The sequence below is a fragment of the Taudactylus pleione genome, unplaced genomic scaffold (genome assembly GCF_031769625.1).
Source record: "Taudactylus pleione unplaced genomic scaffold, aTauple2 ptg000800l, whole genome shotgun sequence".
Taxonomy (NCBI): domain Eukaryota; kingdom Metazoa; phylum Chordata; class Amphibia; order Anura; family Myobatrachidae; genus Taudactylus; species Taudactylus pleione.
The window spans coordinates 1,131,678-1,253,284 of NW_028285202.1; the positions used below are offsets into that span (position 1 = coordinate 1,131,678).

At 45.0% G+C, this 121,607-nt stretch overlaps 3 protein-coding genes across 5 annotated transcripts; 2 read left to right on the top strand and 1 right to left on the bottom strand.

Moving 5' to 3' along the window:
- Positions 1-2,235: 2,235 nt before the first annotated feature.
- LOC148474915 (NACHT, LRR and PYD domains-containing protein 12-like) lies at positions 2,236-65,018 on the top strand. Of its 2 annotated transcripts, none has more exons than XM_088457983.1 (13): positions 2,236-2,304; positions 28,903-29,106; positions 33,341-33,392; positions 35,397-35,687; positions 41,130-41,168; positions 42,873-44,565; positions 49,116-49,214; positions 52,213-52,383; positions 54,859-55,029; positions 58,124-58,294; positions 60,631-60,801; positions 61,065-61,235; positions 64,696-65,018. In XM_088457983.1, the coding sequence occupies exons 3-13, from the start codon at positions 33,371-33,373 to the stop codon at positions 64,871-64,873; spliced, it is 3,177 nt and encodes a 1,058-aa protein (XP_088314109.1). In that variant the 5' UTR covers positions 2,236-2,304; positions 28,903-29,106; positions 33,341-33,370; the 3' UTR covers positions 64,874-65,018. The 2 variants fall into 2 exon arrangements, with proteins under 2 accessions (XP_088314109.1, XP_088314108.1); XM_088457982.1 differs by lacking the exon at positions 2,236-2,304 and adding an exon at positions 5,203-5,238.
- Positions 65,019-70,637: 5,619 nt separating this feature from the next.
- LOC148474916 (uncharacterized) lies at positions 70,638-108,659 on the bottom strand. 2 transcript variants are annotated; one of them, XM_088457986.1, is made up of 7 exons: positions 108,622-108,659; positions 98,129-98,288; positions 95,711-95,869; positions 94,716-94,794; positions 94,501-94,598; positions 94,133-94,340; positions 70,638-74,689 (listed from the first exon to the last, which is right to left on the bottom strand). In XM_088457986.1, exons 2-7 carry the CDS (start codon positions 98,204-98,206, stop codon positions 72,600-72,602), a joined length of 2,712 nt encoding a protein of 903 aa, XP_088314112.1. In that variant the 5' UTR covers positions 98,207-98,288; positions 108,622-108,659; the 3' UTR covers positions 70,638-72,599. The 2 variants fall into 2 exon arrangements, with proteins under 2 accessions (XP_088314112.1, XP_088314111.1); XM_088457985.1 differs by having other exon boundaries at positions 70,638-74,692.
- A 123-nt stretch (positions 108,660-108,782) lies between these two features.
- LOC148474917 (uncharacterized) lies at positions 108,783-118,856 on the top strand. The gene is made up of 6 exons (XM_088458001.1): positions 108,783-108,861; positions 109,693-109,870; positions 110,334-110,457; positions 111,162-111,259; positions 111,392-111,917; positions 116,391-118,856. The coding sequence occupies exons 2-6, from the start codon at positions 109,805-109,807 to the stop codon at positions 117,629-117,631; spliced, it is 2,055 nt and encodes a 684-aa protein (XP_088314127.1). The 5' UTR covers positions 108,783-108,861; positions 109,693-109,804; the 3' UTR covers positions 117,632-118,856.
- The last annotated feature ends 2,751 nt before the right edge of the window (positions 118,857-121,607 follow it).

Below are 121,607 nucleotides of genomic sequence, written 5' to 3' on the forward strand. Positions count from 1 at the left end.
GGTATATCACATAGGAGAGCCTATGGTATCACAGAGTAGTATATAGAGGTATGTCACATCACAGGAGAGCATATGGTATCACAGAGTAGTATATAGAAGTATGTCACATCACAGGAGAGCATATGGTATCACAGAGTAGTATATAGAGATATGTCACATCACAGGGGAGCATATGGTATTACAGAGTAGTATATAGAGATATGTCACCACAGGAGAGCCTATGGTATCACAGAGTAGTATATAGAGGTATATCAAATAGGAGAGCATATGGTATCACAGAGTAGTATATAGAGGTATGTCACATCACAGGAGAGCATATGGTATCACAGAGTAGTATATAGAAGTATGTCACATCACAGGAGAGCATATGGTATCACAGAGTAGTATATAGAGGTATGTCACATCACAGGAGAGCATATGGTATCAGAGAGTAGTATATAGAGGTATGTCACATCACAGGGGAGCATATGGTATTACAGAGTAGTATATAGAGGTAAGTCACATCACAGGAGAGCCTATGGTATCACAGAATAGTATATAGAGGTATATCACATAGGAGAGCATATGGTATCACACAGTAGTATATAGAGGTATGTCACATCACAGGAGAGCATATGGTATCACAGAGTAGTATATAGAAGTATGTCACATCACAGGATTGCATATGGTATCACAGAGTAGTATATAGAGGTATGTCACATCACAGGAGAGCCTATGGTATCACAGAGTAGTATATAGAGGTATGTCACATCACAGGAGAGCCTATGGTATCACAGAGTAGTATATAGAGGTATGTCACATCACAGGAGAGCCTATGGTATCACAGAGTAGTATATAGAGGTATGTCACATCACAGGAGAGCCTATGGTATCACAGAGTAGTATATAGAGGTATGTCACATCACAGTAGAGCCTATGGTATCACAGGGTAGTATATAGAGGTATGTCACATCACAGGAGAGCCTATGGTATCACAGAGTAGTATATAGAGGTATGTCACATCACAGGAGAGCCTATGGTATCACAGAGTAGTATATAGAGGTATGTCACATCACAGGAGAGCCTATGGTATCACAGAGAAGTATATAGAGGTATGTCACATCACAGGAGAGCCTATGGTATCACAGAATAGTATATAGAGGTAAGTCACATCACAGGAGAGCCTATGGTATTACAGAGTAGTATATAGAGGTATGTCACATCACAGGAGTGCATATGGTATCACAGAGTAGTATATAGAGGTATGTCACATCACAGGAGTGTATATGGTATCACAGAGTAGTATATAGAGGTATGTCACATCACAGGAGAGCATATGGTATCACAGAGTAGTATATAGAGGTATGTCACATCACAGGAGAGCATATGGTATCACAGAGTAGTATATAGAGGTATGTCACATCACAGGAGAGCATATGGTATCACAGAGTAGTATATAGAGGTATGTCACATCACAGGAGAGCATATGGTATCACAGAGTAGTATATAGAGGTATGTCACATCACAGAAGAGCATATGGTATCACAGAGTAGTATATAGAGGTATGTCACATCACAGGAGAGCATATGGTCTCACAGAGTAGTATATAGAGATATGTCACATCACAGGAGAGCATATGGTATCACAGAGTAGTATATAGAGGTATGTCACATCACAGGAGAGCATATGGTATCACAGAGTAGTATATAGAGGTATGTCACATCACAGGAGAGCATATGGTATCACAGAGTAGTATATAGAGGTATGTCACATCACAGGAGAGCATATGGGGGCTTTGTTCTAGTATAACCAGTTCTGGGTGTTGTGTCCTGTGTGTTCCTCTCATATATCACAGGCAGGTTACCGTTACCGTTGTGTTATCTGATGCTTAGTGTAATTAGACCTGTATACTGGTAACACATACATACACGCAGGACACAGAGGAGGAGAGCAGGCTCTAGTTTGCGCTGTTGGGTCTGAATCAGGTCCAATGTTTATAAAGTAATTTTACACTACAAGTCACTAACCTACATTGTTCACAAACAGAGACAGATTATTGCACAACTGCAGAGAGGGGAAGCCCGCACAGATATTTATCAGTGTAAAATGAAAGAAAAAAATACTATCACTTTCACACGGAAAAACAGCAGAGAATTACATCATCCTCCTTCTGTGATGTACACATTACACATTACACATTACACATTACACATTACACATTACACATTACAGATATAGCCCAGTCCTCGGTGTACTAGCTGTGAGGAAAGATGCTCTGAGATGCTCTAAAGCTGACCCCTCCTGTCTCATCTCTGCAATCACACAGGTAAGAGTAAGGGGGAGATGTATCAAGGCTTGGAGTGGGGTAAAATGGAGAATGTACCCAAAAGCCTAACCCTAACCTCCCAGGGGGTGCCTAACCCTAAGTCCCCCCCGGGAGCCCCTAACTACACCCCCCCCCCCCCCGCGCGGCTGTCCGCGGCCGGCGCTCGGCATCCCTTCGATCGGGATGCCGGGCGCGGGTCTCCCGGCGTGGGTAAAATGACAGGCGTCGAGATTTCGACGCCTGTCATTTAACCCTCGCCGGGATTCAGTAGTTGGGAAGCCGGTTGTCGGCATTCCGTCAGCTGGCTTCCTGAACGTACACCAATAGAACATAGCAGATCTCCTGTGTAGATATGAAGCAAAGACAGGGGTCTATTTACTAAGCTTTGGATGGGGATTAAGCGAACGGAAATAAAGTACCAGCCAACCAGCTCCTAACTGTCATTTTTCCAACACAGACTGTAACATGGCAGTTAGGAGCTGATTGGCTGGTACTTTATCCCTCACCATTTATCTCCGTCCAAGGCTTAGTAAATAGACCCTTTAGTATGCTGAGTCAGGTTGCTTCTTGTTAGTAAAACAGTGGCCCTCATTCAGAGCCGTACGCTCTGAGCAGAGCGCACGCTCTGAATGAGGGCCGGGCTCCATGAAAATGGAGCGTCCTCCTGGACGCTTGTATAGCTGTGGGTCACCACCCACAGGCTATACGAGCGTGCATTGTGATGGCCGCGATGGTCGTGACCATCGCGACCATCGAAATTGCAAGCCGGAGCCTGCGGTTGAGGTTTTCAACCACAAGCTCCGGAGTGATTTTGGCTCTATCAGAGCCAAAATCACTCCCACTGACATCACTAGTGATGTCAGTGGGCCGGCTTTTGACGGGAGGCGTTCCCGTGGGAACGCCCCTGTCAGGGAGGCACGCCCCCGGCACGCCCACCAAAGGGGGCGTGCTGTCAATCAACATTGACAGCACGCCCCCTTTGATCGGACACAACGAGCGAAGGACTTTCCTTCGCTCGTCGCGTCTGGCGCATGCGCACGACGGAGCTCCCTCCGTCGTGCGCATGCTCAGTCCATAACATCGACCCACTTGCGAGCGGACAGCCGCTCGCGAGTGGGTCTGAATCAGGCCCAGTGTCCCATTAGCAGAATGCATCGGTTAGGTTAGTACACTGATGTTTGTAGTGGTTAGTATAAAAGACTGTAAATCCAAACGCGCTGCTGATTAATGGTTAGTTGTAGCCATGATAAAACAGCCAGTATGAAGATCCAGAAGATTAATATCTATGTTAGACCATATACTCTATACCATTCACTCTAATACCCATTTTACATTGCAGCTAAAACTCGGGTTAATGCCGGGTTAACCCGGGACGGTGTAAAAGGGGCCACGTTTGGATTCCCAGGTCGGCCCCTCCATGCAAATAATAAATTTGTGCCCTTCCTCCCAATGACTTTAAAGGGACAGAGCGCATCAAAGGCGCATGCCGCAAAAAAAGGGGCGTGGTCCCACAAGAAAGTGGCGTGGCCACACAATAGTTCCCCCAATTCAAATTACGCCACACAGTAGCACAATCTTATTCACATTACACCACACAGTAGTGCCCCTGATTCACATTATGCCACTAAGTAGTGTCCCTTATTCACATTACACCACACAGTAGTGCCCCTGATTCACATTACACCACACAGTAGTGCCCCTGATTCACATTACACCACACAGTAGTGCCCCTGATTCACATTACACCACACAGTAGTGCCCATGTTTCACATTACAACGCACGTAGTGCCCCTGATTCACATTATGCCCCATAGTAGTGTCCCTTATTCACGTTACAACACACAGTAGTGCCCCTTATACACAATGACCACAGTACTGCCCCTTGTACACATAATGCCCACAGTACTGCCCCTTATACACATAATGCCCACAGTACTGCCCTACACACACTGCCCACAGGAGTAGTGCCCCTAAAGCAATGTCCACAGTAGTAGTGCCCCATATGCAGTGCCCACAGTAGTAGTGCCCCTTATGCTGTGCCCACAGTAATAGTGCCCCTTATACATAATGATAGACAGACACAGTATACTTACCTGAAACCCCGCTCCTGTGCCCACCACAGTTGCTAATGTTTGCCACTATGACGTCTCACCATACACCCATTGTGGGAGCTGGAAGGCAGAGCTCAGGAGTGAGCTCCTGCCTCCGGCCACAGGGAAGGAGCCGCCGAGCGCACGCTGGTAACAAAATCTCAGTGGGTGCCAGACAAATGGACAAGGAGGTGGCCATGGATCCGGCAGTCCAACCCGGGTAGCTTGTAGGGTTTAACACAGGAACAACCCATGTAGCCCTGCAGTGTAAATGGGTGACCCGAGTTGTCTGACCCGGGGGTCCTCTTTCCAACATGGGGAGATCCAGAATTCCCGGTGCTTGGATATGTCGGAAGATTCCCACTTCACACGGGTGCAGTGTGAACAATGCCGACCCGGGAATAATGAAAGTCGCAGTATAATGTAGTAAATCCGGCTTCTGCGACTGCTCGAGAGATATCTGCTGCCATCCCTCCATAATACATCTGGGGGATACTAAATATTTGCAGCTATACCCTGAAAATGGGTATAGAATTATGAATGGGCCCAAAGGAGAGGCTGAGCGTGATCCCTCTGGTTTCCCTTCCCACTAAATATCCCCCCCCTGCCCCACAATGACACGTGGGTGATGGGCACTCTTTTTGCATTTATCATTTTGTGGGACCAAGTCAAAGTGTAAATTGTCAGATTTACATACTAGGAGTCCGAGAGACAATACAGATCAGCAGTAACTTTCTGTTCCTACCATTTCCTCCTATGTGTGACCTTGGCACAGTCACTGTGATACGTTCTCACTACACATTATGGGAACAGCGAGGGGAACGTCTCTCACCCACAGTAACAGGTAAAACTTTGTTTTTAAATTAAATCTATTTCCTAGATTTATAGTTTTCATTGACTTTTAGATAGAGTTAGTAGTTACTCTATGCTCGTATTTGCCCTGTGTCAATAAATGCCCTGTTAGTAGTTACTCTGTGTCAGTAATAACCCTTTATCAGTAATTGCCCTGTGATAGTAATTAAGCTGTGATAGTAATTGCCTTGTGATAGTAAAAGTCAGATGATAGTAATTACCCTGTGTCAGTAATTGCCCTGTTAGTAGTTACTATGTGCCACTAATTACCCGTTGTCAGTAATTGACCTGTGATAGTAATGAACCTGTGATAGTAAATGCTATCAGGTACTAATATTACCCTGCCGGTTATTTCCCTTTGTCAGTAATTGCCCTATGGTAGTAGTAATTACCCTGTCTCAGTAATTGCCCTGTGATAGTAAATGCCCTATGCTAGTTGTTACTCTGTGTCAGTAATAACCCTTTGTCAGTAATTGCCCTGTGATAGTAATTAACCTGTGATAGTAATTGCCCTGTGATAGTAAATGTCATATGGTAGTAATTACCCTGTGTCAGTAATTGCCCTGTGATAGTAAATGTACTATGTTAGTAGTTACTCTGTGCCTCTAATTACCCTTTGTCAGTAATTGACCTGTGATAGTAATTAACCTATCATAGTAAATGCTATCTGGTACTAATATTAACCTGGTGGTTATTTCCCTTTGTCAGGAATTTCCCTGTGATAGCAAATGCCTTATGTTAGTAGTAATCTGTGTCGTAATTACTCTTCTCAGTAATTTCACCGTGATAGTAACTAACATGTAACAGTAAATGCCCCATGGCAGTAATTACACTGTGTCAGTAATTGCCCTGTGATGTTAAATGCCCTATGGTAGTAATTACCCTTTGTCAGTAATTGCCCTGTGACAGTAAATTCCCTATGGTAGTAGTAATTACCCCGTCTCAGTAAGGGAAGCAATCGGGAAGCCGACAGCCTATACACCGGCAGCCGGCTTCCCGACTGTCTTATCCCGGCAAGGGTGAAATGCCGGGTGTCTAGATGTAGATGCCCGCATTTTCCCGATGCCAGGAGACCGGCGCCCGGCATCACGATCGTAGTGATGCCGGGCGCCGCGAGCGGACAGCCGCGGGGGGGAGGGTTAGGTTTAGGGCTCCGGGGGGGACTTAGGGAGAGCACCTCCCCGGGAGGGTTAGGGTTAGGCTAGGGGGAGGGAGGGTTAGGGTTAGGCACCCCCGGGGGGGACTTAGGGTTAGGCACCCCCCCGGGGGACTAAGGTTTAGGTAGCGGGGAAGGGGGTGGTTAGGGTTAGGCACTCAGAGAGGGGATTAGGGTTAGGCACTTGGGGGGGAAGTTAGGGTTAGGTACCCCTAAGGAAGGTTAGGGGGGTTAGGTTAGGTTAGTGGAAACTTACGGAACCTATCCATGATCGGGATTTCCAGCGCTGTCGGGCTTCCGCTGCGTCGCACTCTGCTCCTGTCATTCTGCCACTGATGGGAATCGAACCACCGGCCGTGCGGCTGGCGGTATTTCAAACCCATTCCCTCAGTAATTGCGCTGTGATAGTAAATGCCCTATGCTAGTTGTTACTCTGTGTCAGTATTTACCCACTGTCAGTAATTCTCCTGTGATAGTAAGTGCCCTATGGTAGTACTTACCCTGTGTCAGTAATTACCCTGCCCTTTGATAGTAAATGTCCTGTGGTAGTAAATTCCCTACGGCAGAAGTAATTACCCTGTGTCAGTATTTGCCCTGTGATAGTAAATGCCATATGGTAGTAATTACCCTGTGTCAGTATTTGCCCTGTGATAGTAAATGCCCTATGGTAGTAATTACCCTGTGTCAGTATTTGCCCTGTGATAGTAAATGCCCTATGGTAGTAATTACCCTGTGTCAGTATTTGCCATGTGATAATAAATTCTATGGCAGTAGTAATTGCCCTGTGATAGTAAATCCCTGTGGTAGTAATTACCCTTTCTCAATAATTGCCCTGTGATAGTAGTAGTAATTACCCTGTGTCAGTATTTACCCTGTGATAGTAAATGCCCTATGGTAGTAGTAATTACCCTGTGTCAGTATTTGCCCTGTGATAATAAACGCCCTTTGGTAGTAATTACCCTGTCTCAGTCATTGCCCTGTGATAGTAAATCCCTGTGGTAGTAGTAATTACCCTTTCTCAATAATTGCCCTGTGATAGTAGTAGTAATTACCTTGATTAAGTATTTGCCCTGTGATAGTAAGTGCCCTATTGTAGTAATTACCCTGTGTCAGTAATTGCGCTGTGATAGTAAATGCCCTATGCTAGTTGTTACTCTGTGTCAGTATTTACCCACTGTCAGTAATTATCCTGTGATAGTAAGTGCCCTATGGTAGAACTTACCCTGTGCCAGTAATTACCCTGTGTCAGTAATTGCCCATTGATAGAAATGTCCTGTGGTAGTAAATTCCCTATGGTAGTAGTAATTACCCTGAGTGATTACCCTGTGATAGTATTTGCCCTGTGATAGTAAATGTCCTATGGTAGTAATTACCCTGTGTCAGTATTTGCCCTGTGATAGTAAATGCCCTATGGTAGTAATTACCCTGTGTCAGTATTTGTCCTGTGATAGTAAATGCCTATGGTTGTAATTACCCTGTGTCACTATTTGCCCTGTGATAGTAAATGCCCTATGGTAGTAATTACCCTGTGTCAGTATTTGCCCTGTGATAGTAAATTCCCTATGGTAGTAGTAAATACCCTGAGTCAGTATTTGCCCTGTGATAGTAAATGCCCTATGGTACTGATTACCCTGTGTCAGTATTTACCCTGTGATAATAAATGCCCGATGGTAGTAATTACCCTGTGTCAGTATTTGCCTTGTGATAATAAATGCCCTATGGTAGTAATTACCCTGTGTCAGTATTTGCCCTGTGATAGTAAGTGTCCTATGGTAGTAGTAATTACCCTGTGTCCGTATTTGCCCTGTGATAGTAAGTGCCCTATGGTAGTAATTACCCTGAGTCAGTATTTGCCCTGTGATAGTAAATGCCCTATCGTAGTAATTACCCTGTGTCCGTATTTGCCCTGTGATAGTAAGTGCCCTATGGTAGTAATTACCCTGTGTCAGTATTTGCCCTGTGATAGTAAATGCCCTATGGTAGTAATTACCCTGAGTCAGTATTTGCCCTGTGATAGTAAGTGCCCTATGGTAGTAATTACCCTGTGTCAGTATTTGCCCTGTGATAGTAAATGCCCTATGGTAGTAATTACCCTGTGTCAGTATTTGCCCTGTGATAGTAAGTGTCCTATGGTAGTAATTACCCTGTGTCAGTATTTGCCCTGTGATAGTAAATTCCCTATGGTAGTAATTATCCTGTGTCAGTATTTGCCCTGTGATAGTAAATGCCCTATGGCAGTAATTACCCTGAGTCAGTATTTGCCCTGTGATAGTAAATGCCCTATGGCAGTAATTACCCTGTGTCAGTATTTGCCCTGTGATTGTAAATCCCCTATGGTAGTAATTACCCTGTGTCAGTATTTGCCCTGTGATAGTAAATGCCCTATGGTAGTAGTAATTACCCTGTGTCAGTATTTGCCCTGTGATAGTAAATCCCCTATGATAGTAATTACCCTGTGTCAGTATTTGCCCTGTGATAGTAAATGCCCTATGGTAGTAATTACCCTGTGTCAGTATTTGCCCTGTGATAGTAAATCCCCTATGGTAGTAATTACCCTGTGTCAGTATTTGCCCTATGATAGTAAATGCCCTATGGTAGTAGTAATTACCCTGTGTCAGTATTTGCCCTGTGATAGTAAATGCCCTATGGTAGTAATTACCCTGTGTCAGTATTTGCCCTGTGATAGTAAATGCCCTATGGTAGTAGTAATTACCCTGTGTCAGTATTTGCCCTGTGATAGTAAGTGCCCTATTGTAGTAATTACCCTGTGTCAGTAATTGCGCTGTGATAGTAAATGCCCTATGCTAGTTGTTACTCTGTGTCAGTATTTACCCACTGTCAGTAATTATCCTGTGATAGTAAGTGCCCTATGGTAGAACTTACCCTGTGCCAGTAATTACCCTGTGTCAGTAATTGCCCATTGATAGAAATGTCCTGTGGTAGTAAATTCCCTATGGTAGTAGTAATTACCCTGAGTGATTACCCTGTGATAGTATTTGCCCTGTGATAGTAAATGTCCTATGGTAGTAATTACCCTGTGTCAGTATTTGCCCTGTGATAGTAAATGCCCTATGGTAGTAATTACCCTGTGTCAGTATTTGTCCTGTGATAGTAAATGCCTATGGTTGTAATTACCCTGTGTCACTATTTGCCCTGTGATAGTAAATGCCCTATGGTAGTAATTACCCTGTGTCAGTATTTGCCCTGTGATAGTAAATTCCCTATGGTAGTAGTAAATACCCTGAGTCAGTATTTGCCCTGTGATAGTAAATGCCCTATGGTACTGATTACCCTGTGTCAGTATTTACCCTGTGATAATAAATGCCCGATGGTAGTAATTACCCTGTGTCAGTATTTGCCTTGTGATAATAAATGCCCTATGGTAGTAATTACCCTGTGTCAGTATTTGCCCTGTGATAGTAAGTGTCCTATGGTAGTAGTAATTACCCTGTGTCCGTATTTGCCCTGTGATAGTAAGTGCCCTATGGTAGTAATTACCCTGAGTCAGTATTTGCCCTGTGATAGTAAATGCCCTATCGTAGTAATTACCCTGTGTCCGTATTTGCCCTGTGATAGTAAGTGCCCTATGGTAGTAATTACCCTGTGTCAGTATTTGCCCTGTGATAGTAAATGCCCTATGGTAGTAATTACCCTGAGTCAGTATTTGCCCTGTGATAGTAAGTGCCCTATGGTAGTAATTACCCTGTGTCAGTATTTGCCCTGTGATAGTAAATGCCCTATGGTAGTAATTACCCTGTGTCAGTATTTGCCCTGTGATAGTAAGTGTCCTATGGTAGTAATTACCCTGTGTCAGTATTTGCCCTGTGATAGTAAATTCCCTATGGTAGTAATTATCCTGTGTCAGTATTTGCCCTGTGATAGTAAATGCCCTATGGCAGTAATTACCCTGAGTCAGTATTTGCCCTGTGATAGTAAATGCCCTATGGCAGTAATTACCCTGTGTCAGTATTTGCCCTGTGATTGTAAATCCCCTATGGTAGTAATTACCCTGTGTCAGTATTTGCCCTGTGATAGTAAATGCCCTATGGTAGTAGTAATTACCCTGTGTCAGTATTTGCCCTGTGATAGTAAATCCCCTATGGTAGTAATTACCCTGTGTCAGTATTTGCCCTGTGATAGTAAATGCCCTATGGTAGTAATTACCCTGTGTCAGTATTTGCCCTGTGATAGTAAATCCCCTATGGTAGTAATTACCCTGTGTCAGTATTTGCCCTATGATAGTAAATGCCCTATGGTAGTAGTAATTACCCTGTGTCAGTATTTGCCCTGTGATAGTAAATGCCCTATGGTAGTAATTACCCTGTGTCAGTATTTGCCCTGTGATAGTAAATGCCCTATGGTAGTAGTAATTACCCTGTGTCAGTATTTGCCCTGTGATAGTAAATCCCCTATGGTAGTAATTACCCTGAGTCAGTATTTGCGCTGTGATAGTAAATCCCATATGGTAGTAATTACCCTGTGTCAGTATTTGCCCTGTGATAGTAAATGCCCTATGGTAGTAATTACCCTGAGTCAGTATTTGCCCTGTGATAGTAAATGCCCTATGGTAGTAGTAATTACCCTGTGTCAGTATTTGCCATGTGATAATAAATTCTATGGCAGTAGTAATTGCCCTGTGATAGTAAATCCCTGTGGTAGTAATTACCCTTTCTCAATAATTGCCCTGTGATAGTAGTAGTAATTACCCTGTGTCAGTATTTACCCTGTGATAGTAAATGCCCTATGGTAGTAGTAATTACCCTGTGTCAGTATTTGCCCTGTGATAATAAACGCCCTTTGGTAGTAATTACCCTGTCTCAGTCATTGCCCTGTGATAGTAAATCCCTGTGGTAGTAGTAATTACCCTTTCTCAATAATTGCCCTGTGATAGTAGTAGTAATTACCTTGATTAAGTATTTGCCCTGTGATAGTAAGTGCCCTATTGTAGTAATTACCCTGTGTCAGTAATTGCGCTGTGATAGTAAATGCCCTATGCTAGTTGTTACTCTGTGTCAGTATTTACCCACTGTCAGTAATTATCCTGTGATAGTAAGTGCCCTATGGTAGAACTTACCCTGTGCCAGTAATTACCCTGTGTCAGTAATTGCCCATTGATAGAAATGTCCTGTGGTAGTAAATTCCCTATGGTAGTAGTAATTACCCTGAGTGATTACCCTGTGATAGTATTTGCCCTGTGATAGTAAATGTCCTATGGTAGTAATTACCCTGTGTCAGTATTTGCCCTGTGATAGTAAATGCCCTATGGTAGTAATTACCCTGTGTCAGTATTTGTCCTGTGATAGTAAATGCCTATGGTTGTAATTACCCTGTGTCACTATTTGCCCTGTGATAGTAAATGCCCTATGGTAGTAATTACCCTGTGTCAGTATTTGCCCTGTGATAGTAAATTCCCTATGGTAGTAGTAAATACCCTGAGTCAGTATTTGCCCTGTGATAGTAAATGCCCTATGGTACTGATTACCCTGTGTCAGTATTTACCCTGTGATAATAAATGCCCGATGGTAGTAATTACCCTGTGTCAGTATTTGCCTTGTGATAATAAATGCCCTATGGTAGTAATTACCCTGTGTCAGTATTTGCCCTGTGATAGTAAGTGTCCTATGGTAGTAGTAATTACCCTGTGTCCGTATTTGCCCTGTGATAGTAAGTGCCCTATGGTAGTAATTACCCTGAGTCAGTATTTGCCCTGTGATAGTAAATGCCCTATCGTAGTAATTACCCTGTGTCCGTATTTGCCCTGTGATAGTAAGTGCCCTATGGTAGTAATTACCCTGTGTCAGTATTTGCCCTGTGATAGTAAATGCCCTATGGTAGTAATTACCCTGAGTCAGTATTTGCCCTGTGATAGTAAGTGCCCTATGGTAGTAATTACCCTGTGTCAGTATTTGCCCTGTGATAGTAAATGCCCTATGGTAGTAATTACCCTGTGTCAGTATTTGCCCTGTGATAGTAAGTGTCCTATGGTAGTAATTACCCTGTGTCAGTATTTGCCCTGTGATAGTAAATTCCCTATGGTAGTAATTATCCTGTGTCAGTATTTGCCCTGTGATAGTAAATGCCCTATGGCAGTAATTACCCTGAGTCAGTATTTGCCCTGTGATAGTAAATGCCCTATGGCAGTAATTACCCTGTGTCAGTATTTGCCCTGTGATTGTAAATCCCCTATGGTAGTAATTACCCTGTGTCAGTATTTGCCCTGTGATAGTAAATGCCCTATGGTAGTAGTAATTACCCTGTGTCAGTATTTGCCCTGTGATAGTAAATCCCCTATGATAGTAATTACCCTGTGTCAGTATTTGCCCTGTGATAGTAAATGCCCTATGGTAGTAATTACCCTGTGTCAGTATTTGCCCTGTGATAGTAAATCCCCTATGGTAGTAATTACCCTGTGTCAGTATTTGCCCTATGATAGTAAATGCCCTATGGTAGTAGTAATTACCCTGTGTCAGTATTTGCCCTGTGATAGTAAATGCCCTATGGTAGTAATTACCCTGTGTCAGTATTTGCCCTGTGATAGTAAATGCCCTATGGTAGTAGTAATTACCCTGTGTCAGTATTTGCCCTGTGATAGTAAGTGCCCTATTGTAGTAATTACCCTGTGTCAGTAATTGCGCTGTGATAGTAAATGCCCTATGCTAGTTGTTACTCTGTGTCAGTATTTACCCACTGTCAGTAATTATCCTGTGATAGTAAGTGCCCTATGGTAGAACTTACCCTGTGCCAGTAATTACCCTGTGTCAGTAATTGCCCATTGATAGAAATGTCCTGTGGTAGTAAATTCCCTATGGTAGTAGTAATTACCCTGAGTGATTACCCTGTGATAGTATTTGCCCTGTGATAGTAAATGTCCTATGGTAGTAATTACCCTGTGTCAGTATTTGCCCTGTGATAGTAAATGCCCTATGGTAGTAATTACCCTGTGTCAGTATTTGTCCTGTGATAGTAAATGCCCTATGGTAGTAATTACCCTGTGTCAGTATTTGCCCTGTGATAGTAAATTCCCTATGGTAGTAGTAAATACCCTGAGTCAGTATTTGCCCTGTGATAGTAAATGCCCTATGGTACTGATTACCCTGTGTCAGTATTTACCCTGTGATAATAAATGCCCGATGGTAGTAATTACCCTGTGTCAGTATTTGCCTTGTGATAATAAATGCCCTATGGTAGTAATTACCCTGTGTCAGTATTTGCCCTGTGATAGTAAGTGTCCTATGGTAGTAGTAATTACCCTGTGTCCGTATTTGCCCTGTGATAGTAAGTGCCCTATGGTAGTAATTACCCTGAGTCAGTATTTGCCCTGTGATAGTAAATGCCCTATCTTAGTAATTACCCTGTGTCCGTATTTGCCCTGTGATAGTAAGTGCCCTATGGTAGTAATTACCCTGTGTCAGTATTTGCCCTGTGATAGTAAATGCCCTATGGTAGTAATTACCCTGAGTCAGTATTTGCCCTGTGATAGTAAGTGCCCTATGGTAGTAATTACCCTGTGTCAGTATTTGCCCTGTGATAGTAAATGCCCTATGGTAGTAATTACCCTGTGTCAGTATTTGCCCTGTGATAGTAAGTGTCCTATGGTAGTAATTACCCTGTGTCAGTATTTGCCCTGTGATAGTAAATTCCCTATGGTAGTAATTATCCTGTGTCAGTATTTGCCCTGTGATAGTAAATGCCCTATGGCAGTAATTACCCTGAGTCAGTATTTGCCCTGTGATAGTAAATGCCCTATGGCAGTAATTACCCTGTGTCAGTATTTGCCCTGTGATTGTAAATCCCCTATGGTAGTAATTACCCTGTGTCAGTATTTGCCCTGTGATAGTAAATGCCCTATGGTAGTAGTAATTACCCTGTGTCAGTATTTGCCCTGTGATAGTAAATCCCCTATGGTAGTAATTACCCTGTGTCAGTATTTGCCCTGTGATAGTAAATGCCCTATGGTAGTAATTACCCTGTGTCAGTATTTGCCCTGTGATAGTAAATCCCCTATGGTAGTAATTACCCTGTGTCAGTATTTGCCCTATGATAGTAAATGCCCTATGGTAGTAGTAATTACCCTGTGTCAGTATTTGCCCTGTGATAGTAAATGCCCTATGGTAGTAATTACCCTGTGTCAGTATTTGCCCTGTGATAGTAAATGCCCTATGGTAGTAGTAATTACCCTGTGTCAGTATTTGCCCTGTGATAGTAAATCCCCTATGGTAGTAATTACCCTGAGTCAGTATTTGCGCTGTGATAGTAAATCCCATATGGTAGTAATTACCCTGTGTCAGTATTTGCCCTGTGATAGTAAATGCCCTATGGTAGTAATTACCCTGAGTCAGTATTTGCCCTGTGATAGTAAATGCCCTATGGTAGTAGTAATTACCCTGTGTCAGTATTTGCCCTGTGATAGTAAATTCCCTATGGTAGTAATTACCCAGTGTCAGTATTTGTCCTGTGATAATAAATGCCCTATGGCAGTAATTACCCTGTGTCAGTATTTGCCCTGTGATAGTAAATTCCCTATGGTTAATTATCCTGTGTCAGTATTTGCCCTGTGATAGTAAATGCCCTATGGTAGTAATTACCCTGAGTCAGTATTTGCCCTGTGATAGTAAATGCCCTATGGCAGTAATTACCCTGAGTCAGTATTTGCCCTGTGATAGTAAATGCCCTATGGTAGTAATTACCCTGTGTCAGTATTTGCCCTGTGATAGTAAATCCCTTATGGTAGTAATTACCCTGTGTCAGTATTTGCCCTGTGATAGTAAATCCCCTATGGTAGTAATTACCCTGTGTCAGTTTTTGCCCTGTGATAGTAAATGCCCTATGGTAGTAGTAATTACCCTGTGTCAGTATTTGCCCTGTGATAGTAAAGCCCCTATGGTAGTAATTACCCTGTGTCAGTATTTGCCCTGTGATAGTAAATGCCCTATGGCAGTAATTACCCTGTGTCAGTATTTGCCCTGTGATAGTAAATGCCCTATGGTAGTAGTAATTACCCTGTGTCAGTATTTGCGCTGTGATTTTAAATGCCCTATGGCAGTAATTACCCTGTCTCAGGAAATGTTATAAAATAACACAGTATACAATAAACAGGATATTAGATTACAGAACATTCTATCACATATCATAGGAAGGGGGTGAAATTCTGACACATATACAATATACCCTATCACACATGGGGTCTGTCTCAGCAGCGATTGCAAATGCAACTACGTTTGCAGATGGAGCGATTGTTAGCCGTATAAGCTGCACTGCGATCACACACGCACAGAGGAATCCATCGCAGAGTGAGTGACAGGCTGTGAGCGTTTGGGGGTGGTGACGGGAGAGTGGTCGGAGAACGCAGGCGTGCCTGGCTGTTTGAACGCTGTTTCATGGGCGTCCATAAATTAGTCACTGCGGTGGTATACGCAGCTCGAGTATTCAATGCGTACAATGAGACTTGCAATTTCTGTGGCTGGCCAGACCTGGTGTAATTGTACGTAACGGGCCGATGTTCTTCCATGGTACCAATGTATACGCAGGAGTGTGAGGTTGAACGGGTATAAGAAAGCAGCAGCGGGCGTCTCTATGGCGGCTGAGCTGTGACAGGCATTAGAATATTTTCCCAGCTGCGTTCCGTGCAAAATCTCAGCTGCGTAGACAATTGCGATCAGTACTGCCCATAGCGCACAATCTGGGTTCTTGCACTATGGGCCTGATTCAGACCCGGTCGCAAGGGCTGAGCGCTCGCAAACCGGGTCGATGGTGGCCCACAGCGCTTGCGCACGACAAAGCCGGCTCCGTCGTGCACATGCGCGAGACCCGGCTAGCGACGGGCACTCCGTTGCTCCGGGTCTCGCAACAAAGGGGGTGAGCTTTCGATGTAGAGTGACAGCACGCCCCCTTTGGTGGGCGGGCCGGTGGGGTGGCTGCCCAGATGGAGGCGTTCCCATGAGAACGCCTGTCGTTTGGGGGCGGCCCCACTGACATCACGAGTGATGTCAGTGGAGAGATTCCGGCTCTGGTAGAGCCGAAATCTCCCTGGGGCTTGCGGCCATGAGACCCTACCACAAGGGTCTCGTCGCAAGCCCGATGGTTGCGATGGTCTTGACCATCGCGATCATCATCATGGCCGCTTGCTGTAGCTGTGGGTGGACAGGAGGCCGTTCTTAAAAAAAAGAAACCCGGCCCTGATTCAGAGCGAACGCTCTGTCAGAGCGTCCGGCTCTGAATCAGGGCCTATGTGTGAAAACAAATGAACCAGGACAAAGTCCCGAGTCCATGACAGTGCTCTTCACAAGGGCCCAGACAAGGGAAATTCACATGTTGGTAGACCCTTGTATTTCCCAGATCATCGCTCCGAAAGGGGTGTTAGGGGCCTATTTATCATCGGGGGAACGGTGGATGCTTAATTCCTGGAGCAGTTCAGCAATGAGGTGACAGCTGCTCCGAAAAGCATCTGTCCCCGCAAACACCGATACTTCAGTAGCAGCGATACTTACCAGGGTCAGGTCTTCCTAGTGTGCATCCCCTCGCCACAGCTCGCTCACCACGGAGGAGGTGGAGGGTCCTGCGCTGACCTTTCTTCATAACACCAGGACCTCCTTCTGAAGATAGAGTCGATTCTCACAAGCTAACTCTCAGCTTTCAGAGCTTGCTGAATATTAGGCGGTCCTGCCAGGCCCCTAACAATTAATAGGCCCGGTAATACAAACATAAAAAGCCGCAGTTTCTGATGTGACTTGTATCACTGTCCTCAGTGGGTAAAATCTAAAGTGGATACAAAAAAAATAAAATAAATGGAATTACAGTGTAGATCAGGGCCGCAATAGGCCACCTGGAGTTCCAGCTGGTACATCACATGGCCATGCACTCCCCTCAGTGGCTTACTATAGCCCCCCTCCCCCCCCCCCAATTCCTGGGCCTTTTCATAACGGCCATGATCAGAGCTCAGCTGCAATTGGGCAACATTCGGAGCTTCAGCACATGTACAGGAGCTCACTGTATAGTGAGTGCAGGGGTGGCCAAAATAACATTCCTCTGCCCCCCACAGCCCCTGCACCCATGGGCGTAACTATCATGAGTGCAGGATGTGCCATTGCTATGGGGGCCAGACTGCCTCCACAATGACCTCTTCAGTTTATCACACAGGTGACGAAACGAGGGGTCACACAACCCACAGCCACGAGGTACCTCGTTTCTCCTGGGGATGAGCGTAAGTACTTTTACCCTTGTTTTCTCTCACAGGGGCCTATTCATCATCCATAAATGGCCCGGTAACCATGCGGAAACACTAGTTTCTGCATATTTTAGTTACCGGGCCATTCATCATCATTGGACCCTGATATTCAGCTAACTCCGAAAAGTGAAAGTTTTCGGAGTTTGCCAACGAGAACGAACGCCGTTTTCATACAGCGCTCTCGTAGCCCTGCTCCTTCCTATGGGAAGGAGTTCCGGGGATGCGAAGAGGGATCGGAGCGGATTCCTGCGCCGCCTTCTCACGGACTCTCTGGCGGCTGTGCGCATGCGTGACCTCGCCGACGTGGGAGGAGGTAAGTAACGCAGCTACTTCTGTAGCTGCGATACTCCCCGAGGGGACAGTGCTTTTCGGAGCAGCTGTCCCCGCACCGGAGCCATGATGAATGGCTTCGGTGTAAACTATCCCCCGCTGCCATATGTTGTATGGTCACCCTGTATCTATTATATTTGGAATACGTAAGTTATAGTGTTACATATGTACATTTTTTAATCGTTTATTTGGTTATATTGTATTCAATGCTATAGGCATAGGGTAAAGGCTGCTGTTTTTGATACACTGTACCAGGGAATAACGTTCTGCAGAAGCCGCATGTATAGTATTACTGATCTACCAGGAAAGATTCCATTGTCTATAGGGGAGGGGAGGAGAGGAGGGGGCTGCTCCTATCTCACCTGGGAGCGTTCAAAGCTGTAGCTCAGAGCTAGCAAGGTAATTGGAGAAGTGGAGAGCTACTACTGGTGTTAGAATGAGGATTCCTGCCAGCGGAAGAACAGAATTATCACTGCGCAAGGACTGCGAGGAACCAGCGTCTTCTTCCCTGGAGAACCCGTGGAGAGGGTCCTGTAATGCTGTGTGCCCACCAAAAGCAGGGTGACCAGTGCCTTGTAGGCAGTACCAGGAGATTAGCAGTGTCTCTCCAGCCTTACAGCCGCATTACCTGGACTGGTTATCCACAGTGCTTACGTAGGAAGGGTAAGGTGTGCCTATTGCTATAGGTGACTGTGCTGGTCTATGTCTGTATAGGCTGTTATGCCTATTGCTATATGTGACTGTGCTGGTCTGGTATGCAATCGGGAAGCCAGCTGTCGGTATAATGTCAGCCGGCTTCCCGACTGTCATATCCCGGCGAGGGTGAAATGACCGGCGTCTAGATGTAGATGCCACTCATTTTACCGACGCGGGAGACCGGCGCCCGGTATCCCGATCGAAGTGGACAGCCGCGGGGGGGGGAGGGTTAGGTTTAGGGCTCCCGGGGGGGACTTAGGGTTAGGCTAGGGGGAGGGAGGGTTAGGGTTAGGCACCCCCCCAGGGGACACGTTTAGGCAGCGGGGAAGGGGGGGTTAGGTTTAGGTACTTAGAGGGGGGATTAGGGTTAGGCACTTGGGGGGGAGGTTAGGGTTAGGCTCCCCTAAGGAGGATTAGGGTTAGGGGGTGTAGGTTAGGTTAGTTAGTACTTACCTGGGGACGATCGGGATTTCCAGCGCTGTCGGGCTGCCGCTGCTGGGATCTCTTCCTCTGTTGGCCTGACGCTGCCGGGATTCGAACTGCCGGCCATGCGGCCGGCGGTATTACATACCGATTCCGCTGGTCTATGTCTGTATATGCTGTATAGGCTGTTATGCCTATTTGTTATTTTTGCTTGGATACCTGCCTGGGTGTGAGTAATTTACCCACAATTGGGTATAGAGTCAGAGCAGGCAACCCGAAAGGACCCGTATCCTCCCAGCACCCCCTGCATACACCTACAGGTCAGTCTTCTGTGGGAGCCTGGGGCATGGAACAGTACCCTGCAGTTACTAGCGCTACCGCAGAGTCCCCTGGAGCTTCCCTTGGCACCCTGCAGCCTGTGTAGAACCTTCCAAGCAGTGCTCTACTTACTAGAGCTGGCGTGACATCATGATGACACAGTTTTAGGCGGCGGGCTGGCATAGGGCGGCATAATGACCATTTATGACACTGGGCCAATGTGTTTGTTTTTTTTTTTCCTCTTGGGCAATATGTTTATTTATTTCCTCTGGGGGCCAATGGGTGTAACCCAGTATGGCATCCTCGCATAAGTGGGATCTTATGATCCCTCTCCCGCAGCCTTCGTCTGGCTCCGGAAACTGACTTTGGGGACTATTCACTAAGCCTTGGAGAGAGATAAAGTGGAAAGAGATAAAGTACCAACCAATTAGCTCCTAACTGTCATTTTACAGGCAAAAATTGAAAAATGACAGGAGCTGATTGGTTGGTACTTTATCGCTCTCCACTTTGTCTCTCTCCAAGGCTTAGTAAATAGACCCCACTGTGCGCATGTGTAGGAGGAGTATTTCCAAAAAAAGTGAAAGACTCTGGGATGTGTCTGTGGGCCTGATTCAGCAAGGAACGCAAGTCTGCAATTGCACGCAGCCGGCCGCCGCAAAAATATGCTAATGCATTCACAGTGTCGCCACATCACAATATGCAGACGCCCAACGCTACATAATGCGGCCCCTTTACCTTTACTCACAGCCTCGATGCCTCGCAAGACCGGAAAAACATCAGTAACATCGAGAACCATCAAACCCATTAGCATAATAGTGGTTGACCTGACCTCACTCAGGAGTTGTGCTGCTTCCTGTGTGCAACTAGACCTCTGGCTGCGTATGCTCCTGTAACGGCGTACCAACGCACAGACACTCCTGCGTTCGCCTAATCACCCTCCCCGTCACCACCCACACACGGCACTTCCTATCACTCAAGTTGCGATGGGCTCATGTACTAAGAGCTTGATTCAGACCCGGACGCCAAGCTGCGCTCGCTCGCATTGAGCGATTTTTCACAATCTGCGTATGAGTCGCAATGCGCGTGCGTGAACCAGTCATTGCGATGGGAAAGTGCTCGCCCCTAGCCCGCAGTCGGGCCGCTATTCTGAGTGACAGATAGTCCCGTTTGTGGGTGGTAACAGGGGAAGGTGCTTGTAAACGGGGGTGTAGATGTGCGAACGCTGGCGTGCCCGACCGTCAGAACGGCGTTTAGTGGGTGTGCATAATTAGCAAAGTTGCATCATTACACACGTGACTGGGTTGTATTTTAGCCTGAACTGCTCGCAATGTTGTGGTGGGAAAAAGCTACCACAAGCACTGCGAGCAGCTCCGATGGCTCACGGTGTTTCCGATTAATCCTACAACTGCCGGAGATGACGTGTGTTGCGAGTGGCAAAGGGGCGTCTTTATACAGGTGCGAGCGCACAGTGCGGCCGCTCGCTATTACTTAGTGGGCGGCTTTACGCAACGCAATGCGAGCACATGATTTAAATAGACGGCCCCTTTTAGTCAGCGAGCGGCTGCAAATAGCGTCTGGGTCTGAACCAGGCCCTAAGTGTGGACGCTTCCCGATCGCAATGAAAGGTTCGTGCACATGCGCAGGTAAGAAACATCGGGTGCGTGCGAATCCGTGGCTGCGTTTCCATGCGGAATCAGGCCCTAAGTTCTCGCTACCACTGTCTATGCACGGTTCATTTAGTACATAGAGGGGATATTTTTGCTAAGAATTAAAAAGTCTGCTGTTATCCGGACTGATCATAATCTCTGCACTGCTGTGATCGTTAATACACAGGAGCTGATTCAGACCCGCTCGCTAGGATGCGATCGCTCGTAGCTGGCCGATATTTGCAATCTGCGCATGCGTATGTTTCGCAAAGCGCGTGCGTGAATCACTGCGAAAGATTGGGAAGCGCTCGCTCGCCCAGCATAGACAGCCCTGGTGAATGAGTGACAGGAGAGGCCGTTTGTGGGTGGTAACAGGGGCAGGCCACTATAAATGGGGGAGTGGAGGTGTGAACGCAGGCGTGTCTGAGTATTTCAACGCCATTTTCAGAGGCGTGCATAATTAACAGGCAGCGTCATTGTACTCGTCACCTGGTTTAATTTCACACTGAAGTGATCGCAGTGCTTACGGAAGGGTATAGTCAACCTCAAGCGCTGCGATCGCATCCGATGGTGCCCGATGCACCAATGCTTTCATGCACTTCCAGGAGTTGACGTGCGCAAGTGGGCGTATTAAGAATGGTTGGTGGGCGTCTCCATACACAAAGTGAACGCACGCCAAGACATAGTGGGCGTGCTAACAGTGGCGTAACTAGGGCAGGGCGAGCAGGGTGCATGCCATGGGAGCGGTGGGACCGATGACACGGGGGGGGCGCCGCCGGCCACGGTCCGGCCCGCCCTAGTTTGCCAGTGTAGCGCCGACCGCTGCGAGTGCGGTCAGCACTACACATTTACACAGGACCGGCGCTAGGCTTCCCAGCGCCGGTCCTGTGCTGCACAGCTGAGCCCGTTCCCTCCCCCTGAGTGCTTGCCCAATAGCGCCAGGAGGAGGGTGGCAGGTGGGCGGGCTCAGGCTGTGCTGACACACACATCACCGCCGAGCGGCAGCGATGTGTGTGTGAATCAGCAGCCAATGAAGTCAGACAGACCCTCATTGACTGCTGCAGCCGCAGCGCCCACTGCAAGATTCGGCTCCCTTCCGGCTCCTGCAGTGGGTAATGGGAGAGACGTCATGACATCATGACGTCTCTCCCATAATGCAGAGCGCGCCAGCCCAGGAGGACTGACGTGCGGATGACGGCGGTGACGGGAGCGTGGATTCAGGTAAGAATTTTTATTTATTTATTGTTTCATTTCTGTGTGTATTTATTGGGAGCGGGAGGTGGGGGGGATACTACTAGTAACTGGGGGCACTACATTGGGGGGACTACTACAGGGGGGGATACTGCTGGGGGTATTGCATTGGGGGGGACTACTACAGGGGGGATACTGCTGGGGGTATTGCATTGGGGGGACTACTACAGGGGGGGGATACTGCTGGGGGCATTGCATTGGGGGGGACTACTACAGGGGGGGATACTGCTGGGGGCATTGCATTGAGGGGGCACTACTACTGGGGACTACTACAGGGGGGGATACTGCTGGGGGCACTGCATTGGGGGGGACCACTACTGGGGACTACAACATGGGGGGATACTGCTGGGGGCACTGCATTGGGGGGACCACTACTGGGGACTACTACAGGGGGTATACTGCTGGGGGCATTGCATTGGGGGGGGACTACTACAGGGGGGGATACTGCGGGGGGCACTGCATTGGGAGGGACCACTACTGGGGACTACTACAGGGGGGGATACTGCTGGGGGCATTGCATTGGGGTGGGACTACTACTGGGGACTACTACAGGGGGGGATACTGCTGGGGGCTTTGCATTGGGGGGGACTACTACTGGGGACTACTACAGGGGGGGATACTGCTGGGGGCATTGCATTGGGGGGGACTACTACTGGGGACTACTACAGGGGGGGATACTGCTGGGGGCACTGCATTGGGGGGGACCACTACTGGGGACTACTACAGGGGGGATACTGCTGGGGGCACTGCATTGGGGGGGACTACTACAGGGGGGATACTGCTGGGGGCATTGCATTGGGGGGGGACTACTACTGGGGACTACTACAGGGGGGGATACTGCTGGGGGCACTGCATTGGGGGGGACCACTACTGGGGACTACTACTGGGGGGGATACTACTGGGGGCAATGCTTTGGGGGGGGACCACTACTGGGGCACTATATAAGGGGCTTACTACTGGGGGCACTGCATTGGGGGGGGCACTACTGGGGCACTATATAAGGGGCTTACTACTGGGGGCACTGCATTGGGGGGACCACTACTGGAGACTACTACTGGAGGGGATACTACTGGGGGCACTGCATTGGGGGGGACCACTACTGGGGCACTATATAAGGGGCTTACTACTGGGGGCACTGCATTGGGGGGGCACTATATAAGGGGCTTACTACTGGGGGCACTGCACAGGGTGGACCACTACTGGGGCACTGAAAAGGGAGATCCACTACAGGGGGTACCGCATAGAGGGGATAACTATTGGGGGCCTGCATAAGGTGTATCACTCCTGGGGGCACTGTATAAAGGGCACTGTATATGGGGGATCACTACTGGGGGGCTGCATATGGGGGATCACTACTGGGGGCACTGTATAAGAGGAACTAATGGCGGGCTGCATAAGGGGACTACTACAGGGGGAACTGTGTAAGGGGCACTGCATATGGGGGATCATTACTGGGGGCCTGTATAAGGAGAACTAATCGAGGTCTGCATAAGGGGGACCACTACTGTAAAACCCTGAACTGGGTACCTGCTTGGTATGAATGGGGTTGTAGATTCTTTCTTTACACAGAGAGGTGAAGAGGTAAGTATGTATCGGTTTGAAAGGAAAGTATTGGATATTTTATTGGAGCAAGAAACTATAACAGTTCACATCGCATCTTTGCTGTGAGCAGTACAAGTTCAATTACAATTGTATGTGATGTACTGACTGGTTTGTACAGTGCTGCACCACTAGCACCAGGTTCAGGTGTGTTCGGATTGCTTCGGTGGCCGATTTCCCGGTGTTCAGATAGGACACACCGTGACAGAGAGGCAAGCCTGAATTCCCCCTTTTGCAGACACAATGACCACCAATGCAACTCTTGGGGAAAGAGGGGGTGACCTATCTTTTACTTCCCCCCTATTTCATCACTACACACACACTTTACCTAATTTAAAACACTATTACTCCTTTCTACACCCAGTTGTGTGGGAGACTAACCCCCGGTCCCAGCATTTACACGAAACCTAGTCTCCCAGCCTAATCATGGTTAGCCACAAGGTAAAGGATAATACAATAGACCCAGATAGGATAGGTGTACAGAGGGGCAGGGCCTTAATGGAGGGAAGATAGGAGCTGTGGAGGGACAGAGTATAGGGAGGTTCTGGTATGATCTCACCCCTGGCAGTGGCTGTTCAGCCTCCTCCGATGTCCAGGGCAACTCAGGGATGCCCAGCACCGCACCGGAGCTCCCAGCTACAGGCCTCCGGCAGGTATCTTACAAGGACCAACAGGTGCAAAATCCCTTTACACAGGGGCTCTGTCCAGCAAACACACACAGCAGCAGGAGGGGTCCTGAGGCACTCTTCCTCTGGGGCTGTCTTTTCTTCTGCCCGTGCGGGTGCCAGCAGGGTTTTCGTCACTGGCGGGACCTTTTCCTCAGCTGGGGCTTCATCCGCGACTATGGAGCGATGAGACCTCCTTCCCAGGCAGCTCTTCTCCTCTCCCAGCATGCGCAGACTTCCACATGCAGCGCCTCCTGATAACAGGCACTTAGGGAGGCAGTCCTTTATTCAGAGGGGCTTCTTCCAAAGCAGGGTGCTCTATGCAAATCCCCAGGCAAGCTTCCTCCAGGGACTCACATCCAGCATCAGAGCACCTCCCCTGGCAGATTGGATAGGCAGCCTTCCGGGCTAATGTGAAGTCTGGTAATTGTAATCCAGGGCAACATTAAAGTTATAGCATCCTTATGTTTACAGCTCCAAGGGCACTCCACAGCAACTCATTACAGACAGCATACCAGGTGCAGTATTTGTAATCTAGGGTAAATGAGAGGGGTTACTGCACCCCTATTTGTACAGATCCTGGGACACTCCACAGCAACTCATTACAGACAGCATACCAGGTGCAGTATTTGTAATCTAGAGTAAATGAGAGGGGTTACTGCTCCCCTATTTGTACAGATCCTGGGACACTCCACAGACAAATCCTCCCTGACTCTTTCTACAGGAATTCTCCCCAGACTCAGCACTGACAGCCCTGAGAAAGGTATTATATAAACTTTCCCTCACTCTCCTCCCTGTCGGTCTGGCATCTATGAGTGGACAGAGGGGACTCAGCAACAGGCCGCCTACAGGGATCTCTGCCTGGACACCCAGGCTACCAATCAATGGGGCAGGATTTTCCCTCCTAAAATGGGTCGCTGACCAAGGGGCACTTTCTACCTCCCTGTCTGCACATGCTCAGTGGGGTTCAGGGAGAGCAAGGTCAGTCATAGGCCCTCATTCAGAGCCGCTCGTTAGCGGCAGTACGCTCGTTCCGAGCGATGTTTGCACATCTGCACATGCGTACGCTTTTTAGTACGCATGCGCGAACCAGTCAGTGCGGCCGAAAATCCTTTGTACGCTATATAGCGAGTGCCTGCTATTTTGAGTGACAGAATGAGGCGTATGTGGGTGGTAACAGGGGAAGGTGCTTGAAAATGGGGAGTGGAGATCCGAACGCAGGCGTGCTTAAAGGTCAAAACGGGCGTTTTATGGGTGTGTATATTTAAAACAGCAGCGTCATTGACCACGTCACTGGGTTATTTTATAGCCAGAACTGCTCGCAAATTTGTGGTAGCAAACACCAACCACAAGAATAGCGAGCAGTTCATACGCTGGTCGATGTACTCGATTAATCTAATAAATAGCGGACATGACGTAGGATGCGTGCGGCCAGGGGGTGTTTTTAACAAATAAACGAGCGTATGTTTTGCTCGTTCGTTCAGACTTAGAGGTGTGAACAGACTGCAATGTGCGTACGGATCATTTGAATAGCCACCCCTTGTTTTTAAACGAACGACCGCAAATAGCGAACGGCTCTGAATGAGGGCCATAGTTCACTATACCTGCCTATTATATGGAATGGGACTGCAGTATATCTATGTGTACATACATAAAAAAAAATATTGGGGGACCCCTATTTGGGAAAAAACTTGGGGGTACCACACGTATAAACAACAACAATTACATTTACAATGTCAATACACCCCAAACGAAACAATGAGACTAGTTTTTATTAAACAGGAACTTAGGACCTCATTCAGAGTTGGTCGTTGCGGCCGCACGGTCGTTTTAGTCTTACGGCCGCATACTCCCCTTGGTCGTCCAGCTAATGATCCCATCTTAACGACGCAACTTGCGAGTGCATAATTTGCATATCCGGCCCCTTTTCCCTTACGACCGTGCGGCCGCAACGACCGACTCTGAATGAGGTCCTAAGTTCCTGTTTAATAAAAACTAGTCTCATTGTTTCGTTTGGGGTGTATTGACATTGTAAATGTAATTGTTGTTGTTTATACGTGTGGTACCCCCAAGTTTTTTCCCAAATAGGGGTCCCCCAATATTTTTTTTTATGTATGTACACATAGATATACTGCAGTCCCATTCCATATATTGGTTGGAAACTTTGGCCCTCATTCAGAGCCATTCGCTATCGGCAGTACGCTCGTTCCGAGCGATGTTCGCACATCTGCGCATGCGTACGGTTTTTAGTACGCATGCGCGAACCAGTCAGTGCGGCCGAAAATCGTTTGTACGCAATATAGCGAGGGCCTGCTATTTTGAGTGACAGAATGAGGCGTCTGTGGGTGGTAACAGGGGAAGGTGCTTGAAAACGGGGAGTGGAGATCCGATCGCAGGCGTGCTTAAAGGTCAAAGCGGGCGTTTATTGGGTGTGCATAATTAATACAGCAGCGTCATTGACCACGTCACTTGGTTTTTTTTAACTCAGAACTGCTCGCAAAATAGCGGTTGAAAAAACCAACCACAAGAATAGCGAGCAGTTCATAAGCTGTACGATGTACTCGATTAATCTAATAAATAGCGGACATGACATATGGTGCGAGCGGCCAGGGGGCGTTTTTATCAAATAAAAGAGCGTATGTTTTGCTCGCTCGTTCAGACTTAGAGGTGTGAACAGACTGCAATTTGCAAAGGGATCATTTGCATAGCCACCCCTTGTTTTTGAACGAACGACCGCAAATAGCGAACGGCTCTGAATCAGGCCCCTTGTCCTTAGTCTGCTTTAGCAGAAATAATTCCATTTGGACTGAAGGTAATGCTGAGCTGTTCCTATTTGCTATTAATTTCCCTTCTTAAAACCTGGCCGGCTGTCAGGCACCGAGACAAAGTTACTGTCTTTACAATACAAGCAGTTCTAAGGGAAAATCGCTAATAATGTCAAGGGGACTGCAAGCTTGTTACTATGCACAGATTACTGTATTTGTCTGTAGCTGGCTATGCTCCTCCTATTGGGTTCTATTTACTACAATCCGCATATTGAATGCGGATTGTAGTGTGATATTACCGAGTGAATTCGCATTGCGAATTCAGACAATATCACAGGGAATTACTATAAATCCCTTGCAGGGACAGAGCTTGCGATAAAGCTCTGTCCCTGCGGATCCCATCCGCACTCTAGTCGCTGTATTTTCGGAAAAAATACCGCGACTAAGAGCCCGTGCATGCACCGACCCACCGTCGCTGCTGCCCCCCACCGGCGCTAAGCCCCGCCCCTGGTGCTAAGCCCCGCCCCCCGCTATTGCGGACCCCTGTGACCCCCCCACCCCCACCCCGCGACCCCCCCTCCCTTCATTACACTTACCTGCATCCTCCGGGCCTCCGGTGATCTTCTCCGGGCTTCCCGATCAGGTGATCTCCCATACTGCACTGGGGCCCGATCATCTGATGACCGGGCCCCAGTGCACTGTGGGAGACCAGCTGACCGGAGAGGAGCCATCACCGGAGGCCCGATCACCGGTCCCTGGATTCAGGTAAGTAAAAAAAAAATGTTTCATTTTTTTTTCTCTTTTTTTTACAGCAATCAGCTTGCGGTCTGCTTAGACCACACAGCTGATTACTGGTACCGGCTCCCGCCTCTGCTCTTCCCGTTAGAGCAGAGCAGGAGTCCGGTAACCGGGGGAGACCCTGGATAACGCCACCTCCAGGTGGCGTTATTATCACAGGGCTTCCCCCGGTATTTTTTTACAATTTATTTTTAGTAACTGTGGTCGGATCACATTTCCCATTACAATTATGGGAAATGCGATCTGCTTTACTAAAAATAAGTGATACTTAAGGGTTGGAGTAGAATTTTACTAATTCTACTCCAATTGCCCTATAGTAACTACAGGTGAAACTAAAATAATGTGAAAAGGGTGTGAAAACACCCTTTTTCACTTTATTTTAGTAAAAATAATGTTAATAAATAGAGCCCATTGTATTTTGTATCAAGGAACTTCTACTGTAGATCCGCACAAGGGTCAGCTTTTATTAGGGGTTAATATACAAAGTCTCTTCCGCTCCTTATGGGGCTCTCTTTTACTAAAGTCTAACTGCCAAATCTTATGCTCGTCCCAGCCGTAGTTAGTTAATAAGTTCCAGGCTGTAGGCACTTTAATATGGTGTCAATAAACTCTCCTGCACTGATGTCTGAGGGGGGGGCTGTGGCAGGATCATAAGCACAAGGGTCGTGAGCTGCCTGCTAGCTGTGGGATAACTGTGAGTGGATACTGATTGCAGGGGTGTGTATGCAGGCAAGCCTCTTACCCCCGCTGTGTTAACCTCGACTCCTCTCTCTGCGTGTCAGCAGGGTCCCGGACAGCCTCCAGAGGACCCGGGTTAGCTCCGCCTCCCGTGGATGACCGCCTCCAAGTCTCCGCCTCGGCCGCGCCTCCACCTGACAGGACTTCCGTTTGCCTTCAGCCGTCTCCTCCTTCCGCCAAGATATCCCCGGAATGCCGCTAGAGTATTCTCGACCCTCGGACCGCCGGTTGCTGCCCTACAACGTTCACAGGTACATTTAGCGCAGCCGCGTCTCCCTCTGCTCTCAGCGCTCTGCAACAACTGCGCAATAGTCCCGTGTCCAGGGCCTTTTATAGCCTCTCCCTCTCCTCGCGGTCCACTCCAACGGGCCCTTTGTCCCGTGCGGTACCTTTACATCTTCCCGACATCCAACAGGGGTGTTTTCCCCCCTACTTACAGTCCCTTGGACTAATCCTGGCCTCATGGGACCCCAAGTTGCACAGGGTCACCCTGCCCGGACGGCACCATACCTTCACCACTACGGGGGTAGTTCACCCCAGCTTAAGCTGCCAACATTTGCATTTTAAAATACTCTCCCTAATAAAATAAATTTTTATATACATATACAACTTAAAGACATTTATGACTAAGTTACTGGCAAGTTTTTCTACACAGTAGTAGGATCCCCTAATTTCGGGGTGTCACACTAATGGGGGCATGCATAAGAGGCACTACTGGGGGCCTGCATAAGAGGCACTACTGGGGGCATGCATAAGAGGGACCACTACTGGGGGCATTGTATACTGGGAGTACTATATAAAGGGTACTACTGGGGGCCTGCATAAGGGGGACCACTACTAGGGGCACTGCATAAGGGGTCTGTATAAGGGGTACTGCATTAAGGTGCAAACTGAAAGAAATGTTCCCAGTGACAAGAAAGGGGTGTGTCATGCTGACACGCCCCATTTTAAGTAGCCACGCCCCTTGTGACCACGCCCATTTTCCCAGCGCTCGCACATAGGGGGGGCTCCTTTTTCAAATTTGCCCTGAGCTCCAAATACCCTAGTTACGCCACTGCGTGCTAATGCCTTGCCGTGCGATCGCCTGCCTTGCTAGTTCCCCTTATACAGTGCCCCCAGTAGTGATCCCCCATATGCAGCCCCCCAGTAGTGATCCCCCATATACAGTGCCCTTTATACAGTGCCCCAGGAGTGATCCCCCTTATGCAGGCCCCCAGTAGTGCCCCTTATGCAGGCCCCCAGTAGTGATCCCCCATATACAGTGCCCTTTATACAGTGCCCCCAGGAGTGATCCCCCTTATGCAGGCCCCCAGTAGTGCCCCTTATGCAGGCCCCCAGTAGTGATCCCCCATATACAGTGCCCTTTATACAGTGCCCCCAGGAGTGATCCCCCTTATGCAGGCCCCCAGTAGTGCCCCTTATGCATACGCTGGGAGTGAGCAAAGCATCTAGCGAGCGGGTCTGAGTGAGGTCCATAGGCCCCTAATGTTAGTAATACGCTGGATAAAAATATATGGACCTCCTGTTTAACGTAACGATACTAATGAATGTGACTGATCAGCGGATAAGGCTGATCAGCAGTAAATGATAATATATTCCTATAAATAAGGGGTGGCGTAGTGAATCTATATACAATGTTATATACTTGTGACTTGTGACCTTGGTACATAACTCTGACAAGGAGGAAGCTAAAAGCCCTGAGCTGTGACAATTTGCAGGGACATGCTGTAACCCATTCTTTGCTGGAGATGAGAGCCTTTATATGCTAGGGGCAAGGACTATATTTATTCCTACTATATAAATAGACTTTATTTATGTAAATGTTGGAAAAATAAATGAAAACTAACGTATGGAAAAACGGAACCGGTCAGTTGTGGAGAACTGCGTCACAGTGGCGCCCATTTCGCTAGCGAACGAGCAAGATACGGGAGCAGCTTTATCTGAGTTACCCTGGCTGGGCTTAGGGTCTGATTCATCCAGGATCGCAGTTGCTTATACGCACGCAATCGGTCGATTGTTGCGTACTGCCATGGGTCTGCGATCACAGAGGCTATGCCGGCCCATAGCAGAATGATTGACAGGAGGTGCCGTTTGTGAGTGGCGACGGGGGGTGGTTGGGCGAACGCAGGCGTGCCAGTGCGATTCAGCGCCATTGCAGAGGCATGCATAAATTATCCACTGCGATACCAGATGCCGCCTAAGGTGTCATTGCGTGCGCAAAAGTAAGCAATTCCTGAGAAAGGTCTGGGCTTCCATAACTTCCCGATGTTACTCGATGTTACCGATTGTTTCACTATGTTGGTCAGGTATACGGATGTGAGTAAGGAGAAGTGGGCGTCTTTATGTCAGTCTGCGATCACAATGATAGTAGTGACTCAAGCCCTTAGTCCATTGCATTTCCACAGTCCCACACACTGCCTCAATGGGGGAGATGTACCAAGGCTTGGAGAGAGATGAAGTGGAGAAGTTGCCCAAAACAACCAGTCAGTTTCTAACCTGAATTTATCTAGCACAGTCAGGGGCGTTTCTAGAGAGGAGGGGGCCCGTGTACAGTCTCCGACATGGGCCCCCTCCTCTCTATCTGGCGGCCAGCAGAGTATTGAGCTGTGCGCGGCCAGCACCGGAGTTATAGACTCTGGGCACTAGAGTGCACCCAGAGTCTATAGAGTATGCGCCGGTCACCGGGGGAAAATGGCCACAGCGGCCATTTTCCAGTAGTTTTTACAGTGCTGGACCCCCGCTCCGACGTGGGACTGCGGAGAGGTAAGTAATATTATGGGTGCAGGGTGTGCAGTGCGGGGCCCCCCTGGACCCAGAGGCCCGTGTGCCCTGCACAGCCTGCACCCATTATAGATACGCCCCTGAGCACAGTCTATGAAATGACAGTTAGAAGCTGGTTGGGTGTAACTTCTCAACTTTGTCTCTCTCCAAGGTCTTAGAAGTGGAGATGTTGCCCATAGCAGCTGATAAAGGCAGGAAACAAGATGGCGTTTGAAACGCCATTTTGTTTTTATGTGTGTTCAATTTGAACAAAATACGCAGGCATTGCTCATAGGCCCTGATTCAGAGCCGGTCTTTTTTTTTTTTTTTTTTAAGAACGGCCTCCTGGCCGCTCGCATAGCTGTGGTTGACCACCCACAGCTATAGCGAGCGGCCGTGATGATGGTCGCGATGGTCTTCACCATCGCGACCATTGTGGTAGGACCCTTGTGGTAGGGTCTTGTTGCCGCAAGCCCCAGAGAGGTTTCAGCTCTAACAGAGCCGGAATCTCTCCACTGACATCACTTGTGATGTCAGTGGGGCCGGCCCCAAACGGTAGGCGTTCTCATGGGGACACCTCTGTTTTTGGCAGCCACCCCCCCCCGGCCCGCCCACCAAAGGGGGCGTGCTGTCACTCAACATCGATTTGGTGCGAGACCCGGAGCAATGGATTGCCCGTCGCTATCCGGGTCTCGCGCATGCGCACGACAGAGCCGGCTCCGTCGTGCGCATGCGCTCTGGGCCGCCATCGACCCGGTTGCGAGTGCACAGCGCTCGCAACTGGGTCTGAATCAGGCCCATAGAGCGATGTTAGCTGGGAGCTTGTCCTTTAAAGAGTAATGTGGACATGTGAAAGTATTGCAAGGAGATAAGATGTATAAGAGAGAACACAAAAACCCATTGTATTCACAGTTAGGGGTAAATTTACTAAGATGGGGGTTCTATTTAAGAAGTGATGTTACTCATAGCAACCAATCAGATTCTACTTCTCATTTATCTAGCACCTTCTAGAAGATAATACCTGGAATCTGATTGGTTGCTATGGGCAACATCACTTCTTAATAGAACTCCCTTCTTAGTAAATTTACCCCTTATAGTTTATACTATGTATCGTTATGAAGCTCTTGCATACCCTTATGAAAAAATGTTAACGCTTTACATGCTGAGACAAAGATATTTTTACTCGGTATAATACTGCCATCTAGTGACAATAGATTATGTTTAATGTTATTAATATATGTTCATTTGAAATTGATAAGCCGAAATCTGACGCATGTGCAGTGCTAGTTTCTTTGTCTGTATACTAATTTTATGGTAATTGTGAGTGGTATAAAATGTTGCAACTAATCCAAGAATAAACGGAGTGTAATGGAAGCACAACTGATTGTTTCTATTCATTCAGCTTCTGGCCAGAAGCCATTTTGGATTTAACCTAATATGAAGACTGACTGTTTTGCTGTGACTCAGAGTTGGTTATATAAATATATAAGATTAACTTTTTCACAACCAATCAGATTCTACTTAACATTTAACTAGCACCTTCCAGAAGATAATAGCTAGAATCTGATTGGTTGCTATTTGCAACATCTCCACTTCTAAAAACGCTGACGTCCTCATCCTTTCGTGGGATGACTGGTCTATGGAGAAGGTCATTGAAGAGTGTCAGCGAATTGGAAATAATAGCTCAGGTTTATAGTGAATAATCTGCATTTTATTTTCTTCTAGGACACGTAGAGCCTGATTGTCCCCAGGATCATGGCCGGTTCCTCCTTGAAAAGTAAGCGACAGTTTGTATAATAATTATCTTTTATTAGTAATCTCAGTAATGATTGAAGCCATAACCTACATTAGTACACAAGCACTAATTAACCCTTTATTAGTCCTTTCATGCTCGGGTGGCCGGTGGTTACATCTGTGGTTTTATTGACTGCATCAGGCTGAGGCTTTCTTTGGGATTCTTCAGTAGAAGACGTTATTCCCACTTCTGAGAGACACATCACTGTTCCGTTATTTTATAATACAACCCAGCAAACATTATAAATTCTTACTGTAATAATGCAGACGTGGTTGTAATGTCGATATATTTGGAATGTCGACACGCACCATGTCGACATGCACCATGTTGACACGGATGAAATGTCAACATGATTAGAATGTCAACAAAACATTGCTGGTGGTCCAGTGGTGGCCTATCTGGTACGACGAGTCTGATGGCTTCAGCTGTGTCTTCCGGCCCTGGCAGTGACATCCTGATGACTTCCGGTGGTTCCTGCAGCACTTCTTGTGGTATTTATGACTAATCCTAATCCTTAACCCTAACCTACCATCCCAAAGCATAACCAAAACCCTCCCCCAGTGTCCAACTCTAACCCTCCTCCTAGTGTCTAACTGTAATCCTCCTCTGCCGCAACCTAAACCTAACCCTCCCCCTAGTGCCTAAACCTATCCCTCCCTCTAGTGCCCAAACCCTAACCTTCCCCCTGTGTCTAACCCTACCCCTCCGCTGCTGCAGCCTAACCCTAACCCTAGTACCCAAACCCTAACCCTCCACTGCCACAACCTAACCCTCCCCTAAACCCTAACCTTTCTCCACTGTTTAACCCTATCCCTCTGCTGCTGTTTAACCCTATCCCTCTGCTGCTGCTGCAGCCCAACCCCCGTGCCCAAAACCTAACATTCCCCCTAGTATCTAACTCTAACCCTCAACTGCCTCAGCCTAACTCTAATCCTCCCCCTAGTGCCCAAACCGTGACCCTCCCCCTAGTACTCAACGATAACCCTGCCCCTAGTACCCAAACCATAAACCTCCCCCTAGTGCCCAATGATAACCCTTCCCCTCGTGCCTAAACACAGACCCTCCCCCTAGAGCAGGGGTTCCCAACCACGGTCCTCAAGGCACAATAACAGTTCAGATTTTAAGGATAGCAATACTTTAGCACAAGTGTCTGTTAGAACCTCAGTTGTTTTGATGTAACCATCTGTGCTCAAGAATGGATATCACTAAAACCTGGACTGTTAGTGTGCCTTGAAGACTGAGGTTGGGAAACACTGCCCTGGTGCCCAAACCCTAACCCTCCACCGCCACAGCCTAACCATAACCCTCCCCCTAGTGCCCCAAACCATAACCCTCCCCGTAGTCCATCAAACCATAACCCTACCCTTAGTACCCAACCCTTACCCTTCCCCTAGTCCCCAAACCATAACCCTTTCCCTGTGCTCAAACACTAACCCTCTCCCTGTGCTTAACAACAAGAACCCTCCCCGGTCTGTGCAGAATTTCGGCATTTCACATTGTGACCATGTCGGCATTCTGCAGATTCCAAAATGTTTAATGTCCACATTACAACTATGGTGTCTACATTGTAAGTGGTAACAATACGACGACATCCCATAATTAACTTACTCTGGCCAAGCAACATTGCAGCTGTTACTGTTAATAATCAATGTAATTATACACAGGCTCTATGTCTGGAATGTCTTACACCAACATGTTTTCTAGCATTACCCATTCCTAGTTATACTCTACAGTGGGTCAGTAAAGAGCTATTCACCCATTGATTGTTGTGTTTTGTATCCGGTGGCAACACAAATAGACACCTCAGCCTGATAAAATAAGGACAAGTCTAGAAATCACTGATGTACATAAGCCTGGAAGGGAAAGTGATTGACTTAGCATAGGTTGCAAGAGGGTGTTTACAGCCTAGTTAACTAAAATCATCCGAAGGTTGTGAAGGAATTCTATATATGTAACCATTATAGAACATTATTCTGTTCTCTTCAGGGTCTCGGTCTGAGATGAGCCGGACACCTGGAGATGTTCTCTATGAGGCTCTGGAGGATCTGGAGCGAAAAGACTTCAAACGATTTAAGGACAAGTTGTCTGACTTCTCATATGAAGGCCGACGTGCCGTCCCACGTGGGCGCTTGGAAGGGGCAGACAGTGTTATCACAAAAAACCTCCTCATTGATGCTTATGGAGAGGAAACCGCTCTGGAGGTGGCCGTACAGGTCCTCAGAGGGATCAGTTTTATGGGACCTGCAGAGGATCTCCAATGCAACATGATACGCAATGGTAAGTTCCAGTAAGGTGTGGGGGTAAAGTAGGATGATTCTCCCATGTGATTTGTCTCTCGTTCTTTACATAAGAGTAATAGCATCTATGGAATCACAAGTGCTTTGGTCAATGGTGGGAGTCTGATAATCAAGGTGGTGTTTGTGCACAAACTGCAGCTGCATTGCAGGAAGAACTCACTCAAAGGACAATCACTGTGCTCTTCCTCTTATAATGACATTAGTAGTAGATGTCACACACAGGACTAACTGTGCTCTTCCTATTATACTGACTGCAGAAGGAATCATCAAAAACAGGAAATCACTTATACTGACTGCAGGAGAAAATGTCACACACAGGACAATCACTGTGCGCTTCCCCTTATACTGACTGCAGGAGGAGACATCACACACAGAACAATCACTGCGCCCTTCCTCTTAAAATGACTGCAGGAAGTAATGTCACACACAGGACAATCACTATGCACTTCCTCTTATACTGACTGCAGGAGACATCACACACAGAACAATCACTGCGCCCTTCCTCTTAAAATGACTGCAGGAAGTAATGTCACACACAGGACAATCACTATGCACTTCCTCTTATACTGACTGCAGGAGATGTCACACACAGGACAATCACTGTGCACTTCCTCTTATACTGACTGCAGGAGAAGTCACACACAGGATAATCACTGTGCACTTCCTCTTATACTGACTGCAGGAGAAGTCACACACAGGATAATCACTGTGCACTTCCTCTTATACTGACTGCAGGAGATGTCACACACAGGACAATCACTGTGCACTTCCTCTTATACTGACTGCAGGAGATGTCACACACAGGACAATCACTGTGCACTTCCTCTTATACTGACTGCAGGAGATGTCACACACAGGACAATCACTGTGCACTTCCTCTTATACTGACTGCAGGACATGTCACACACAGGACAATCACTGTGCACTTCCTCTTATACTGACTGCAGGAGGAAACATCACACACAGGACAATCACTGTGCACTTCCTCTTATACTGACTGCAGGAGATGTCACACACAGGACAATCACTGTGCACTTCCTCTTATACTGACTGCAGGAGATGTCACACACAGGACAATCACTGTGCACTTCCTCTTATACTGACTGCAGGAGAAGTCACACACAGGACAATCACTGTGCACTTCCTCTTATACTGACTGCAGGAGATGTCACACACAGGACAATCACTGTGCACTTCCTCTTATACTGACTGCAGGAGATGTCACACACAGGACAATCACTGTGCACTTCCTCTTATACTGACTGCAGGAGATGTCACACACAGGACAATCACTGTGCACTTCCTCTTATACTGACTGCAGGACATGTCACACACAGGACAATCACTGTGCACTTCCTCTTATACTGACTGCAGGAGGAAACATCACACACAGGACAATCACTGTGCACTTCCTCTTATACTGACTGCAGGAGGAAACATCACACACAGGACAATCACTGTGCACTTCCTCTTATATTGACTGCAGGAGATGTCACACACAGGACAATCACTGTGCGCTTCCTCTTATACTGACTGCAGGAGATGTCACACACAGGACAATCACTGTGCACTTCCTCTTATACTGACTGCAGGACATGTCACACACAGGACAATCACTGTGCACTTCCTCTTATACTGACTGCAGGAGGAAACATCACACACAGGACAATCACTATGCACTTCCTCTTATACTGACTGCAGGAGGAAACATCACACACAGGACAATCACTGTGCACTTCCTCTTATACTGACTGCAGGAGATATCACACACAGGACAATCACTGTGCACTTCCTCTTATACTGACTGCAGGAGATGTCACACACAGGACAATCACTGTGCACTTCCTCTTATACTGACTGCAGGAGATGTCACACACAGGACAATCACTGTGCACTTTCTCTTATACTGACTGCAGGAGATGTCACACACAGGACAATCACTGTGCACTTCCTCTTATACTGACTGCAGGACATGTCACACACAGGACAATCACTGTGCACTTCCTCTTATACTGACTGCAGGAGGAAACATCACACACAGGACAATCACTGTGCACTTCCTCTGATACTGACTGCAGGAGGAAACATCACACACAGGACAATCACTGTGCACTTCCTCTTATACTGACTGCAGGAGATGTCACACACAGGACAATCACTGTGCGCTTCCTCTTATACTGACTGCAGGAGATGTCACACACAGGACAATCACTGTGCACTTCCTCTTATACTGACTGCAGGACATGTCACACACAGGACAATCACTGTGCACTTCCTCTTATACTGACTGCAGGAGGAAACATCACACACAGGACAATCACTGTGCACTTCCTCTTATACTGACTGCAGGAGGAAACATCACACACAGGACAATCACTGTGCACTTCCTCTTATACTGACTGCAGGAGGAAACATCACACACAGGACAATCACTGTGCACTTCCTCTTATACTGACTGCAGGAGATATCACACACAGGACAATCACTGTGCGCTTCCTCTTATACTGACTGCAGGAGATGTCACACACAGGACAATCACTGTGCGCTTCCTCTTATACTGACTGCAGGAGAAGTCACACACAGGACAATCACTGTGCACTTCCTCTTATACTGACTGCAGGAGATGTCACACACAGGACAATCACTGTGCACTTCCTCTTATACTGACTGCAGGAGATGTCACACACAGGACAATCACTGTGCACTTCCTCTTATACTGACTGCAGGACATGTCACACACAGGACAATCACTGTGCACTTCCTCTTATACTGACTGCAGGAGATGTCACACACAGGACAATCACTGTGTGCTTCCTCTTATACTGACTGCAGGAGAAGTCACACACAGGACAATCACTGTGCGCTTCCTCTTATACTGACTGCAGGAGATGTCACACACATGACAATCACTGTGCACTTCCTCTTATACTGACTGCAGGAAGTAATGTCATACACAGGACAATCACTGTGCGCTTCCTCTTATACTGACTGCAGGAGATGTCACACACAGGACAATCACTGTGCACTTCCTCTTATACTGACTGCAGGAGATGTCACACACAGGACAATCACTGAGCACTTCCTCTTATACTGACTGCAGGAGATGTCACACACAGGACAATCACTGTGCACTTCCTCTTATACTGACTGCAGGAGAAGTCACACACAGGACAATCACTGTGCACTTCCTCTTATACTGACTGCAGGAGATGTCACACACAGGACAATCACTGTGCACTTCCTCTTATACTGACTGCAGGAGATGTCACACACAGGACAATCACTGTGCGCTTCCTCTTATACTGACTGCAGGAGATGTCACACACAGGACAATCACTGTGCGCTTCCTCTTATACTGACTGCAGGACATGTCACACACAGGACAATCACTGTGCACTTCCTCTTATACTGACTGCAGGAGGAAACATCACACACAGGACAATCACTGTGCACTTCCTCTTATACTGACTGCAGGAGATGTCACACACAGGACAATCACTGTGCACTTCCTCTTATACTGACTGCAGGAGATGTCACACACAGGACAATAACTGTGCACTTCCTCTTATACTGACTGCAGGAGATGTCACACACAGGACAATCACTGTGCACTTCCTCTCATACTGACTGCAGGGCATGTCACACACAGGACAATCACTGTGCACTTCCTCTTATACTGACTGCAGGACATGTCACACACAGGACAATCACTGTGCACTTCCTCTTATACTGACTGCAGGAGATGTCACACACAGGATAATCACTGTGTGCTTCCTCTTATACTGACTGCAGGAGAAGTCACACACAGGACAATCACTGTGCACTTCCTCTTATACTGACTGCAGGAGATGTCACACACAGGACAATCACTGTGCACTTCCTCTTATACTGACTGCAGGAAGTAATGTCATACACAGGACAATCACTGTGCGCTTCCTCTTATACTGACTGCAGGAGATGTCACACACAGGACAATCACTGTGCGCTTCCTCTTATACTGACTGCAGGAGATGTCACACACAGGACAATCACTGTGCACTTCCTCTTATACTGACTGCAGGAGATGTCACACACAGGACAATCACTGTGCACTTCCTCTTATACTGACTGCAGGAGATGTCACACACAGGACAATAACTGTGCACTTCCTCTTATACTGACTGCAGGAGATGTCACACACAGGACAATCACTGTGCACTTCCTCTTATACTGACTGCAGGGCATGTCACACACAGGACAATCACTGTGCACTTCCTCTTATACTGACTGCAGGACATGTCACACACAGGACAATCACTGTGCACTTCCTCTTATACTGACTGCAGGAGATGTCACACACAGGATAATCACTGTGTGCTTCCTCTTAAACTGACTGCAGGAGAAGTCACACACAGGACAATCACTGTGCACTTCCTCTTATACTGACTGCAGGAGATGTCACACACAGGACAATCACTGTGCACTTCCTCTTATACTGACTGCAGGAAGTAATGTCATACACAGGACAATCACTGTGCGCTTCCTCTTATACTGACTGCAGGAGGAAAAATCACACACAAGACAATCCATTGTAGTCCATACAAAGGTGCTGGTTATTTATTTTGTATGTAAGCGGGGCAGCATGGTGGGTAACCTTGCTGCATCACTGTGATGCGATCATGAGTTTGAATCTTTACCAGGTCCCTATCTGTGTGGAGTTTGTATTTACTCCCCATTTTAGTTTTGGCTTCCTCTGGGTACTCCAGTTTCCACCCCCCATCCTAAACTGTTTCCTTTGTACAGGGCTTGGTGACACCTATATAAACACTATGTTTTGTAATTAAAGAGGGGGGAGTTGTATTCATAAGGTGTATTAATCAGAGACAAGGAAACCTAGTTTACAGTTTTTGATATGAGAGGAGGTAACATGACTGATATGTTTGAAAATGCTAATATAATGTACAGAAGTGTTTCTTATAAACATAGTACAAGGACCACATTACTATACGCACTGCTTAATACTTTATACTAATATATATATATATATATATATATATATATATATCCTTGTGCTTACATATATTGTCACAAAACTCCTCAAAGACTTCTAATATCCGGATATTTTACAGTAGGGAGTTGGTTATCCCACGTATCAATGCCTTTGGTAACTGCATAAACAATGAGTGATCATTTACATATTTGGTGATTAGTGATGTCATCACTTGAACAATTATAAGGAACAAGTATATTTCTAATGTAGTACATAAGAATATTATGAATCACCTCTGTGTTTTGTACAGTACTGACCACCTGCTACCTCCTCACTTTTACACGGTCCCTTATCCTGCTCAGTGACTTCTAATACCATTATTATTACTTAAACGGGGGTAACGGTTATCTTCTATACCTAATATATTATTTTCCTGCTTTTGTCATTTTTCAGTTAAATCACAGAAGATGACTCCAAATATAAGACTTCAAGGTCAGTAAAATGTTCTCCTTAAATACTTGAACAAGGAAAGCTAAAATCTATATTATTAGGAAAAAGGGTCTTTGCCCAGTGAGAGGAGGTAGATCTGACAGTGGGAGGGACTACTCAAGGTTCCATACACACTCCAGGAAGTCTCATTACTATGGGACGGACACTATGCCTCTGTGCACCATCCACACCTGCAGACCAAGTTCAGGTCTAAGGCAAGCCACATACTATAACATGTTCCATGTATTCTGTCCATATACTACAGGTATTATAAGAGTCATTAGTTATCCCCTCGCAGATCATGTATGACACAAAGTGCTTATGTGGTTTACAGAACAGTGATCGGGATGTCCCATTTCTCCTATTACTTCCCCTTATCTAGATTTACCAACCTATGTGTCCTTTCTATCCTCCTTCCACAAGACCATCTCAGATCTCCTAATATACCCTCTAGCTTTTCAGTACTCACCCTCTTACCAGTATCTCTACTGTACAGTCCTGTCCAGGCAGCACTGCTACAATCCAACTCCCAGCGGAAGCAAGAGCAACCCTATTGCACTATGATGAGGCCCGGCCTTCACTGGTGCTTACAAATGCTTCTTCTCTCATGGTGCTTGTGAAGCCCCACCCATCCGTGGTGCCATAATAAGCATCACAAGTGCCATTAGCTCCACCCCATCCCCACCAACAGCTTTGCTGTTGGTGGTAGAAGTGGGAATCCTGAAGGTCCTATTATGTCTGACTGAGTACAATAAAAGGAGCAGGCCCCATTATATAATGCCCATTGCTACCTTGCAGAACTGACCAGTGGACTATAGTCCTGTTTCCTCCTACATGCCCCATCAGTAAGCATAGAACATGGCTATTACCCACCTTCTATCATGCTGCCAATGGGAAGCAACCACTGGAGGTGCCTACACTTTATAACACCAGTGGGTATTACATATCGGTATCGATATACTGCTAGAAGAATGTAATAATTGCTACCTACTAGCACGGTGAGATGGAAATGTCAGTAAAATGCAAGACCACAGGCCCAGTATGTTCTGTTGACAATCACAATGTCGACAGTCATTATACAGACACCACAATGTCGACAGGCACAAAATGATGACAGACAAAATGTCAACATGTTCTGAATGTCGACCACCACAATGTCAGCTTGCAAAATGTTGACATTGACAAAGTGTTGATTGGTACATAATATTGGCCCCCCAATTTTAAGCAAAACTTTAACCTCAACCCTAACACTAAAACTTCTACTGTCAACTTTTTGACTGTCTACATTCCATTTGTTGACATTTAACTGTGTCAACATTTCATGGTCAACATAATAGGTGTCGACATTTTGACCATGTCAAGATTATGATATTCAACTTTACAGTATTGACCTTATGACTATAGACAATATTGACTACGACCCCAAGACCACACTCTATTTAATGCCATTGAAAGTACATGTGTGAAATACAGAGATCTATATTATATAAGTTTAAAATAATTTATTTTTAGTTTTTGTGTTTATTTTTCTAAGTAATGCCCATTCCATTATTAACCATTTTTATCTCTGAATTCTTCAGAATATTTTCTTTATGCTGCTTGGTTTAATGGACACGCTTTGTTTCATGTTCTTGCCACCTAAAACCACATTGAATCTCAAGATCTGACCATTAGCTAATATAATTTATACTTTTAAATCCTGTACAGACTGCAGACTACAATATGTTAATGATATGAGAGAGAAATACCTACGTATTGAAGACAGTAATGCAAGGATTGGGGAGGAAGTCTTTATGAAGAAACGGTACACCAGCCTTTTACTGATCAAGAATCTTCGGAATGAAGTGGAGAGACAACACGAAATAACATCTACAGGACAACGGCATCTACAGGTTATGGCAAACAGATCTTCAGAGGCGTATGCCCCAACCACCATACAAGCTCTGTTCGACCCTGATGATGGTGGAAATATTCCCAAGATTGTGGTGCTACAAGGACCTGCTGGGATTGGAAAAACAATGACCTCCCAGAAGATCATGCTGGACTGGGCCTCCGGGAACCTGTATAAAGAAAAGTTTAATTATGTATTTTACATGAGCTGTAGAGAAGTTAACACCATCACTGGTAATATAAGCCTGGAGAGATATTTATCCAGATTTTGTGGACTGAAATGTTCATCTGATCTGTTGCGGTCAATCCTTAGTAACAGCGAAGGAATTCTTTTAATTGTTGATGGTTTCGATGAATTAAAATTCCCATCAATGAATGATACGGAGGTCTGTGTAGACCCATTTCAGGAGGTCTCCAAAGAAATCCTTCTAAACAGTATATTGAGGAAAAAAATGCTCACGGAAATTTCTTTAATCATCACCACAAGACAATTCTCGATAATGAAGCTGAAGGGTCTTGTTAAATGTTCTCAATATGTGGAAATTCTGGGGTTTACAGGAAATGACCGCAAAGAATATTTCTACAATTTCTTTGATAGCAAAGAACAAGCGGACCAGGCTCTTAGTGCAGTTAAGGACGAAGATACTCTGTTTACCATGTGTGTTGTCCCGATAACTTGCTGGATTGTATGCACTGTAATGAAGCCAATACTCAAAGAGGGTTTATCTGTGATTGATTCCAAGACAACCACATCCATTTACCTATTATATCTAAAGGGTTTAATAAAGTATCATGGAAGGAACTCTACACAGCCTATAAGTACATGTATAAAGAAGCTGTGTTCTTTGGCCAACGAAGGCGTTTGGGACAGGAGAATTCTGTTTGATGAATCAGATCTTGTTCGACATGGACTCTCTATGTCAGAGCTGGAGTCTGTGTTTCTGAATGAGAACATCTTTCACAAGGACATTGAGACCCGCACCTGCTACAGCTTCATCCACCTGAGTGTGCAGGAGTTCTTCGCTGCTCTCTACTATGTCCTGGATGAAACCACGGAAACAGTTACAAAAGTGACAGATTTACTGAAGGCTTCTGAAGATCAGGCCCATCTGAATTTAACTGTACGGTTCTTATTTGGCCTTTCCGGTGAACAACAAATTCAGGAGGCTCAGAGAACCATTGGTTGTCCCATTTCCTACGTAGAAAAACCCACCTTGGAGGAATGGCTAAAGAAATGTCCATCAGAATACCACAATGAGATCCTATACTGCCTTTATGAGACACAGGATGAAGACTATGTGGGGAGAATGATGATGCACTTTCTCAATTTGCAAATTAATGTCTTTCCTTATGGTAAACAAAGTGACGAAGTAAACATTAGTTGCCGAGCTGTAGCCTACTGCCTGGAGAGAAGTACAAAAAAACAGAAAGTTTCTTTTATGAGCTACAAAATGGGACCAAAGTCTCGGATTGTTCTATCTAAAGCAATTTCGAAATGCTCTAAACTTCGGTATGTATTTGGCACATTACTGGGAGCAAGGTTTTCTTGTGCCCTGTAGCTTTTCAGGAAGTAAATTAGAAGGTTTGAAGTTAATATAAGTTAATAAGTATGAGATATTTTTTATGTTGTTTCCCTTTCAGATTAAAGGTCGTGGTGGGAATCTTTAGGACTATAATTCAACGGTTATAAAGTTGTTGTAACAAAAGGAAAGTCATGTGTATAAGGATAAATCAACTTTAAACATATATATTTTTAGCTAACATATTACCTGCCTCTAACTACAACTAGTTTAAATGAAAGCCTCGGGTATCAGTCTCCAGCATGAATGATGAGAGCCTCATGTACCAGTTGCCAGCATGAATGATGAGAGCCTCATGTACCAGTTTCCAACATGAATGGTGAGAGCCGTGTGTATCAGTCCCCAGCATGAATGGTGAGAGCCGTGTGTATCAGTCCCCAGCATGAATGGTGAGAGCCGTGTGTATCAGTCCCCAGCATGATTGGTGAGAGCCGTGTGTATCAGTCCCCAGCATGAATGGTGAGAGCCGTGTGTATCAGTCCCCAGCATGATTGGTGAGAGCCGTGTGTATCAGTCCCCAACATGAATGGTGAGAGCCGTGTGTATCAGTCCCCAGCATGAATGGTGAGAGCCGTGTGTATCAGTCCCCAGCATGATTGGTGAGAGCCTCATGTACCAGTTTCCAACATGAATGGTGAGAGCCGTGTGTATCAGTCCCCAGCATGAATGGTGAGAGCCGTGTGTATCAGTCCCCAGCATGAATGGTGAGAGCCGTGTGTATCAGTCCCCAGCATGAATGGTGAGAGCCGTGTGTATCAGTCCCCAGCATGAATGGTGACAGCCGTGTGTATCAGTCCCCAGCATGAATGGTGAGAGCCGTGTGTATCAGTCCCCAGCATGAATGGTGAGAGCCGTGTGTATCAGTCCCCAGCATGAATGGTGAGAGCCGTGTGTATCAGTCCCCAGCATGAATGGTGAGAGCCGTGTGTATCAGTCCCCAGCATGAATGGTGAGAGCCGTGTGTATAAGTCCCCAGCATGAATGGTGAGAGCCGTGTGTATCAGTCTCCAGCATGAATGGTGAGAGCCTCGTGTACCAGTCGCCAGCATGAATGGTGAGAGCCTCATGTATCAGTCCCCAGCATGAATGGTGAGAGCCGTGTGTATCAGTCCCCAGCATGAATGGTGAGAGCCGTGTGTATCAGTCCCCAGCATGAATGGTGAGAGCCGTGTGTATCAGTCCCCAGCATGAATGGTGAGAGCCGTGTGTATCAGTCCCCAGCATGAATGGTGAGAGCCGTGTGTATCAGTCCCCAGCATGAATGGTGAGATCTGTGTGTATCAGTCCCCAGCATGAATGGTGAGATCTGTGTGTACCAGTCCCCAGCATGAATGGTGAGATCTGTGTGTATCAGTCCCCAGCATGAATGGTGAGAGCTGTGTGTATCAGTCCCCAGCATGAATGGTGAGAGCTGTGTGTATCAGTCCCCAGCATGAATGGTGAGATCTGTGTGTATCAGTCCCCAGCATGAATGGTGAGAGCCGTGTGTATCAGTCCCCAGCATGAATGGTGAGATCTGTGTGTATCAGTCCCCAGCATGAATGGTGAGAGCCGTGTGTATCAGTCCCCAGCATGAATGGTGAGAGCTGTGTGTATCAGTCCCCAGCATGAATGGTGAGAGCTGTGGACCTGGCAAGTCACTGGCAGCATTAGAGAAGTGCTTTAGGATCACCTTTTTCTTCTTGTAGTCAATGGGCAAGTGTGGTTGTCTTGTGCTTGTCATGGGCAGTGGGAATGTTTGCTAATTATACATTTAATACAGAATTATCCTATAACAACATGTTGTTTGGATGTTGAGACTTCTTCCTAGAGTAGCAGCACCCCCTGCAGTACTCCCATAACACATGCACATGTGCATAAACCCGTTCTGGGCATGTGCAGAATGGGTCCTGCATGGTCGCACTCAGTGCCATGTGGGGGTGTGGAGGGGGTGGCACCAAGCAGTGTTTTGGAAAACGGGGGTGTGTCTAATTTCTAGGAGTGCAGAGGCCAGTGTTCGAATCTTCCAGCACAGAGTTTATACAGCCTCCATTGATAGGATGTTATACAGCCTGTAGTGTATATTACATATGTCTCATTTATCAGCATGTTATACAGCCTGTAGTGTATATTACATATGTCTCATTTATCAGCATGTTATACAGCCTCCACTGATAGGATGTTATACAGCCTGTAGTGTATATTACATATGTCTCATCTATCAGCATGTTATACAGCCTCCACTGATAGGATGTTATACAGCCTGTAGTGTATATTACATATGTCTCATTTATCAGCATGTTATACAGCCTCCAGTGATAGGATGTTATACAGCCTGTAGTGTATATTACATATGTCTCATCTATCAGCATGTTATACAGCCTCCACTGATAGGACGTTATACAGCCTGTAGTGTATATTACATATGTCTCATCTATCAGCATGATATACAGCCTCCAATGATAGGACATTATACAGCCTGTAGTGTATAGTACATATGGCTCATCTATCAGCATGTTATGCAGCCTCCAGTGATAGGATATTATACACCCTGAAGTGTATATTACATATGGCTCATCTATCAGCATGTTATACAGCCTCCACTGATAGGATGTTATACAGCCTGTAGTGTATATTACATATGGCTCATCTATCAGCATGTTATACAGCCTGTAGTGTATATTACATATGTCTCATCTGTCAGCATGTTATGCAGCCTGTAGTGTATATTACATATGTCTCATTTATCAGCATGTTATACAGCCTCCAGTGATAGGATTTTATACAGCCTGTAGTGTATATTACATATGGCTCATCTATCAGCATGTTATACAGCCTCCAATGTTAGGACGTAATACAGCCTGTAGTGTATATTACATATGGCTCATCTATCAGCATGTTATACAGCCTCCAGTGATAGGATGTTAAACAGCCTCCAGTGATAGGATTTTATACAGTCTGTAGTGTATATTACATATGTCTCATCTATCAGCATGTTATACAACCTCCAGTGATAGGATATTATACACACTGTAGTGTATATTACATATGTCTCATCTATCAGCATGTTATACAGCCTCCGGTGATAGGATGTTATACAGCCTGTAGTGTATATTACATATGGCTCATCTATCAGCATGTTATGCAGCCTCCAGTGATAGGATGCTATACAGCCTGTAGCGTATATTACATATGGCTCATCTATCAGCATGTTATACAGCCTCAAGTGATAGGATTTTATACAGCCTGTAGTGTATATTACATATGGCTCATCTATCAGCATATTATACAGCCTCCAATGTTAGGACGTAATACAGCCTGTAGTGTATATTACATATGGCTCATCTATCAGAATGTTATGCAGCCTCCAGTGATTGGATGTTAAACAGTCTCCAGTGATAGGAGTTTATACAGTCTGTAGTGTATATTACATATGTCTCATCTATCAGCATGTTATACAGCCTCCTGTGATAGGATGTTATACAGCCTGTAGTGTATATTACATATGGCTCATCTATCAGCATGTTATACAGCCTCCAGTGATAGGATGTTAAACAACCTCCAGTGATATGATTTTATACAGTCTGTAGTGTATATTACATATGGCTCATCTATCAGCATGTTATACAGCCTCCAATGATAGGACGTTATACAGCCTGTAGTGTATATTACATATGACTCATCTATCAGCATGTTATATAGCCTCCAATCATAGGATGTTATACAGCCTGTAGTGTATATTACATATGGCTCATCTATCAGCATGTTATACAGTCTCCAGTGATAGGATGTCATACAGCCTGTAGTATATATTACATATGTCTCATCTATCAGCATGTTATACAGCCTCCAGTGATATGTAATATACACTACAGGGTGTATAATATCCTATGTCTCATCTATCAGCATGTTATACAGCCTCCAATGATAGGACATTATACAGCCTGTAGTGTATATTACATATGGCTCATCTATCAGCATGTTATGCAGCCTCCAGTGATAGGATATTATACACCCTGTAGTGTATATTACATATGGCTCATCTATCAGCATGTTATACAGCCTCCAGTGATAGGATGCTATACAGCCTGTAGTGTATATTACATATGGCTCATCTATCAGCATGTTATACAGCCTGTAGTGTATATTACATATGTCTCATCTATCAGCATGTTATACAGCCTCCAGTGATATGTAATATACACTACAGGATGTATAATATCCTATCACTGGAGGCTGTATAACATTCTGATAGATGACCCATATGTAAAATACACTACAGGCTGTCATATGTCTCATCTATCAGCATGTTATACAGCCTCCGGTGATAGGATGTTATACAGCCTGTAGTGTATATTACATATGGCTCATCTATCAGAATGTTATACAGCCTCCAGTGATAGGACATTATACAGCCTGTAGTGTATATTACATATGTCTCATCTATCAGAATGTTATACAGCCTCCAGTGATAGGATGTTATTTTTTCTTGTTTCCGCAGTTTTATGGAATGCAGATTTCCTGATACAGAGGAAGATGTGTATCAGACGGAGTCCAGTTTATCCGGGTTGTTTAAACACTGTCAGGTGGAGGAACTAAAGTAAGAAGATTATATTGTAAAACCTTTGTGGACCCTAAAACCTGTCACAGTAGTGCCAGGAACCTAGTGATGTCCTAGAAGGTTTTGCCTGCTGGGTGACCCTCTCTCTCACCATTGTTCAACTTAAGCCATTTAATATGTTACAATATATTGGGGCCTATTCATCAACACTAAAATAACGTTTTTAAGGACATTTTCTTTAAATAACGTTATTTTGGTATTCATGTAGCCACTTAGCACAGGAGATATCACAGATATCTCCTTGCTAAGTTCCCCTGCGTTAATTTCCACACTCCCCATACATTATTATGGGGATGTGGAAATGATGGTATTAATCAAATTCCGAAAATTATACATTTTCGGAATATGATGCAGTTACTATTCGCCACTGTGAGGTGGCGAATAGCAGGTGAAACTTACCTGTATCCGCGTGTGCAGGTCCCCCGACGAGTCCCTCCGGCGCTCTGCTCCGTTCTCAGGCTCCGGAGGCTGGTCGGACATGTGTGCTCCCCAGCAGAGCACAAGAAGGTTTAGAAAAAGAAAAAAAAAATGTATTTTTTTTTCTAATCTGTCATGTGGTCTGCTGGGAAACCACATGACAGACCAGCAGGACGGAGCCGGAGGCTGCTGCGCGGACAGGTAAGTCGGGGGGGGGGGAAGGTGAGCGAAGGGGGGAGGTGGGTGGGGGGGGGGGTCGGGGGGGGTACGAAACTTAACGCATCTGTAGGCAGTGCTGCGCATGCGCTGGTTTTGCAGATGTAACAGCGCATGCGCAGCACTGTTTCCAGATGCGATAAGGTAGTGTAGAGAGGGAAAAGTATCTATTTCCCGAAAAGCTGTCATCGCAAAAATGACAGCTTTTCGGAATAGATACTTATGGAGAGGTGGAATGATGAATTCCACCTATAATTAGCTAGAACTCCATGAGAGTTCTAAAGCTAATTATCTCCAGAGAATTTTTATGTTTAATGAATAGGCCCCATAATATGTTACAATATAATAATGCTTATGGTTTGTTCCAGGCCTGTAACTCTGAGCTTGGTGTTGTTTATTGAGATGCGTCATTGTGTCCATATAGCTTAGTTACTCTGTTGTAGTGACTAAATGTCTGTGTTTCTAGTGACCAGAGACAATGGTTATAATGCCCATCACTGTGATAGGTTGGGCCACCGGCAAACACTGGCTCTATTGTATTACTATGGCTGGTGTGAGATTCCCCTCCAGCAAGCAGATCCAGCTGGAGAAACATTGTCCAAGTTACTAAATAGGGTCACAGTGCATTAGTCAGTTATTATCTAACGCAAATCAGCCCAGGAATCGTGGGTAAAAGGGTGATCCTGGGGCTGGCTAGGGGTGCTGGTCTGGAAGACTGGTTAGGCCCCTTCCCCTCTGCTGCTACCTCAGGGCCCGATTCAACAAGGAACGCACAGGAGAGAACGCACGCACTTGGCTGATGTTTTTGTACTGCTCATGCATCGCACTGCGTACACGCAAACGAGTCAGTGCGATCGGGTTAGGCTACGCAGACTACACGCTGTGTGTACACAGACCCCTCTGATATTTATTGACAGGAAGTGACGTTTGTGGGTGGTGACGGGGGGTGGTCAGGCGAACGCAGGCATTATAGCGCCATTATAGGGGCATGCATAATTAAGGCAGTGCGTCGGCATACACAGCCATACCGTAAGCTGTGCACAGGAAGCGGCCAAAATCCCGCAGCAGGTCAGGTCAGCCACTATTATGCTAATGGATCCAATGGTTCTCAAGGTTGCCGATGATTACGCTATCTTGCGTGCTGATCAGGCTGTGAGTAACGGGAGATGGGCGGCTTAATATGGGGCTGTGGGAGTCTGCGGTCTCCATGCGTGCAGCAGACGGGTGCCTGTGTCGGCATCCTTGCTGAGTCAGGCCCACTGACAGCTAACACGTCAACATCTGCAAAATGTCCACAATGTCTTCATCACAGGTGTTGACGAGTGAAACGACATTAGGTTTAGGGTTAGGACTGCGGTTTTGCGCCATGAGCCACAACCTTCGACTAAAGCCGCAAATGCCGGAACAAGCTGCCGGGTTAGGTTTAGTGTACTTCCTACAGGAACAGCCACATGCCGAGCATGTCGATATGTTACAGGCTGACATGAATGCCGACATACTGATAACAAACCTATTGAGGACCTATGGGAATAGTCCAGCAGACTACAGAAGTCTGAAATATATAGATTGGTCAACCTGCTAAAGTACCAAGTGAGGCAGCCATCTTGTGTGCACTGCATAGGGTACAATATGCAAGGATTGCAATACATGGAGAGAAGACGCACAAGTCAGACGTAAAGGCCATTTGTTGCGTTTTACGCCGGCGACTTGCATTTTATTTTATTGCACCTGCATATCCTTTTGCAACGACAGTCTGTTCTTCTCAGATGTACGCCCCACCTACTGCTGCGTATGACTAGGGGCGGAGGTCGCCAGATGGTCGACAGGCAATAGGTTGACAGGTACAAACGGTAGACTGGCAAAAGGTTGACAGTGCAAAAGGTCAACCGTGCAAAAGGACAATAGGTACAAAAGGTCGACAGAGGCAAATGGTCGACACAAAACTGGTCGGTATATTTTTTCCATGTTTTTCACCATTTTTAAGGTTAGGGGTTAGGATTAGGGTTAGGGTTAAGGTTAGGCATTTAACGGAGGGACAGTTAGGATTAGGCACAGTCAACCTTTTACACTATTGACCATTTGTCAGTCGACCTTTTGTACCTTTCAACCTTGTGACCATGTTGACCTAATGCCTGTCGACCTATTGAGCATCTATCTAGACACTGTCGATCATTTATACCACTCCCGCTACGGAACACATGTAGCTGGCTACGTTGCGGTCATAAGGCGAAAACCTGGGATCCTCTGGGTGACGCAGTTTAATTTTCTCAGTAATGACGTCAGGCTGAGCGTGAGGCTGGGAATTGTAATAAATGACCTAATACAGATCCGCATCTCTCATCAGGTTAAAGAGCTGCGATCTGACCTCCTCCTGCTGTGATGATCTCCGCTCTGTTCTAATGTCAACCCGGACTCTGATCCGATTGGTCCTGACCGGGAACAATCTGCAGGACTCTGGAGCGAAACTCCTGTCTGAGGCACTAAGACACCCGGACTGCACCCTACAAGGGCTTAAGTAAGAGCTGTCATAGTATTTATATAACTATAGTCTCAGTAAAGGCCTAAAAAACAAAAGGCAAATATTACAAAAAAAATAGCTGTTATAATTTCCTTTTCTTTATTCTGAGTATTTATTTGAGGATTTTTTTATCATTTACAATTTTTTTTTGCTCTATGAACACTTTTTAATTAGTAGTGAGGTTTTGTTGTCCATTCGTCATTAGTTTTTCTAGTTAAATTATGAGTATAGGGCAGATTACTCTCTCTTTGGGTGTTTGGAGACCTAGACAGACTTTCGGGTGACTTTTGTTTTTCTCCGATGTTACGGGATGTAGTCTGCATCCCGGCGTGTGCGGGATGTCGACGGTCTGAATACCGGTGCCGAAATCCCGACGGGGAGGTTAGGGTTAGGGTGCGGGGTTAGAGTTAGGCACTAGGGGGACGGTTAGGCATTGGGGAGGGAGTGTTAGGATTAGGGTGCGGGGAGGCAAGGTTTCGGCACTAGGGGGAGAGGTTAGAGTTAGGGTAGGGGTTAGGGAAAACACTTACCTGTCTTCCCTATGGGTGTCTGGATGTCGCTGTCGGTATTCTGACCAACGACATCCCGACAGCCGGGATTTCATACCCATCCTGATGTAACATTATGTATAAAAAAACTTTAATACATTAAGGGTAGTATATTAAGTGTAATACTGTAGCAGTTGGGTCACTTTTTCGTATAGTTACACAGCTTGGATGAATCGGGGAATGTCTTGGTGAGTATGAATTGGGCACATTAGTGCTGCTACTTTTACACCCATATTATATTAAATGAAGTAAAGGAGTTGAGATGGGGTGTATTTGAGGGGGTGGGGTGGTCCAGGTTTACAGGACGGCACACAGCAACTTGATTTGTGCTCAGAGATGGTGAAAATCAGTTCTGGTCTTATACATAGAATGTGACGCGTTTCGCATTTAGTTACAATCTTTTTGGAAACGCGCAATTTTAGCAGCACTGCTTCCAATGTAACAATTACATTTATACACTCAGCAGTGACACATAAAGACAGCCCAGATGTCCTGTCACTCTCATTGTTTACGCATTGAAATGCATAATGTAACTTACGGGCCACATTACGCATTTTGATGTCTTACATCATGTGGTCTATGTCCAAAACCAAATTTGGGATAAAACCTCAGAAAAACTGCATTTTTATTTATTATGATGGTATCGCAGCAGATTTCAGAGATATCTTTGTGGTCCCGCTGCTATCGGTCACAAAAACTATCCCCATAGCGGTCCATGGGGGCTGCCATACTGGGGAATTTACCAGGCTCTGATGTGCTTTTTGGCCCCGGTAGCCATATTTAGATGGTGATAGCCCATTATATGTACAGTATATAAGTCGTGTCCTTGTCCTGCAATGTAATGTACTGTAAGTCATTTGTTTCTTGTTCACTTACTAGTTTTATGTACCGTGTAAGGCGCTGCGGAACACTTGTGGCGCAATATAAATAAAGGATAATAATATATCCTAAGGGCTACATTATGCATTTTTTTAAAATATTAGAAAAAGATCTCCCCATCAGACCGCGATCGCGCATGCGGCGTCCCATGACAGTGCATGCACAGTTGCCTTGATGGGAAGCGATAGTGTAAACTATCGCTTTGCTCCTGTGTCTTTGCTGGGATGCCCCTGCCCAAGCAATAGTCACTTGATAGATGCCACGTTAAAAACATTTCCCATTTGCCCCATATGCACTGATATGAAATTAGAAAGTGTTAGGATATATTTTGTAATAATAACATTTTACTGTTCCCTATAGATTGGCTGGCTGATTTTGTACAGATTTTTGGCTGATTTTGTGCTGATTTTTGTACTGATTTTTGGCTGATTTTGTACTGATTTTTGGCTGATTTTGTACTGATTTTTGCTCTTTTTTTTATATTGACAATCAGATATTGCTCAATCTGGAATATATGGGGTCGAATAATTAGATATAACTAGGAAATAAAAATATATATTATTTTATTCCAATATTCAGGGCCTGTTTGAGACTCGGATGCAAAGCGGCCAGAAGGGCGGAAGGCCACGGCAGTGGCCAAATTCACGACCTTAGGTTAACACAAGAATCCACGCAGCTCCACGGATTGGATCTCTTGTGTGCGCTTGCATGGTTGCCTTACCAGCTGACACCCAGAAATGCCCACGACAATGGGGGTGGCTGCAACATCATATGATAAGAGTAGGGGGAAGGGGGCCGAAGGATTAGGTGTTTTTGATTGGTGAATGAGCAGGCAAAAATGTGTATTTTTTTTTTTTAGGTCGTCTGTTATGTTTGTAGCTTTTATTTTATCTTTGAGGCTTTTTTGATATAAGAAAGACCTGGTATATGATTTCTTGATCCTAAAGTGAATGATAATAAAAACGCCCGCAGTTCATGGGATGTCGTTATGCCGAGTGTGAGGCTGGACATGATAATAAATGACCTAATACAGATCTCTCATCAGGTTAGAGAACTGCGGCCTGACCTCCTCCTGCTGCGATGATCTCCGCTCTGTTCTTAGGACAAACCGGAATCTGATCAGACTGGACCTGACTTGGAACAATGTGCTGGACTCTGGAGTCAAACTTCTGTGTGAGGGACTAAGACACCCGGACTGCACCCTACAGGAACTTAGGTGAGAGCTTCCTTAGTAGTTATAGAACGGTCCTCTCAGTACAAGACATAGACCACACATGGCAAATGCATCTACGCTATGTAGACAACAGTGATTGGACACCCCCACGCAAGCAAAATACATACCATGCTCACCATTGCACACGAGTTCCAAATGGCCACTAATGTGGCGGTCTCGACAAGAACACTTGGTAGGGAGGCCCATGCACTTGCAGTTCTACGGAAACAACAGATGTTTTTATCAGGACGACAATGCCACCTGTCATGTTTCCAGGGCGACGCTGGACTGGTATATGGAAAATTTGGTAAACCCGGATGGACTGAACAGCTCAGAGTCCAGATCTTAACCCCATTGAGAACCTCTGGGACGAATTGGAGTGACGGGTGCTTTGTAGGCCGACTTGACCTTCTTCAGTGTCACAGTTGGTCACTGTAATGAAGACGGAATGGCAAAGCATACCGCCTGCTACTGTCCAGGGACTTGTGGACAGTTTGCCAAGAAGGGTGTCTGCAGTAATCACTGCACGTGGTGGGCCTACAAAGTACTGACGTCAATAACATCTCATTGATCTATTTGCTGTCGGTGTCCAATCACTTTTGTCTATAGACTGTATAATGAGCTACTGTCCTTTACTTTTCTCGTCTTAATATTTTTTTTTAGAATTTTTTTTAATATATATAAATATATATATATATATGATTATATTACCTCCATAGTTTGATTCCTAATAAAAAGTGTTTTCCTTGCGTTAGTTATAAGCTTTACTAGCTACATTATGGAACCTGGAGACAGACCAATGAGTGACGCTTGTATTCCTCATACAAAACCATTATTACACACAACTTTAATACAGAAAAGGTCGTGCGCAACCCGCAAAAGGGCCAAAATTTCCAGTGGATGCAGAAATCTGCAACGCTAGATGCAGATTTATTGTTATAGTGACAGTGATATAGGATGCAATCTGAAATATCTATGGTCAGATAAATAGCGGATTTATCTACAAAATTGAGAAATGATATTTTACAAAAATGTGCATTGTTTGATATACAGACAATGGTGTCACATCATAGATTAGATGTAAATGTTGAGGCAAAAACAGATCTTACGCTAACAGAAGGCAAAGGCACCATTATTCAGAAAGATGAAAGGGGGATCAGATGATAGAGTCAGCATTCTGTTGTAGGCAATGTACCATAAGGGCATGGTTGCACAAATGCATTTGCATGTAGAATCAATACCGGGTACACACTGGGCGATATATATTAGCCATTCAATTAAATGGGCGCTTTATCGCTTACTTATTGGATGGTGTGTGCAGCACAGCCGATACCCAATATATCTGCAGATATATTGGTGCACTGTGCTTGGCCGACCCGCCAATGGCAAACCGCTATTGGCTTGCCATTCAGCACCTCACCAGGATGGGCCGGGTTATGCAAATCAAGTCCTGGAGTCCTCGTGGCAGCTTCAGCTGGCGTCAGTGTGGGACATCTTTGGAGGAAAGATCTGGGGGATGGGTACTGGATGCCAGTGCTCGGGAATCCCCACGCCGGCATCCCGACAGGGTTAGGATATCGACACCTGGCGGTATGCATCCCAACCCTCCCTCTCTGGTATCAGACACTAGAAAAGAATTTAGCGGTGCTGCCTGTCCTGTTCAGAGTCCTATTTTTCCTTTACCATAAATGTCCATATTGCAAAGAAACTTCTCCATAAACAGAAGGTTAATGCTCATGTATGTCTCCGAAAGTGTGCATCCGGGAAGAGGGGCAAATTCTCATTTATTTATATATCCACTTATGAACAGGACACGGTCACTCTAATCAGATATATATATATATATATGTGTGTGTGTGTATGTATATGTATGTATATATATATATATATATATATATATATATGATAAAAAAATACTCCTGAACCTAGCCTCCTCCCTAGTGTCTAACCACCCCCTCCCCGCACCCTAAACCTAACCCTCCACCCCCGTAGTACCTAACCATAACCCTCCCCCTAGTGCCTAACCCTATCCCCTAACCCTAACTACTCCTCCCTACCCAGCTGCTTACCTTCGGGACACTGTCGGTCGGGATTCTGACAGTGTCAGGATTCCAGCGCCAGTATTCTAAGCACTGGCATCCCGTACATCAGTATATTGAACTTATCCCAGATCCGGTGCCCCGACAGGCGAGTTTGCACATCCTGGGGGTGTCCCGGCCAGTCTAGGCCCCAGCCATCGGGAGGGAGCTGCCAGAGGGTGCTCTGGCCACATAGATATACAACAGATATATCTCTTGATGGCAGTAAGGGTTGGCCAGTATGTATGAACAACCACCATCTACAGATATATCTGCAATTCAGTCGATCTGCATATATATCTTTCAGGTGTGTACCCAGCATAAGAAACAGACATAAATTCAGCCGGAACAGCCACATCAAATTTGGGTGGTCAGGATCCCAGATGATGATGATGATGACCAGTAGCGGCTCCAGGCATGGGCAAGCCGGAGCGCCACTGTATCCGGAGGGCACAGGAAACTCCCACCCACCCTCCCGGTTGTAGAGGGATAATGTAAGCTCAAGGGGAGGGAGCGGAGGATGGAAGGGGCGGCAACTTAATACGGCGCTGGGCCAGCACAGCCTAGCGCCAGCGCTGATGATGACAGCTGCAAGATCAAGCCCTCCCCCTTGACTGGCGGCAGTCATAGCTGTTGTCTCCTCCCTGCTTCTTAGCTGGCTCACAGGGAAAAGGCAATATTGCTTTGAATCCAAGATGGCCGATGTGAAACTGCTCTATTGGGATAGAGCAGTTTTCCATCGTCCATCTTGGATTAAAAAAGAAACGGCCTCTTCCCTTTGAGCCAGCTGAGATGTAGGGAGGAGACATTTCAGATAGTAGTTGGGACTGCCTAATGGGCGCAGACCAGGTACTCGCATAAGAATAGCAGTTTTCAATGGGTCCATATTAGTCGTAAGGGAGTTTGACATCATCCAGCCATAATGCGACCACATATGATGCCTCCTCCCACATGGTTTTATTCTTTCAGCTATGACTTCAGAAAAACAAATTAATCACAGATATTTCATCTATCACCAGGTTACAGGTCTGTAGCCTGACCCCGTTCTGCTGTGAGGAGCTCCGCACCGCCATTGTCACAAACCGGTCACTGGTCAGCTTGGACCTGGGAGGGAACGAACTTCGCAACAACGGAGTAAAGCTTCTGTGTCAGGGACTGAGACACCCAGACTGTGCCCTACAGGAACTTAGGTAAGATCTGGTTCAGGATTTATATACCTGTCCTTCCAGGACAAGAAATAACCACATTTTATATCAGAATATTTATTTACGCTACTCCGTGAGGATACCGGGTTTGCGTGTGCCTTATCACTTTGCTAGTTAGTACTCAATCTTGTGGATCCTGGCCGGCTTAGCCTACTCTACCACCATTGTAGAGACCTGGATATCAAGGTCTGCGGTGGGCTCCAGATAGAGTATGTGAATATCCTGCAGGACTTCGCTGCACCTGGGACTTCAGCCCAAGTTCTTCCCTGAAAATGTACACCTAGATCTCGACTCCTGAGGGTCTACCTGCTGCCTCTTTTATCCCCTTCCTCAGGCCCAGGCATGGGCCACCACCTGCAGTTGGAGTCACTGTCAGCTTCCACTATATCTGAGTGGTATTGTTTGTGATATTATCATACCTGGGGGCTTATGTAATAGGGGTGCGATATGCAGTCGCCGCGGGAGCTCCTGACAGTCTTCCCACAATGTTAAAGCGGCAATCATTTTTATGGGTAAAACCAAGCTGGCCTCCTAAGGAAAATTAACCAGCTTTAAATCGGAAAATATTGATTTGAATTATTATATTCGGACCAAACCTAATTCATTAATACAGCCCATGTTTTTGACATCTTCCAGATGCCTTCAAAGGATAAAGTAATCCTAATTAAACCCCACTGATTGCCGTATTATTATTATTATTATTATTAATATTATTATGTGCATTCATTTGGATATGCTCTATTTTAAGAATATTGGGGGTCATTCAGACCCACTCGTGAGCGGCAGTACGCTCGCAAGTGGGTCGATGGTCCCCACTGCGCATGCGCACGACGGAGGGAGCTCCGTCGTGCGCATGCGCAAGACCTGGCGAGCGAAGGACTTTCCATCGCTCCGGGTCTCGCACCAAAGGGGGCGTGCTGTCGATGTTGATTGACAGCACGCCCCCTTTGGTGGGCGTGCCGGGGGCTTGCCTGCCAGACGGAGGCGTTCCCATGGGAACGCCTACCGTCTGAAGCCGGCCCCACTGACATCACTAGTGATGTCAGTGGGAGTGATTTTGGCTCTGACCCGACCGCAGGGTTTCCCTCGCAAGTCCGATGGTCGCGATGGTCAAGACCATCGCGACCATCTTTTTGCACGCTCGTATATGCTGTGGGTGGTGACCCACAGCTATACGAGCGTCCAGGAGGACGCTCCATATTAATGGAGGAGGGCCCTGATTCAGAGCGAGCGCTCTGGTCAGAGCGTCTGGCTCTGAATCAGGGCCATTGTTTTGACCAAGTGTTGTATTCCACTATTCTATATAATTTTCTTTTCCTATTCCCAGTTTTGAGGAAGAATACCTGACACTCACAAATAAATAAGAAAAGTGTCCTTAAAGTATTCTTTCACCAACACATTATTCACCATGTGACTAAAGAAATAGCGCCGTTTTAATACACTTTTAATTTTGGGTTTAGGTTAACCCAGGTGTTTGAAATAGACAGCTTACACTTGCCCTTGTTTCCAATTCAATACAAACATCAGTAATCTAATTATATAGTGCCCACACAATATATATCTTTTAGCAGACTTTGCAGATTCACAAAATTACCATTCGTTTTCTAATAACTCCTCAATCTGCCCAAAATGGCCAATTTTTTCTTTTTAAATTTAATTTACAAAAAGGTAAACCAAAAGCAAATGTATTTTTTATATATTTTTATTAACCACCAACAAGGAATACTTTTGGGTTCTTGGTCCGGTGTTAATCCACCTTTCTGAGGGGGGAGATGTGCTAAGGCTTGGAGAGTGATAAAGTGGAGAGAAATAAAGCACCAACCAATCATCATTTATCAATGAGTTTCATAATTCCCAATGAGTGATAGAACTCTTTGCATATGATTAATGGTGCTCCAGCCAATTAGCTTTCCAACTGTCATTTTTCAAACAGATGACAGTTGGAAAGCCGATTGGCTGGAGCACCATTATCATACGCAGCGAGTTTTATCACCCATTGTGAATTATAAAACTCATTGATTAATGATGCCCACAACCTGTAAGATGAATAAGGAGCTGATTGGTTGATAATTTATCTCTTCCCAAATTCACGTTTCAACACGTTTTAATAGTAAAATCTGCACTTGAAAATAACAATTTGCGTTTTTGTTGCTAGTTTGCACCATCTTGGATACAACACATAAAATGTGTAGGAATAATATGGTAGACCCACAATGCTTATCATTTTTATTTTGCACAGTTTTTCTTTCTTTCTGTTATGAATTTATACTTTGCGTGATGTGAGAAATGATTACTAATCCAGACATCTCTTCTCTCATCAGGTTACACATCTGTGGTCTGACCTCATCCTGCTGTGAATATCTCCGCTCTGTTATTACTACAAACCGCTCGCTGATCAAATTGAACCTGTCAGGGAATAAACTGCAGGACTGTGGGATAAAATTTCTGTGCGAGGGACTAAGACACCCGAACTGTGTCCTACAGGAACTCATGTAAGATCTGTCTTAGTTATTAATGTCACTCTTTTGTCCAGTTCATCCCAAACCAGCTGGATGGGGTATAAGTCTGGAGCCTTTGCGGCCACTGCATGATCTGAAGCCTACCGTCTTGTTCTTTTCCTGCTAGGTAGCTCTGACAGAGCCTGGAGGTATGTTCTGTGTAGGCCAGAAGGTGCTGCCTGGCGCTGCAAAATGTTGTTGAAGCCCTTTTGGTGCCAGTCACTCTCTGCAATGACCTAATCCAGATCCCTTTTCAGGTTACAGAACTGTGGTCTGATCTCCTCCTGCTGTGATGATCTCCGCTCTGTTATTGCTACAAACCGCTCTCTGATCAGACTGGACCTGTCAAGAAATAAGCTGCAGGACAGTGGGTTAAAACTTCTGTGCGAGGGTCTAAGATACCCGAACTGTGCCCTACAGGAACTTAGGTAAGAGCTGTCTTAGTAATGATATTTCTTTCCTCTCCGTACAAGTCATAGACCACACAAGGCAAAGTCGCAGAGACATTTAGTCCTATAATTTAATTTTATTACCTCTGGGTCTATATGCAAGGACTGTACTGCCTTTTATTTGGAACATGACAAACTCTGATTTGTTTTATAACTTTTTATTTGCATTGGTTATTAGTATCACTAGTTAAATAATAAGTCCAAGACAGATTATGCTCTCTTTAGGTATTTGGAGTCATAGAAAGACAGATGACCATTCTATTCTCCATACCTCCCATTGGATGTGTGCAGATTAAGACAAAAGGTGCGGTCACGTAATTGAGGGGCGTGGCCACATCACAGAGAGTTTAGAGGTGTGGCCTTGTAATGGAGGTCGACCTTATTCCTCAACGACCCCACCAGCACCCTGTTACTGCTGTGGGCACTAGAGGCAGATGAACGCGGCACCCGTTCACTGCTGCTCTGCTATGCAAGAACAGCAGTAAACGGAAATAACTCTCAACTGCCTAACAATCGGGATAGAAAGACAGAGCCCTCAAATAGAGACTGTCCCGCTGAAATCAGGACAGTTGGGAGGTGTGCAATAAGGGCCATCTACGAACCACAAAAAGTTTACAACTACAGCAGAGAGAAAAAAAAGGGATATTCCCTCCAGCACACTGCAGCAGTATTGGCAAAAATACTTGAATCCTACATGATAACAGAATTCAGAGGTATTAGTTGCATACATTTGCAAATATATGATTAAGCGCCGGGCCAACGTCAAGGCTCTTCTATACCGGCATCTCTAACATTAAGGGGTTCACGTCCGAGGCGCAAGGCACCCCAAAAGAATCCAGCCAAGGACCATTCCCAGGGCATCACACGAAAATGGAAGAAAGGTGATAGTGAAGTGTAAAGTATACATGTGTAAAAGATAAATCAAAAAGTTTAAATATAATAAGAAAGAATTAAAATTACATAGATAATAAACAAACAAATAGAAAAGTGATGAAAAAGTATTTATGTGAATTAAGTGGTGATGCCCTGAAAAAGGCCCAGCCAGAATAACCCTGGGGGCCCCACGCCCAAACGCTCACCCCAAAATAATTATTGCTACCAAATAGTAGCACCCACTCTGGGTCATATAATTACAATTAATGTACTGCATGATAACAGCACATATATAAGCCGAGAGCTGACTCACTGAGGAGGTACTCCAAAAACCTCCAAATGGCACTATAAGGACCAGCACATCCTCCCAATGCTGGCTTCTTTCATGCCTCTCAGAACTACACATAGAAAGTATGGTGGTCGCTCACATCAGCTTAATGATATTGCCCAGGTGCTTGTAAAGGGTGGGGTTTATACTGAACCACAGAAAAAAGAAGATTCCCTCCAGCACACTGCAGCAATATTAGCAAAAATACTTGAATCCTACATGATAATAGAGATTCAGAGGTATTAGTTACATACATTTGCAAATATATGATTAAGCGCCGGGCCAACGTCAAGGCTCCTCTATACCGGCGTCCCTAACATTAAGGGGTTCACATCCGAGGCGCAAGGCACCCCAAAAGAATCCAGCCAAGGACCATTCCCAGGGCATCACATGAAAATGGAAGAAAGGTGATAGTGAAGTGTAAAGTATAGATGTGTAAAAGATAAATCAAAAAGTGTTAAGAGCAGACATTAAGTTTTGCACACTTTGTGCAATTTAACATGTAACACCGGGAAGCAAATGAATTTGCAGACTAAGATAGCGGCTTTTTCTTGGTTGAAATAGTATGCGCCCAAAGTCAGGAGTTGTGGGAATTGGGAGTGTCCCTCATGTCTAGGCGCACTTCATCCAATGTAATAATAGCCTTTAACAATACCTCCCAAAATATGGGAGATTAAAATCGGGACCACTTGTCCGTGCTGCCAATGCACACCCCAAAAAGAGGCGTGGCCTCACAGCACAATCTACATTACCATCCCTCTGGGGGCATGCCTGGCATTCCTGGAGATGCTGGGCTGCCCCCAGGCTCTCCCTGCATGCACATGGCATCTATTCATCTGCAGTAATGAGTGATCCCCCTGTGCCCCCACCCCATACAGGTGGGACAGTCCCCAAAAAGTGGGACTGCTCCGTCCAAAGTGGGATGGTTCGGGGGTACGCGTTAATACCTTTGCCACCAAGGCTTTTTTCCCCATGTGCTAAGGATAGTCTGGCATGTCTGGGACTGGTCACATTCCAACAGCAGTATCAGCAATATAATTATGTAGCACTTACCCAAAATACTTTGTACTTTCAGAACATATCATTAGTTGGCTTATACCTCCTCTTTTCAGAGAAGCAAATCTACCCAAAAATGTGTCTTTCTCCTTCATACTTTATGGCAGCCCATATGACGGGTATGGGTTCATTCTAGATCAGGGATTCTCAAACTCGGTCCTCAGGACCCCACACAGGTCAAGTTTTCCTGGTCACCCAGCAGGTGCACAGGTGTGTTCATTACTCACTGACACATTTTAAAAGATCCACAGGTGGAGCTAATTATTTCACTTGTGATTCTGTGAGGAGACCTGGAAAACATGCACTGTTTGGGGTCCTGAGGATCGAGTTTGAGAACCTTTGCTCTAGATAGATAGAGGAAGTTTTCCAAAAGGCCCCATGATTGATATGTAATGAAGCTCCTCCTCTTCTCCTGTGTCTTTTTATGTCTCAAGGTTAGGCAGGCCTGGAGTGTTTTTTTAGTTTTCCCTGGGACGTATCATCATGCTACAGATCCAAGGACAGGGTTGGATACCCAGATCGCTATAGTCTCGCTGTCCTAGGAGTCGAATTTTCCACCTTCCATGGCGGATAATAACCTGTGCACTTGCGTGCATTTGGCATCGTTCATACCCCGAGGCCAGGCTGGGCACATCTGATACAGGAAGTGGTCTTGCTATGTAGCCGTTAAGAAAGCAGGGAGAGTGGCAACAAGCACAGATGTAGCCCGAAGCTATATTCTGCCAGGGCATATTCCCAAATAGCTTGGGGACACCCACTACTACTAAGTGGGGACACCCTTCTTTTAAATAAGGATGACCCGGTATCTCTAGGTGCCATGGTGGGAAAGATAGGGCACTTTTAATGTCCACTCCCATACCCTGGCTCTTTAATATTTTCTGTCTGTAGTGCTGGGAGGTGGCAGAGCTTAATGATGTCATCATTGTGCTGACATCATCATTGCCCCATCTCATCTATTGCCAACAGCAACAGTCACTAAGAGACTTGATAACCTCTAACTAACCTCATCTGTATACGATGAATCAATAACATTTTCAGTGACATACCGTACACTTATAGCCTAATAGATGGAATATACCCCAACGATTGTATGTACTTTATTCTTCCAGTTATGACGTCAGGCTGAGTGCGAGGCTGGAAATGATGAGAAATGATTTAATCCAGATCTCTCCTCTTTCCCAGGTTACATAGCTGTGATCTGACCTCCTCCTCTGGTGATGATCTCCGCTCTGTCATTGCTACAAATCGGTCTCTGGTCAGACTGGACCTTACAGGGAACCAACTGAAGGACTGTCTGATGGAACTTGTGTATGAGAAAGTGAGACACCCAGACTGTACCCTGCAAAAACTTCTTATATAAGAACCATCTTATGACGTATTGAACTGTTCTCTCAGTACAAGGCATGGACCATACAAGGCAAAATCACAGAAAATTATCTACTGTCATTTCCTTTTATGTCATCTGAAGAAATTGAGGGAACTCTTTTACTATTTATTGTTGAGTTACGACTACGGTTTTGTTTTATTATATGTGTTGTTTCTTAACAAGAAGTTATTTTTTACAGTAATCAGTTGTACTAGTCAAACTTATATTTCTTGGACAGGTTCTGGTCTATGTCGGTATTGGGAGACACTTGTATCTGTGTCGGTATTGGGAGACACAGCCAGACAGATGGGTGACACTCGTATGTGTCGGTATTGGGAGACACAGCCGAACAGATGGGTGCCACTTGTATCTGTGTTGGTATTGGGAGACACAGCCGAACAGATGGGAGATACTTGTATCTGTGTCGGGGTGACATAGCCGGACAGGTGACACTTGTATTCATCACACTAGAGAAGAAAGGGGGTTTGTGCCTTTGATAAATAAGTGGGTACATCTGAATGTCTAGTTCGGGGATCTTCAACATGTGCTCCACCATCTGCTTTGAAACTACACATTCCAGGATGCCCTGCCAGTTTCAGCATGCTCTAACAGCAAATGGGCATGCTGGGAGGTGTAGTTTCACAGTAGCTGAAGACCCCTGGTCTGGTAGATGTAAATTCAGACATAATGTTGGTCGTGTCACATTGAACCAAATGTGTAACAATGTAACAACTGATGCAATGTAGCGTGGTGGAGACTCTTTATTGAACGGATATAAGAAGAACGGGCTTGCTCTAAACAGGTCTTGTAAACAGCGTGACAGCAGATCAGCGTGAAAGTCACTTCTCAGGTGGAACAGCCAAAGGGTCTCTCCCCTTATACTGGAACATTGGAGTCTTTCAAAGTATATTCCGTCCAAGGGTATAGTCTTATGTGTATACTGGCCCTGAATCTGAGCTGGAACGCATCTGCGGCTGCTAGTCTGTCTTGCCATGGCAGCTCTCTCATTCAGAAGGTGTCCCATATCCATCCGCACACTCCAAATGAGCATGGAAGTCACCCTACATGTCCACGACCCACAAGACGGATCGCATGGCAGCCACCTAAAAATGCCCATATTTATGGGAAGGGTAATCCTTTGATTGATGGATCAATCCATCCGCACTTTATATCTCAGTCGTTGTGCGCATGTGCAGCCTGAGATTGGTTTTTGCAGCGAATACGCAGTTTGCAGGTATTCGCGGGATCCGTCTGCATTTGGGCTTCTGTCTGACTTTTGTCCAGCCGGGAAAAGGTAGAAGATGACTTTGGCGGCATCTTGCATACCATCAATACAGTTGTTATGGTACAGTGTCACATTTTACCAGTATCGGGGTGCACCCAACTTGCAGCTCTGCTACTGGTGCCACTGATGATCCAGCACTAAAGTGCCAGCCCGGATGGGCATATTCATGAGATATTTCGCGAACCATTGATCGTACCCAGGACCTAGCTCTTGGTAGTATTAACAATTGTATATAAAAACAACTTTAATAAAAATAGTGCTCATGCATGAAGTGCAAAACTGCAGCGCAATTTCATGTTCTACGGGAAAGTACACGGCTCTGCAGACTAAGATGGTGGAATCTGCGGGGGAGAAAACATGAATGTGTGATAGTGGGAGTTGGGTGAATTGGGGTCATCCCCTTGATGAGTATGGATTAGAAACATAGGGGCATATCCAATTGCGGCGAGGTTCAGCGAGATAAAAGAACTTGCACCCTATTTTGAATAATCACGGGTATGCGCGCTCCCGATACCTGCGGTATCCAATTAAAGAAAAGTGACTGCGGGGTTTTCAGCTCTGAAAAACCCTGCGGCACATTAAAAAAAAAATATGTATAAAAAAATTGTACTCACCTGTCCGGTAGTCTCATCGCCTCCCAGTGGCCTCCCCTCCATCTTGTCACTGGGGAGGGGGCTGCTGGGAGGCTCCAGGGACTGCTGGGAAAAGAAAGAGCTGCTGAGAAATATAGTTCCCCCAGCGCAGGTTATACACACATGAGGGGGGTTACTCACACACTACTGCACACACACTCACTTGTACACACTCACAAACACACACACACACACATTCTCATACTCACCGCTGCTGTAGAAGACCCGGCTCCCGACGCTGGATGCAGAAGACGCCACTTTGGAAGGTGAGTAATTAAGAACTAATTAGGCTATTTGGAAACTTCCTATTGTTTAATTAGTCTTAGGGGCAAGGGGAGGGGGTGCCGCCGAGGTCCAAGAGCAAGCCCGCTAATTTTTCCAGAAATAAACGATTTTAGGAAAAATCAGACTTGCTCTGGAGCTGCGAGGTTCAGTCATCAAATCGAATAGCCCGCCCAAGAGACAGACCATCTCCTTGTGTCAGCTTACCCACCTCCCCATTACTGCCCAGGAGCGCCCAATACATTTCCAAAAACATTTCTCAACTGTGTCCTACATCACCGCTGACCCTGGCTGCATCAGAATCATTCCCTTAACATCTCACAAAGTATAATCTAAAATCTACCTTTGAACCAGTAATTGTCAATCGATAGATACAATTTACAAGGTTCAAACACATATATAGATTGGTTTTGCCTTTTAAATTATTGCGGCTTTAAAAAACAAAAGAAAAGACAGACTTGCCAGAATTCCACCACTGCCTGCACCCCACAGGCTATTAAATTTCCCCTTCAATGTAGGAAGTGCTGGGATCTACTGTCTGTCGTGTGCTTAGTGGCAGTGAGCGACAGATGAGAGCTCCCATGCAGGTAGATATTGACAGTACGTCACTGTAGTCTCTTAGGTATTCAAAACATATGCAAACAGAAATTGAAATAAAGAAATAAATCTGCAGACAAATATTAAATTATGAGTTAGAAAATATACGTTAAGAGCCGACTGGTTCACAGTAAAAATTCTGTCTGGAACAATCTGTGTAATTCTTATTTGAAATACAGACAATTCAGTTGACTTGTTAGGGGGTTGAATACTTTTGCAAGCCACAATAAAGTATACAATATAAGTGTTCAATTTCTAGCAGATTCCATGGGCAACAAACATAGGACATGACACTCTGCTATATTTTTATTTAAGTTACACTGCCCTCCAAACCTAATTGGGCAATAATTAGATTGATAAATCCTCGAGACTGGGTATAGCAGGGAATTATGGCAGGAAGACGATATATTTCCAGATAACTGAGTATTTTATTTTTATTTTTTTTAGTTTTCATATACAGTATATTGCTAAATGTTTGTTGACCAATGGGAGTAAATACAGTGGTGTTATTTGACAGCTCTCTCCATGATATCCGGTTACTGTGGCTGAAAGGAGGTAAACATGCCCCAGGTGTTATTGATGAAGATGCTCACAAGGGAGCTCTGGATTAGAGACTGAGGGCCGCATCTATTCGCTGCAGTGTCTAGATATAGTGGGCTGGGCAAAGGCCACAGCTGCGAGTACCAGACCAGACCGAGAATCACAATTACAGGAAGCCACGGCAAGAGAGCACTGGCAGGCAGCAGGCAACTAGTGCAGCTCCACAAAACATAACATAAAGTCGGGCTCTTGGCTAGGATACTCTAAGTACAGTTAATCAAATAGATGCACATACCATTAAATAGATCTATATACCAGGCAGCTGTCTCTGATAAAGGATCCCTGTTACTCCTTTCAAAGATGACAACTATAGAAGAGATAAGGAGGCGTTGCCTGGCATATAAAAAATTATATATTAATAAATGTGAAAAGCTGGTTAGCAATTTAAGAAGCAACATGAGGTATGTAGCACACCAAAAACAATCAATTACCAACACAGATATATACAATAAAACACTAAAATCCATATACAATAATTCGGTACATAGGTAGTCATAGGTTAGATGTTGCTGAAGTTAGCCTTAAACTGGTTAATAGGCTTAAACTCCCACCTGTCCGTGTCTCCCTCCCGAACAAGCAGCCTGCATATATCAGTAAGATACATGCAGGCTGGTTGTGTGTAATAATGTTAAAAGAAAGTGGTAGTTTAAAAAAAAAAAAATCAATGTGGAGTTCCCCCCCAAAAGCATAACCAGCCCCGGACTCCATGAGCCAGTCCTGGTTCTAAAAATATGGGGGAAGAAACATGTAGGGGTCCCCCGTATTTTATGAACCAGCACTAGGCTACAGGGAAAAAATAGCGTGGTGGTCCCCACGTTTTTAAACCAGCACAGGACTCAATCTAGCCAGAGTGTAAAGCCAGAGCCAGGGGACCCTTTCACTGGGTCACCCTGGCTAAAGCATTAACACCCCCAAGCTAGTCAACCCCGGTTGGGGATCCCAGGGGAGATGGGGACCCTATCAATTAAGGTGTCCCCCCTTCCTGAGCACCCCAGGTCTGGGCCCGGGGCTGTTCCCTGTACCACTGGCTGGTGGGTGCAGGGGTAATAGTGTTATTAATAGATGTGTACTATTGTTTTCTACAGTGGGACTACAGGTACCAGTTGCCTGCCCTTTGGCACTTGTGAAACTACAAGTGCCAGTAGGTGGCCGGCACCCGTACCCTCACTGTAAAAAAATAACAATACACACACACCGTAGATAGTAACATTTTATTACACACTAAACACACACATACATACTTACCTTCTCCCCGGTGATCGGTCCCCTTCTCCAATAGAAATCCACTGTTATCCTTATAAAAAAAATAATTAAATACTCACCTACCTCCTGGCGCAGGTCGGTCCCGACCATACAAAAAAACAAATTACCCGACCACGGACACCAAAGAGATGTCTTTCCACATATATCTCTTCCACGGCAAATGACGGAGCCCTGGTGTAAGTAGCCTCTGATTGGCTGTGAGCCACATGGCTTTCAATCAAAGGCCAATCAGCGGCCAGTGTATAACTAATATGTGGAGTAAACTACGACTAGCAGAGAGCACGCTGTTAATATTGACTCAACTGCATGATCTTAACCTTGACCAGGGTCATGTTTGCAATGTCAGATAAAGTAACCAGAGGGGAGAAATGTGTGTACTGTTTGATGAGTTATAATCCAGCCTGATAGGGAGTAAATCTGATATGGTTTCCCCTCATCGGAGTCAGTATTACAAATTGTTCCTATTAGACACAGAATATCCCAGTGCCGGTTGAATAAATTGTTCATTTGTATGTATGCTCTCAATAAACTAGAGTGCAGGTTCTCAAACTCGGTCTTCAGGACCCCAAACAGTGCATGTTTTCCAGGTCTCCTCACAGAATCACAAGGGAAATAATTAGCTCCAATGTGTCAGTGAGTAATGATTACACCTGTGCACCTGCTGGGTGACCTGGAAACCGTGACCTGTGTGGGGTCCTGAGGACCAAGTTTGAGAACCACTGAACTAGAGAACCACTGTACTAATTTTGATTGGGTTTTCACTGAAATGTTCCTTGAGCTCTTCCAAGTAACATAGGCTATGATTCATCTTGCTATCATGTTAGATGGCTACACACACACACACACACACACACACACTAAACACATTGCTCCCGTGTGAAGTCGGGGTGGGTTGCTAGTACAACATACAACAGATACTATGTAAAAATATAACAAACTATTACAATATTTGGGATCGAAGGTGCAAAGACCCCACAACCTTATTTATTTACTTTGCTTCTATCACTATACAGTAGAGTGCACACTTCTTTATTTCAATGTTATTTTTATTTTGTTTTGCAATAAAAAAAAAATCAAATACAATATTTATGATCTTTAGTAATACATTTATTTATTTTTAAAAAGAAAAAGATGAATTCATTTCACACAAAACTCATATAATGTACTCTCTTCTTGATGCATAATAATCAGGTACATGCGAGTGCACATCGCTTTATACATAAATGATTGCACATAATCTGTAAAGGATAGGAAGAGGGTTTATTTTGCTAGGTTCTGTTTAAATTTCATGAGATAATTCATAGGGCCTGATTCAGAGCCGCTCGTAAGCGGCCGCTCGTTCGTTCTGACCGATGTTCGCACATCTGCGCATGCGTACGTATTGTAATACGCATGCGCGAACCAGTCAGTGCGGCCGAAAATCATTTGTTCACTATATAGCGAATGCCTGCTATTTTGAGTGACAGGAGGAGGCGTATGTGGGTGGTAACAGGGGAAGGTGCGTGAAAACGGGAAGTGGAGATCAGAACGCAGGCGTGCCTAAAGGTCAAAACGGGCGTTTTATGGGTGTACATAATTAAAACAGCAGCTTCATTGACCACGTCACCTGGTTGTTTTATAGTCAAAACTGCTCGCAATATAGTGGTAGGAAAAACCAACCACAAGAATAGCGAGCAGTTCAGACGCTGTTCGATGTACTCGATTAATCTAATAAATAGCGGACATGACGTATGGTGCGAGCGGCCAGGGGGCGTTTTTTTCAAACTTACGACCGCAAGTTTTGTTCACTCGTTCAGAAATGGAGGCGTGAACAGACCGCAAAGAGCGAACGGCTCATTTGAATAGCCACCCCTTTTTCCAGAACGAACGACCGCAAATAGTGACCGGCTCTGAATGAGGGCCCTAGTTTGGACTATAGAGTAATCAGCACATTATTGTCGGTAATTGAACATATATAATTGATTGCGAATGGGCGACCCTTATCTCGCTATAGATTCTAGCAATCCCTGGGTGCAAAGTCCTGCTGGTGTTTGCAGTTGTACAAGTGCCACAATGCACTTAAAATCAGAACATTATGCTTTACACAGTCACATGCAATTAGGGGCATATGCTGGGTTCCACTGATATTACGATCCAGGAAGTTCTTTTTTGTGGATTTGGAAGTTCTGAGGTGTCATAGTGTGAACTTGGCGCAGCGAGCAGGAGATGGCCTAAAGTTGATAAAGATTGCCAATAATATCATCCGGCCAGCACTGCTGTATCTCCACAATGGTTTAATCCATTTATCGTTAGGTATAGGATAAGTCAATGCTTTCCTCCCTTTGCATCTAATCATAATACAACTAAAGGTATTAATATAATGAAGGTGAAAGAACAGTGACCCAGGAGAAGCAACTCAAAATCTGCCCCGACACTCTACTGAGGCTTTAGAAGATCCCAATCTGCTCCAGAACAGAACTCAAGAACTGATGGTCGAACTTCAGGAAGAAGTAAATCCAGACCAACTAAGCATTCATTTATGTCCTCCCATTTCTCTAGTCCCTTGTCCTCCTTGCTGAATATCATAGGCTTGATATTGTGGACAGGAGGCATATGGCAAGAACAGGTCTGGCAGGCCTTATGACCTATTATTAATCAACATGATTTTTCTTACATTGTTAACTCTGAGTACTGTTCATGTCCTAGTATATACATTTTTTTAGATCATTTAGGTGATCTATTTCTAAAAACTACTATTCACATTGCAAAGTGACTTATCTTCTCAACCACTCAATATTTTCTTGCAAGAAAATCAACAAATATAAAAAATAAAATTTCAGCAGTAATACAAATAATGCCCAAACCGTCAAATAAATGTCATAGGTCAATGAAGATGCTGTGTCAAGAGAAATAGTATGCATGTTCTTTGTATGTTTGCAAGGGGAAAGTATTTTAAGTAAAGTTTTGTGTGTATGTGTAAACGCATGACTCACACAGAACATGAAAATTACTTCCTACCTTTAATAAATCTCTGCTGATTAACAAGAGCTGATGTGACTCTAAAAAAATTTATACACACAGATCATGAAAATAGTTTATCACTTGTGTGAATCCTCTTATGTCTTATAAGAGTGGATTTATCTGTAAAACATTTTCCACAATCAGAACATGGAAATGGTTTCTCACCTGTGTGACTTCTCTGATGTATAATCAGATGTGCTTTATGTGTGAAACATTTCCCGCACTTGGAGCATGAAAATGGTTTCTCACCTGTGTGAATTCTCTGATGTATAACAAGATCTGGATTCTGAATAAAACATTTCCCACACACAGAGCATGAATATGGTTTCTCACCTGTGTGAGTTCTCTTGTGTCTAACAAGAGAGGATTTATCCCCAAAACATTTCCCACACGCATTGCACAAATATGGTTTCTCACCTGTGTGAAGTCTCTGATGTGTAACGAGATGTGATTTCTGTGTAAAACATTTTCCACATTCAGAGCATGGAAATGGATTCTCACCTGTGTGAAGTCTCTGATGTATAACAAGATGTGATTTATCTGTAAAACATTTCCCACACTCAGAACATGAATACGGCTTCTCACCTGTGTGAATTCTCTTGTGTCTAACAAGAGAGTATTTATCTGTAAAACATTTCCCACACTCAGGGCATGGAAATGGTTTATCACCTGTGTGAGTTCTCTGATGTATAACAAGATCTACATTCTGTGTAAAACATTTTCCACACTCAGCACATGCAAATGGCCTCTCACCAGTGTGACTTCTCTGATGTGTAACCAGATGTGATTTATATGTGAAACATTTCCCACACTTGGTGCATGTAAATGGTTTCTCACCTGTGTGTGTTCTCTGATGTATAACAAGATCTGGATTTTGTATAAAACATTTACCACACACAGAGCATGAAAATGGTTTCTCACCAGTGTGAGTTCTCCTGTGTCTAACAAGAGAGGATTTATCAGCAAAACATTTCCCACACTCAGAGCATTGAAATGGTTTCTCACCTGTGTGAATTCTCTGATGTGTAACAACATGTGATTTATCTGTAAAACATTTCCCACACACAGAACATGAATACGGCCTCTCACCTGTGTGAATTCTCTTGTGTCTAACAAGAGAGGATTTATCTGTAAAACATTTCCCACACTCAGTGCATGCAAATGGCTTCTCCCCTGTGTGACTTCTCTGATGTGTAACAAGATCTAGATTCTGTGTAAAACATTTTCCACATTCAGCACATGCAAATGGCCTGTCACCTGTATGAATCATCTCATGTCTAACAAGAGAGGATTTATCTGCAAAACTTTTCCCACACTCAGCACATGAATACGGCTTCTCACCCGTGTGACTTCTCTTATGTGTAACAAGGTGCGATTTATATGCAAAACATTTCCCACACTCCGTACACAAAAATGGCTTCTCACCTGTGTGAGTTCTCTCATGTGACACAAGATCTAGTTTCTGTACAAAACATTTCCTACACTCAGAGCATGGAAATGGCTTCTCACCTGTGTGAATTTTATTGTGTCTAAAAAGAGATGATTTATCTGTAAAACATTTCCCACACTCAGAGCATGGAAATGGTTTCTCCCCTGTGTGAGTTCTCTGATGTGTAACAAGATGCGATTTGTGTCTAAAACATTTCCCGCAATCAGAGCATGAAAATGGTTTCTCACCTGTGTGATATCTCTCATGTCTAACGAGATTTGATTTGCGTGAAAAACATTTCCCACACACAGAACATGGAAATAGCTTCTCACCTGTATGAATTCTCATATGTGTAACAAGATCTGATTTCTGGGTAAAATGTTTCCCACACTCAAAACATAGAAAGGACTCCTCTCTTGTCTTAGCTGACTGATGAGTAGTTAGCTTTGTGTTTTCTGTAAAGCATTTGGGGTCTATAGAACTTGGAAAAATATGATTGACTCTAAGAGCTGTACTGTGTTTAACAAGATCATAATTATCCGGATAATATTCTTCATGCTTAGAGGGATCAGATGATATCTCGGCACTGTGAAGTACTGGATGTATATTCAGGGTAATGGAGTTGTCTCCTGGAAAATCTTCTGCGAGGTCATTATCTTCTATTTTACAATCAGGAAACAAGCCGACATGTTCCTCCGAAATATTCCTTCCATCACAACTGGCTGCTGGGAATAAAATATATGGAAATATGAAAGAAAAATTAAATTTTCAGATAAAGATTCTGATGAATTATATGGACAGTACAATTTCTAACTCATCTGACTGAGGAGCAACATTTTCATATTTATTAACATTCACCCCATTAATTAAAAGGCTAGACATGGATGTGTATATATATATATATATATATATATGTATATATATATGTAACTGGTAGCACCTGATGTAACTGGTACCACCAATCTTACCTTTAGCTGCCTTATATAAGGCGTCTCATGTATGATCCTCTCTGCGACAAGCCTGGAGTGTTCATCTAAACACCTTAACTTGCCAGTTACATTTACCCCAACAGCTTTCAGCTCGTCTAATCCTCCTATTGAGCACTTAAATTTGCCGGTGCCCCTGTGGACTCTCCCACCTCATGTGGTCGTTTCCTGACCCTCATCTGTCAAAAGGACTGTTGTTGAGCAGGAAGAGTTGGGTTGGTTGGTAGGAGTGTGGAAAAAAATCCATTCATGGAGATGGACATTGCCTATCCATCCATGCCCACCCCCCTATGCCCATGACCATATATGGACATTGATTAACCAACATGGCCAACATCCTGTACCGATTGTTGCAGTCATATGATTATAATGAATCCATGTGACCTCATAGAAAGCATTCAACATGTAGCCAGCAACATGATTACTATACAGGTGTCCACATATCGGGATATCGGCACGTGGAAAGGATAAGTTTCAGTGCATCCGCACATTTCATATCTGCCATGAAGGTACAGCACTGGGAGGGTGGTTGAGAATGAGTATTAAAAACTCCAAACCACAAATAAGCCCCCCCCCTTCATTCGTCTATGCATGCCCCATATGACAATGGGATGTAGTCGGCATTCCAACGGTCATGATGCCGGCGGTCACAATCTCGGCACCAGAATCCTGACCTCTGGCATCCCCATGGTATTAAGGTTAGGCACTAGGGGGAAGGTTAGACTGCGGGAGGGGAGGGTTAGGCTGCAAGGGGGGGCAGGGTTAGGATTAGGCTGCTGGAGGGTAGGGTTAGGCTGCGGGAGAGGAGAGTTAGGTTGCGGGGGGGGCAGGGTTAATATTAGGCTGTGGGAGGGTTAGGGTCAGGAAAGGTGGTTAGAGTTACTTAGCAAATTCTGTCGGTATTCTGACTGTCGGGATGCCGCTGTTGGTATTCTGCCCATTGGCATCCTGACCGCTGAGATCCTGTACCCAACCCATGACAACATATAGCAGCCACTTAGCAGACCAAGAAGTGTACTTGAATAAAAATGGAGCAATGCTGAAATTCTCCCAAATGGAATGCAACTCTGGAAATGTGTACAGTAGGCGACCGTCGATGGTGAATAAGCGTTTGAGTACTTCCTTTGCACCAAAATAGACAGGTGCAGGGTGCTAGAATGAACACTACAATTTCTTTTTTTTCTTTTCCCCATAAAATGTTATGTACAACTCTTGATATCTCTATACAGATGGGAAAAAAACAGCTTTACAGGTGATTGACGAACGCGGAAACTCAGTGATGATCCTGATCGCGTGAAGGTGCACCAGCATGAAGTCGCCTTAAGCACTGGGAAAGGTAAGCACGCATACAGCTCAATGCGAGGGTCCACAAATGTATTCCTCTGCCATAAACCCGAACTAAATTTGATTTATTTCCCCAAACAACATCATGCTCATCTCAGACGACAGTGCGGAAGGAGAACCAAAGGATTCAGAGACAGAGAGCACCTGAAATAATTTCCAGAGAGTGTAAAGGAGGAGTGCAATGTTATAGATGTATGCTGGGGAGAAATCTGTGTAATTAGGTCTGATTAGGGGAAAACCAAGACGGCTGTTCATGCAAAAGTCAAAGCAGGAGATGAGTATGTAACCCCTTGTTACTGACGTATGTATTAGTGCCTCCACCCAGGCTTTTATACTATAACTTTAAGTATAGAATTTTCAGGATCACCTGAGAAACCCCTAATGAGTATCACTGACTGGTAGTGTATTTGTTCTATAATGTATATAGTGTTAATATATTACATCGGGCTATAGGATAGATCAGGGGTGGGGAACCTTTTTTCTGCCGAGGGCCATTTTTATATATAGAACATTATTCGTGGGCCTGGTGCAGGCCACGCCCCCTCCATGTGACATCACACGGGGACAGGGCCACAATCGCCGGTGATTACAGCAATGCGTGGAGCATCCCGAGGATGTTCCAGGGAGCTGTAAGGCAGCGGTGTGAATGTCTGAAGCTTCCTAAGGACGCTCCAGGTGGCACTGCTGCATAGATTCTGGCTGCAGTGTGTCATTATAGGCATCCTGCTAGCCAGACGAGGCTAGGAGAAAAAGCTCAGAGGGCCAGACCAAATGATTCCGGGGGCCTTATACAGCCCCCGGGCAGGAGGTTCCCCATTTCTGTGATAGATATATAGTAAAATGATAGCATTTCACAAATCAAACCACCTGACTGTCTCCTTCGCTCTTTAGGTACGGGAACACCTCTTCGGATACCCCCAGGTAAGTAAACTCACAACAAATATATATATATATATATATACATACAGTGCATCCGGAAAGTATTCACAGCGCATTACTTTTTCCACATTTTGTTATGTTACAGCCTTATTCCAAAATGGAATAAATTCATTTTTGTCCTCAAAATTCTACACACAATACCCTATAATGACAACGTGTAAAAAATTTTTGAGATTTTTGCAAATTTTATAAAAAAAAGAAAAAAAAAAGGAGAACCCACATGTACATAAGTATTCACAGCCTTTGCCATGAAGCTCAAAATTGAGCTCAGGTGCATCCTGTTTCCACTGATCATCCTTGAGATGTTCCTACAGCTTTATTGGAGTCCACCTGTTGTAAATTCAGTTGATTGGACATGATTTTGAAAGGCATACACCTGTCTATATTAGGTCCCATCAGCGCAGCTCTATGTTCTGCTCAGACCTCAGTTGCATAGACTGCATGTGTGTATTCTAATGAGCACACAATTCCGTGAATTAGCATCTCCACCATTTTGTGAGTGACAGCAATCTCACTCTGTGAGAGTGCTGAATCTTCAGTTAACCACATGGTGTGATGGCATACCATATCTGTATTGTGCAAGGAACACATCCATTAAGGCGTCAGCCTTAATGAACGTAATTTCATTGCTTTTTGAAGTTTGAGTGGCAGAAATTCAATAGGTTTGTGAAATTTCAGATCATGTCTAAGAAACCTTAATGGGACATGTGAAACCGTAAGGTTTTTTGTCTATGGAATTTCATTGCTTTTTTAAAATGTATTAACTACTAGGGTTTGGAGGAGCAAACTGGGCCACCTGCAGGGGAGACGGGCAACAAAATGGTACATTAGTGCAGGTGGAGGAAGGCCGGCACACAGGAGGTGTTTTGGGTACACACTGGGAGAGACGGCTGCAGGGGTGGGCTGCAGGAGTGTGGGGCAGCGGCAGCAGCGGGGTGCGGACCAGTGGCAGCAGTGGAGCAGTGCACAGGGGCATCAGCGGGCGACAGAGGTGCTCACTGGCACTAGGCATGCATCTGAGAAAATAAGACACAGATGTATGGATGAATCAGTGAGATAAATCTATGCACCTGTGTTAAAATTTTAATTTGTGTAAAATAAAAATTAAAAAAAGGGACATGCCCCCCCCAAACACAACCAGCCCAGGGCTTTTCACCGCCGGTCCTGGTTGTGAAAATACGGAGGACCAACGACGTAGGGGTCCCCGTATTAAGCACAACCAGCACCAGGCTAATCAGAACCAGTCCTTGTTGCCACAATACAGGGGGACAAATGACGTAGGGGTTCCCCGTATTCAGCGCAACCAGCACTGGGCTCTGAGCCAGTCCTGGTTCTGGAAATACAGGGGAAAGAAATTAGTAGGGTTCCCCTGTATTTTCCAGAACTAGCACCGGACTTTTTCTAGCAGGAGGCTGATGCCACAGCCAGGGGAGCCCTTTCACCGGGTCCCCCAGCTGAAGCATTAACCCTGACCGCTAGTCAGCCCAGGCTGGGGATCCCTGGGGACCCCCCCCCAATAAAGGGGTCCCCCTCTCCAGGGCACCCCAGGTTGATTTTGTAATGTAGTGCATTTTAAAGAATATTGTATTTTGCAGGTAAACTATAGGTCCCAGCAAGCCTCCCCCGCTTGCTGGTACTTGGAAAACCACAAGAACCAGCAAGCAGGGCATTTAGGACCTACTGGTACCTGTACTACACCTGTAAAAGAAGTATTAAAATGAACTGACTACACCGATTTTTTAAATAAAAATTTATTTTGTCTGCACCTTCACCCCAGGACTTCGATGTCTTCGCCGGGCGGGCACCAACCCGCCAGGGCTTCGGCATCATCGCCTGGCGGGCACCAACCCGCCAGGGCTTCGGTGTCTTTCCCTAGTGGGCAGCAGCCTGTGTCAGCTCTCTTTCATGGCCGCCGTCCACTAGGACTTCTGGCGTCTTCGCCTGGTGGGCACCAACCCTCCAGGGCTTCGGCGTCTTCGAGCTTAGGGGGTTCGTTTTTTTTTCTTGCATTATCAATAGTAATACTGATTAGTTTTCCCGCTAGGCTGTTTTAGATTTCAAAATAGCAATTGGAGGTGCCCTGCTGAAACAGCCGACGGGGTGACGTCACCACCAGCAGGCTGCAGTGTCCCGTTCGGGTGGTGGTGGGGGGGTTGCGGTGCAGCGCAGTGATAAAAAAGGGGGCCCTTTATACCGTACGGTCCCCTGGCCCCCGTCGGACATAGAATGAACACTAATAGCTGTCAGGTGGGTAACCCCTGTTGGCAGACTTAGGGCCTGATTCGGATCTGCACGCAAATGCCATCGCTGCTGCAATTCCTCACGGATCGCAATTGCGAAAATATGCTAATGACTCAACCGCCATCCAGTGCTTGGACAAAAAACGGAAACATGGAACACAGATCAGGCGGCCATCCGCCTCCTGAGTAAGTCTAAGCTGCCACAGACACAGCGGGTCTACAGACACGCAGAGGGCTCTCCTGCCGCGAGCAAGGATGCAGGGGCTAAATTATGGACGCCCAAAAACAGGGTTTAAACGGTCCTACACGTCTGCGATTCTCTAGCCACCCCCCATTACCTTCCCCAAATTCCCCAAACGTTGACTACCTGTCACTCATTTTGCGAGTGACTCCTCTGCGAGTGTAATCACAATTCAACTGGTGTGCGTGCGCAGTGCAGCTTTCGTGCACACGCAATGTCTAACGATCGCTCAATCTGCGTAAACATCTGCAATTGCGCCCGAATCTGAATCAGGCCCTTAGTTTCCGCTGGAGAGAGGACATCAAACACGATGTAACTTCACTGTAGAGTGAAGCATTTACCAATAACCTCTGTGATATGGAGCTTTTTACTTGACAATAAGATGATAACCCAGGCAAGCTTCGCTTGTAACCTGCTGAATGCACTCTAATATCTGCACTAGGGTATTATCCTGTGACCTTCAGTGTTCCCTGAAAACTCACCTCTACAGACAAGCTTATCAAATTGTAGAATCACCCACATAATCTCCATAAGCTATCCTACCCAATTACATTCCCTCTACATAGACCACACATAACCTCCATAAACTATCCTACCCAATTACATCTCCTCTATACAGACCACACATATCCTCCATAAGCTATCCTACCCAATTACATCCCCTCTACACAGCACACACACATTTCCTCCATAAGCTATCCTACTCAATTACATCCCCTCAATACAGCACACACATATCCTCCATAAGCTATCCTACCCAATTACATCCCCTCTACACATCACACATTTCCTCCATAAGCTATACTACCCAATTACATCCCCTCTATAGAGCCCACACATATCCTCCATAAGCTATCCTACCCAATTACATCCCCTCTATACAGCACACACATATCCTCCATAAGCTATACAACCCAATTACATCTCCTCTACACAGCACACACACATTTCCTCCATAAGCTATCCTACTCAATTACATCCCCTCTACACAACACACATTTCCTCCATAAGCTATACTACCCAATTACATCCCCTCTATACAGCCCACACATATCCTCCATAAGCTATCCTACCCAATTACATCCCCTCTACACAGCACACATTTCCTCCATAAGCTATCCTACCCAATTACATCTCCTCTATACAGCCTACACACATCCTCCATAAGCTATCCTACCCAATTACATCTCCTTTATACAGCACACACATATCCTCCATAAGCTATTCTACCCAATTACATCCCCTCTATACAGCACACACATATCCTCCATAAGTTATCCTACCCAATTACATCCCTACTATACAGCACACACATATCCTCCATAAGCTATCCTACCCAATTACATCCCCCTCTATACAGTCCACACATTACCTCCATAAGCTATCATAACCAATTACATCCCCTCTATACAGCACACACATATCCTCAATAAGTTATCCTACCCAATTACATCCCAACTATACAGTCCACACATATCCTCCATAAGCTATCCTACCCAATTACATCCCCTCTATACAGCACACACATATCCTCCATAAGCTATCCTACCCAATTACATCCCCTCTATACAGTCCACACATATCCTCCCATAAGCTAATCTACTCAATTGCATCCCATCTATACAGTCCACACATATCCTCCATAAGCTATCCTACCCAATTACATCCCCCTCTATACAGTCCACACACATCCTCCATAAGCTATCCTACCCAATTACATCCCCTCTATACAGCTCACACATATCCTCCATAAGCTATCCTACCCAATTGCATCCCCTCTACACAATCCATACATATCCTCCATAAACTATACTACCCAATTACATCCCCTCTATACAGTCCACACATATCCTCCATAATCTATCCTAACCAATTACATCCCCTCTATACAGCACACACATATCCTCCAAAAGCGATCCTAAAAAATTACATCCCCTCTACACAGTCCACACATATCCTCCATAAACTATCCTACCCAATTACATCCCCTCTATACAGTCCACACACATATCCTCCATAAACTATCCTACCCAATTACATCCCCTCTATACAGTCCACACATATCCTCCATAAGCTATCCTACCCAATTACATCCCCTCTACACAGACCACACATAACCTCCATAAGCTATCCTACCCAATTACATCCCCTCTATACAACATACACACACATATCCTCCTTAAGCTATCCTACCCAATTACATTTCCTATATACAGCACACACATATCCTCCATAAGCTATCCTACAAATTACATCCCCTCTATACAGACCACACATATTCTAAATAACCTATCCTACCCAATTACATCTCCTCTATACAGATCACAGATATATCCTCCATAAGCTATCCTACCCAATTACATCCCCACTATACAACACACACATATCCTCCATAAGCTATCCTACACAATTACATCCCCTCTATACAGCCCACACACATCGTCCACAAGCTATCCTACCCAATTACATCTCCTATATACAGCACACACATATCCTCCATAAGCTATCCTACCCAATTACATCCCCTCTATACAACATACACACACATATCCTCCATAAGCTATCCTACCCAATTACATCCCCTCTATACAACATACACACACATATCCTCCATAAGCTATCCTACCCAATTACATCCCCTCTATAGACCACACACATATCCTCCATAAGCTATCCTACCCAAATACATCCCCTCTATACAGCACACACATATCCTCCATAAGCTATCCTACCCAATTACATCCCCTCTATACAACATACACACACATATCCTCCATTAGCTATCCTACTCAATTACATCCCCTCTATACACTCCACACACATATCCTCAATAAGCTATCCTACCCAATTACATCCCCTCTATATAGCACACACACATATCCTCCATAAGCTATCCTACCCAATTACATCCCCACTATACAGCACACACATATCCTCCATAAGCTATCCAACCCAATTACATCCCCTCTATACAGCACACACATATCCTCCATAAGCTATCCTACCCAATTACATCCCCTCTATACAACACACACACACACATATCCTCCATAAGCTATCCTACCCAATTACATCCCCTCTATACAGCCCACACATAATCTCCATAAGCTATCCTACCCAATTACATCCCCACTATACAGTCCACACACATATCCTCCATAAGCTATCCTACCCAATTACATCCCCACTATACAGCACACACATATCCTCCATAAGCTATCCAACCCAATTACATCCCCTCTATACAGCACACACATATCCTCCATAAGCTATCCTACCCAATTACATCCCCTCTATACAACACACACACACACACACACATATCCTCCATAAGCTATCCTACCCAATTACATCCCCTCTATACAACACACACACACACACATATCCTCCATAAGCTATCCTACCCAATTACATCCCCTCTATACAGCCCACACATAATCTCCATAAGCTATCCTACCCAATTACATCCCCACTATACAGTCCACACACATATCCTCCATAAGCTATCCCACCCAATTACATTCCCTCTATACAGCCCACACATAATCTCCATAAGCTATCCTACCCAATTACATCCCCACTATACAGCACACACATAATCTCCATAAGCTATCCTACCCAATTATATCCCCTCTATACAGCACACATATATCCTCCATAAGCTATACTACCCAATTACATCCCCTCTATACAGCCCACACACATATCCTCCATAAGCTATCCTACCCAATTACATCCCCTCTATACAGCCCACACACATATCCTCCATAAGCTATCCTACCCAATTACATCCCCTCTATACAGCCCACACACATATCCTCCATAAGCTATCCTACCCAATTATATCCCCTCTATACAGCCCACACACATATCCTCCATAAGCTATCCTACCCAATTACATCCCCTCTATACAGCCCACACACATATCCTCCATAAGCTATCCTACCCAATTACATTCCCACTATACATTCCACACATATCCTCCATAAGCTATCCTACCCAATTACATCCCCTCTATACAGCACACACATATCCTCCATAAGCTATCCTACCCAATTACATCTCCTCTATAAAGACCACATATATCCTCCATAAGCTATCCTACCCAATTATATCTCCTTTGTACAGCACACACATAGCCTCCATAAGCTATCCTACCCAATTACATCTCCTCTATACAGCACACACATATCCTCCATAAGCTATCCTACCCAATTACATCTACTCTATACAGTCCACACATATCCTCCATAAGCTATACTACCCAATTACATCCCCACTATACAACATACACACACATATCCTCCATAAGCTATCCTACCCAATTACATCCCCTCTATACAATATACACACACATATCCTCCATAAGCTATCCTACACAATTACATCACCTGTATACAGTCCACACACATATCCTCCATAAGCTATCCTACCCAATTACATCCCCTCTATACAGCACACACATATCCTCCATAAGCTATCCTATACCAATTACATCTCCTCTATACAGCCCACACATATCCTCCATAAGCTATCCTACCCAATTATATCCCCTCTATACAGCCCACACATATCCTCCATAAGCTATCCTACCCAATTACATGCCCTCTATACAGCACACACATATCCTCCATAAGCTATCCTACCCAATTACATCCCCTCTATACAGCACACACATAACCTCCAGAAGCTATCCTACCCAATTACATCCCCTCTATACAACATACACACACATATCCTCCATAAGCTATCCTACCCAATTACATCCCCTCTATACAACATACACACACATATCCTCCATAAGCTATCCTACCCAATTACATCCTCTCTATACAGCACACACATATCCTCCATAAGCTATCCTACCCAATTACATCCCCTCTATACAACATACACACACATATCCTCCATAAGCTATCCTACCCAATTACATTCCCTCTATACAGCCCACACATAATCTCCATAAGATAACCTACCCAATTACATCCCCTCTATACAGCCCACACATAATCTCCATAAGCTATCCTACCCAATTACATCCCCACTATACAGCACACACATAATCTCCATAAGCTATCCTACCCAATTACATCCCCTCTATACAGCCCACACATATCCTCCATAATCTATCCTACCCAATTATATCCCCTCTATACAGCACACACATATCCTCCATAAGATATCCTACCCAATTACATCCCCTCTATACAACATACACACACATATCCTCCTTAAGCTATCCTACCCAATTACATTTCCTATATACAGCACACACATATCCTCCATAAGCTATCCTACAAATTACATCCCCTCTATACAGACCACACATACTCTAAATAACCTATCCTACCCAATTACATCTCCTCTATACAGATCACAGATATATCCTCCATAAGCTATCCTACCCAATTACATCCCCACTATACAACACACACATATCCTCCATAAGCTATCCTACACAATTACATCCCCTCTATACAGCCCACACACATCGTCCACAAGCTATCCTACCCAATTACATCTCCTATATACAGCACACACATATCCTCCATAAGCTATCCTACCCAATTACATCCCCTCTATACAACATACACACACATATCCTCCATAAGCTATCCTACCCAATTACATCCCCTCTATACAACATACACACACATATCCTCCATAAGCTATCCTACCCAATTACATCCCCTCTATAGACCACACACATATCCTCCATAAGCTATCCTACCCAAATACATCCCCTCTATACAGCACACACATATCCTCCATAAGCTATCCTACCCAATTACATCCCCTCTATACAACATACACACACATATCCTCCATTAGCTATCCTACTCAATTACATCCCCTCTATACACTCCACACACATATCCTCAATAAGCTATCCTACCCAATTACATCCCCTCTATATAGCACACACACATATCCTCCATAAGCTATCCTACCCAATTACATCCCCACTATACAGCACACACATATCCTCCATAAGCTATCCAACCCAATTACATCCCCTCTATACAGCACACACATATCCTCCATAAGCTATCCTACCCAATTACATCCCCTCTATACAACACACACACACACACATATCCTCCATAAGCTATCCTACCCAATTACATCCCCTCTATACAGCCCACACATAATCTCCATAAGCTATCCTACCAAATTACATCCCCACTATACAGTCCACACACATATCCTCCATAAGCTATCCCACCCAATTACATTCCCTCTATACAGCCCACACATAATCTCCATAAGCTATCCTACCCAATTACATCCCCACTATACAGCACACACATAATCTCCATAAGCTATCCTACCCAATTATATCCCCTCTATACAGCACACATATATCCTCCATAAGCTATCCTACCCAATTACATCCCCTCTATACAGCCCACACACATATCCTCCATAAGCTATCCTACCCAATTACATCCCCTCTATACAGCCCACACACATATCCTCCATAAGCTATCCTACCCAATTACATCCCCTCTATACAGCCCACACACATATCCTCCATAAGCTATCCTACCCAATTATATCCCCTCTATACAGCCCACACACATATCCTCCATAAGCTATCCTACCCAATTACATCCCCTCTATACAGCCCACACACATATCCTCCATAAGCTATCCTACCCAATTACATTCCCACTATACATTCCACACATATCCTCCATAAGCTATCCTACCCAATTACATCCCCTCTATACAGCACACACATATCCTCCATAAGCTATCCTACCCAATTACATCTCCTCTATAAAGACCACATATATCCTCCATAAGCTATCCTACCCAATTATATCTCCTTTGTACAGCACACACATAGCCTCCATAAGCTATCCTACCCAATTACATCTCCTCTATACAGCACACACATATCCTCCATAAGCTATCCTACCCAATTACATCTACTCTATACAGTCCACTCATATCCTCCATAAGCTATACTACCCAATTACATCCCCACTATACAACATACACACACATATCCTCCATAAGCTATCCTACCCAATTACATCCCCTCTATACAATATACACACACATATCCTCCATAAGCTATCCTACACAATTACATCACCTGTATACAGTCCACACACATATCCTCCATAAGCTATCCTACCCAATTACATCCCCTCTATACAGCACACACATATCCTCCATAAGCTATCCTATACCAATTACATCTCCTCTATACAGCCCACACATATCCTCCATAAGCTATCCTACCCAATTATATCCCCTCTATACAGCCCACACATATCCTCCATAAGCTATCCTACCCAATTACATGCCCTCTATACAGCACACACATATCCTCCATAAGCTATCCTACCCAATTACATCCCCTCTATACAGCACACACATAACCTCCAGAAGCTATCCTACCCAATTACATCCCCTCTATACAACATACACACACATATCCTCCATAAGCTATCCTACCCAATTACATCCCCTCTATACAACATACACACACATATCCTCCATAAGCTATCCTACCCAATTACATCCTCTCTATACAGCACACACATATCCTCCATAAGCTATCCTACCCAATTACATCCCCTCTATACAACATACACACACATATCCTCCATAAGCTATCCTACCCAATTACATTCCCTCTATACAGCCCACACATAATCTCCATAAGATAACCTACCCAATTACATCCCCTCTATACAGCCCACACATAATCTCCATAAACTATCCTACCCAATTACATCCCCACTATACAGCACACACATAATCTCCATAAGCTATCCTACCCAATTACATCCCCTCTATACAGCCCACACATATCCTCCATAATCTATCCTACACAATTATATCCCCTCTATACAGCACACACATATCCTCCATAAGCTATCCTACCCAATTACATCCCCTCTATACAACATACACACACATATCCTCCTTAAGCTATCCTACCCAATTACATTTCCTATATACAGCACACACATATCCTCCATAAGCTATCCTACAAATTACATCCCCTCTATACAGACCACACATATTCTAAATAACCTATCCTACCCAATTACATCTCCTCTATACAGATCACAGATATATCCTCCATAAGCTATCCTACCCAATTACATCCCCACTATACAACACACACATATCCTCCATAAGCTATCCTACACAATTACATCCCCTCTATACAGCCCACACACATCGTCCACAAGCTATCCTACCCAATTACATCTCCTATATACAGCACACACATATCCTCCATAAGCTATCCTACCCAATTACATCCCCTCTATACAACATACACACACATATCCTCCATAAGCTATCCTACCCAATTACATCCCCTCTATACAACATACACACACATATCCTCCATAAGCTATCCTACCCAATTACATCCCCTCTATAGACCACACACATATCCTCCATAAGCTATCCTACCCAAATACATCCCCTCTATACAGCACACACATATCCTCCATAAGCTATCCTACCCAATTACATCCCCTCTATACAACATACACACACATATCCTCCATTAGCTATCCTACTCAATTACATCCCCTCTATACACTCCACACACATATCCTCAATAAGCTATCCTACCCAATTACATCCCCTCTATATAGCACACACACATATCCTCCATAAGCTATCCTACCCAATTACATCCCCACTATACAGCACACACATATCCTCCATAAGCTATCCAACCCAATTACATCCCCTCTATACAGCACACACATATCCTCCATAAGCTATCCTACCCAATTACATCCCCTCTATACAACACACACACACACACATATCCTCCATAAGCTATCCTACCCAATTACATCCCCTCTATACAGCCCACACATAATCTCCATAAGCTATCCTACCCAATTACATCCCCACTATACAGTCCACACACATATCCTCCATAAGCTATCCTACCCAATTACATCCCCACTATACAGCACACACATATCCTCCATAAGCTATCCAACCCAATTACATCCCCTCTATACAGCACACACATATCCTCCATAAGCTATCCTACCCAATTACATCCACTCTATACAACACACACACACACACACACATATCCTCCATAAGCTATCCTACCCAATTACATCCCCTCTATACAACACACACACACACACATATCCTCCATAAGCTATCCTACCCAATTACATCCCCTCTATACAGCCCACACATAATCTCCATAAGCTATCCTACCCAATTACATCCCCACTATACAGTCCACACACATATCCTCCATAAGCTATCCTACCCAATTACATTCCCTCTATACAGCCCACACATAATCTCCATAAGCTATCCTACCCAATTACATCCCCACTATACAGCACACACATAATCTCCATAAGCTATCCTACCCAATTATATCCCCTCTATACAGCACACATATATCCTCCATAAGCTATCCTACCCAATTACATCCCCTCTATACAGCCCACACACATATCCTCCATAAGCTATCCTACCCAATTACATCCCCTCTATACAGCCCACACACATATCCTCCATAAGCTATCCTACCCAATTACATCCCCTCTATACAGCCCACACACATATCCTCCATAAGCTATCCTACCCAATTATATCCCCTCTATACAGCCCACACACATATCCTCCATAAGCTATCCTACCCAATTACATCCCCTCTATACAGCCCACACACATATCCTCCATAAGCTATCCTACCCAATTACATTCCCACTATACATTCCACACATATCCTCCATAAGCTATCCTACCCAATTACATCCCCTCTATACAGCACACACATATCCTCCATAAGCTATCCTACCCAATTACATCTCCTCTATAAAGACCACATATATCCTCCATAAGCTATCCTACCCAATTATATCTCCTTTGTACAGCACACACATAGCCTCCATAAGCTATCCTACCCAATTACATCTCCTCTATACAGCACACACATATCCTCCATAAGCTATCCTACCCAATTACATCTACTCTATACAGTCCACACATATCCTCCATAAGCTATACTACCCAATTACATCCCCACTATACAACATACACACACATATCCTCCATAAGCTATCCTACCCAATTACATCCCCTCTATACAATATACACACACATATCCTCCATAAGCTATCCTACTCAATTACATCACCTGTATACAGTCCACACACATATCCTCCATAAGCTATCCTACCCAATTACATCCCCTCTATACAGCACACACATATCCTCCATAAGCTATCCTATACCAATTACATCTCCTCTATACAGCCCACACATATCCTCCATAAGCTATCCTACCCAATTACATCCCCTCTATACAGCCCACACATATCCTCCATAAGCTATCCTACCCAATTACATGCCCTCTATACAGCACACACATATCCTCCATAAGCTATCCTACCCAATTACATCCCCTCTATACAGCACACACATAACCTCCAGAAGCTATCCTACCCAATTACATCCCCTCTATACAACATACACACACATATCCTCCATAAGCTATCCTACCCAATTACATCCCCTCTATACAACATACACACACATATCCTCCATAAGCTATCCTACCCAATTACATCCCCACTATACAGCACACACATAATCTCCATAAGCTATCCTACCCAATTACATCCCCTCTATACAGCCCACACATATCCTCCATAATCTATCCTACCCAATTATATCCCCTCTATACAGCACACACATATCCTCCATAAGCTATCCTACCTAATTACATCCCCTCTATACAGCCCACACATATCCTCCATAAGCTATCCTACCCAATTACATCCCCTCTATACAGCACACACATATCCTCCATAATCTATCCTACCCAATTACATCCCCTCTATACAGCCCACACACATATCCTCCATAAGCTATCCTACCCAATTACATCCCCACTATACAGCCCACACACATATCCTACATAAGCTATCCTACCCAATTACATCCCCACTATACATTCCACACATATCCTCCATAAGCTATCCTACCCAATTACATCCCCTCTATACATTCCACACATATCCTCCATAAGCTATCCTACCCGATTACATCCCCTCTATACAGCACACACATATCCTCCATAAGCTATCCTACCCAATTACATCCCCTCTATACAGCACACACATATCCTCCATAAGCTATCCTACCCAATTACATCTCCAATATACTGCACACACATATTCTCCATAAGCTATCCTACCCAATTACATCCCCTCTATACAGCACACACATATCCTCCATAAGCTATCCTACCCAATTACATCCCCTCTATACAGCACACACATATCCTCCATAAGCTATCCTACCCAATTACATCCCCTCTATACAGCACACACATATCCTCCATAAGCTATCCTACCCAATTACATCCCCTCTATACAGCACACACATATCCTCCATAAGCTATCCTACCCAATTACATCCCCTCTATACAGCACACACATATCCTCCATAAGCTATCCTACCCAATTACATCTCCTATATACTGCACACACATATTCTCCATAAGCTATCCTACCCAATTACATCTCCTATATACAGCACACACATATCCTCCATAAGCTTTCCTACCCAATTACATCCCCTCTATACAGCACACACATATCCTCCATAAGCTATGCTACCCAATTACATCCCCTCTATACAGCCCACACACATATCCTCCATAAGCTATCCTACCCGATTACATCCCCTCTATACAGCCCACACACATATCCTCCATAAGCTATCCTACCCAATTACATCCCCTACCCAATTACATTTCTCCACGTCTGCTCCCTTGGGACTCATCTCATTGACTTCCTTGTTCCAACTTTGGCTTTCTTCTGATCCTTATTCAGAGAGGGAGGCTAATGCGATTGAAGCTGCGTTTTCGCATGGCACGCAGCTGAAAAAACATGCTAATAGTTCCAAAGATAACCCGAAGCATTGGGACGCCCACTGCTGTCTTCTCATTTACATACAACGTCACTTACCTGCGTAAATTTCGTTAACATCAACAAACATCGAGCAGCCATCTTGCCTTTGCGGCAGGTCTGACCAGCCACAGACTCGGCAGCTCTCCTGACACGAAGAGAGCTCTCATGCTACATAGGAGATCGCAATTGCATGGTACCCTCTTTACTGCCTGCCCTTAGATCCTCAAGAGTTCACCTGCCCTGCACATTATAAACCCAGTCAAAGGGGCCGTAACCCCCCTAGTGGGGTTCCCAAGTGAAAACCACCAATACAATGGACTGCACGCCTCTGCTCCAGCACGAGTTTGACAAGCAGTTATCTTGTGTATCAATGCAGATTTCACTATAGTTTGTAAGCTTGCGAGCAGGACCCTCTTACCTCTCTTTCTGTTATTACAAAGTCTAATTTTTATTACTGTTTTGATCTTAAGCGCAACAGGATATACTGGTGCTATATAAGAAACTTAATAAATAATAAAAATCACACACCATAGCATATATGTTACATAACAAAGTTGTATTGCCAGTATGCAGCTTGCCTCATATAAAACCAAGAGAAATTATTACTGCATATACAAATATTACTATAAGTGTGCAAGGAGGATCATTGCTTATATCACATGAGGTCACATCACATTTGAGAACAAGAGCAGAAAGTATAATAGGGTCTGATGGCACCTGATGTATGAGATACACCAGAGAGTGCAGGGAGGAGACTGGTCAGATATCTGGGCTGGTAACACACAGTGACATGATGTGAGGGGGAGAGCAGGAGTATAATAAGGGCTGATGGCTCCTTATGTATGAGATACACCAGAGAGTGTGGGGAGGAGACTGGTCAGATCTCTGGGCTGGTAACACACAGTGACATGATGTGAGGGGGAGAGCAGGAGTATAATAAGGGCTGATGCCTCCTCATGTATGACATACACCAGAGAGTGTGGGAGGAGACTGGTCAGATCTCTGGGTTGGTAACACCCAGTGACATGAAGGGAGGGGGAGAGCAGGAGTATAATAGGGGCTGATGGCTCCTTATATATGAGATACACCAGAGAGTGTGTGGAGGAGACTGGTCAGGTCTTTGGGCTGGTAACACACAGTGACATGATGTGAGGGGGAGAGCAGGAGTATAATAGGGGCTGATGGCTCCTGATGTATGAGATACACCAGAGAGTGTGGGGAGGAGACTGGTCAGGTCTCTGGGCTGGTAACACACAGTGACATGATGTGAGGGGGAGAGCAGGAGTATAATAGGGGCTGATGGCTCCTGATGTATGAGATACACCAGAGAGTGTGGGGAGGAGACTGGTCAGACCTCTGGGCTGGTAACACACAGTGACATGATGTGAGGAGGAGAGCAGGACTATAATAAGGGCTGATGGCTCCTTATATATGAGATACATCAGAGTGTGGGGAGGAGACTGGTCAGATCTCTGGGCTGGTAACACACAGTGACATGATGTGAGGGGGAGAGCAGGAGTATAATAGGGGCTGATGGCTCTTGATGTATGAGATACACCAGAGAGTGTGGGGAGGAGACTAGTCAGATCTCTGGGCTGGTAACACACAGTGACATGATGTGAGGGGGAGAGCAGGAGTATAATAGGGGCTGATGGCTCCTGATGTATGAGTTACACTAGAGAGTGTGGGAAGAAGACTGGTCAGATCTCTGGGCTGGTAACACACAGTGACATGATGTGAGGGGGAGAGCAGGAGTATAATAGGGGCTGATGGCTCCTGATGTATGAGATACACCAGAGAGTGTGGGGAGGAGACTGGTCAGACCTCTGGGCTGGTAACACACAGTGACATGATGTGAGGAGGAGAGCAGGACTATAATAAGGGCTGATGGCTCCTTATATATGAGATACATCAGAGTGTGGGGAGGAGACTGGTCAGATCTCTGGGCTGGTAACACACAGTGACATGATGTGAGGGGGAGAGCAGGAGTATAATAGGGGCTGATGGCTCTTGATGTATGAGATACACCAGAGAGTGTGGGGAGGAGACTAGTCAGATCTCTGGGCTGGTAACACACAGTGACATGATGTGAGGGGGAGAGCAGGAGTATAATAGGGGCTGATGGCTCCTGATGTATGAGTTACACTAGAGAGTGTGGGAAGAAGACTGGTCAGATCTCTGGGCTGGTAACACACAGTGACATGATGTGAGGGGGAGAGCAGGAGTATAATGGGGCTGATGGCTCCTGTTGTATGAGATACACCAGAGAGTGTGGGGAGGAGACTGGTCAGATCTCTGGGCTGGTAACACACAATGACATGATGTGAGGAATCTTAGGGACTGATGGTTCCTGACTCCCCCAATGGACAAATGCATTTCCCTCATTAGTCTGCACTGAAAGAGGAGGGTGTAGATTATTGTAGTGACTGACCAACGAGAATATGTGACTTTTCTGTAAAACTTGTTTATTTCTCACCTATGTTGATGTCTGTAGAGATTTCCTCCTCCTTACACTGCTGATCACCCCTCACATACGTCTCTTCTTCTCCCTTTATATCGTTTGCCTTCATATCAGTCACATATGTCTCTTCTTCTCTCTCTATAAATTCTACCTTTATGTCAGTCATATATGTCTCTTCTTCTCCCTCTGTATCTTCCACCTTCATTTCAGTCAGACCTTCACCCTAAATAATCCACAAAACAATAAAATAACTATTTAATGCCTGATGTCTTTACTTGAGACTAAACAGATTAAGATCAGCGTATAAGACACACACAGCTGCTCTACACATCATATAGTGACAGTCAATATATTATATTGGTGAGACCCTAAATCTCATCTACCTGATGTTTCTGTGGGGTCTTGTGATTCTCCTCTGTACAAACCTGGGAATAAAGAGGACGAGGACATCTCTCTGGGGTATTTTTGTTACTGGGTCCATCTGTAAGAGACACACAGTGACTGAGTACATTATATATATATGATTATTAGGTGACGTGTAAATAGTGGGTCCCCATACCTGCTCTCCCCTGTACAATAAATTACAGTCTCCTCTTACCCAGTGATGTGAGGGGCCGGTGATTCTCCATCATCACGTCCTTGTACAGACCCTTGTGTTCCTCTATATACTCCCCCTCCTGCATGGAGACATAGACAGTGACATCCTGACACATTATAGGAACCTGACACACACAATGATACAGTCATCACCCAGACACATCCCCTGGTGTTACTGTATAATGTCCCATTCCCAGCAGTCACCTCTCCAGTCATCACCCAGACACATCCCCTGGTGTTACTGTATAATGTCCCATTCCCAGCAGTCACCTCTCCAGTCATCACCCAGACACATCCCCTGGTGTTACTGTATAATGTCCCGTTCCCAGCAGTCACCTCTCCAGTCATCACCCAGACACATCCCCTGGTGTTACTGTATAATGTCCCGTTCCCAGCAGTCACCTCTCCAGTCATCACCCAGACACATCCCCTGGTGTTACTGTATAATGTCCCATTCCCAGCAGTCACCTCTCCAGTCTCCACCCAGACACATCCCCTGGTGTTACTGTATAATGTCCCATTCCCAGCAGTCACCTCTCCAGTCATCACCCAGACACATCCCCTGGTGTTACTGTATAATGTCCCATTCCCAGCAGTCACCTCTCCAGTCTCCACCCAGACACATCCCCTGGTGTTACTGTATAATGTCCCATTCCCAGCAGTCACCTCTCCAGTCATCACCCAGACACATCCCCTGGTGTTACTGTATAATGTCCCATTCCCAGCAGTCACCTCTCCAGTCTCCACCCAGACACATCCCCTGGTGTTACTGTATAATGTCCCATTCCCAGCAGTCACTTCTCCAGTCATCACCCAGACACATCCCCTGGTGTTACTGTATAATGTCCCATTCCCAGCAGTCACCTCTCCAGTCTCCACCCAGACACATCCCCTGGTGTTACTGTATAATGTCCCATTCCCAGCAGTCACCTCTCCAGTCATCACCCAGACACATCCCCTGATGTTACTGTATAATGTCCCTTTCCCAGCAGTCACCTCTCCAGTCAGCAGCTGAATGATCTTGTTGGTGAGTTCCAGGATCTTCTGGTCATTGTGTCTCTCATGTATCAGTGAGTGAGGTAAAGGCACCGTGATGGAGCCACAGCTGGGGGGTGTCAGATAGTCACCGGATGTCTTTTTCACTACTGTGTAATCCTGTGTATTGAGAAAGACAACACTGAACAGTGAAATAAAAGTCCACCTATTTGGAGTTAGTCTTTTTAGGAAATAATTGAAAAATACAACAGTCTAATCTATAAAGCTGGCCACACACTAGACCAACTTATATCCAACCAGCCAACTTGTTGATTGGTTGGAATGAAAATCTGGTAACGTATTGGACTAACTGATGATCAGCAATTTGCTCCTAAATGCCAGTAAACAGGTGAAAATGGTCGTTCAGACAAGTTTGTTAAATAAAAGAAAAAATATGGTGTGCTAACTGTTCAATTAATGTCTATTGTAAAGACCTGCAGCTGACAGCAGAGGGATTCCTGCAATCATCCCTCACACAAAATAGACAATTCAGTCAGTAAAGCAACGTTCATTATATCGGTTTGCCTCAATGGCATAAGTTGGACATTGAGATCATTTGGTTACATTATTCACAGTCAGTTACCAATGCAAATTGGTTTATTTGATCTGTTTTATTGGTTACAAGTCTGCCAATTGCTTATTTATCATATTGCCATGCGTGTGTGTCAATTTTAATTATTATTTTTTGAACTGCAGTTCATATTACATGTTTAATAAATAATTTTTGTATTCACATATATTAGATTTGTGGTTTGTGTAATAACAGCAGCGCAGACACCTTCTCTCTTTTGTTAAGTTTGTTAAATGTTTGATCTAAACTATTTGTTCAAACAACAGTTTTGGTCCATTTTCCAGTGTTTGGGAGAAAATTGCTGATTGTATACCTTACCAGATTTTCATTCCAAACAATCAACTAGTTGGCTGGTTGGACAGATAATCTTTAGATGTGTGGCCAGCTTAAATCTAATCTATAAGGACAACCCCCATTTTATATGCAACCGGGGTGCATCCTAGAGTTCAGAGCCTCCCAGACCCCCTCACCTCCCCAGTCATGTCCCTGTATTATTACTACAGATTAGGGATGTGCAGGCTCGGATAGGTTTGGATTTTCCCTCCAAGTTCTGATTTTTCCCGCCAAAAATCCGGTCTCAGAAAGAGGCAAAACGTCATCTTTCATGGACAAACATCATCATTCCTGGACAAAAGTCCATGGAAAATGATATTTGTCCATGAAAGATGACGTTTTGTCTCTTTCTGAGACCCGATTTTTGGCGGGAAAATTCGAACCTATCCGAGTCTGCACATCCCTACTATAGATATAAGTGATGTCACTGTGACACTCCCAGATCCGCTCACCTCCCCAATCATGTCTCTGTATTATTACTATAGGTATAAGTGATGTCACTGTGACACTCCCAGATCCCCTCACCTCCCCAGTCATGTCCCTGTATTATTACTATAGATATAAGTGATGTCACTTTGACACTCCCAGACCCTCTCATCTCCCCAGTCATGTCCCTGTATTATTACTATAGATATAAGTGATGTCACTGTGACACTCCCAGATCCTCTCACCTCCCCAGTCATGTCCCTGTATTATTACTATAGATATAAGTGATGTCACTGTGACACTCCCAGATCCTCTCACCTCCCCAGTCATGTCCCTGTATTATTACTATAGATATAAGTGATGTTACTATGACATTCCCAGATCCCCTCACCTCCCCAGTCATGTCCCTGTATTATTACTATAGATATAAGTGATGTCACTGTGACACCCTCAGATCCTCTCACCTCCCCAGTCATGTCACTGTATTATTACTATAAATATAAGTGATGTCACTGTGACACTCCCAGACCCTCTCACCTCCCCAGTCATGTCCCTATATTATTACTATAGATATAAGTGATGTCACTGTGACATTACCAGACCCCCTCCTCTTTCCCAGACATGTCCCTGTATTGTTACTATATATATAAGTGATGTCACTGTGACACTCCCAGACCCCCTCACCTCCCCAGTCATGTCTCTGTATTATTATTATAGATATAAGTGATGTCACTGTGACACCCACAGCCCCTCTCACCTCCCAAGTCAAGTCCCTGTATTATTACTATAGATATAAGTGATGTTAGTGTGACACTACCAGATCCCCTCACCTCCCCAGTCATGTCCCTGTATTATTACTATAGATATAAGTGATATCACTGTGACACTCCCAGATCCCCTCACCTCCCCAACCATGTCCCTGTATTATTACTATAGATATAAGTGATGTCACTGTGACACTCCCAGATCCCCTCACCTCCCCAGTCATGTCCCTGTATTATTACTATAGATATAAGTGATGTCACTGTGACACGCCCAGGCCCTCTCACCTCCCCAGTCAGCAGGTAGATGATCTCCAGGGTGAGATGTAATATCCTATCAGATGTGTGACTCTGATCCGTGTCCATTTCCCAGTGATTTATACAGGACACGTCACACAATCACGTGACGTATAAAAGAAAACTCTCTGGATCCACACCGCGTAATTGTCTAGGAATAAGTGTAATCATTAAAATAATGTAAATATCATCACATTGTACACATGTAATATAATCAAATACGTGACCAGTCCTATTAGTACAAGGAATCAACACCTGAGCATTAATCAGCCGGTATCTAACAATAAAGAGAAAGTTGCAGTCTCTCATACTGTGATAGTGAGAACACTACAGGGGTCCTTAAACATGTCACCAACATCAGGTAGGGTTTGGCATAGATAACATCTGCATAGTAATTCCAGGGTAGAAGAAAAAAAGAACTCTCTTATGAAAATTGTTAATACTTAATACGGGCAGAGGACATAGCGAGGAGAAAGAGCATCTTCACCGTCAGCCACTTGAGGTCTACTGAGTCCTGGAGTTCAAATGGAGAGGCCTGTAGAGCCCAGAGAACCAAGGACAAATCTCACGGGGCCACCAAAGGAACAATGGGAGGTTGAAAGTGTAGAACACCCTGAAAGAATATTTTAACATCAGAGAGGGGAGCGATCCTTCGCTGGAACCAGACTGACCGTGCAGAAATCTGAACTCTAAGGGAGGCCTAACCCAGCCTGGAGAAAGGTAAGCACCCGGGAAACCCTAAAAACCGTAGGATAATTGGGCCTCATTCAGAGGCGGTCGGAGGATGCAAGCGGTCGCTCAGAAACTGGGCGGCCACTTGCATCCTGACCGCCCGCCTCTGTTGCGGTCGTTACAGCTCTAACGACCGCTCGGGTGATGGTCGCGATGGTCATTGACCATCGCGACCATCGGGGCTTACGATGAGACCCTAGGGTAGGGTCTCACTTGTCGTAAGCCCGGGAGAGCTTCTGGCTCTGTCAGAGCCGGAAGCTCTCCACTGACATCACTAGTGAATGCCTCCGTTTGGGCTGCCACCCCCCCGGCCCGCCTTCCAAACGGGGCGAGCTGTCAATCAACATCGACAGCTCGCCCCCTTTGGAAAGAGACCCGCTACGACCGGCGCTGTCGGTAAAACATCGAGGCGGCCGTGCGGTCGTAGACCGTATGGCCGCCTCTGAATAAGGTCCATAGTCTCTGGGGAAACACCATTGAAAGTAAGAGTGCCAAACTCTGTAATAGATGCAGGCTGAGGAAGGCTTACTTGCCCTGAGCATCGTCTGGACCACAGAGTAAGAGAAACCCTTGGCCTTTCAGAGGGATGACTCAAGAGCCAAACTGTCGAAGACAGATGAGGTAGGTCCGGGTGCAGGCAAGGAACTTGCGCTAAAAGATCCGGCCATAGAGGATGTGGAAAAGGAGTGTCTATGGAGAGACTCCGTAGGTCGGTGAACCAATGGCACCTTGGCCAGGATGGAGCTATCAGTATCACCATGCCGCCTTTTGGTTGAATTTTCAGAGAACCCTCTGGAGGAGGGAGATCGGAGGAAAGAAGTATGCATGACTAAAGTCCCACCTCACTCCCAGAGCATCCATGAAGGCTGCTGAGGGGTCTCTGGTCCTGGATCCGTACCTGGGTACCTGTGGTTGCGACGTGAGGCCATGAGGTCCACGTCTGGTAGGCCCCATTTGTTCATCAGTAGTTGACATCCGGGTGCAGCGCTCATTCTCTGGCATGTACATCCTGAAGGCTTAGGAAGTCCGCTTCCCATTTGAGGACTCCGAGAATGAACACTGCTGAGATTGCCGGGAGATGATGTTCGGCCCAGACCAGAATGTGTGCTACTTCCCGCATGGCTGCCCGACTTCGCGTGCCTCCTTAATGGTTGAGGTAGGCTACAGCAGTCACGTTGTCGGACTGGATTTGGATCGGCCTATCCCGAAGATCTCACGCCAGAATGAGCGCTCTGTACACTGCTCAAAGCTCCAGAATGCTTATGGGCGACTTTCCTGGGTTGTGCACTATCCTTGAAAGGTATGATGACCGGTTACCGCGCCCCATCCATGAAGGCTGGCATCTGTAGTGAGAAGCTCCCAATTTGGAATCCAGAAGGGGCTACCCTTGTCCAGATGGGATGTCTGTAGCCACCATCAGAGGGAAAGCCGAACCTCTCAAGAGAGGAGGATCATCTGGGACTGGATCAGATGATACTGCCTATTCCACTGGAAGAGAATCAGTTGTTGAAGGGGCCTGGAGTGCAACTGGGCGTATTCCACCAGGTCCATGGTGGATACCATGGACCCCAGGACCTGCATTGCTGAGTGAATGGATACCCTTCGATTGCAGAGCAAGTTGCGCACACGCAAGTGCAGTGCCAAAACTTTGTTCACTGGCAGAAAGATCCAGGAGTGCCCCCAGATGTACCATCCACTGTGTCGGAGAGAGAGAGGACTTTTTCCAATTGACGAGCCAGCCGTGTGTTTGTAGGCAGTCCATTGTCAACTGTAGATGGCGTTATAACCCAGCCGGTGAATGTGCCTAGATTAAGAGGTTGTCTGGGTATGACAGGATTCTGACTCCCTGGCGCTTGCGGTGGGCCGCAGTAACTGCCATTATTTTGGTAAAGACCCGAGGGGCTGTTGACAGACCAAAGGGCAGCGCCCGAAACTGGTAATGTTGCTGCAGGACAGCAAACCATAGGAACTGTTGGTGGGTTGGAGTAATAGGCACATGCAGGTATGCATCCTGAATGTCCAGAGAAACCATGAAATCCCCAGGCTCCAATGCCAGGACAATTGATTGTAGAGTTTCCATGCGGAACTTGGGCACTCGGATGAATTTGTTGGCTTCTGAACCAAAAAAAGAGTGGAATAAAAACCTGTTCCTCGCTAAGCCGAAGGAACCGGTATTATCACACTTGAATGTAGCAGGGAATGAATGGCTTCCTGGAGGACCAGGGCCTTGATGGGGGACCTGTACAAAATAATTGCTGTGGAGAATGCCTCAGGAAGGTGAGAGTGTACCCCTGACAGACCACTTCTCAGGCCCAGGCGTCAGCAGTTGTTTGACGGCAAGAGTCGGCAAATTGAAGAAGTTGGCGTCCCACCCTGGGATCCCCCAAGAGGAGGCCCGCCCCATCAGGCAGAGAGTTTGTCATCAGATTTGGAAGCTGGATGTCTGGCCGACCAAGACTGCTTGGATCGCAGCTTGGTGGTCTTGTGAGAACTAGACTGCCTGGGAAAGGACTGTTCTTTTGTTCTACCCTGGGGGCAAAAGGACCGAAAGGAAGATGGTCTAGGCTTAGGGGCAGCTGCTGATGGCAGAAAGGTAGATTTGAGGCTGCCACGGTAGCCACGATTTTGTCCAACTCTGCGCCGAACAGCATGTCTCCAGAGAAGTGCGATGTTTCGAGGGCCTTCTTGGATTCCATGTCCACTTTCCAAGACTGTAGCCAAAGGACCCAGCGGGCGACTACCGAGGTTGCAGATGCCTTAGAGGCAAGGAGTCCAGTATCCAATGCAGCTTCTCCCAAATAAGAGGCCACTTTCTGAATGTGGGAGATGTATGCCAGTTGTACCCTGGTAGCGTCTAATGGCAAGCTCTCTTCCAGTGCCTCTGTCCTACCTTCAATACCATTAGCTACCCAGGCCGCGGCCATACCTGGCCTAGTAATAGCGTCAGAAAGCGAGTAGACTGACTTGAGACAAGTTTCCAGTTTTCTATCTGTGGCATCCTTAAGGGAGGATGTAGACGGTAAAGGCAGCGTAGAGCTTCTGAATAAGCATGCCACATGCAAATCAGTGGGAGGGACTTCCCACTTAGTACACTCACCAGTAGGAAGAGGGTAAAAAGACGCTAGTCTTCTTGGGACCTGGAACCGTTTGCCAGGAACACCCCAAGCTTCTCCCATGAGCTCAGTGAGCTGGTCTGATTGAAGGAATTCAGCCTTTTTAATGTTTAAACATCTGGGTTTTAGGCTTAGGGGCCGGTTCATCATCCTCTATGTTCAGGATCGATTTAACGCCCTCACTTATGGTCCTCCGCGAATGAGAGCGACCCGGGGAGAGAACCTTGTGCATCATCTGCCTCCTCAGAATCCGAAAGCTGGGTGGACTGAGAGGATGATACAGTCCGCCTATGTGCTTTGGCGGCTATCGGTCTGTCCGCCTGTAACATTTGCTGATAGGCGACAGACGTTTGACCCATATTCTGAACTGAGTGGGCAAAAACATCCATCCAAGGAAGATGCATAGGGGGTACCGACATAAGCCGGTATTCAATAAGAAGCGGAAAGCCGAAATTCGTGAAAAAGTATCGCTGATTGTGACTTTTCGCCAGGCGGAAACTCATCTCCGTATTCAATTCCATCCGCTTTTCGCGTTCGCGGAAACGCAATGTAATGTAATAGGCGAAAAAGATTCGCCTCTGAAAAGCAGGAGAAAACAAGTGCAACATTTTTATTTAGGGGTGCAAAGGTGGGGAAACCTCTCAGCACCCTTGGGACAGCCCCCCAAAGGATAACTGCGTCAACAAATTCCTAAAAAAAAGTGAGGAACGCCCCAAAATAGTATTTTAAATTTGGGCGAAAAAGCACAAAGTGGGGGACAAGTTTGCAAACTAGCGAAATAAGGTTCTGGGGATGCTCTAAGAAGGGGTCAAGTGTTTTTGGGATTGCAGGTGATTTTATGAGGGTGGAAATTAGCAATTATTAAAACAGCACTTTAGAGACATTAAAATATGCTAGTGCCTATTTTCAGGTACCCCAAATTTGACTGGACTACTTATTTTCTCCCGAAGATACCGCTTTATGCCATTCTTCACCACTTGTGCAAATACGCTAATTACTGGCAATTGTGCGAACAGTTGTATTACGGCTAATCGGGCACTACTACATTGATGCACGATAAGTTTCCGCGGCTAAAATACGCGATGTAGGTGAAAAGTCCAGCATGCAAAACTTTATCGCGTACGCGAAACTAATTGAATACGGGCCATAGTAGGCTGTAACAGCTATGGGTATCTCATGGTGGGAGGCTGCGTGAGGGCTGATAAGCGGTCCACTAACTGTGTCATAACCGTAGTTAAGGAGGACATCCGAGGTGGCTCCTGGACTGGGGCTGGTAAGGTGGGCTGGAGAGGTGGTATGTAACAATTAGCACACAGACCATCCTGTGCAAAATCCTGAGGGGACGAGCCGGCTGAACAGGATCTGCAAGCAACCAGCACAGGGGCCGCAGACATAGTAATAACCAGCCAGCAACACGCAATCAGTGCAAAGCTAGTAATGCAATGTGACACCCTTCACAAATACAGGTAAATGTGAAGTAATAATGAACCCCTACACACCTGGTATATGAGGGTTTAGAAAGAGCAGCAGGGATAGATATAACTGACAGTCAGAAAGTTTAAGACAGTCTATCACAACAGCAGAGCTAGCACAAGTCACATACAATGCATGTAAATAAATATACTTGCATTGGGCACTAAATCAACTACTAAAGCCTAAATCGGCTGGTAGGATTGAGTGGTGTATAACCTGGCTCCAGGGAGAGGTATACAGGGAGACCAGACCTGATTCTCCTGAGACTTGTAGCTCCAGCAATGCTGTACACAATGGCTCACAGGGTTATGGATTGATAGATCTACAGTAAAAAGGTAGACAATGTCTAGATAGACACCAGATGTTAGACAGGCAATAGATCGATAGGGACAAAAGGTCGACAGGGACAATAGGTCGACACACTAAAGGTAGTGTGTCGACCTATTGTCCCTGTCGACCTTTTGTCCCTATCGACCTATTGTCTGAAGGTTAAGAAGGTTAACAGGTACAAATTGTCGACAGCGTCAAAATGTCGACATGAAAATGGTCAACACATGTTCTCCGTTCTCCTGGTGCCTAACCCTAACCGTCAGGATAGGTGCCTGACCCTAACTGTCCCTTTTAGTACCTAACCCTAACCCACCACTAGGTGCCTAACCCTAAAAAAACCAAATAAATCATGTGGCGACCATTTGCATGTCGACCTTTTGACCCTGTCGACAATCTTACCTGCCGACCTTCAGGGTGTCCACCTTTTGTCCATGTCGACCTATTGTCTCTGTCGATTTATTGCCTGTCTAACATCTGGTGTCTATCTAGACATTGTCTACCTTTTTACTGTACATCTATAGACCGGATACCGTCTCACAGTTGGAGGAGGGTGAGGAGGAGGAACAGCTCCGAGGCGGGAAACCTCTTTTGAGGGATCGCACTCTAAGCTGGGGGAGGAGCTACTGGGGGAGAGCCTACCTCCACAGTGCTGCATCAATCGCCAGGGCCGAAGGCCTCAACAAACAGTCCCCGGTGCCAGACTTGTAGATGCCTTGTGATTTAGTGGGGGTGCGGTCGAACCGGACACCCCACTGCAGCGTCCTCCAGCTAGTCCCCATAGCCGGAGGTAAGGACTGCGGGGAATCGCCTTACATTGTCTCTCCGTTTATCCGGCTGCAGCCCTTGGTTCCAGTGGAGCGGCTAGTTAAGCCCCGCTGGCACCCTCCATAATCAACGGACCGCTCACTGGTTTTGCGGCATCTTCAGAGGTTGTTGAAGCGGCTGCACAGGCGTACATTAGGACGCCCAGTGCTGCTTGCTCTTAAAGAAAAACAAAAAAAACCTAAGAAATAATAAAAATAAAGATTGGGGCTGCCTACTGCAGTCCCCTTGTCTAAAGGTGCGACCGGCTTCCTGCTGGCACCAAACTCAAACTGATCTGCCCTTAGTTGGGGGCGGGGTATTTTGCTTTGACTATTTGGTGCCGGTTAGCTCCAACCACCTACACCCCATGGTATCCCTGTGCATCCCTATGGACCCTAAAGAAGAAAACACACAATTAAAAAAAAATTACAGGACACCACAGGCTGTTACCCCAGTATAATAACAAGCCATCACTAGCTGCTCACCCTGTACAATAATAATAACAGGACTCCACAGGCTGCTCCCCCTGTGTAATAGTAATAATAACAGGACACAACAGGCTGCTCCCCCTATACAATAATAATAACAGGACACCACAGGCTGCTCCCCTGTATAATAATAACAGGACATCACTAGCTGATCTCCCTGTATAATAAAAGGACATAACAGGCTGCTCCCCCTGTATAATAATAAAAATAGCATGCCACAGGCCGCTCCGCTTGTATAATAATAATAACAGGACACCACAGGCTGCTCCCAATATTTAATAATAAGAGGACACCACAGGCTGCTCCCCCTGTAGAATAATAATAATAATAACAGGACACCAAAGGCCGCTCCCCATATACAATAATAATAACAGGACAACACAGGCCGCTCACCCTGTATAACAATAATAACAACAGGACACCACAAGCTGCTCCCCCTGTATGATAATAACAGGACACCACAGACCACTCCTCCTGTATAAAAACAAAAGGACACCACAGGCTGCTCCCCCCACAAATATTAATAATAATAATACTAGGATACCACAGGCTGCTCCCTCTGTATAATAATAATAATAACAGGACACCACAGGCTGCTCCCCCTGTATAATAATAATAACAGGACACCACAGGCTGCTCCCTCTGTATAATAATAATAATAATAACAGGACACCACAGGCTGCTCCCCCTGTATAATAATAGTAACAGGACATCACAGGCTGCTCCAACCCTGTATAATAATAATAACAGGACACCACAGGCTGCTTCCTCTGTATAATAAGAATAACAAACACCAAAGGCTGCTCCCTCTGTATAATAAGAATAATAACAGGACACCACAGGCTGCTCCCCCTTTATAATGACAATAACAGTACACCACAGGCTGCTCTAACTGTATAATAATAATAACAACAAGAGAACACAGGCTGCTCCCTCTGTATACTAATAATAACAGGACACCACAGGCTGCTCCCCCTGTATAATAACAATAATAACAGGACACCACAGGCTGCTCCCCCTGTATAATAACAACAATAACAGGACACCACAGGCTTCTCCCCCTGTATAATAATAATAACAGTACATCACAGGCTGCTCCCCCTGTATAATAACAATAATAGGACACCACAGGCTGCTCCCCCTGTACAATAATAATAACAGGACACCACAGGCTGCTCCCCTGTATAATAATAATAACAGGACACCACAGGCTGCTCCCTCTGTATAATAGGAATAATAACAGGACACCACAGGCTGCTCCCCCTGTATAATAACAATAACAGGACACTACAGGCTGCTCCCCCTGTATAATAATAATAACAGGACACCACAGGCTGCTCCCCCTGTATAATAATAATAACAGGACGCCACAGGCCGCTCCGCTTGTATAATAATAACAACAGGACACCACAGGCTGCTCCCCCTGTATAATAATAATAACAGGACAACACAGGTTACTCTCCCTGTATAACAATAATAACAACAGGACACCACAAGCTGCTCTGCCTGTACGATAATAACAGGACACCACAGGCTGCTCCCCCTGTATAATAAAAATAATAGGACACCACAGGCTGCTCCCCCTGTATAATAATAATAACAGGACACCACAGGCTGCTCCCCCTGTATAATAACAATAATAGGACACCACAGGCTGCTCCCCCTGTATAATAACAATAACAGGACACCACAGGCTGCTCCCCCTGTATAATAATAATAACAGGACACCACAGGCTGCTCCCTCTGTATAATAAGAATAATAACAGGACACCAAAGGCTGCTCCCTCTGTATAATAAGAATAATAAGAGGACACCACAGGCTGCTCCTCCTGTAACATAATAATATTAACAGGACACCACAGGCTGCTCCCCCTGTATAATAATAACAGGACACCACAGGCTGCTCCCCCTGTATAATAACAATAACAGGACACCACAGGCTGCTCCCCCTGTATAATAACAATAACAGGACACCACAGGCTGCTCCCCCTGTACAACAATAATAACAGGACACCACAGGCTGCTCCCCCTGTACAATAATAATAACAGGACAGCACAGGCTGCTCCTCCTGTAAAATAATAATATTAACAGGACACCACAGGCTGCTCCCCCTGTATAATAATAACAGGACACCACAGGCTGCTCCCCCTGTATAATAACAATAACAGGACACCACAGGCTGCTCCCCCTGTACAACAATAATAACAGGACACCACAGGCTGCTCCCCCTGTACAATAATAATAACAGGACAGCACAGGCTGCTCCTCCTGTAAAATAATAATATTAACAGGACACCACAGGCTGCTCCCCCTGTATAATAACAATAACAGGACACCACAGGCTGCTCCTCCTGTACAACAATAATAACAGGACACCACAGGCTGCTCCCCCTGTACAATAATAATAACAGGACAGCACAGGCCGCTCCTCCTGTAAAATAATAATATTAACAGGACACCACAGGCTGCTCCCCCTGTATAATAATAACAGGACACCACAGGCTGCTCCCCCTGTATAATAACAATAACAGGACACCACAGGCTGCTCCCCCTGTATAATAACAATAACAGGACACCACAGGCTGCTCCCCCTGTACAACAATAATAACAGGACACCACAGGCTGCTCCCCCTGTACAATAATAATAACAGGACAGCACAGGCTGCTCCTCCTGTAAAATAATAATATTAACAGGACACCACAGGCTGCTCCCCCTGTATAATAATAACAGGACACCACAGGCTGCTCCCCCTGTATAATAACAATAACAGGACACCACAGGCTGCTCCCCCTGTACAACAATAATAACAGGACACCACAGGCTGCTCCCCCTGTACAATAATAATAACAGGACAGCACAGGCTGCTCCTCCTGTAAAATAATAATATTAACAGGACACCACAGGCTGCTCCCCCTGTATAATAACAATAACAGGACACCACAGGCTGCTCCTCCTGTACAACAATAATAACAGGACACCACAGGCTGCTCCCCCTGTACAATAATAATAACAGGACAGCACAGGCTGCTCCTCCTGTAAAATAATAATATTAACAGGACACCACAGGCTGCTCCCCCTGTATAATAATAACAGGACACCACAGGCTGCTCCCCCTGTATAATAACAATAACAGGACACCACAGGCTGCTCCCCCTGTACAACAATAATAACAGGACACCACAGGCTGCTCCCCCTGTACAATAATAATAACAGGACAGCACAGGCTGCTCCTCCTGTAAAATAATAATATTAACAGGACACCACAGGCTGCTCCCCCTGTATAATAACAATAACAGGACACCACAGGCTGCTCCTCCTGTACAACAATAATAACAGGACACCACAGGCTGCTCCCCCTGTACAATAATAATAACAGGACAGCACAGGCTGCTCCTCCTGTAAAATAATAATATTAACAGGACACCACAGGCTGCTCCCCCTGTATAATAATAACAGGACACCACAGGCTGCTCCCCCTGTATAATAACAATAACAGGACACCACAGGCTGCTCCCCCTGTATAATATAATATATACCATCACCTGTTGATGCCGGACACAATCAAAACCCTCTGAAGCGGATACGGCTGATTGCAAGTCACATGGAAATACGTCACGACGAAGTTGGCCCGCCTTACCCGGAAGTTTAATGGAACGCAATTCCCTAAAGCCTGGTGGAACGCAGTAGGCGGAAGTAAAGGTGGAACGCACCGTCCGGAAGTCGGGGGTGTAACATTCCAATTTTTCCGATTTCGAAAGCATACAGAGAAACAGTGGCTGGAGGTGAGTACCTGTAAAGATGTTTAATGAGGTAGGTAGATAGATGTGATGTATGGTACACTGTGGGTAAATATAATACACTGCCCCAATCTAGGTGCTAATAATTTATATCTAACTTTTGTTTTCTATCAACCAGAAGTAAATCCAAGCAATCTAAAAAAAAAAAACAATAGTAATAACTGGAATAGCAGTACGATGATAAACTCCAGGTGTAGATGACAACCCTCAAAAATAACAACGAAAAAGCACTCCCCACACCCACCATTTGGCAAACCTTGGCCTGTACCGATAGTTATAGGGCTCTTCCCAAACCCATGTAGTGATGGATGTGTTTTACTAGTCATTTAAAAAAAAAATTGTTTATTTACTGGTGCACTACAGGTCCCAGCAAGCCCTGTCATACCCAATTTTAATGGCTGCCGGGGCATGATGTCATTTGGATATATTTAGAAGACGTAGGTGTTTACGGTTTTTGCTCTATTAGTTTTTACAATTATTAGGACAACCACTGTAATACCTGGGACTGTTTCCTTTCTGCACTAATTAGGACAGCGGGTATAATGCCACTCTCTCCTGCCATGTTCCAGAGGCCGGCTGTTCTCCGCCCTCTATTTTCTTTCATCTTCACCATTTCATCTTCCGGCTGTAGACTGAGGACCCCAAGCAGCCTGCGAAATGTATTTGGCAGGAGAGATACATGCTGTATACACTCTACAAGAGTTTATGAATGGAATAGCGGCAGTGTTTGTAAAATAGACCATTCTTGAATATTTATCCAGTGAGCTAGTTGCATACCACTTACATATTTATTGACGTCTCCGGATGGCATAATAGCGAGGAAGACATCCAGAGAAAGTGAGACACCCAGCAGCCGTCCCCGCGTGTCAGGAAGACTGAGCAGGACCCAGAGCCTCCATCACGGTGCCTCCACCTCACTCACTGATACATGAGACACAATGACCAGAAGATCCTGGAACTCACCAACAAGATCATTCAGCTGCTGACTGGAAAGGTGACTGCTGGGAATGGGACATTATACAGTAACAACAGGGGATGTGTCTGGGTGGTGTCTGGAGAGGTGACTGCTGGGAATGGGACATTATACAGTAACACCAGGGGATGTGTCTGGGTGGTGACTGGAGAGGTGACTGCTGGGAATGGGATATTATACAGTAACACCAGGGGATGTGTCTGGGTGGTGACTGGAGAGGTGACTGCTGGGAATGGGACATTATACAGTAACAGCAGAGGTTGTGTCTGGGTGGTGACTGCTGGGAATGGGACATTATACAGTAACACCAGGGGATGTGTCTGGGTGATGACTGGAGAGGTGACTGCAGGGAATGGGACATTATACAGTAACACCAGGGGATGTGTCTGGGTGATGACTGGAGAGGTGACTGCTGGATATGGGACATTATACAGTAACACCAGGGGATGTGTCTGGTTGATGATTGTATCATTGTGTGTGTCAGGTTCCTATAAGGTGTCAGGATGTTACTGTCTATTTCTCCATGGAGGAGGGGGAGTATTTAGAGGAACACAGGGGTCTGTACAAGGACGTGATGATGGAGAATCACCGGCCCCTCACATCACTGGGTAAGAGGACACTGTCATTTATTGTACAGGGGAGATAAGGTATGGGAGCCCCCTATAAACACACATCATCTATCACACATCATCGATCACATATATTGTTATCAATTATTTATATGGCACCACAAGTGTTCCGCAGCGCCTTACAAAATACATAAACCAGAGGTTACCAAATGCGGCCCTAAAGCCTCCCCAACAGTTCAGGTTTTAGAGATATCCATTTTTGAGCACTGGTGGTTTAGTCAAATTGACTGAGGTACTAATTAAGCCACCTGTTCTCATCCATGGATATCTCTAAAAACTGAACTGTTGGGGAGCCTTGAGGACCGCGTTTGGGAACCTCTGACATAAACAAATAGGTTAACCAGTGATTTACAGTACAGTACAATACAATACAGGATGAGGACAAGGATAATATACATTGCTACATTAGTGACCCTAACACCCAGATAAGCAACCAAGTGTTAAGTGCCCTAGTGGGGAGTAAGAAGTAGATGGAAGTAAAGTAAGGAGAAGCACAAGTGGGTGGAGGGTCCTGCTCGTAAGAGCTTACATTCTAAAGGGAAGGGGCAGACAAACAGGTGTGACACTGATGAGGTAGACAGGGAGGAAGGAGCATGTATCAACAAGTTAAGATGAGAGCTGGAAGACTTTGATGAAGTAGTGGGTGAATATATACATGTACTCAGTCACTGTATCTCCTACAGATAGACCCAGTAACCGAAATATCCCAGAGGGATGTCCCCGTCCTCTTGATTCACAGGATTGTACACCGGGGAATTACAGGACCCCACAGGAGCATAAGGTAGGAGGAATTTAGGGTCTCACCAAATAGCAAAGTGACTGTCACTGTATGATCTTATAGAGCAGAGGTGTTAGTCTAATTCACAAATATTCTATAATATGGAAGTGTTATTTTATGTGTCTGGTTGATTAGGTTGAAGATGTGACTAATATCAAGGCAGAAGATACGTATGTGACTGATATGAAGGCAGAAGATATAGAGGGAGAAGAAGAGACGTATGTGACTGATATGAAGGCAGAAGATATAGAGGGAGAAGAAGAGACGTATGTGACTGATATGAAGACAGAAGATATAGAGGGTGAAGAACAGGCGTATGTGACTGATATGAAGGCAGAAGATATAGAGGGAGAAGAAGAGACGTATGTGACTGATAATAAGGCAGAAGATATAGAGGGAGAAGAACAGACGTATGTGACTGATATGAAGGCAGAAGATATAGAGGGAGAAGAAGAGATGTATGTGGCTGATATGACGGCAGAAGATATAGAGGAAGAAGAAGAGACGTATGTGACTGATATGAAGGCAGAAGATATAGAGGGAGAAGAAGAGATGTATGTGGCTGATATGACGGCAGAAGCTACAGAGGGAGAAAAAGAGACATATATGAGGGGTGATCAGCAGTGTAAGGAGGAAGAAATCCCTACAGATATCAGAACAGGTGAGTAATTATCACTATTACAGAAAAGAGTCACATATTCTCCTTGCTCAGTCACTACAGCAATCTCTTATCCCTCACCCTCCTCTGTCAGTACAGACTAATGAGGGTAATGTATCTGCCCAGTGGGGGAATCAGGAGCACATCAGCCACTATTATACTCCTCCTCCCCCCCTCACATCATGTCGCTGTGTGTTACCAGTCCAGAGATCTGACCAGTCTCCTCCTCACACTCTTTGGTGTATCTCATACATCAGGATCCATAAGCCCCTATTATACTCCTGCTCTCCCCCTCACATCATGTCACTGTGTGTTACCAGCCCAGAGATCTGACCAGTCTCCTCCCCACACTCTCTGGTGTATCTCATACATCAGGAGCCATCAGTCCCTATTATACTCCTGCTCTCCCCCTCACATCATGTCGCTGTGTGTTACCAGCCCAGAGATCTGACCAGTCTCCTCCCCACACTCTCTGGTGTATCTCATACATCAGGAGCCATCAGTCCCTATTATACTCCTGCTCTCCCCCTCACATCATGTCACTGTGTGTTACCAGCCCAGAGATCTCCACAGTCTCCTCCCCACACTCTGGTGTATTCCTTTTTCAGTAATGTTCACATTCTCTTAAATTAAGCAAGTAATACTGTAGCCTAGCACTACAATGACCTAGGTACTTCTTTTATCACCCGACATCGGCTCTAATGAGATTCTAGAGTCTTCTGCTACCCATCTGACTCTCCATCTTCTTACGGGAGTGCAGGTATTTGGCACTGTGAGCACAGATGCCTCTTGTGCCCTGCTGCATCTGACAGCCGGGATCACCCTTAGCTTTGCATGTTCAGTCTCCAGGCTGTCATCTCCAGCCCTGAGGACACTTGTTGACACTACAGCATCTTCACCTGTATGAGACGCCTAGTGCTATATAAATATTATGTGTCGCTGCTTCGGCTGCTATCTTGGGGCACAGAGACTCATAACCGAGGCACTGAGGATACAGTGATTCAGGCTGTTGATGGATTCATCTGTGTCAGGTTCTGCTTCTGGGGATTGACAGCCATGTTATATGCCACCCACACTTGTCACTGCCTGCCTGTCGCAGAGCTTGTTTTCCCCAGGAGTAAGAAGATCAGAGTCCCATTGCTCTACAGTGTTTCCCGATCTTAACAAGTTTTCCAACCCTGCAGTATTGTATTTAGTGGCCGATGACGCTTGAGCTGCCCTGCAGGGGATCTTACATTCCATCCAAGTACTGACCGATCTCAACGCCTTCCGAGAGGTGTTTGACCTTCCACTGGTACCTCTTCCAGGATGAATGGAATTTTACACTAGTCCTCTTCCTCTGGCCTTTTCGGCAGCTGTTGTGATGGCACAAGATGAGCGACCTAAGTGATCTTTGACTTCTTTTATAGTCATTAACTGATCGCTATGCCTTATAATTGTAGATTGCTTGTTTTTTACCCATTCTCATCTCCTATCTGTCCCCATCCTTACACTCATCTGTATTATTAGGGGTATATTTACTAAAGTGCTGGTTTTTACAAGTGGAGTTGTTGCCTATAGCAACCAATCAGATTCTACTTATCATTTATCTAGCACCTTCTAGAAGATAATAGCTAGTATCTGGTTGCTATGGGCAACATCTCCACTTCTTTAGTAAATATACCTCCTAATGCACTGACTATCTCTCTTTTTTGTATTATTCTACTCCGCATACCTACTTTCTCGAATATTAGTGCTTATATCATGGTTCCCCATTTTCTGGACATAGTAGGTCTCCAGTCTCCCGTATTATAAAGGAGTGGTTATAATGTGTTATCCCTTTTCCCCTGCTGGTCTACTGGTCTTGGCTGCTTGTCCATCCCGCCCCTCCCCCATCATTCCTTATATGGCTCTCTTTGAAGCCCTCTTTTGCTGTCTGTACAATGACCCATAGTGAGGACATGACTTTCTCGCTAAACCTTCTCTTGTTCCCCTCCCTCCTGCCCTCATTCATTGCCTCCGTCTGTATCTGGTAGTTATGTTTTGTTTTCCTCAGTCTCCGCGTAGTGGTTGGCATAATACTATACATCTAACACAAATAACCCTAATTAAACATTCTTGGTGCACAAGATCTTCTATCCTTATTGTAGATCATGCATGTTGTGTTTGTTGTATTTACTCTTTACTCCGTTTGCATCAGTACCACGTTCTCCTTGCGATATAATTTTATCATTCAACCCTCAATAAAAAACAGATGCCACAAAAATACTATTGTGTTAAATAATACATGGTACTTTATCATGTACATTAAAATATTAAAACTGTACAGATGAGTCCTCATACATTTAGCATGTGGTGTGTGGGAGCCACTAGGTCACGTGCGATGCTGCTATCACAGAGCTTCTTTTTCGTATCTTTTTCACCCGAAAATGCGTCTATGGGCCATGTTCAATTGCTTTTCGCCAGGTTTTTTTCGCCAATGACGTCAGTTTCGCCATTCTGCAATTATCACCGTATTCAATTCCGTTGACTTTTTGCAGGTGCAAAAAGACAATGGGAAAAATCAGCAAAAAGTTTTCAACTATGAATAGGTGTCGAGAATTAGTGCAGAATTGGGGTTTTGGGGTTCAACGTTGCGGGAACCCCTTGGACAGTCCCCCATTGCTTAACTGTGTCTAAAAAATTCTAATAAACTTTCGTTTTCGGGGCAAAAAAAATAAAATTGGGGGACAAACTTTAAAACTAGCGAACTAGACTCAGGGGGGGTCCCCAAGTATGCTCCAGATGTATTTTTGATTGCGGGTGGTTGCGGCAGGTGGATTTTTCACAATTTTTAAAAGTTCACTTTGGCCACTTGAAAATATGCTTGCCCCCATTTTCATGTACCCCAAATTTGCTGGGACTATTTATTAAAAAAAAAAAACTTGCTAAATGCTATTCTTAATCACTTATTCAATACGGTAAACAGCACCTATTCAGACCATTTGAAGACCCAAAATACCTTCAGCAGGGTTATTCTGGGGTACCCCAGTGAACCCGCATGTCACAGCATCTTTAGGGGGGTGTCAGGCTGATTTCCCCAAAATTGACAAGACTTTTCGCTCACTTCGTTTTCGCCGGGTCCCGTTTTTGCCGATTTGGAAGTGAATACGGGGATACGTAGGGACGAGTGCAATACTTTTTCACACCCAAAACCTCCGATGTCGGTGAAAAGTCCGTCAACGGACTTTTCGCATCTAATTGAATATGGCCCTTAATTGCAATGTGATATGACTAGGACGCACCAGGAGACTATACTCAGCAAACTTGGCATTCAGACTCAGTCACACACAGACATACAAGTGTCGCATATCAAGTTAATCAGTGCAGTCTCCTGCTGCGTCCTAGTCGCATCACATTGCGACTAAGACACATTATCGGGCAAAAAAGAAGCCCAGCCTTAGCAGAGTCGCAGATGGGACCTAGCGAGCTGGGAGGGTCTGTTTGGCGCGACTGCAGCAAGAATGTATGAGGACACATTTGTGTGGCACTACGGTTGTCAGGGGTCTTCTTTTAGCCCTTGATATCTAATAGACTTCCTTGACCCCAGTCTTTGTAAGTGAGGGAAGTGTCTGGATGGGCATTGGGGTTATCACCTTTGGCGCCACAAAGGGTCTGAAGTTCTTTCTAAGCTTAATTTCATAAAGTGGAGACCTGGAACATGGGGGTCCAGTAAGGCTTTGGGTAGGACCTACGGACAGTTAGGAGAGATGGAATAGCAGGGCCTGGAAGGATTAAGGACCTAGGAATATCCATGCGGGAATCTGAGAGCCGTATTGGGGTGGCAGAACCTGGTGCCTGAACAGATAGAGTAGATGGCAGTTGAAGAGCAGAAGTGGCACAGCATGGCCTAGTCTACTCTGGCTGATTTTGGGGCCCAGGTGATGGCAGTAAGTGGATTTAAGTACAAAGCTCACCGGGCATGTCTGCTCTGTACAGGAACCGGAAACTAATGACTTGGTTGACCATTGTCACTGGCTAACGAGGCTTCCTATCCTAGGATGCTGAATGGGAAATGTGTGCCCACTAAAATCTTCATTTTGGCTTGCATTGTCTAATGTCACTGGATTTAAGCAATGAAATTGGCAATGTGGTTGTATTTTATTTTAAACCAATGATTTATCTTTTCAGCAAAAGTGTCATATTTGCTGTTTGCACATTATAATTATAATAGGGCTCAAATGTAAAAGCTCCAATATCTTGGTCACGGTGCGATTCCGGCGATATAACAAACTGGTTTTGCCTTAAAACTAATTGTAACTTTAATTCTAGAGGCTGTATACTGCCGGGACCAGGTAACTGGAACCTATTACATTTGGGCCCTAGTGTTCGTAGTTTGCACCTTGAAATGAAACCGCTGAATGACTTGAACTCACTAATAGTATGACAAGTTGTTCCTCAGTGTAAACTCAAGATATCTATTTCTATACATTTATTTTATTATTTTATTTTCTCCAGATGGACACAAAAGCATGCATAACTCGGAGGGATATCTCAGTATGTCTCCAGATTTTAAAACAGAAGATAAAGACATCACACAAGATTCTAAAGGGGAAAACCCTATTACTCTAAATATACATCCAGTACTTCATGGTGCAGATATATCATCTGATCCTTCTAATCAACGGGACTGTTCTCCTGATATTGTTACACACAGTACAGGCCTTACAGTTGATACACTGATTCCTTGTTGTGATTGTAGTAAAACTTTTATACATCAGACACTCTGTGCTAGGCATCAGAGAAGTCACACAGGTGAAAAACCATTTCCATGCTCTGAGTGTGGGAAATATTTTACAAAAAAATCATTACTTATTAGACATCAAAGAAAGCACACGGGAGAGAAACCGTTTCCATGCTCCGAGTGCGGGAAATGTTTTACACAGAAATCCGGTCTTGTTACACATCAGAGACGTCACACAGGTGAGAAACTAATTCCATGCCCTGAGTGTGGAAAATGTTTTACACACTTATCGGTTCTTGTTACACATCAGAGAACTCACACGGGTGAGAAACCATTTACATGTTCTGAGTGTGGAAAATGGTTTACACAGGAATCGGGTCTTGTTAGACATCAGAGAACTCATACAGGGGAGAAACGATTTCTGTGCTCTGAGTGTGATAAATGTTTCACGCATAAATCAGGTCTTCTTAATCATCAGAGAAGTCACACAGGTGAGAAACCATTTTCATGTTCTGAGTGTGGGAAATGTTTTACACAGCAGTCAGGTCTGGTTAAACATCAATTGACTCACACAGGCAAGAAACCATTTCCATGCTCTGAGTGTGGAAAATGTTTTACACAGAAATCCGTTCTTTTCACACATCAGAAAACTCACACAGGTGAGAAACCATTTCTGTGCTCTGAGTGTGATAAATGTTTCACGCATAAATCAAGTCTTCTTAATCATCAGAGAAGTCACACGGGTGAGAAACCATTTCCATGCTCGGAGTGTGGGAAATGTTTCAAGCAGGAAGCAACTCTTATTAGACATAAAATAATTCACACAGGTGAGAAACTATTTCTGTGCACTGAGTGTGAAAAGTGTTTTACATATGAATGGGGTCTAATTAGACATCATCGAACTCACACTGGTGAGAAACCATTTCCATGCCCTGAGTGTGGGAAATGTTTTAAGCGTAAATCAACTCTTGTTACACATCAGAGAATTCACACAGGAGAAAACCCATTCCCATGAGCTGATAGAAATTCATTGGGGTTGTAGCAATACTTCCGATATTGATAACAGTCTTTTATTTTAGAAATGGAAATTTATAAAAACAAAAAAATAGGTATATACTTTTTATAGAGCGCATACTAAAGGTATACAGACATCGGTGAGTTATAGATGGCATTACATAGCTCCAGTCACACAGTATATAAACATGCAATCATTTAAATACTATCCATGATGTATGATGGATATAGGTGGAATGTGTGTCATAAACTTAAATCAGGACTGGATAGCTGATGTGTAGGTCTTAGCGTAGGTATCTGCATCACTCCACAGTAATACCAGACCACATGGTCGTTTTATAGAGTTCCAAGCAACATATATTCCTCCTAATAGGCAGGAGATAAGACTTGGGAGCTGTGACACCTATACCATAGGTTTTGTCATACTCTATAATTCAAGGTATGAGATAGTTTGTATAATTCTGTAACATGTTACTATCTCACTAGTGGTCATTTAAGAAGCTGTGACAATGTGAACCCAAAAGCGCAAAAACACATGTTTATGCCACGTGGCTATTTGTGTACAAACTGTCATGTACACCGGTTCCCGGATAGCATGGTGGATCAAGTTGTGTTTACTAGGATATAAAACTCTGCAGCTTATGGGGCTGATTGGGAGTCACAAGGAAAGTGGGTGCAATTACGGCAGCCATGGAAGCCTGATTTACTACGTTATTATTAATGCGAGAATCCGTATGGCTGATGCGGGGGTTATCTGGCCAACTGGAAGCCACACCACGCACTGATGTTACACCAGCTGCCTGGAAAGTCATCATGCTAGGTGGAAGAGATCTGTCAGAACAGGCTTCCCTGCCCTGTACGCACATGAAGGAGGCCTACATAAATAGTATTTTTGGATAAAACTAAAGAAAATTTGGCATAGATGTACAGGGTGGTCATAAAATAGAAGTGGGGAGTTTGAGGTGTCGTTTTGGCTTCTCCATGTTCATTTACATGACCGCTCCTAAGAGCACAATGTGGGTGTACGTCTCTGTATGCATTAAGCCAATAAGTAGGCCTATTTCTGCATAATGAGAGGCTCTGCTGTACTGCATCTTTGGTTTCAGTAATTTTATTAAGGGATGCCTCGTCACCTTTCAGCAATTGGATGTCTTGTACCATATCAGTAGTAATATCTCGTCTTCTCTTTGGACTTGATTCAGAAAAATAAAGACGTGTTTAATTGACTTTGTGATGGTTTCTTTGATTTAAATATGACAAATGAGGAAAGTGATGAGTGTCGTTCTTGGTAAAAATATGTATTCCCAATAATACGGTAATGGAGGATTTCCTGGGCGATCTCCATACACGGGGCATGTTTGGCTAAGGATGCGGTCTTTCCAGAGATCTGACCTGACTGTAAGATGGCTCTAACACCTACAGCTTACTACACAATGCAGGTAGCCAGCTTTCATGGCTGTGTAGCCTATCCATTGTCTGGGAACCAGTGACATCATTCAGGTACAAGATGATGTACAGTAATTGGCCTCATGATACCACCAAAATGGCTGCCTGTTTTGTGTGTTGATGACTGTTGGGAATTAAATTGATTTTGGAATATATGTACTTACATCTTAAGCCAATTTTTCTACATTTTTACTGCAGTGCGACAATTACGAGACTCTTAGTTTCTCTGACCAGGATGTGGAAACAAATTTTACACAAGGAACCTACAATGGTGGATGAACCTGCTGACTCCAATTCCAACAGCTTAAGGGATCTATATAAGCTAAAAAAGAGGGAATTGGACTTTCTGTTTCACGCCAGAACTCTATCGGATTACCATCGATCTAAACAAATCCCACGCAGGTTCAGAGTCCACAACACCCCTATCATCGGGCGCTATAACATGCTATTCTGCAAAAAATGGGTGTCAATATTAAACAAATGTTCTATGGACCTCATCTTGTGGTGGAGGAATCCACCAGGGAACTTAACATTACTAAAGATAATATAGCTAAACTAGAGAAAGAAGGTTTACTGAGTTTGTCTGCTGACACGAACACCAAGTGGGGAATCGGTATGAAATCCCGGCTGCCGCATGGCCGGGAGTTCGATTCCCGGCAGCGGTAGCCCGACAAAAGAGCAGAGCCCGGCAGAGGAAGACCGACAGCGCTGGAAATCCCGATCGTCCCTAGGTAAGTATCTACTATACTAATCTAACCCCCTAACCCTAACCTATCTTTAGGGTGCCTAACCCTAACCTCCCCCCCCAAGTGCCTAAACCTAATCCCTCTAAGTGCCTAACCCCCCCTTCCCCGCTGCCTAAACCTAAGTCCCGGGGGGGGGTGCCTAACCCTCCCTCCCCCTAGCCTAACCCTCCCAGGGGGGTGCCTAACCCTAATACCCCCCCCCCCGTGTGCCTTAAACCTAACCCTCCCCCTCCGCGGCTGTCCGCTCGATCGGGATGCCAGGCGCCGGTCTCCCGGAGTCTGGAAAATTACAGGCATCTAGAAATAGACGCCGGTCATTTATCCCACGCCAGGATAAAGCAGTCGGGAAGCCGGCTGTCGGGATTCCGGCAGCCGGTTTCCCGATTGTATACCCCGACTGGATCACTAAATTAGCCGAACAAGTTGAGCAATATAAGATTGATCTTTTAAAATATACAAAAAATACATTTTAAAAAATGCAATCAGACTATGCACAACACAGAGTCTACACCTGGTTGGGTAACAGTGGCAGTACAACAAGAGGGGGCCCTTCTAATCAGACAAGAAGACGCCCCTATAGAGTACGTTTCACTAGTACATCTGCCAGTGAATCCGAAGATAATCAACTCCAGGTAGCATTACCATCTGGATCCATAGGAGCTCGCCCCAAACGACCCATAACCCCTTTAGGGGTCTGCACGGACTGGAGGAGCAAGTATACCAGAAGAAGGGGCCAGAATAAAAAGCAAAACAAGCAGTCAGACACCAAAATACAGGAGAATTTAATTTTCATTTTGTCATCTGTCGCATTAACACCTGTTGAACAAAAAGTTCTATGTAAAGGCTTATCTTTCGTCCCCACTAATAAAATCAATCCTTTTAAATGGAAGACTGATATGTTCAAATTACACAGAACTCTTAAATTGAAAGAACTTTTTTCTAAGTCCCCTGTTATAGAAAGTAAAAATGTTTTGCCCACCAAGGTTCAGAAACTAGGAAATAAATCCAGATTTGATCCTCCAACGAACAACGCATCACTAAAAACTTTCCATAGACTTTTAGAGGAATCCGGCAAATTACACCAAGGCCCTTTTCATCATAATCTTTCCTTGGAAGATTCTAACATGCTTTTATTGAAATTAAATGATTTTGGTCAGGTACCAGTTGATATGACATTGGTAACGTTGGATGTAGCAAGCCTGTATACCTGCATTCCACACCAAGCAGGTTTGATGGCTGTTAAAAACCTTATTATTGCTAACACCAGCTATGCAGGTCCAGATATTGACCTATTTCTTGATCTGTTAAGTTTTACACTTATGCATAACTATTTTGTATTTAATGGTCAGCTTTTCAGACAGCGCACAGGTTGCACAAGGGGGTCATCAGTTGCTCCATCTTTCGCAAACTCTTATATGTGGTTTATAGAAATATGTCTATTACTTGAGAACGTTCAGATAGCAAGTCATATTAAATTATACTACCGCTATATAGACGACATCCTATTGTTTTGGCAAGGGGATTTACAAATCTTGAATAATATTATCACAAAACAAAATCTGTCATCTAAACCCATAAAACTGACATTAACGGCAGATAAGCAACAAATCTGCTTTCTAGACATTTCCATCACTGTCAATGAGGGTACTGTATGTTGCAGACTGCTTTATATTCTAAGCACACGGATCAGAATCCTCTGCTACATTACGACAGCTTCCATCCAAGAGCTTCAGTACATGGCCTTCCCTATTCACAGTTTCTTAGGGTGATTAGAAGTTAACAGTA

What these genes read in the sequence shown, in the direction of transcription:
- LOC148474916 (XM_088457985.1), bottom strand. Translation starts at nt 98,206, where the DNA reads ATGGACACGGATCAGAGTCACACATCTGATAGGATATTACATCTCACC. An exon ending in TCTACCTGCTGACTGGGGAG is followed by an intron (nt 95,870 to 98,128) that starts GTGAGAGGGCCT and finishes CTCAATACACAG; the next exon opens with GATTACACAGTAGTGAAAAA. An exon ending in CTCTACAGACATCAACATAG is followed by an intron (nt 74,693 to 94,132) that starts GTGAGAAATAAA and finishes TTTTATTCCCAG; the next exon opens with CAGCCAGTTGTGATGGAAGG.
- LOC148474917 (XM_088458001.1), top strand. Translation starts at nt 109,805, where the DNA reads ATGAGACACAATGACCAGAAGATCCTGGAACTCACCAACAAGATCATT. An exon ending in TTCAGCTGCTGACTGGAAAG is followed by an intron (nt 109,871 to 110,333) that starts GTGACTGCTGGG and finishes TGTGTGTGTCAG; the next exon opens with GTTCCTATAAGGTGTCAGGA. An exon ending in CCCTACAGATATCAGAACAG is followed by an intron (nt 111,918 to 116,390) that starts GTGAGTAATTAT and finishes TATTTTCTCCAG; the next exon opens with ATGGACACAAAAGCATGCAT.
- LOC148474915 (XM_088457983.1), top strand. Translation starts at nt 33,371, where the DNA reads ATGGCCGGTTCCTCCTTGAAAA. An exon ending in TCCAAATATAAGACTTCAAG is followed by an intron (nt 41,169 to 42,872) that starts GTCAGTAAAATG and finishes AATCCTGTACAG; the next exon opens with ACTGCAGACTACAATATGTT. An exon ending in TGTGTCCTACAGGAACTCAT is followed by an intron (nt 60,802 to 61,064) that starts GTAAGATCTGTC and finishes ATCCCTTTTCAG; the next exon opens with GTTACAGAACTGTGGTCTGA.